The sequence below is a fragment of the Capra hircus genome, chromosome 19 (assembly GCF_001704415.2).
Source record: "Capra hircus breed San Clemente chromosome 19, ASM170441v1, whole genome shotgun sequence".
NCBI lineage: Eukaryota > Metazoa > Chordata > Mammalia > Artiodactyla > Bovidae > Capra > Capra hircus.
In genome coordinates, this window is record NC_030826.1 from 10,657,049 (window position 1) to 10,792,600 (window position 135,552).

The 135,552-nt window shown below is 37.7% G+C and overlaps 1 protein-coding gene and 1 non-coding gene across 2 annotated transcripts; one reads left to right on the forward strand and one right to left on the reverse strand.

Moving 5' to 3' along the window:
• MED13 (mediator complex subunit 13) lies at positions 18,138 to 115,979 on the forward strand. Its single transcript, XM_018064145.1, has 30 exons — positions 18,138 to 18,307; positions 20,105 to 20,339; positions 28,145 to 28,313; positions 45,410 to 45,555; positions 46,408 to 46,605; positions 48,004 to 48,198; positions 48,768 to 48,930; positions 49,124 to 49,234; positions 59,690 to 60,373; positions 73,111 to 73,324; positions 74,576 to 74,657; positions 76,313 to 76,434; positions 78,397 to 78,487; positions 78,619 to 78,833; positions 79,055 to 79,251; positions 79,965 to 80,881; positions 90,968 to 91,129; positions 95,136 to 95,359; positions 96,977 to 97,166; positions 98,038 to 98,500; positions 99,668 to 99,887; positions 100,543 to 100,734; positions 100,917 to 101,140; positions 102,939 to 103,081; positions 103,350 to 103,508; positions 103,627 to 103,812; positions 106,180 to 106,328; positions 107,884 to 108,057; positions 111,561 to 111,661; positions 112,003 to 115,979. The coding sequence occupies exons 1-30, from the start codon at positions 18,242 to 18,244 to the stop codon at positions 112,133 to 112,135; spliced, it is 6,525 nt and encodes a 2,174-aa protein (XP_017919634.1). The 5' UTR covers positions 18,138 to 18,241; the 3' UTR covers positions 112,136 to 115,979.
• On the reverse strand, positions 103,969 to 104,040 carry TRNAC-ACA. The gene has a single exon. It is a non-coding gene; the product is annotated as a tRNA-Cys (tRNA).

A 135,552-nucleotide genomic window follows, 5' to 3' on the forward strand; every position in this document is an offset into this window, starting at 1 on the left:
ATCTTCCCAGCCCAGGAATCGAACCAGGGTCTCCCACATTGCAGGCAGACTCTTTACCAACTGAGCTATCATAAGGACAAGCTAATAGAGATTGCCTGGAGAGGGGAATGAGATGAGGAGCTGCCAGGAACCAGCTTGCAAGAAAGACAGAGCCAGGTACTGATTAGACCAAGAGACCAGTGGGACCCGTGTTCCCTTTGGAGTGGTATCAACCTTTCAACACAACCAATTATGGAGAACCCAGACAGTGAAAGGCAGAGGGAAAAAACAGCCCTTGGAAGGTAAGAAATCCGTTTTGTCCAGAGTGAGGAACCTGAGCCAATCAAAACAGCGTTGGTCTCATCATGATTACAGTGTTAGCATTTAGCCAGTTTATAACTCACTATCTAGAAATTTCCTTTCCCCACATTTGTTACTCTAGTCTTCCTCTTAGTTCTCCTAGAAAAACAAAAACCAGAGCTAATAATCCATTCGAGAACAAAGAGATTAAATACGATTTAAATAAAGTCATAGGGGCAAAAAGCATTTTAGACTTATAAGTATGCTACAAATGTGAAATGCTATTATTTTTAAGGGAAGTGGATTCAAGTGTCACTCAGAGAGGGAGTGTGTTAGAGCCCCATGACTGGGGTAAGCAGTTCTAAAGCTGAAGACAGTGGGGAGTTGTAAAAACCACAGAGAGACCGTAGTAAAACCTTTGCTAATTATAGACCTCCTGAGCCCCACTCCAATACTCACCCCCCAAACTCACCTCTGTCCCTTCTCTCAACAGCTTTGAGAGAGAAAGTGCTTATTATTTACATTCAACTAAGCTTGTGAACTGAAGTTGCAAGGAAAAAGACTTGAGTACTTAACCACTGTATTAAGTTAATAAACAAACATCTAGACACAGGTAATTCAGAAAGAAGTGCCAAGAGCAAATTATCATCATCATCATCACTCCTAATTTCATTTGCATCAGAGAAAGAAGAATTTTTGAACAGAAGGGGAGCAAAATTTATGGAGAAATACTTCAGTAGTGGGCTGAAAGGAGGGCAGTCATAGTGATAGTTTAGATAGGAGGGTCTTGTAGGGATTTTGGTGCTAAGTTAGCCTGAAACTGCAAAGACATAGGAATGTATCAGAAAAGATGTTTGACTTTGTCTATAAGATTCAATATAAATTTCACATATTCTTTAATTCGGCAAGTATTTGTTGAGTACTTATACATATGGTACTCTCTGCCCTCATGGAACTTGTATTCTGGAGGGTGAGGCAGAAAATGAAATAATACATAAACACATATTTAAATACATTTTCAGGGAATGATAAATTCTATGAAGATAATTAATTTGGAAAAGGGGATGGAGAATAATTGTGTACTCGCAGGGTGTTTGTTTCCTCTACACTTAGCACAGGAAGGCACATTCTGCTTTCATACTCCCTCCCTTGTTTGCATGTGTGACGCACGCCATTGCCTGATTTTATTTACTTACTTAATTCTGGCTGCACTGGGTCTTCCTTGCTTGGGCCTCTTGTTGAGGCGACTTCTCTCTTGCAGAGCATCAGGCTCTAGGGTGCTCAGGAATAGTAACCTCAGGCTTAGTGGCCCTGCAGCATGTGGGATCTTCTCTGACCACGGATCAAACCGTGCCCCCTTCATTGGCAGGTGGATTTTTAACCACTGGACCACCAGGGAAGTCCCATTGCCTGATTCAAAATGCTACTTTTATTATGACACTTTTCTACTCCAAAACCTTCAGTGACTTCCTATTGCCTTTTTTAAAAAACGAAGTTTAAAATAGTGTATCTATCTATAGCTGAATCTTCTTTATTCATTAATATTATTTTTTCTCCTAGGTCTTACTAAAGACATGTGGTTATTATTAACCTCAACAACCTTACAGGAAAGACGGTAATAAATAGTCAACTACATTTATGACATTCCAAATCTTTGAACTATGGAATCACTAAATGCCAGCTTATGAATGACCTTGAAGTCTGTTGAGATCAACTCCTGTTTTTCACACGCGAGGAAACAAGCAAATAAATTGCTCATACATGGATGCCCAGCCAAGTAAGGCCCTATTAAAACTAGGATTCAGGCCCTCTTTTTATTTTATTTCTTTTTGGTTATGTCGGGTCTTCACTGCAGCATATAGGCAACAAGGGATTGAACCCATGTCCCCTGCTTCAGAAGGCAGATTCTTAACCAGGAAAGTCTTGAACCCACCTCTTCTGATTCCCACTTTCCTTTCCATTATACTATGTCATACATATATATATGCATACATTTCTACATGGTTTAATCAGAGCACATATGCTATATTGTGTCTCTTCTGTTTATATGGGCTTCCCTTGTGGCTCAGATGGAAAAGAATCTGCCTGCAATATGGGAGACCTGGGTTTTTACTCCATGTCCACATTTTCATGTATGGTCATTAAGCTAGGTTCTTGTCATCTGGGATAGCTATGTGGCATTCTATCATATCCATATAGGCTATGGTCCTTTAAGAATCATTTTGAGTTGCCTCCCCCCAAAAGAAAACTAGCCTACTTTGTCTAAACTGCTTTTGATAATATAATATCTGTAGCTGCTTCACAAATTAAGTTTTTAAAAGAAAATCATGTATTCTTTTTTTTTCATGTATTCTTAACCTGATTTACTTATATTTTTTTTCCTATAAGTGGGAAATGCTCATTTTGTGTTTTTTATAAGTGCCATTTGTATTTAAGTTTTTTACAGTATATAAAAAGGTCAAAGTGTAAATATATACAAAGTACGAAATTGTTTTGCATTGTAAAGTATCAACCTTATTTACTAAGGATTCAAAATGGTACATATTTACATTTCTGATTATTCTCTGTAATTCATCTCTTTGATCATGGCTATTCTGCCTTTGAATATACAAAAAAGGGTTTTGGAACATATCCTTCTCCACCTTCCGTCTGGAAAAGAGAAGGGAAGAGTCTTACAAAGGTGAATACCTCCAAAGTTCATTCAGTACTTCTCAAAATGTCTCAAGACTTATGTCTTTGGGAAAATTAAGCCCAGACTGATAAGCTAATGACCATTTTGTGGTGTTACAGTATCTTGTTTTTCTTGAAAGTCATTACTGTACGAAAAAACAAATTTAAAAAATTTCTAGTCTGTATTTAAATTGGGTATTGAATGGACTGCTTTTCATACAGAGAAAACTTTAAAGAGCAACACACTCATAAATTGAGTTTTTTAATCATTATTATTTTTATAATTCCTTCATTTCAGTATATGGAAATCACTAGTCACAGATGCCGCCTAGTTGGACACAACTGAGTGATTAACACTTTACATTCATAGATGCTATGGAGTAGGTAAATAGGAGTAGGTAAGAGGTGAAGACTAGAAAAAACTTCTCATGGGTAGCATTGCTTGCTCAAATTGTCTCGTTGTTGTTGTTGGGGGTTTTGTTTTGTTTTGCTTTTAATTTTTGGCTGTGCTGGGTCTTCCTTGTAGCATGCAGGCTTTCTCTAGTTGTAGTCCACAGGCGTCTCTATTTCCGGCATATGGGCTTAGTTACCCCACATGTGAGGTCTTAGTTTTCCTGACCAGGGATCAGACCTGAGTCCCCTGCATTGAAAGGCAGATTCTTATCCACTGGATCACCAGGGAAGTCTCCCAAATTGTTAATAATGACTATCATTCATTGAGCTCTTACTCTAATTGACATTGTGCTAAACATTATGACTATATTATATCAAAAGCTATGGTTTTTCCAGTAGTCATGTATGAATGTGAGAGTTGGACCATAAGGAAGGCTGAGAGCCGAAGAACTGATGCTTTCAAACTGTGGTGCTGGAGAAGATTCTTGGGAGTCCCTTGAATTGCAAGGAGATGAAACCAGTGAGTCCTAAAGGAAATCAGTTCTGAATATTCATTGGAAGGGCTGATGCTGAAGCTAAAGCTCCAACACGTTGCCCACCTGATATGAAGAGCCACCTCTTTGGAAAAGACCCTGAGGATGGGAAAGATTGAAGGCAGGAGGAGAAAGGAATGATAGAGGAGGAGATGGTTGGATGGCATCACCGACTCAACGGACATGAATTTGAGCAAACTCCAGGGAAGCCTGGCATGCTGCAGTCCATGGAGTTGCAAAGAGTCAGACAGGGCTAAGCGACTGAATAGCAACATTTCTGTGTAACATATTATTCTGAAACTTAGCAGTTTAAAACAACAAATAGGGCTTCCCTCGTGGTCCAGTGGTTAAGAGTCCACCTTGCCATGCTGGGGACACTGGTTCAGTCCCTGGACTGGGAAGATCCCACGTGCCTCAAGGCAACTAAGCCTGTGCGACGCAACCACTGAGCTGGTAATTAGGAAGAGAATAGGCATCTTTTGTGAAAAACAATATTTAAATGGTAGTGTATTTAAGTTACCTATTTGGGCAAACCCAATTATCCTAAAACTTTAGGTAACTAATAGAGATGTTGCTACCTGAAAGTGAGATTCAGCCATAACAAAATCCTTAGATCCATAAGTAACTTTGAAACAGACAATAAACTTCGGGGAGAGTGTTAGTGAAAGGCTACGGTACGTTGAAAAAACTGTTATATAAGCATCGCAATTTTTGATATGTTGCAGGTGAAGGCTTGCAAAAAATTAGGTAATGTTATAGGAAACTGGAGGGAAAGAAATCCTTAATATATAGTACAAAAAGATAAGTAACACTGTTGCCCACAGTAACCAAAATGCAGAAAATGTGAGTAATGAACTGGGTGGTCTAGCTAGGGAGATCTCCAAGCAAAGGTTTCCTTTTGTTGCTTATAGTAAATGTGAGAGCAGAGAGGTAAACTAAAGGACAAACTGTTAACAGTTTAAACAAAAGGCAAACATAATTTAATGGTTTTGAGAATTCTCAGCCTCTCTAAACAGTGTGCGTTCAGTTACTAAGTTGTGTCCGACTCTTTGCAACCCTATAAACTGCAGCAGGTCAGGCTTCCCTGTCCTTCACTCTCAGAGTTTGCTCAAACTCATGTCCATTGAGTTGGTGATGCTATCTAACCATCTCATCCTCTGCTGCCCCCTTCTCATTTTGCCTTGAATCTTTCCCAGTATCAGGGTACTTTCCAATGAGTCAGCTCTTCTCAAGTGGTCAAAGTACTGGAACTTCAGCTTCAGCATCAATCCTTCCAAGAAATATTCAGGACGGATTCCTTTTAGAATTGACTGGTTTGATCTCTTTGCAGTCCAAAGGACTCTCCATCACCACAGTTTGAAAACATCAATTCTTCAGAGCTTAGCCTTCTTTATGGCCCAACTCTTACATCCATACATGACTACTGGAAAAACCATAGCTTTGACTATATGGACCTTTGTCAGCAAAGTGGTGTCTTTGCTTTTTAATATGCTGTCTAGGTTTGCCATAATTTTCCTTTCAAGGAGCAAGCATCTTTTAATTTCATATGGTAAACAATGCTAAAATAAGATGTACCTTCTGAGCTACAAATCCAGGGCACTTTTAGTATGTGGTCTTAAGACAAAGCGAAGAGTATGATTGCAAAACCTTTACCTAAAGTCTCAGAAAGATGGAAGGTTGTGCATCAGAATACTGTTTGGTCCTCTAAGAAGATTAAAGGTGTTTCACACAGTCTCTCAAGAAAATGATTAAGGACCTAGGAAGTATAAGGGCACTGTCTGTCAGTCATCTCATCAGAAGCCCAAGGGAGAGAATGACTTATCTGAAAGATATTTGTAGGTGTGACTTTTATCTAGTGGAGAGGGCCCCAATAACATTCATGTAAGACTCATAGCATTTAAAAAATAAATACTTATGCAGAAACATTGCCAGAAACATCCATATCCCTTGGACTGAAAGGGATATAGAAAGCAAAGCGAAAAGAACCCTTTGGACCCTCAGAGTTCCACTGGCAAGAAATAGGCTGAGACAGTAAACATGGGCTATCTCTCATTATAAAAGGGCGTGTCGGGGGATGACTCAGGGGTCAGAACCAAGACTCCAGAATATGGATCTGAGAGCCAGGGAGAATTACTCCCAGGTTTTGAGACTTAATTAAGGTTTGTTCGACATTTGTTCAGCTGGATTTCAGAACTATAATGGGCCAGTGACTGCCATGTGCCTGCCATTTTCCCTCTCTTTGAATAGGATTGTCTGTATCGGTTACCCTGTTACACCTGACTCACCATTGTGTGCTGGGTGTATGGAGGAGCACATAAGTTGTCATTTAGTTTCACAGGGGGAGAGGAACTATATTCAAGGAGCTATATTTAAGGAACTACACTGAAGGAGCCTCAAGGAGTGATGAGGAGATGTTGGATTTCAGCTGACACTATGATGAGATGAGACTTTTGATTACTTGGGGAGGAAGTGAGTGTATTTTGCATGTGGGAGGAACATGAATCACGAGACCAGAGGATGGACTGTGGTAGCCAGCCCCCAAGGTAGTTCTCAATTATCCTTGCCTCCTGGTATTCACACCCTTGCATAGCCCCTCCCCCAAACTCACACACACTCTATCACAGTTGGTCTGTGTGAGCAACCTCATGTGCCAGAAATGATACACGTTACTTCTGAGAATAGATTATTAAAAAGACTTCAGCTTCCATCCTGGTCTCTCTCTCCATCTCCATCTCCATCTCTTGGATAACTCCCTGTTGGAGAAGCAAGCTGCCACGTTGTATATAGCTCTAAGGAGAAGGCCACCTGGAAGAATACTCAAGCCTCTGGCCAATGGCCAGCTGGAAGCTATGTCCTGCCAACAACCATGTGAGTCAACTAGGAAATCAATCCTCCAGCCGTACGCTAGCCTTGAGATGACTGCAGCTCCAGCCAATATCTTGACTGCAACCTTATGAGAGACCAAGAGCCAGAACCACCTGGTTAAGTCACTCTCATAAACTTCAGGAACTGGGTAAGATAATGAAATGTTTGTTATTTTAAGCTGTGAAGTTTCAAGGTAATTTATTATGCAGCAATGGATAACAAACACACCAGCCCAAGAGCCAGGACTTGCCAGCAGAAACAGAGACCACCAAGGGAGGGGCTGTCTATCTGCAGCTGGACTCGCAAAAAAAGATGCAGCCACTCCTGGAGACACTGCCTGAAGCACAAGGAGAAGGAAAGACCTACTCTCTCCACGGCCCCTACGTCTCACCTCTGCCTCCATTGGCCAAACCAAACCACAAGGAAATCGATAAGGGAGACTGAAAAGTGTCATTTGCAAGCAGCAACCTCTTGCAATACAGAAAAAGGGCAGAGGAAGAAAAGGAACTTAGTCTGAAAACAAATAGGCAAATTTCCAGCACAACCAAGGACCTTTTTCACATGGAATTCCCAATACACTCTTCAGAAACATGACCTCAAACTCCAGTTTGGGAAATAATGGCCTAAATGGGTCTTCCCCAAATCTCTGCAAGCTCAAATCTTAGACATCAATTATTATCCACGTTATTTTATTCACTTATTTATTTTTGGCTACACTGGGTCTTCATTGCTGCCTGAGGGCTTTCTCTAGTTATGGCAAGCAGGTGTTAATCTCTGGTTGCAGTGGTTGGGGTTATCGTGGTGGTTTCTCTTGTTGCAGAGCACAGGCTCTAGGGCGTGCAGGCTTTAGTAGTTGTGGCTTGGCTGGGGTTTAGTTTCTTCTCCACATGCGGAATCTTCCCGGATCAGGGATCAAACCTGTGTCCCCTGCCTTGGCAGGTGGATTCTTAACCATTGAACCACCGGGTAAGCCCTTATCCACTTAAATGCAAAGTCTTTCTCTGCTAGCCTTGTTCCTTATTACCTGGGGTAGCTTCATCTTCTTTCAATTCTACAACATTTAATCTATACCCAGTTAAGGTATTTTCAAACACAACTTACAGTTATTTAGTGCATGTCTTATTGTCTGACATTAATAAGCTTCTTGAGGATCAGATCTGTTTCTAATATACTCTTGCATCTTGCCCTCAACATCATAACACATAGTACAGAACCTTGCTCATAGTAAATATCAGTAGGTATTAAGTGAATGAATGAGTGAATGTCAAAGTCAGTGGTAGAAATGGTATGCAACTGTTACCTTCTTCTATATTAGTATCAATATTAAATCCTCTTGGTTCTTAGAACCAAGAGATTCTAGAATAACCTTCCTATTTTCTTGGCTGGTTACATCCTTTGAACTCCTTTGAACCCTTTCTTGGGTAAAGAGAACAACAATATTGCAAACCGGTTTGTGTCTTGCCAGGAATAATTATTCTGTGAGACCAAAGTCCTGCCTGGAACCTTTTAACAGGAGGAGCAGGTTCAGTAAACTGTACTTGTTTCCTCTCTCAACTCTGAGAAAAATCATCTGCTCAGTAAGAAAAGAATGCTCAGCATTTTGCAAAAGTGATTTCCTCTACTTCCCTGTCTTCCTTGCCGATGCCTTAATAAAGGGAATAAATGTGAAACAGAAAGCATGTTTTCAGATAAACTCCTTTAATTAGTTCAGGCCTCTTCACTTCCTGTCTGGATTACCACCATGCCCCCCGCAAGTCTCTTGGCATCTTCTTTCTAAAAACAAATCTAGCTCGGCACTCTCATGTTTAAAGTTTTCAATCATTATTAATTCTCTTCTGGACTAAATCCAAACTCTTCATGCTTTGGCCTTGAGGGTTCCTTTTTTAGCCAAATCTTTTCTTACCAACACCAGGCTTTCCAGCCTTCCCTTGTGCCTTCTGTCTCTCTCCATCCCCTCTCACCTGCATTTCTAGTTCAACCCACTCATCCTTTAAGATTTAATTTCAACTGTCCCTCCTGGGGGTTTGTCCTGAGCCCCTCTTGGTAGATTAGCATAGTTTATGGACCTCTTTGGGCTTCCCAGGTGGCTCAGTGGTAAAGAATCCACCTGCCAAGCAGGAGATACAGGTTCGATCCCTGGGACGGGAAGATCTCCTGAAGCAGGAAATGGGCAACCCACTCCAATATTCTTGCCTGGAAAATTCCATGGACAGAGGAGCCTGCAGACTACTGTATGGGGTCACAAAAGAGTTGGACACAACTTAATGACTAAACAACACAGACCTCTCTGGCCGTAGGCAAGTTGCTCTTTAAGCCTCAGCATTCCAATCTAGGGATCCCTGGAGCAGGAAATGGCAACCCACTCCAGTATCCTTGCCTGGAAAAGCTCATGGACAGAGGAGCCTGGTGGGCTGCAGTCCATGGAGCTGCAAAGAGTTGGGCATGACTGAGTGACTAACACTTACTTATCCCAATCTAGAAAACTGGAATAATATATCAGTAGTGTGTACTTACCTCAGAAGCTTGTGGCAAGGATTATATAGATAATTAATGCAAAATTAATGTGACAAAATGACAAAATGTGGTCTACTGGAAAAGGGAATAGCAAACCACTTCAGTATTCTTGCCTTGAGAACCCAATGAACACTATGAAAAGGCAAAAAGATAGGACACTGAAAGATGAACTCCCCAGGTCAGTAGATGCCCAATATGCAACTGGAGATCCATGGAGAAATAACTCCAGAAAGAATGAAGAGACGGAGCCAAAGCAAAAACAACAACCAATTGTGGATGTGACTGGTGATGGAAGCAAAGTCTGATGCTGTAAAGAGCAATATTGAATAGGAACCTGGAATGTTAGGTCCATGAATCAAGGCAAATTGGAAGTGGTCAAACAGGAGATGGCAAGAGTGAACGTCAACATTCTAGGAATCAGCAAACTAAAATGGACTGGAATGGGTGAATTGAACTCAGATGACAATTATATCTACTACTGGGGGCAAGAATCCCTTAGAAGAAATGGAGTAGCCATCATAGTCAACAAAAGAGTCCAAAATGTAGTACTTGGATACAGTCTCAAAAATGACAGAATGATCTTCGTTCGTTTCCAAGGCAAACCATTCAATATCATGGTAATCCAAGTCTGTGCCCCAACTAGTAACGCTGAAGAAGCTGAAGTTGAACTGTTCCATGAAGACCTACAAAACCTTCTAGGACTAATACCCAAAAAAGATGTCCTTTTCATTATAGGGGACTGGAATGGAAAAGTAGGAAGTCAAGAAACACCTGGAGTAAAAGGCAAATTTGGCCTTGGAATATGGAATCAAGCAGGGCAAAGGCTAATAGAGTTTTGCCAAGAGAACACACTGGTCATAGCAAACACCCTCTTACAACAACACAAGAGAAGACTCTACACATGGACATCACCATATGGTCAATACTGAAATCAGATTGATTATATTCTTTGTAGCCAAAGATGGTGAGGCTCTATATAGTCAGCAAAAACAAGACCAGGAGCTGACTGTGGCTCAGATCATGAACTCCTTATTGCCAAATTCAGACTTAAATTGAAGAAAGTAGGGAAAACCACTAGACCACTCAGGTATGACCTAAATCAAATCTCTATGATTATACTGTGGAAGTGAGAAATAGATTCAAGGGATTAGCTCTGATAGAGTGCTTGATGAACTATGGATGGAGGTTTGTGACATTGTATAGGAGGCAGGGATCAGGGCCATCCCCAAGAAAAAGAAATACAAAAAGGCAAAATGGTTGTTTGAGGAGGTCTTACAATAGCTGTGAAAAGAAGAGAAGTGAAAAGCAAAGGAAGAAAGGAAAGATATACCCATTTGAATGCAGAGTTCCAAAGAATAGCAAGAAGAGATAAGAAAGCCTTCCTCAGTGATCAATGCAAAGAAATAGAGGAAAACAATAGAATGGGAAAGATTAGAATCTCTTCAAGAAAATTAAAGATACCAACAGAACATTTCATGCAAAAATGGGCTCAATGAAGGACAGAAACAGTATGGACCTAACAGAAGCAGAAGATATTAAGAAGAGGTGGCAAGAATACACAGAAGAACTACACAAAAAAGATCTAAACAACCCAGATAATCATGATGGTGTGATCACTCACCTAGAGCCAGATCCTGGAATGCGAAGTCAAGTGGGCCTTAGGAAGCATCACTATGAACAAAGCTAGTGGAAGTGATGGAATTCCAGTTGAGCTATTTCAAATCCTCAAAGATGATGCTGTGAAAGTGCTGCAATCAATATGCCAGCAAATTTGGAAAATTTAGCAGTGGCCACAGGACTGGAAAAGGTCAGTTTTCATTCCAGTCCCAAAGAAAGGAAATGCCAAAGAATGCTCAAACTACCGCACGATTGCACTCATCTCACACGCTAGTGAAGTAATGCTCAAAATTCTCCAAGCCAGGCTTTAACAGTACATGAACTTCCAGATGTCCAAGCTGGTTTTAGAAAAGGCAGAGGAACCAGAGATCAAATTGCCAACATCCGTTGGATCTTATAAAAAGCAAGAGAGTTCCAGAAAAGCATCTACTTCTGCTTTATTGCCTATGCCATACCCTTTGATTGTGTGGATCACAACAAACTGTGGAAAATACTTACAGAAATGGGAATAACAGACCACCTTACCTGCCTCTGAGAAATCTGTATGCAGGTCAGGAAACAACAGTTAGAACTGGACGTGGAACAACAAACTGGTTCCAAATTGGGAAAGGAGTATGTCAAGGCTGTATATCATCACCCTGCTTATTTAACTTATATGCAGAGTACATCATGAGAAACGCTGGACTGGAGGAACCACAAGCTGGAATGAAGATTGCTGGCAGAAATAGCAATAACCTCAGATATGCAGATGACACCACCCTTATGGCAGAAAGCAAAGAAGAACTAAAGAGCTTCTTGATGAAAGTGAAAGAGGAGAATGAAAAAGTTGGCTTAAAGCTCAACATTCAGAAAACGAAGATCATGGCATCTGGTCCCATCACTTCATGGGAAATAGATGGGGAAACAGTGGAAACAGTGACAGACCTTATTTTTGGGGGGCTCCAAAATCACTGCAGATGGTGACTGCAGCCATGAAATTAAAAGACACTTACTGCTTGAAAGAAAAGTTATGACTAACCTAGACAGCATATTAAAAAGCAGAGACATTTCTTTGCCAACAAAGGTCTGTCTAGTCAAGGCTATGGTTTTACCAATAGTCATGTATGGATGTGAGAGTTGGATTATAATGAAAGCTGGGTGCTGAAGAATTGATGCTTTTGAACTGTGGTGTTGGAGATGACTCTTGAGAGTCCCTTGGACTGCATGGAAATCCAACCAGTCCATCCTAAAGGAATATTCTGAATATTCATTGGAAGGACAAATGTTGAAGCTAAAATTCCAATACTTTAGCCACCTGATGTGAAGAACTGACTCATTTGAAAAGACCCTAATGCTGGGAAAGATTGAAGGCGGAAGGAGAAGGGGACAATAGGATGAGACGGTTGGATGGTATCACTGACTCAGTGGACATGAGTTTGAGTAAACTCTGGGAGTTGGTGATGGACAGGGAGGCCTGGCATGCTGCAGTCCATGGGGTCTCAGAGTCGGACACAACTGAGAGACTGAACTGAACTCAACTGAACTGAACTGAATGCAAATACTTAGCACAGTGCTTGACATATATTAAGTATTGCATATTAGGTGATAAAATCATACCAGCTATTTAATCTGATCTCTTTCATTAGGTTTGAGGAAACAGACATCCAGAGGAGTCAAAGACTATCTCAAGTGGAATAAAGATTGGGGAGGGAGATAATCTGATTCACTTATGAAGGTTTACAAGTCTAATTTCAAAGTAAGGAAATTAGAGGGAACTGACTTCAAATTTAACATTAAAATAAAACATTTATGGAGAAATAGACAAGGTTGAGAGAATGTACTGCTAAGAAAATGGCCAGTCAGGGCAACTTTCAAGATAATTCAGGATATTTAAGGTTTAGAACTAATAAGTTTTCTTATTGTCTCAACTTGCTAATTTACTATTGTTGTTCAGTTGCTCAGTCCTGTGGACTCTTTGTGACCCCATGGACTGCACCACGCCAGGCTTCCCCATCCTTCACTATCTCCTGGAGGTTGCTCAAACTCTTGTCCATTGAGTCAGTGATGCCATCTAACTGTCTCATCCTCTGTTGCCCCCTTCTCCTCCCGCCTTCAATCTTTCCCAGCATCAAGGTCAACCATGGGTTGGTTCTTTGCATCAGGTGACCTAAGTATTTGAGCTTCAGTTTCAGCATCAGTCCTTCCAACGAATATTCAGGGTTGATTTCCTTTAGGAATGTCTAGTTTGATCTTGCAGTCCAAGGGTATCTCTTTATTTCTGTCTTCAACTAAGTAGTGTCTGTGCATTCACTAAATAAAATAGTTTGTGATGCCTCAGTGTTTTGTTTTCTATTGAATTAAGTACAGCATTAAACCATTAACATGACCTTAAGAAAATCAATATTGTCCCCAGGCTGAAGACCATTCTTTCCACAACTTAACTGGTCCTTAGCTTTAGCTTTTGACTGTAAGCTTGTATTATCCACCACAGCAGCACTAGCTACATGTGGCTATTAGGCACTTGAAATTTGACTAAACTGAAATGTGCTATAAGTGAAAATATAATACATGAAGATTTTAATGTTTTGATTAAAAAACAATATCCCAATAATAATTTTTATGTTGACTACATGTGAAATAATAATATTTATGTTATATTAGGGTAAATAGAGTGTGTGCATGTTAAGTCACTTTAGTTATGTACTACTCTTTGCGACCCTATAGACTGTAGCCCACCAGGCTTCTCTGTCCATGGGATTCTCCAGGCAAGAATACTGGAGTGGGTTTCTATGCTCTCCTCCAGGGGATCTTCCCGACCCAGGGATTGAACCTGCGTCTCCTGTGACTGCTGCATTGAAAGCGAATTCTTTACTGCTGAGCCATTGGGGAAACCCAAATGTAGTACAAAAGTAAAATGAATTTCACTTATTTCTCTTTTTCTCTTTAAATGTGGCTACGAAAAACATTTAGTTATTTATTTAGCTCTTATTATTTCTACTGCTTGAGACCCTAGCTTGCTTCAGAATCAGGAGGGAAGCAGGAGTCCTAAGGACAAACACTGCCCTTTCCTGGACTTTCTCAGTCTCAGGTGAGACGGTCACCCTTCCTGGAGGCTTGGGATCTCCATTTTCTCACTCAGGATGGAGCCCTGAAAAGGATGAAGAAGTAAAAGAACAGTTTTAAATGTAGATCATTGAGTCCACAATTCAAACAGTAGAAGACAATCGGTGATTATCAACTCAAGGCACCTCTAGATTCATCTTGAGATTCCTGATTGGCTCTCCTCTTTCACTTGAATTACATCTTGTCATCACAACAGTAAAATGTAGGTACTATTATGATATAGTAATACATTTTACAAATGAGTAAATGGAAGTTGCTGCTACTGTTAAGTCGCTTCAGTCGTGTCCGACTCTGTGCGACCCCATAGACGGCAGCCCACCAGGCTCCCCTATCCCTGGGATTGTCTAGGCAAGAACACTGGAGTGGGTTGCCATTTCCTTCTCCAAGGCATGAAAGTGAAAAGTCAAACTGAAGTCGCTCAGCCATGTCCGACTCTTCGTGACCCCATGGACTGCAGCCCACCAGGCTCCTCCGTCCATGGGATTTTCCAGGCAAGAGTACTGGAGTGGGGTGCCATTCACCCAGTACTCTTGGAAGTTAGGGGACTAGTAAGCATCTTGTGGAGTTTTGATACTAGTTTGTTCAACTGTCTAAATGCCATATCTAGCAAGATTATGAATGAGTTCCTTGTATATCCTGTACCTTATCCTTTCATGACCTGACTGACATTCTAGATGACAAGTATGTGTAGTAAAATGTTTTATAGGATGACTTCAACAATGCATATATGTATTCCCCATATATACACATTTGACAGTTAGCTGTGAATGGTGATGTGCTCATGGGCATTTAGAGGGGGAGGAGGTAGCACGTTGTGTCTAAAATGTTTTCACCTTTACACTTTCCTGTGTCTTCCAAACTTTTGACAATGTACATATACATTTTTATTTCTTATTCTTTACATCACAGAAAATGCCATTTTAAGAGAATGTGGATGGCTATGATATATTGTTCTTTTATCTCTTCCCCAAGATTTCAAGATGTTTCCATTCCTCTCACTGTTGGTGTCTCTTTCTTCCACTTTGCTTCTCCTTTCTTTCTCTCTCAATGTATCTTTACTTTTTCATCTCTTCCTTCCATTCTTGGCCACCCCCCACTCCCTGTCTTTAGGGGAAGATTGATACTCAAATGAAATGCCAGTCAAAATGTTACTTCCCATCAGGTGGGTTTCAGGCAGATCCTGTCTGCCTCTGGAGTACTAAGGAAGGTTGCTTAAGTTGGGGGCAGGACAGTGGAGGGCGAGACTTCTAAAAAGGTTGGTTTTAGATAAAATAAATGACGGAGGAGAACTTTTCAGGGTGACAAAAGCAGTGGGAGCAAGGGCCTGAGGATTCTCTCCAGGAAAGAGAAATGAGCGGAGGGTCTCTTACCTTGTTGGGTCTGGAGATTGCCATCTCCCAGTGCAGGAACTTAGTTAGAAAGGATGTGAACTTTAGTTGATTTGAGCTCCTGGATTGAATTAGTCCTGGTTGCATAATTGACTTTGATATGTGGCCTTTGGATCTGAATTGGGTTTAATAAGATTTAACTGCTTCAAAGGGCTTTATAAGAATTCATTTTATCCTTCAAATCTGATTTCAAATGCTACCTACTTTGAGCCGCCTTCTCTGACTTTGGTTCTCCTCCAGCACTCCTCTTGTGCCAGTTGATACATACCTTATTCAAGCAATTACCTACATTGTATTTTATCTTATCCTGTGGGAAATGGTTCCTTTGTTGCCTTGCTTCAGGAATCTTTCAGTTCAGTTCAGTCAGTTCAGTTGCTCAGTCCTGTCCGACTCTTTGCAACCCCCATGGACCGCAGCACAGCAGGCTTCCCTGTCCTTCCCCAACTCCCAGAGCTTGCTCCAACTCATGCCTATTAAGCCGGTGATGCCATCCAACCGTCTCATCCTCTGTCATCCTCTTCTCCTCTTGCCTTCAATGTTTCCCAGCCTCAACCTCTTTTCTAATGAGTCAGTTCCTTGCATCAGGTGGCCAGTGTTGAGGGTTATGCATGTATCTTATTCATATTTGTATCCCAGGCCTAGCACAGACCAGGAACACATTCATATGAGTGTGCTCAATAATGATTTTTTAAAGTATATTAACAGATAACATTTAGCAAGCAATGTGGCAAACCCTATGTCTGCAATGTTTCATCCACCAGACACTTTAGGAGAAAAGTACTTTTATTATCCCTATTTCACAATGAGAAAATTGAGAGCAGGAGAAATTAATTTGATCTAAAGTCAAATTTGATCCAAGATCAACTAGTAAGTGGCAGAACTTCTCCTGTAGGTTTTTGGCTTCAATATCTGGGGTCTTCACTACCATATATGAATCAATACAGGAGGAAGGCTTTCCAATCTGTGGCTGAATAAGGGGCATAGAAGAATCCACCATCATTTTACAGAGGCAACTAAGATGAAAAATTATGGTAAAGTCCTAACTCGATGATGTCTCCAATTTTTTGAATCACCTTTACTTCTTCCTCCCTCCCTTCTCCCCTCTTCCCTTCTTTTCCCCTCGCTGCTCTCTTTCCTTTCCATCTCCCTCTCTCCCCTTCTCTCCCTTCTAAAACTTAGGAAAAATGTCTTGAGTTCCTACGTTGAAGTATGATCCAGTCAAGAACTGAAATGTTTTGCGGGAACGGGAACCAACATTTTATTTGGCTCCTACTTCTTTCCATTCAGTCCCAAATTCACAAATATCAAGCACCTACTGTGTGCCGGGAACCTTTTTGAGACACTGGAGACACAGCGGTAAAGCAAAGTAAGTGCGGGTTCTCACGGAGAGATGACTGTCAGCGGGCATTTTACATACACTTGGGTCACTTACTCCTCACAATAACCACACGAGGTAATGATGACAGCAGTAATAGACAACTCTAAGCAGTGTTTATCTGTGCTGGGCACTGGGCTTACCTACGTGTTTTCTTTGTATTAACTCATTTACCACAACAACCCGTGAGGGAGACATGTCTTCCTCATTTCACAGATGAGTAAACTGGAACGCAGGTAAGTGATCTGCTCAAAGTTCGAACCCAGGCAGTGTCTAACTCCCCGGCTGTGAACCACAAGGCTATACTGTTTCATTTATGTTTCCTTCATAATATTCCAACTTTCGAGCGGCCGAGTCCGGTCTCAGAGGATCTGACGCCCAAGCCCAGGGGTTTGTGCCGCACCCCAACGGCCTTGAGGAATAAGTGAGATTGGCTTGGAATTTTTGCAGTACTTTTCTCTTCCACAGAATCCAAACTGATTTCAACGTAATTCTCAGATTTGTGATTTGAACCCTCTGGTACTGTCAGTTGCCCCGTAAGGAGAGAGAGAGAGGGCCAGGGCCCGGGTCATCGCACACTGGCCGGGGCACCCAGCAGATGGCGCTGTCTCGGTGGCCAACAGCCGGCCGCCCCGTCCCCCGGGGCTCAGCGCCTCCGCTTGAAAGCTTCCCGGCCCTCTCTCACTCCCTTCTCGCTCCCCCTCCCCACGGAGCCTGGGCCCACGTGACCTCGAGGCGGCCAATGGGCGAGCAGAGAGGGCGAGCTGGTCCCTGTGGCCGCCATTAAAGCGAAGGGAAAACCCGTGAATTCGGATTAAAGGGGGAAAAACACCGCCCGCTGGGCCCACAAAATGGGGGAGACTACGGCGTCCCGGCGGTGAGGCCGCAGGAGAGCGGGCGTTAGGCCGGTCTGGCTCAGGGACGACACGAAGACACAGCCAGAGAATGGTCTGAGCCCGCAGACGCCGCCACCAACCTCCGCCACTGAGGAGACTCTGGGCTTAAGGACATCGCCGCCGCCGAGCCGGGGGCCTGGGCTTCTCTCCCGGCTCTCGCCCTTCCCGCCCCTCTGCGGGCGCCTCTCCGCCCCGGGAGCAGCCTCCGGGGCTGGGGCTCTGCCCTCTCGGACTCGTTTTTAATTATTTATTCTGTAATTTATTATTTTTTCTGGTGGCAGGGGCACACATCCCCTCCGTCCCCCGAAGAGGGACGAGCGTCCGCGGGCTCCGCGGCGGCCGCAGCCCGGCCGGCGGGGCGAGCGCGGCGCGGCCCTCCCGCCTCCGGCCCTCGGCCCCGGGCGGCTGGGTGCCGGCCGGGCGGCGGGGGCTGCTCGCGGCGGCGGGGGGGTGGGTGGGGAGGGCGGGCGGCCCGGCGGCCTCCTCTTCCACCGCCCCCCCAACCACCACCCCCCCGCCCTCCCCGGTGTCTGTTTCTCTCTCTGGTCGGAGGCGGCGGTAATGGCGGATGGTGGGTTGTGGCGCCGGCGGCGGCTGCTGTGAGGGACGATGAGTTCCTCCTTCGTGCCGAACGGGGCCAGCCTGGAAGATTGTCACTGTAACCTCTTCTGCCTGGTGAGTGCCGGGCGGGGGCCGCGGCGGGCGGGCGGTGGGGGAGGGGCCGCGAGGTGCGCCCTTGGGCCGTGGGGGAGGGGGTCCGGGTCGGATCCAGATGCCCGAGTCCCCGGGCGAGGCCCGGCCCGAGCCGGCGCCGCGGGAGCCCCGCGCCGGCCCGGAGCCGCCGGCCCGGGCTGCCCTAGGAGCGTCGGCCTTTTCTCCCGTTTCCGACACTTTTCTCGCCCGCGGTCCTGTCTCCCAACTTGGGCTCCTTTCCTGGCAGGACAGCGGCATTTCCCTCTTGTGTTGCTGGCTTAACTGTTGCTTGTCTCCCTATTGACCGTGTATCCCTTTTCTGCCACTTTGTGTTATTGCCCATTCTCCCACTGCCTGGCTCTGCTCCTCTTGTTTTCCCCCGATAAACGAGACCCCGGAACTTAGCACTCTTTTAATTTTACGTGCTTGTTCTTTATAAAGATGAGTCAAACTGTAGGGGGTTCGTTTGTTCCTTGGGTGACTTCAGACTCTGAAAAAAAACAGTGAATGCCATTCCGTAGTTTTTCTTTTAAACTTTGAAAACAGTTGGAGATTTTGACAGTCTCTAGCCGACTTGCTTTTATTAGAACATTAGGTTTGTGAGAGTGGAGCGAACTTATGGAAGAGATGCTGTGGTTCTGGACTAAATATTTTTATACAGAAGGCTGCTCCTCCTCTTATTGAAAAGTCAAGGGGAAGCTGGCTCTACGGATGGCACTTGTGTTGGTTGGCCCCGGTCTGGGAACATCTCAATAAAGACTTTCAAAAGTACCAACTGTTGCAAATACTCAGTCTGCAGTTGGATAGGAGCTTAGCTTCATCAATGATTTGAAGTTTCGGTAACTTTCTTTTTTTCATTTTCCCTGTCCTATGAGGAATATTAAGAGTGTGTGATAGGTAAGTGAATTGAGTGGGCGGAGCACAACTAGTTGGCAAGTGTAAACTGCCAGTCATGTATCAGCAGTTTCATTTTTGGCACCTTAAGCTTGCACTTTTAAGTTAGATTAAAAAATTACTGAATTCATGCTGATAATGTCTTTTACGATCCTAAATTGAGATCTTGAATGCCTTTCCCCCTTATAAAATGTTTCTTGTACAATATCCATTAATCAGCATCTCTTCAGATATAGTAGACAAACAGCAGGTTTTACATTTCTGTCTTCTCCAACTCAGTCTATTTTTGGTACTTTTAGGATCGGGTTCTTTGAAGATAAGACTAGCACAAATCTGACAGTTCTTTGTGAGCAGCTATTTGACTTTTCCTTAAAGGGATATATATGTAAAGATTTAACAAGAATGTTTTCATTTGTAGTTGAGATTTCTTTTCGTTACAGCTGTGACGTCTATAAACATTGAATGATGAATCTTTAAAAGTTAATTTTGTAGTAAGTTTGATACCAAGAAACAAATGTAACCAGTAAGAACAGAATTTAGGACTGAGAGCAAATGTTTACTCAGTGTGCAGTATTAAAGTCTGTGTTTATATTTAACATTATTAAAGCTTTTTAATTTATCCTTGGGACACATTTATTGACTTGTATTCAGTGACATGTCAGTATTAATTTTTTCAGTGTCTGTTCTTTTCCTTTAATTTTTGGTTGTTGAATTATCAGAATAAGCTCCCCCCCCCCCTTTCTTTTTTGGTCAGTTTGTTTTCAGTATCCCAAGGATATGTTGAAAAATTGTAATGTCTTAATGAAATAGGGGACTTTAATAGTGAGGACTTTTGATTTTGAGTGAATATGCAATAATAAAAAAATCATACTTTGTTTTCCTCAGGCTGACTTGACGGGAATTAAATGGAAGAGATACGTGTGGCAAGGCCCAACTTCTGCCCCTATTCTGTTTCCGGTGACTGAGGAAGACCCCATTTTGAGCAGTTTTAGTCGCTGCCTTAAGGCAGATGTACTTGGTGTTTGGCGGCGTGATCAGAGACCTGGAAGAAGAGAATTGTGGATATTTTGGTGGGGTGAAGACCCCAATTTTGCTGACCTAATTCACCATGACTTATCAGGTGAAAGCAGCTTATCATTTCTAACTTAAAGATATAGCAATGTTGTATACTTTTCCTAAAAACGTTTGTATTACAAATGGAGATTCTTTTGGTGGAACATTTGTTTACTGTGAAACCAGACAAAAATTCAGCTTCATGTTTTATTTCACTGCTGTTATTTTATTTTACTGAAAATTATGCATTTCATGGCAGGTTTTTTGAGCCTCGAATAACTTTATTCTTTCTTCCACCTCCCAGCTTTCTCATGAATTTCTGGCAGACAGCCCAAGGAAGGCATGTTAGTAAATAAAATTAAGAAAAATGGAATTGGGGAGCATTTCCTAACAGTCAAAAAATACTTTTGAAACCACGTGTAACTCATCTTTGAGTCAATTCTGCTACTACTCTCTTCTGTGTAAATAAGCACACAGTTGTAGAAATATCTGGAAATACTGTAACTTTCTCACGTGCTTTTTTTTTCCCCCTAGGCATATAGTTTTTTCAGTATTTTTATTTGTGGTTGTTACATTATTAACAAATGAAGGCTTATGTTAATTTTCTTATTCTTGGAATGTGATTCTTTTATTTTAGGTACTGTTCCATCAAAGACTGTCTTTGATATGAAACAGTGCCAACTTGTGTAGCTTTTACAGTGGGACATGTGTCATAATCTGAAAAGTTAGGGAAGTAATTTTATTATGAGCAAATTAATAAGATTACTTCTGTCTTATTTTCTTGATATTTAGGACCAAATGTTACTTTCAAAAGAGAAACTATAATTCTTCATGTAATACTGAAGCTTGTGTTTACTTTAGAGTCCATGTTAACTGAATCTTTGATGATAGGAATGTAAATGATTAGTTGTTTGCTGCAGTGTACCAAAGATTTCAGTATGATGTAACATAATGATTCTTGACGAGAAAATTGAGGATTTTTAGATAACTGAAAAAGTTTTCTTATTGGAAATCAAGTACTCTGGAGTTTCTATTATTGTCTATTTGATCTATAGAACTTATTTTATTTTTGGATGTATGTAATCCAGGTGACTATCTCAAACAAGCACTTAAGACCAGTGTTTGTGCAGGAATGTGTATGTCACATTTTTTATCTTCAAATTAACAAACCCTTCAGTCTTAATATTTATTTTTGAGAGAGGTTGCAATTCTCTTATGATCAGTGCTTTCTAGCTTTTCTAATAAGATCCTGCTGGAGAGTCTAGCCCTTATTTTTAAATATGTAGTGTGGTTCTAAATATATTAAATGATGAGTTTGTATATATGTATGTGTATATGATGTATGCATATACATCAGACTATAATATTCCTTTACAGCATCAGCAAGGTGATGCTTTGTAATTGTCATGCCAAAAACTAAGCCTGCCAGCTTCCTTTTTCTTTCATTGACTTTAGGTATGCTTGAGTTATTTTAATCTTGAAGTGATTATAAATACCACCTTACTAAAATATTTGAAGACTGTTTTAATATTATTGATAATATAGATAAACTATTATGCTGACTTGGAAGTTTTGGTCTTCTTAATAAAGTTAGAACATCTGAACAGACCATTTCCCTCTCCCCCAGATTCCATGAAATACATTTCGTGGAATCAAACATAATCTTAACAGTTATGTAGTATTAGTATTACATTAATAGGACTAACATTTTGAAAATTAAAAGCCTATTAAAGTTAACTGTGAACTGGCGTGATGTATATTAAAATACTATGTGGGGAGTTTTATTTTCTGTTATAAATAGGTTTTCTCCTGAAAATTCACAGCTATTAAATTTTTTTCTCTATAGTTTGCCGATAAGCGTAATTATTTAAAATAGTGCTGCCTATACTTTAAAATATTTATTTGAACATAATGAAAGTAATTTTGGAAGTTTAGGCTTTACTTGTCAGATTTTGCTGAATGCCAATTAACTTAAGAATTTATCAGTGAAAGCAATTAAAATAGTAAACCTAAATATAGTAATGGTTATATGTAATCACATTTTCTGTTCCAAAGTCTGTCTGGTACTATCTTAAACAGTTTGTGTAGCCAGTGGTATTTTTATAATGTTTTAGCTTTTTTTTTAACCTGTCATTTACTTTAGAATGTTTTTACTTAAATCAGACATATCTTAAAGAATAATAAGGTCTTTTCAGATGGAGTATATTTGTCTCGCCCTTTTCTTTGCTCCAGGGACACCGTCTGCCTCCCTTTTGGGGTAATTAGTCTGCCGCTGTCTCTCGAGCTAACCCCTTTTTCATTTCTTCCCATCTGTGGCACTCCATCCCCTTTTTTTAAGCTCCCCTGAGAAGAGAGCAGCTGGACAGTAGGGGTGGCATCAGCTGCTGGAGGCAGTCCTGAGTTCCAAGTGGAGGTGTGGTAGCAAGGAGAGGGGAACCGGAAGGACCCAGGTGGTAACTAAAGAGCTGGTTAATTTAGCTTGAGTGTGCTCTTTGCAGGCAGTGTCTTTCTGTTTGGTTCAGCAGCTACCACATCTTGTTACTGAAATATTTGTGATTGTGGCAGTAACATTGCCGTTCTTGGTGAGAGAAGGCAGAAGCCATTCCTTTTTGCAGATGAGAATTCTCAGTGTTTCATATTAAGTCAGTAATAAAAGTACAAAATTGCCTTTGCTTCCCCCTATGAATTTCATTTGTGTCATAGTGTATTTTTTAAAGTAACTTTTTGTTTGAAAATACGTGTAGATTTCCATAAATTTAACAGAGACACTATATAGAGTTCTCTGAGTTACATCTTCCATCAAAATGGTGCATTTTCCACAGCTAATGAAACAATACTGATATATTGATATTGGTATTACCTAAATCGATAGTTTCTTTGGTTATCCTTTATTTTTACTTAATGCCCTTTTTTATCCTATGATCTCATCAAGGATACTATATTACATTTAGTTGTCATGTTTCCTTTGACTGTTTCTCAGACTTGCTTTATTTTTAATGATCCTGATAGTTCTGAAGAGTCTAGTCAGGTTCCATTGCTAAGGTTCCATAGTACATTTTTAATTTCTGCCTGCCTCTTACATGTAGCACATGTCTGGGTCACCTACCTTTCAAGTTTTGCTAATGTGTAGAAATAGAATGTAAACTAGTTTTACTGCTAATTGATAAAAGTCTTTTACAGCAAGCCAGATCTGATTTGATACTTTAACCCTCAGTTCGAAGTTTATTGTTGTCACTATTGGCTTTTAGTTTTTCCCTTGAAACAAAAATAAAAACAACTATCCGCTCTCTGAGGTTTGCATCTTAAAAAAATTTATAGTAGCTAGAATGTGATGAGACTCTGAGAAAACTGATACCCTGAGAATTGAAAAAACAGAATCAGGGCTAAAAATATTTCTTTTTCCTGGCTCCTGTGGTAATAATGCAGGATTTTAGCGACATATCCAAGTACTTTTCTTATAACAATTTCATCGTAAATACTGTCAAATAGGTCATTGTTTAGTCTTAGAATTTAATTTTGGATGCTTTTACTGAAGGATATTAATTACAGTGGAATTTAACCTTAAGTGACAGCCTTAACAAGATTGACAGATAAATAGCAGCCGAGTATAGCAGTCTAGTGTTAGTCAACTAAAAATTTATTTTATGCCCCAGGTAGCCTGAAGAGAGTTAATTCATTTCTGTCTTCTGTTACATAATTTACTTGTGATCCAACTTTTTATGTTTGCTGGTCTTCTAGGTACAACATTGCCATGCTTCTCTGTGTACTATCAAGCAAGAAAACTATTTTTTAGATCTTCAAATCAAAGATAAACATAAGAGGCTGCTTTTAAACCAATGTTTTTCAGGTTTTGCTGATCAATAATGCTGCCAATTTAAGGCTCTCAGCAATTTGTTGAAAGAACAGCTTATGAATGGGCAATTATTATTCAAGACAGGTGCTAAACTAGACACTTAAACATTTCTCTTTATTCCTTCAAGAAATACATAGTATTTTCAACAATGATGGATTTTGACCCATTTATTATTTTTTAGTATATGCTGCATTTTAATAGCTTGGCAGACTTACTTAGGTAGATTCCTTTTTTACTGGCTTACCACCATGAGGATATTTAACGATGTCAGTTTTGAGAAAACTGAGTACAAATGCTTAGGTATATCAAAAATTCTTTTTGTTTTTATTTTTTCCCCCTACTCATAGAGAATTATTTTGATGACCTATCACATCCTTTTGTATCACTATAATCTGTATCCTCAAAAAATTATGGAAATCAAATTTAGCATTTGAACTTATTGTTCAAATATCTTGTAAAAATTTTTCAAGTAACAATTAACAGTTAAGAGTTCTAATCCTAAGGGTAACAGAAAAGTACTAAAAACACAGAATTGAAACTGTTTTCTCTGGGGATACAGATAGAAGAGGAGGGAAACATTTATTTAAATACATTAAGCAGACTTTTTCCATTAGGCTGGGGTTAATTAAGTTCAAAAAAGTTAGGTAAAGATTTGCCTGTGTGTTCCCTCTCCCACCCTTTTCTGTTAAGCTGGTGTTGAGATACAAGGGCTTATTTTAATTAATGTAAGGGGTGTATGCCACTGTGTCTTTGGTGGCTTGGTTGTACCATTTCGTTTTTTATATCCATGAATACAAGATGTGGAGAAGTACGTCTCTTATGGTTACTATAATATCAAGATAGAAGCTTGGCTTAGTAGGCTGCTTTCTGAGTGACACTCCCCCTGGACCTCCAAAAAAAAAAAAACCCTCTGACTTTTCATTGAATGTTATTAGGAATTATTCTTATTTCCTCAGCAATGAAAAATCAAATTGTTATTTAGTGTGATGGTTGCTTAGTTATCTACCATATAGGTGAAGATGTGCTTAAGAGATTTGTTGGCCTTAGAAAATCCTAACAGGTGATCAGATCTTTGTTTTATGCATAACTCCCATTTAGTGTTAATAAGCTTTGTGGGCATTTGAGGGTTTAATGTAAAATGAGGATTAAGTTTACCTGAGTTTTTCTAGACACAGAATTAGAGCAATGAGAGAGAAATGCTTGAATATTAATACTGATTAATTTTCTAAACTATATTTAGTTTTCTTAAACTATTTAACTACATACAGGTTTAACTGAAATAGATTTTTTAAAATAAAATCTTAATATGTAAAATTAATAAAAATTATTGTATTACAGTTTTTACTGTTTTAAAGATTTTTAACTTTTGGGTAGGAAGGTGAATTCAGTCTCAAGTTTTAAGTGAATAATTTTCTGATATTTGAAGTTTATAGTGACTGTAGATGTTTGAAATGTAATGTTATCTGTGTTTTGGTTCTTTGTTGCTTTAAAACTTAGAAGTAGTTTGAGAAAAGATTTTGGTAGGGGCTTCTTGTGTATGACATGTTACTCCATTGCATTTCCTTAGAAGGTAAGGATTTTTGAGGTAAAAGGCTATAAAAAGTACACTAGATAGTTTATAAAGAACTGAAGAATTCCAGCATAATTCTTTTGGAGTTAAGAATATGTGTACTTTTAGTAATCATAAATCACATAATTTTAGATAAAGCTTTTAATGTAACTTTGATTTGAAATGATAGAAGCTGATTAAACTAAAAACAGATTGAGAAAGTTTTGATTTTTTTTTTTTCTCTCAACAACTCAGATATGCTTCTGATCTAGACTTTTTAAATAAAGTGAAGCCACTATGTGCCACTTCCCTTTTCTTCTAGCCTCCTGTTTCCTTTAATAAAGTGAAACTTCTGAAATTTTGGTTTTAATTGGAAGTAGATAAGGATGTCGATAATACAGCAGAATGTGAAGAACTTTTTCTGTTTATTATTAATGATTTAAAAATTATCAAGCTTTTCTCATTTTTAAAAAGCTTGTCTTTCGGAAAAAAGTTGATTTGAAAGATTTTGACTCTAATTTAGGAGACATTTTAGTGAACAACATAAAATCAACGTTAACTTGTAGCACAAATTTCTAGTGAAGTTAAAGTCCATTGTCATTGTGCTATTGTGCTTTTGAGTTAATGTTTATTCTGCTCATTTGTTGTACAAGTTATGAATGTTTGCCATCTGTCATTCTTAATACGCGTCTTTGCTTTTATTCTAAAGCATCATGGTTTATTATTTTTCTCTTGAGATAGTTATGCCTTTTTAGTGTTGAATTAAGAAAGATTTTTTTTTACTTAAATTGAAAGAAGGTCCATACTTTAAAAATGTTTTATAAAGTTAAATAGACTATAGGAGTATGCCACACTATTTTATATTTGAAATAGCAAATTAAAATATTCCAAAAGTTAAAATGTTGATGGCAGTAGCTCCTATTTATAGTAGGATTCCTTGGATGCTTTCTTATAGGTATAGATGGATAGAGAGTAAAAAGCTTTTTTTCTGAACTACATCCATACTTATCTCAAAGTGACTATGTTATTATTTTTTTTTTTTTTTGTAACTTCACTTGGAGTGGTTAATAGATTTGCTGGCAAAATTGAGGCAGTATAGTTAGCAAGGGTTGTAAAAACCAAGATCATGGCATCCAGTCCCATCACTTCATGGGAAATAGAGCGGGAAAAAGTAGAAGCAGTGACAGGTCTTATTTTCTTGGGCTCCAGAATCACTGTGGATGGTGACTGCAGCCATGAAATTAAAAGATGCTTGCTCCTTGGAAGAAAAGATATGGCAAACCTAGACAGCGTATTAAAAAGCAAAGACATCATTTTGCCAACAAAGGTCCGTATAGTCGAAGCTACGGTTTTCCAGTAGTCATGTACAAATGTGCAAGTTGGACCATAAGGAAGACTGAGCACCGAAGAAATAGTGTTTTTGAATTGTGGTGTTGGAGAAGACTCTTGAGAGTCCCTTGGACATCAAGATCAAACCAGTCCATCCTAAAGAAAATCAACCCTGAATATTCATTGGAGGGATTGATGCTGAAGCTAAAGCTGCAATACTTAGGTCACCTGATGTGAAGAGCCGACTCATTGGAGAAGACCCTGATGCTGGGGAAGATGGAAGGCAAAAGGAGAAGGGGGCGGCAGAGGATAAGATGGGTTGGTTGGCTTCACCGACTCAATGTACATGAATTTGAGCAAACTCCAGGAGATGGTGAGAAGGACAGGAAAGCCTGGCGTGCTGCAGTCCATGGGGTCACAAAGAGTTGGACATGACTTGGCAACTAAACTACCAACATAAATTTATATCAGAAGTGCCATTTAAAATTTGTCTTTAAAGTTTTAAATTTCACCCCATGTAGAGACTCTTACTCTAAATAGTAAGCATGGGAATCATTTGGTTGAAATGAGACCTAAGGTGGCTGATAATGCACTACTTGTTAGGCTCTGTGCCGGAAGCTTCCTTTTTATCCATCACTTATTTTTATAGTTGAGTTGTGGATTAGAATGCTGATGGATGTAAGATGTTTTGAGTTTAATTATTAACTGTCCAGTTTTTTTTTTTTTTTGGCAGGGTGAATGACTGGAAGAGTTAGGACAAAGTAACAAGTGAGTCAACTTAGAAATTGGCACTTTAGGTATAGAGTGTGTGGTATTTCCCTTGGTTATACAGATGTTCTATTCATTTATACAGAAGCCAAATCAGTATGTTTGTGATATATCATTGCCTTTTTATGTGGTGGGAAAATAATTTTCAGGTAATTTAATAGAGTACATGGCTCTTTGGCCTTTTATTCTCTATGGATTAGCTTTGAAACTTGATGTTTTAGTGTCTAGAGAGATAGCAAAGTGGTCGTAGCTCAATATTCTGAGGTGAAGTAGGGTTTATGAATTTAGGGATTAAACTGTAATACTTTCAGTTTAGCTCTGAGTAGATACAGTGCCTCTATGTTACTTTTTGTTTCTTTCATTTGTTTTATAGAAGAGGAAGATGGAGTGTGGGAGAATGGACTTTCCTATGAATGCCGAACTTTGCTTTTCAAAGCAGTTCACAATCTGTTGGAACGGTGTTTAATGAACCGGAACTTTGTACGTATTGGCAAGTGGTTTGTAAAGCCTTATGAAAAAGACGAAAAACCTATAAATAAAAGGTAAGCTATCTTTAAACTCTTACTTGATATTTCTTTAGGCTTGTTAATATTAATGACTTTATAGAATGTGTGATAAAACTAATATCTCACAGACATTCAGAAGGCTAACTTTGGCAAAGTATATAAGTATTCAGTTTTCTTTGACTCCTTCATTCTTTCTTTTACACATTTTAAGAATTTTCTTGTAGGACGGATAGGCTGTGTGTCAGTACAGTGGCTTAAGTTTTGATTTAGGATAATAGAAAAAATGTGAGATGAAAGCAGAGACTTACGCATTGAAGTATATATATTTTTTAGTACTAGTGGAAATACATCCATGGTACTCTGTTAAAATTAAGTAGTATTAATTTTTTTTTTAGATGGTGATCTGTAGTCATGTTTGGGTTGAGGTAATCCTCATTCTCAGATCTTTTTGCTTTAATTAAAGTTACTTAAATTTGTACGTTTCTATGTAGGACATGTATACTTTTGGGGTGCTTATGATTTTCTTCAGCTTTGAATTAAGCAAATTCATGATGCTAATGTGTAGGATAGTTGCAGATGGAGGCACAGAAGACTTTTAAGACGTATTCAGGTAAAAGCTTTAGGTTACTACAGTTCTCTGGTTTAAATAATATAAGGCATAATCTGTTAGAAGATTTAGTCTCAAGCAGTTGTTGAATTAGTGAGACTTCTAGAGAAATGAAACAGTGGTGTGTAAGATGGGATATGGGAAAAGAAAAAAATGAAGGAAATTTATTGGTTTTCCCTAAAAGATGTGATGGTTGTAATCATTGTTGAGATGTCATTTTATGTCAGGTGCACATCTTTTTCCATGCACACACGAAATTTTTTGTAAACTCCCCTTTCTAGTTTCATTATAATCGATAGAAGGTAAGACATATCAAGGCTTTCATTTTTCCTCTCTGAAAATTAAAACAAACCTTTATTGTCAAAAGAATAATTGTGCAAGGTAGGAGTGCATTCAGTTGCAAATGACAAAAAAGTCCTAACTAGCTTATGTAGAGGAGAAGGCAGTGGCACCCCACTCCAGTGCTCTTGCCTGGAAAATCCCATGGACGGAGGAGCCTGGTGAGCTGCAGTCCATGGGGTCGCTAAGAGTCGGACACGACTGAGCGACTTCACTTTCACTTTTCACTTTCATGCGTTGGAGAAGGAAATGGCAACCCACTCCAGTGTTCTTGCCTGGAGAATCCCAGGGATTGGGGAGCTTGGTGGGCTGCCATCTATGGGGTTGCACAGAGTCGGACACGACTGGAGTGAATTAGCAGCAGCTTATGTAGAAATTGATTTTTCTTAATAACAGTCTGGAGGAAGATACGTTCAGTGATGTCATCAAAACTTGGGTTCCCTGGAGTTTTCTGCTCTTTTATCTCTGTCCTTTGGCTTTTATCTTCGTGGTTCCAGTAAGTGTTGCATCTCCAGACTTCGGGAGGAAGAGGAAGGGAGGGAGGAGATGAGAAGGGGTGACTGTTGGATCAGAAATTAGATTATTTTCTGGAAATTTTAGCTGACATATCATTGGCTATCTTGAGGTAAATACTCTGTATATGGGAACATTGCCACTCTGAGCAAAATAAACCTTGGTTAGTAAGAGGAAATGGAGAATAGATAGTAGGTAGGCAGTTTGAAGAATTCAAGCTGATTACCAAGAATTAAAAAGAGAACCTGCAATCCTGAGCCCCAACTACTAGATGTGCTCCTCAGAGGCAGTCCCTTTAAATTCTTCTAACTTAACTTTAATTTACCCGTTTAAAAACTTACAAGCAAATGCTAATTATTGAACTTTCTGTTATTTCAGTTATTCAGGATTTAATCTTCTATTAATAATTTAGCTATCTTACCATCCCCTCCACCCCAGCCATCTCCCAACTCCCATCCCTACCACTTGGACATTGGCATACTGAGATACTCTGTTCTCCTGTCCCTTCTTTTTTTCCCCTATCTTACCAATATAGTTATGAGATTTGGTTAAAAAAAAAAAAAGTACCTATTGTTTCTATTATAATTTTATAAATATTTAGTGAGTCATATAGCATGTAGGATTACATTCTATTTCCTCTATATAATTTTGTTTTTCCCAGTGTTAATGTGATTACCTCTTTTTTCCCTTAATTACCTATGTCAAGGGTTGGTAAACTACTTCCTCACAGGGCAGATATAGCCTGCCCCCTGTTTTTGTAAATTTCATTGTAACACAGCCTTGTTCCTTCATTTTTGGATTACTTTATGCCTGCTTTCACACTCTGGCAGAGTTGAATAGTTGTGATAAGAGACTGATGATCCCACAATGCCTAAAATATTTCTCTGGCTTTTTACAGATAGTGTGCTGATCCCCAGCCTGTATACTTACTGGTAATTCACCCCTAGGCTATCTGCAGGAAGTATAAGTCTCCCCTCTACCTTTAAGGAGTTTGTGTAATCTTTTAGTTTCTTCTTACTCTCTCTCAGTATCCCTATTTGAACCCGTCATTGTTCGGTTCTGTTTTGGACTTGTTGTTCTATTAGGCCTGTTTCACAGTAGTCGTCTTGGGAATTTGCTTTGCTTTTTGTCTGTTGGGTCACTTATTTCCTGGATCTCATGTTTTGGTTTTTTGTCTTACTGTTTTGGTAATACCCATCACCTGTAGTTTCCTGAGAAGAGAGTACATAAGAAGTAATATTTTTGAGATCCTGGATGTCTGAATTTTCTCCTTTTCTACTCTTAAGACTTCTGGGCACTAAAATGCTGATTGGAAGTTTTGTATATGTAAATAGCTATGAAGCAAGCTGCAGGCTTTAGTAAGGTGACTGGACCGAGATTTGGCCATTTTTGTTTAGAACTGTGCTGCTACAGTAGCCACCAGTCAATTGTAGCTATTTAAATTGCAGTTAATTGAAAAAATAAAAATTCAGTTCCTCAGTTGTCTAAACCACATTTCGAATATTCTTATGAGTACTGGTTATTGTATTGCATAAGTTCTTTTGGATGATATTGCTTACACCAGAGCCTTTACACTTAAAATAATGCCGTAGCATCACTAAAGAAGTCAGTTAAGGTTTTTTTGTTTTTGTTTTTTTTTGGAGGGGTTGGGCAGTAACTGAAAGACTTACTTTAAACTTCGCTCGTAAAGCTTTGTCGTCTTTCATACACCTGTGGCTTTTACACAGTCCCTTCAACTCCATCTTATTTAAATATAAGCACCACAAAATTTAAGGTGGTATATTAATAGCCATTTTATATAGTTTTGGGATATCCTTTGGTTGGGTTCCTCAATACCTTTGAAAAGTTAACTTCTAGGGAAGCTATTATGTTTTCTAAGGACTCAGTTCTTTTCTTCTTGTCTTCTAAGATGGCACTGTCTAATAGAAATACGATATGAGTCAACATATGTATTTGAAAATCTTGCAGTAGGCACATTAAAGAAAGTTTTTAAAAAAGTGAAATTGAGTTTCATATATTTAACCCAATATATCTAAAATATTTCAGTGTGTAATTGCATATGCAAATGATATTAATGAGGTAGTTTACTTTTTAAAAACTAGGTCTTTGAAATCTAATATGCACTCCGTACTTTAGAGTCCATCTCAGTGTGATCTGTCCACGTTTATAGGTGCCTGATAGTCATGTGTATGTTGGTTTGCATCAGTGGTGATGAACCCTCTTGGAATTGTATGCTAAATTGGAAGTGTACTTGAGACTCAAAAATAGGGGAAACTTCCAACTTCTGTCAAGATGTCCATTATTTGCTAAGTTGGACCTGGTTACTGTCTTATTTTTCCTCCTTTTAGCTTGTCTATCATTAATGTCCATCATCAAGATTATTCTGAAGTCCTCAGTGATGATATATAATAGTACTTACGACCTAATGAAATGTCTTTGTGATGTTTTAGTTATTAGGATTTGCATGGTCAGTTTTCCCCATTCTCATGCTTTCTAGAAACATTTTTGAGAAAAATTCAGGGCTAGGAAAGACTTTCCTCTCTTTTTTCCTTCCCATTAAGCTTTTCTTACTGTCATTTCTTACTGTGATTCTTAGAGATTCATACAAATCTGTCTCTTTGAACTGTTGGTTTTAGATATGAACAATAATAGAGGAGTTTTTTTTTCTTTCTGAATGGGAAAAGGGAATGAGAAACCTTTAAATAAGCATAACTGACCAGGCTGTGTTTGAAATCAGGGCTTAACAGGTGTTAAATCAGTTTTCAAAACAGACCTGTTAGTCCAATTTTACAGTTGTTAAATCTGAAGAATAGGGAGGTTAAGGAACTTCTTGGAATTCATACATCTTGCAGGTATTGGAGCTGGATTATAGGGCATGAAAAAATATGAGACAGATTGTGACATGTAGATAGGTATGTCTCCTGTACCTACGTGCTATTATTTTATTTATTTTTCATTATTAAAAAAAATCTTTTAGCTGTGTCACACAGCATTGTGGGATCTTAGTTCCCTGACCAGAGATTGAACCCACATCACGTGATCTGCATTAAACCACCAGGGAGGTCTTACCTACATCTTTTAAAGTTATAGAAAATAGTAAAACAGAAGACTTAAAAATATTAGGGAGATGCTGTATTTGCTGAGCACTTGAAGTTGTAAACCAAAATAATGTCATTGCTTTTCTGAGTATTCTTTACTATATAATGTAAGTAATGTGTTCACTAAGTGAGCTGAAGTATATAAAATTCACAGATAAAGGTGTTATATTCTGGATTTTAATATACATCTTTTGTTCATTGAGATATGTATGGTAAGGATATTTGATATTGAAATTATACGTATACATTTAAGGAAATTAAAGAATCATTCTGAGGGCTACAGAAATATAGATTAATGCAGTGGTTCCCAAACTTGTCGGGATATGGAATCACCTTGAGAGAATAAAACAGTAATCTGTGTATTAACCTGGGAATGTGGTGTAGGCTTTGGAATTTATAAAAGATCTCTGTGTGATTCTAATGAAAGATAGACAGGTTTGAAAACTATTTAATCAATGGAATAAAAATCTTGAATTAGGATGACTAGGATTCTTTTTTGTGTGTGTTGTATAATATAAACAACACAACTTACCATTTTAGCCATTTTTTAAGTGTATGGTACAGTAACATTAATTACATTCATACTGTTGTGCAGCCATCACACTATCTCCAGAAATTTTTCATCATTCCAGGCTGAAAATTTGCCCATTGATTAATGACTTCCTATTTTCTCCCCTCACAGCCCCAGGTAACCACCATTCTACTTTTTGTCTCTATGAATTTGACTGTTCTAGATACCTTACATAAGTGAAATCAAAAGGTATTTGTCCTTTGCTGCTGCTAAGTCGCTTCAGTCGTCTCCGACTGTGCAACCCCATAGATGGCAGCCCACCAGGCTCCCCCGTCCCTGGGATTCTCCAGGCAAGAACACTGGAGTGGGTTGCCATCTCCTTCTCCAGTGCATGAAAGTGAAAAGTGAAAGTGAAGTTGCTCAGTTGTGTCCGACTCTTAGGGACCCCATGGACTGCAGCCCACCAGGCTCCTCTGTCCGTGGGATTTTCCAGGCAAGAGGACTGGAGTGGGATGCCACTGCCTTCTCCACTTGTCTTATAGTGTCTGGCTTATTTCGCTTAGCACCATGTTCTCAAGGTTCTTATCCAAGTTGTAGCACGTACTTTGATTTGTCTTTAGAAAGATATTTACATATTTCTTTATTTGACTGTTCTGGGTCTTAGTTGCAGCATGCGAACTCTTAGTTGTGGTTTGTTGGATCTAGTTCCCAAACCAGGGATCGAACCTAGGCCCTGAATTGGGAGTGTGGAGTCAGCCACTGGACCATCAGGGAGGTCCCCATTTCTTTTTAAGACTGAATAATTTTCCATTGTATTTTTATACCACATCTTGTTTATCCACTCATCTGTCAGTTGACATTTGGGTTGTTTCTACTTTTTGTCTATTGTGAATAATGCTGCTATAAATATTAGTATACAAATATCTATGCAAGTCCCTGCTTTCAGTTCTTTTGGAAACATACAAGAAGTAGATTTGCTAGGGCATACAGTAATTCTATTTTAATTTATTTTTTGAGGAATCGCTGAAATCTTTTCCACTGTGGTTGGCCCATTTTATATTCCTGTGAGCAGTGTAGGAGGATTGCAGTTTCTACACATCCTCACCAACACTTCATTTTTTAAAAAATAACAGCCATCCTTATGGATGTGAAGTAGTTATCTCATTGTCATTTTAATTTGTATTTTCTAAATGACTAGTGATGTTGAGCCTCTTTACACCTGTTGGGTGGCTGTGTATCTTCTTCAAATGTCTGTTCAAGTCCTTTTCCCATTTTTAATTGATTGTTAGCATGACTAGGACTTTAAGTCAACACTCCCTTTAAATAGGTTTATGATTTTAAGACAAGTCAGTTAACTTTTTTGTGTCTTGAATTCCCTACCAGCAAAATGGGATATCATTTTTCTGTACCTGCCTAACAGAAGTGCTAAAAATACAGCACTTCCTAAAGCAGTATACTTACCTGTTACAGTATTAGAATAGCTGACTTTAATCTGTAAGCATATTTTCAATTTATGTCTTAGAAATAAAAAATCTTTTGTTTAATTTCAGTACCTAAGGAACATTTTTCTACAACAGAAGATTATCTGTCCAGGTTTCATCTGTAAAATTATGCTTTATTCTTACCTTTTTGCTTTGGTTATTATAGTAAAAGCTCCTGGAGAGCAGTTTTATTCTCCATAATACTTTATGGTAGCTTAACAGTACCTTGGATTCTTATTGTAGTTGCACATATTTGTTTTAACTCCACTTTTCTAAGTGCTGAGTACTGAAAATGAAGTGGTGTTGTAAAATGATCTCTCTCCTCGAAAGACAAGCCATTGTGAATTTAGTATGGTGGTATTACCTCACATTCACTTTGGCCTATAATATTTTCTGACTGGACTTCCCTGGTGGCTCAGATGGTAAAGCATCTGCCTACAATGTGTGAGACTCGGGTTCAATCCCTGGGTTGGGAAGATCTCCTGGAGAAGGAAATGGCAACCCACTCCAGTATTCTTGCCTGGAAAATCCCATTTTCTGACTAGATTACCTTTAATATAGGTATACCATGGAGATAATTGCTTCCCTGGTAGCTCAGTTGGTAAAGAACCCGCCTGCAAAGCAGGAGACCCTGGTTCCATTCCTGGATTGGGAAGATGAAGATCTGTGGAGAAGGGATAGGCTACCCACTCCACTATTGTTGGGCTTCCCTGGTGGCTCAGATGGCAAAGAATCCTGGGTTGATCCATGGGTTGGGAAGATCCCCTGGAGGAGGGCATGGCAACCCATGCCAGTATTCTTGCCTGGAGAATCCCCATGGACAGAGGAGCCTGGTGGGCTACAGTCCATGGGGTCGCCAAGAGTCGGACACGACTAAGCTCAGCACAGCACATAAACCTTAGAGTCATTTTGTCAGTATCTGCAAAATAACTGCTCAATTTTTATTGTGATTGTGTTGAATCATCTTATTCTGTAGCACCACAGTAAAGCATGCATCATAATAAATTGGGTCACAGGAAATTATTTGGTTTCCAGTGCGTATAAAAGTTCGTTTACACTGACTGTAATCTATTAAGTGTACAGTAGCAGTATTTATAGAAAACAGTGTATATAACTTACTTTATTACTAAAAAATGCTAACCATTCTCTGAATCTTCAGCAAGTCATAACCTTTTTGCAATAGTAACATCAAAGATCACTTACCATAGATCACCATACCAAGTATAATAATTATGAAAAAGTTTGAAATGTGAAAATTACCAAAATGTGACACACAGACACGAAGTGAACATACGCTGTTGAGAAAGTGGTGCCAGCAGACTTGCTCAGTGCCAGCTTGTCACACACTTTCGATTTGTAAAGCCCTCAGTTGTCTGTGAAGCACAGTAAAGCAGGTGTACTTGTGTAAGAATTTCAGAAAATTTATCCCATATTTAGAATGTTTAGTTTTTTTCCTCCTATACATGCACAAACTTGGTTTATTTTAAACCATTTTCTATTAACAACTAGATCAGTCTGTATAGGAAACATGCTAGTAGTATATGGTGTGATGTTTTTCCTGAAATAGGCAACTGGAATTGAGAGCTTGCTGTTAAGTAGGGTAGTATGGAGAGTAGGAATGGAGAGTTTATTTTCTTTTAATATTTTATGTATGAAATGAAACAATTGAAAGCTGTAGTTTTAACTACAGTTCACTAATTAAATATGAAGATATAAAATACAGGTCTCCAAGCCTCTTTATCTTTTAAAGATAAAGACTATGAACTTCCTTGGTGGTCCACTGATTAAGAATCTACCTTGCAGTGCAAGGGACACAGGTTTGAACTCTGGTCTGAAAGATTCCACATGCCACGGAACAACTGAGCCTGTGCCCCACAACTACTGAGCCCCATGTGCTATAACTAAGGATCCCAAATGATGTCAACGAAGATCCTGTGTGCTGCAACTGAGACCCCAGGCAGCCAAATAAAAATTAAAAATAAAGAACAATAGACTCTTCTAGGTTGTTGCTTAAACTTGTAGATGTTCTTGAAAGTTTTTGCCATTTAGATTTTGGAATCTGCTATTGAATTACTGATTAAGCACACAGCATTTGTGATGATTTGTATAGCATACTTACCTTAAACTTAATCAAATTGTAGTTTACCTATGTGTAGATTATTATTACTTCAGTTACTTCCTTAGTAAATGTTTCCCTTGACATAGAAAATTTTTAGTTATTCCCCTTTAAATTCTTAAAGTTTTTTTGTCAGCAAAATTTATCTTTTAATGTTTTCTGAAAAAACTGTAAAGAGTTATAATGTTAAAATATATATATTCATTCTAACTAGTTTAACATGAAATATTCTTAATTTTTTTTAACCATGTCTTCTCTCTTACACACTCTGGAGAGAGATGCTTTGAAAACTGATTTCTTCTTGTTTTATGTCAGTACATATAATTGGGGTCCCAGATGGCTGAGTGGTAAAGAATCCACCTGCCATTCAGGAGAGGCAAGTTTGATCCCTGGATTGGAAAGATCCCTTGGTGAAGGAAATGCAACCCAATCCAGTATTCTTGCCTGGGAAATCCCACAGACAGAGGAGCCTGGAGGGCTAAGGTCCACAGCTTTGCAAAAGAGTCAGACATGACTTAGTACTTAAACAACAAGCAATGTACAATGGGCATAACCCTCTCAGAACACTGTTGGCTTGCTAAGATAAAAATACTATTTAGAAATGATGTTATGTATATATACTTTCTGTACCTTAGCCTTAACAGTTATAGAATAATTTTGTCAGAAAAGAGGTCACTCGAAAGAAAAGTGTAAATATGGCTTCGTAAGCATTCCCACATCTAGTAATGAGATTGGTTGCATATATTTGTTTACTTTAGATACATTCTTTGAGGAAAATGTATGGCGGCTTGTGAGTAATTTTTTAAAAATCCTAATGTTCCTTGGAGAAGGACATGGCTACCCACTCCAGTATTCTTGCCTGGAGAATCCCATGGATAGGAATCTGGTGGGCTACAATCCCTGGGGTCACAAAGGATTGGACATGACTAAAGCAAATGAGCACGCACACATGCACAAGCACGTACCGCAACTGTACAAGAATGGGCCGATTCTTACCGAAACGCTTTTTGCTTTCATAACACCCATTCTTCTCAATGTCTTCTTCTGACACTCAGGCTGTTCTTTCTTGGTCCCATCTGTGAGTGTCTTCTATTATACTAAAGCTGCAGTTTTTAGAGCTCCCTAGGGACAGTTCCCTCTGTTTCTCAACATTCCCTCTCTAGGTGATCACATTCATTCACAAAGATGTAAATACTATCCACACCCTGATAATCCCCAGATTTATACTATAAACCCAAACCTCCACCACATCAGAAAAGCTACTTTGTCCAAAAACTGATTCTTTGATCTTTACCCCAAACCTGCTCCTTCTCTAGACTTCTGTATGCTCTACCCTGAGGCTCATGTCATCAGATACTGCTTTAATTCTAGGGACCTCCTGGTTCCCGTATATAATCCATCACCAAATTCCCAAGCACATTCTAGATGCTCCCACTTACTGTCACTACCCTAGTCCAAGTCACCACTGTCTCTCACATGGGCTATTATTGCTCTAGGTCCTGGTGGCTCAATGGTCAAGAATCTGCCTGCCAATGCAGGAGACACAAGAGAGACAGGTTTAACCCCTGGGTTGGGAAGATCCCTTAGAGGGGGAAATGGCAACATACTCCATTATTCTTGCCAGGAAAATTCTGTGGACAGAGGAGCCTCAAGGGTTACAGTACATGGTCTTGTAAGGAGTCGGACTTAATGACTGAGCATGTACACATGCACACATATCCTGTGGCGTCTCTTCTCTAGTAACTGGTGACATTTCCCAAGTAAAAATAAAAAAATATCAGGTACTATCATTCCTCTGATTAAAAATCCTTCAATAATTTCCCCTTGCACTTTAGAACAAAATTTGAACTGCCTCGTTGTGTGTTTTCTGACCTGCTTGTTCCTCTCCATCTTAATCCCAGTTTTTTGCTCCTGTCTATACTCCAGTTGATACTGATCTTCCTTCAGTTCTTCCAGTAAGCCAAAATCCTTCCTGCCCCAGGGCTTTTGGACCTGCTGGTTGCTCTACCTGGAATGTTTTCCTCACATCTTGCCCTGTAAACTGATTCATCTTTCAAATTTCAGCACAAATATCACTCTCCCTAAACCGCCTTCCATCCAAATTAAATTAGTTCCCTCTAATGAATTCTCTTTCAACATCCTTTCCTTTTGTATCATTTATTACAGTCTTTTAAGTAAATAAATATGTATGTGTGTTTATGTGTGTACACATAAAATGCCTGCCTCTTCCATTAGGTTGTGAAATTCATGAAGACAGAGACTCTGTCTATCTTGGTCACCTCTGCATAGCCTACACTTTGCATGGTGTCTAACACATAATGTGTGCTTAATAAATATTTGCTGAATTAGTTAATTAGTGAAAGTCTCCATTTCCACCAATACTGTGTTCCTGAAAGCAACCCTTCTAAGAGTTATTTTATCTTTCCAGATATGGAAGCATGATTAAAGAGAAAAGAGTATCAACATGATTGCATTTTAGTATGTTTTCCTAGTACAGTTTTTTACATTTGAATTAAATCTAATAAAAATAGCTTTAGAAAGATAATTAAAGAGAAGTAGGGCCTAAATAATAATTAAAAGATAGTAAGAAAAAAAAATTGAGATTTGACTACAACACACTGCATGTTACATAGAAAGAAACCATTACCGTGTAGACCTTCAACACAGTAAATCTTGCTGAGCATTTATTATTATATACCAGGTCATGTGGCTCATGTCCATAATGATTTGTCAGAACCTCTTTTATCACTTTTTAAAATTCTAAATTTATTTTTTAATTGAAGGATAATTGCTTTACAGATATCACTAAGTTTTAAAAGGAAGGTGGTAAAGATTTCTTCAGTAAAACTGTTAAAGTGGTTAATTGTGTTACCAAGAAATATTTTATTTAGGAGTAGGAAAAATAATTTTGTTATTTCACAAAGGTGTTGAATTTTTAACAAGTTGATTTTAGTAGTCCCGCTTTCAGAAGAAGAGATGCACATTTTGCTCAGTCCTTGTTTATAGCAATGATAGTTAATTAAAAAAATCCAGAATTATTTTTTAGCAAGCCAGTAGTTTCATATTTATTCAAGTTAGCCTTGTCTCCATGGACATTCTAATGTATTTTTTTAAATTGAAGTATATTCTAATTGTGTTTGGATTAATTGCATTAAAAAAATCTGTTTTAAAAAATGCCAGTGTTTCAGCTGGTATTAAGAGTAATGTTTGGTATTAATTAACAAGAGGGCCTGAGATTTTACACACTTTTTTTTTTAACTATACTGGGTCTTTTTTGTGGCACAAGGGCTTCTCATGTGGCATAGGGACTCTCAAGTTGCGGTGCGCAGGATTAGTTGCCCTGTGGTATGGTATGTGGGATTTATTTCCCCGACCAGGGATTGAACCCTCATTCCCTGTATTGGAAAACAGATTCTTAACCACTGGACTATCAGGGAAGTTCCTGAGATTCACACTCTTGATTTGGTATTTTTCTTGAACTGTGTTATAACACAGTCCACACAATTGCTTTGTTGGGAAACTTATTTTCCAGCCCTGGAGTAAGTTCACTTAGGCATGTTTTCTGCATTCCAGATTATTTCAGGCAACAGTAATGTGAAGTATTCATATATTATATTAACATAGGTTACCATTTTCCTGACTGTGTTTCAGTGTTTGTATTCTTTGCTACCAATTCTCTGATCCCAAAACTGAATGCCACATGTTTAGGTTTTTCTTATAGTAATGCCTCACCTTTGGTGCCAGTTCTTATATCAGCTATGGCTGTGTAATAAACCACCCCAAAACATAAGGATTTAAAACGGTTACGTATTCTCACTTGTGTACCTACAGGTTAGCTAGGGATTAGTCAGTCTAGTCACTGTAAACTGTAGTGTGAGTAGAGGTGTATTCTGTATGATTCTCATCCCTCTTTAGACCAGAGAACCAGTCAGGGCATATTCTTGTGATGACAGAAGCACCAAAGGGCAAGCTAAATTATATGTGAAATATAAGTATTCCTCAACCTTCTGCTTGGCCAAAGCAAGTCACAAAGCAAGCCTGATTCAAGGGTTGGAGAAGTATATTTCACCTCTAATAGGAAGAACTACAAAGTCTGGATAAAGGGAGGAATGAGCAAAACATTACAGAGCTACAGTAATCAAAACAGTATGGTACTGGCATAAAGACAAACATGTAAACCAATGGGAGAGAATGGAAAGTTCAGAGATAAATTCTTGTGTATATGTTCAAATGACCTTTGACAAGTGTGCCAGGACCACTCAGTGGGAAAAGGACATTCTCTTCAAAAAACGGTGTTGGGAAAACAAGTATCCACACGTAAAAGAATGAACGTGGACCCTTATCTTATACTGTATACAAAAAGTAACTTAAAATTGAATAAAAACCTAAATGTAAGACCTAAAACTATAAAGCTCCTAGAAAAAAAATGTAGTGGAAAAGCTTCATGTCACTGGATTTGGCAGTGATTTTATGGTTATGGCACAAGAACATAGGCAACAAAAGCAAAAATAGACAAATGGGACTATATCCAACCTAAATTTCTTTGTGCATTATGGATTGAAGAGAATATTTGCAATCATGTATCTGCTAAGGTGTTAATAGCCAGCATTATAAAGATAGGAAGGACTGATGCTGAAGCTGAAACTCCAATACTTTGGCCACCTCATGCAGAGAGTTGACTCATTGGAAAAGACCCTGATGCTGGGAGGGATTGGGGGCAGGAGGAGAAGGGGATGACAGAGGATGAGATGGCTGGATGGCATCACCGACTCGATGGACATGAGTTTGGGTGAACTCCGGGAGTTGGTGATGAACAGGGAGGCCTGGCTTGCTGCGATTCATGGGGTCGCAAAGAGTCAGACACGACTGAGCAACTGAACTGAACTACAACTCTACAAAATATCAAATAACCCAATTAAAAAATGGGAAAAATACTTCAATAGATATTTCTTCAAAGAAATTGTCAATAAGCATAAGACAAGATGTTCAGGACTTCCCTGGTGATCCAGAGTCTGCCTGCCAATGCAGAGGGCACGGTTCTATCCCTGCTCTGAGAGGAACCCACATGCTGTGAGGCAGCTAAGCCCGTGAGCTGCAACTGCTGGAGTCTGTGCTCCGCAACAAGAGAAGCCCCTGCAATAAAAAGCATGTGCACCACAAGTAGAGAGTAGCCTCCTTTTGTGAAACTAGAAAAAACCCATGTGCAGCAACAAAGACCGAGCACAGCCAAAAATATAATAAATCTTAAAAAAAAGTTACTTTGTATCACTAATCGGATAAATATAAATAAAAATGTGAAAGTAAAAGTCATTTAGTTGTGTCCAACTCTTTGTGACCCCATGGACTGCAGTCCATGGAATTCTCCAGGCTAGAATATTGGATTGGGTAGCCTTTCTCTTCTCCAGGGTATCTTCCCAACCTAGGGATCGAACCCAGGACTCCCACATTGCAGGCAGATTCTTTACAAGCTGAGCCACAAGGAAAGCCCCCAAACATATTAGGGTGGCTACTATTGAAATAAAGAATAGCAGCTGTTACTAAGGATAGAGAAATTGGAACCTTTATGCATGGTTAGTTAGACTGTAAAATAGTACAGTAACTGTGGAAAATGTTACGGGATTGCTCCAAAAATTGAAAACAAAATACCGTATGATCCATGAGACCTTCTTCGGAGTGTGTATCCAGAATAATTGAAAGCAGGATTTTGAAGACATTTTGCACATCCATGTTCATAGCAGCAGCATTCTTAATAGCCAAGAGGTAGAACCAACCCGAATATCCATTGATGGATGATGGCTAAGCAAAATGTGTTATAAACATACAATGAATTACTGTTCATCCTTTGAAAGGAAAGAAATCCTGTCATGTGCTACACTGTGGATGAACCTTGAGGACATTAAGCTAAGTGAAAGAAGCCAGTCACCAAAAGGCAAATATTGTGTGATTCTCTTTATGTGAGGTATCTAAACAAAGGGGTAATTCTTGGTGGATTAAGTGATCTCTGTCTAAAGAGTTTAGTGCAAGGGTCAGATTGTGGAAGATCTAAAGTGCTGTGCTAAGGTTTTAGGGGGTTTTTGACTTAGTCCTGAAGGGATTGGGAAACTTGATTTTGAGCCTCCCAGTTGCATGATTAGAATTAATTTTTAGATCGCTGGCATTGTTGTAAAGAAAGGTAAATTAGAGATTTTAACAACTACTTAGACCTTAAAAAGACAACAAAAAAGTTAAGAACTGGAATCAGTAGGAATTAGTGATGGATTAGTTGAAGTTTGGGGAAAATGAAAAATTTGAGATGATTTATATATATAGCTTTCACAACTCTGCAGAGCTGAGAAGAAAAGAGTATGGTTAGGGGGAAAAAAGATCAAATGTGGATTTTATTCTACAGTATTTAGTACTATGTGCCAAGGACCTAATCTGTCAATATAGGGATACAACATTGTACGAAGGAAACAGATTACTTCTCCAGCAGAGCTTACATTCTTGGTGACTATAAGAAATAAACTGTGTAATAAGTTAGATTTTGATTATTTCTTAAGCCAAAACAAATCCCAGAAGAACAATTTAAAGGAGGGTGATCAGTGAAGACCTCACTTAGAAGGTGTTTAAAAACCTGAGAAAGGTTGATGAAGGTGAATATAGCTATCTAGAGTGTTCCAGATGGAATAGCAGTAGGTGCAAAGGCCTGATGTGTTTAAGGAACAGCAGAGGTGAGGGAAAAGGGGGAAGTATTAGAGAACGATAAGTAAGAAATGAAATTGGAGCAGTAAGAGGTATGGGGGGGATAGGCTGATGAAAGGTATCATAGGACATAATAACTTTTATGGCGTTACCCAAGTGTGATTCTTTTTCCCTTAGGAATTATATATATATAATGTATGTATATAAGTTTATTTTCATTATTTAGGTCTTGTTAAGACAGTCTCTCAGTATCCTGTACATAATTTTTGTTATAGCACTTAGCATAGCTGTAATTAAATAATTGAGATTAATATAGTGTCATGTGCTTTGCTACAAAACACTTTTTTAATAAAAGGAGTAACACTTGTCTTCACTTGGTTGTTTAATATATAGTGCATTTATGTCTGAATATAAGCAGATGTCTATAGTCTTTGTAATTACTCAACCATAGTTATTCCAAAGGGCTTAGGTTTTTAATCAGAAGAAATGAGCTTAATTTATTTTTAAATAATATAAATAATTTTATTTCCTGTAGTTATCACTTAAATCTCAATACAGCTGAAGCAAAAAAATAATTGAGTAAATGCATTGTGATATCTTGGATTTGATTCTGAAACAGAAAAAGGATATTAGTGGAAAATTCTGGTGAACAAATAAAAAACTGGAGTTTGTTGTAGTAATGTGCCAGTGTTAATTACTTGTTTGACCGACAAAGCATGGTTATGTAAGAAGTTAGGGAAAACTGAGTGAAGGGTATATGGGGACTTGCTATGTTTGTAACTTTTCTGTAAATTCAAAATTATCCTGAAAATAATTTAACAACAAAAGCTACTGGGATGGGGAAAATACAGTAATTACTTTTACTGTAACTTAATTTATTACGCCCTTGTCTTATCCAGAAAAAATTAAAGGGGTTTATAGATGTATACAATAGATTTCAAGCTTATTAATGGTTAAAGCTTAAAGAATTGGTTCTTTAGGATGATTCTTAGGATAAGTGTTTGGAGGAGGAATAAGGTGAGTAAATTCTTCTTGTAAATGAATGTATAATCTCATTCTCTTCTGGGCCACTCGACTTTTCTAAATTTTTCCTTAAGGATATATCTACTTTCCTCTTGGGAACTTTCATTTTCCAGTCTGTATACCCAGTCATATCTAAATTTCCTAAGATGGTCTATTTTGCTTGTAACTTTGATTCTAGAATACCTTCAATTGTAACACTCATCATTGCTTTAAAATAACTATTCATTGGGGATGGGGGAGGGCAGCACAGTAGCTGCTTGATTAATTGCATTCAGCCCAGTTTCAGAAATAATATGAGAAAATATATTTGTATTTATTTTTTAATAGAGGGGAAATAAAAATTAGATCATTTTTAATTCTATTGTACACATAGATTTTTTTCATCAACATAACCTTTTTTTTCCTTTAAAAAAATTGAAACTATACTAAACTATACTCTTACCTTTCCTATCAAACCCACTCCCCCTCCTTTATTTATTTTAGTGGCTGTATCATCATTATGTGTGGGTGTACCTAACTTGTTTAACTGGTTCCTTTCTTTGCAGCTTTTCCTATTATAAACAGTGCTGTGAAGAACATTTCTTATAGCTAAATCTTTGCTTATATCTGTGATTTCTTTTTTTTCCTTTAGATGGTAAGGTAGAATTTCTGGGTTAAAGAGAATGTGCATTTTTGTGGTGTAACTTCTTAAAAAAGAAAAGCAAATTGACTTTGTTTTTGGCTATAAATCATTATTAAAATACTATTTTTTCTTCTTTATTAGTGAACACTTGTCCTGCTCTTTCACCTTTTTCTTGCATGGAGACAGCAATGTTTGTACCAGTGTGGAAATTAATCAACATCAACCTGTATACCTTCTTAGTGAAGAACATATCACCCTTGCTCAACAGTCTAATAGCCCATTTCAAGGTAGATTATTTTATGGGTATAGTTACTTGATTTTTTTATTGTTGTTTCAAGAAAAAAATCTTAGTGGTAGAGATTAATGAGATTTCCCCCAATCTTTAGCCTAATGGTGATTCTGATGTAGTTTACTTCTTTCCCATTAGAGTATTAAGTCAATTAAATAAATTTTTAATGCAAATATTATTTTTTAAAGTCCTTGTACATGAATGTTAGCATATTTTAAAGTGTTCCTTTAAATAAGCTATAGATGGTATACATGTTCTATATATTCAAGGTTATCTTTTGTATCAGTTCACATAAGCTATGTTTAACGTAGGTACATAGGGCTTTTGATATAATTCATATCATGAAAGTAGTTGGACCTTGGAGGAAATAATTTTGTAAGATCAATGATTTTAAAGAAAAAAATATGATTTGTTTGCAAAGACTGTGAATTCTTACAAGTGTGTTCTTTGTAAGGCAGTGTGTTCTTGTTTTAGTTCTAAGCTTACTATTTGCTCTTTTAAAATTTATATGGCAGTATATAATAAGGACTTATATGTCTTTCCTTAAATTGCTTTTTCTTAGTGGAAAGTCAAGAGAAATCGAAGGATATACAAATATTCACAGTTTATGTTGGAACTATTCATCTGAGATTTTTGGGTAGACAGAATCTTAAGTTTTTATAATAAACTCAGTGTTTATACTTTATCTTCAATTAATGAAATCCAGTAAATTCATTTTCTTTGGAATTGATCACTGTGGGTTTCCTTTTCTTTGTTTGAATTGCGTAATTATTTCCCATACTATTCAGTGTCATCTTATGTGGTATAATTGTCTTTAGTTACTTACTTAATGTCTGTTTTGGGTTTCTAGTTATCTTAAGCCCATTTGGACTAAATGGCACTCTCACAGGACAGGCATTCAAGATGTCCGATTCAGCTACAAAAAAATTGATTGGTGAATGGAAACAGTTCTATCCTATCTCATCTTGTTTGAAGGAGATGTCTGAAGAAAAACAGGAAGATATGGATTGGGAAGATGATTCTTTAGCTGCAGTAGAAGTTCTTGTTGGTATGGATTCTGAGTATTAATCCTAAGTGGGAATGTGTGACTATATGTATTAGTTAGATTTTGCTGAATGATATAACTCTTCTAATATCTTAGTGGCTTTTAACATCAAACATTCGGTTTGGTTTTTTTGTATCTTTTCATTCTGCAACCTAGGTTCAAGGAATATCCAGTATCTGGGACATAATATTCTTGAAAGAGCAGAGGAATAATAGGAACTGAGCCTAACCATATTAAGTATATTTAATCTTATGCTAGGATATGACATATGTGGCATGTGCTTACATTCCATTAGGTAAAAGCTAGTCATATGGCCAAGTCAGTCATTGGGGAAGGGAACTATAATCCACCTAGAGGGAAGCATGCTAAAGGTGAGAAGAAAATAATTGCGAATGAGTAATATTTGGAGGTGAGAAAGTTGACAGCCTGTGTGATGCAGTATCTTAATGTTTGGTAAAACTGTTGCCTCTGATGACTTGAAAGGCAGAAAATGTATACTTAAAGACCTTGTGGCTGATTAGCTCGGTCCAGGTCAGCTCTGCTTAGGTACGCTGTATTACATGCATCTTCCTCCTCAGGGACCTAAGTTAACAAGGTAAATGATATTTGAGACATGCTAATGTGAAGGCAGAGGACATGGAGTAGGAGAGGCTGCAGTGACCCTGCAGAGGCATCTGAAGCTCTTGTTGCCTGGTGGCGTTTGTCACATGCATGTAGATTCCAGAGCACACTGCACGTCCGGCCTAACAAAGAGTGCAGATGTATACTCCACCTAGAGAGCTGTGGGAAGTGTGGGGAATTTGTGGTTGAGCAGATAATTGGGATTAAAGTTTGCAGCACTGTACTTAATGAATTCATATGGTAATGTTATATGAAGATTACCTTCTTTGTTTTTTTGAATCAAAGGAGTATCAGTATTCAGTTTCATTAAATACATCACCAGAGTAGTTGCATCAGAATTAGGAACAAAACACAGTAACATATATTAGACTTTTCAGATAGAGATATATAAAGAAGAAAATTAAAAGGGCCATAATTCTAGTGCCAGTTACCTTTGTTAAAGTTTTAAAATAAATTTGGTCAGATTTGCAAATACAGTGTTTTTTAAGTGATACACATTCATGGTTAGAAAATCCAAAAGTGAAACAAGAAAGCTGCTTTCTCCTAAGTCTCTCTCAAGAAGGGTAACCACTACCACCAGCTTCTTGTTTCTTTCAGAAAAACATTTTACCAGAAAGAGTGTATATTTATAAAAATACACTAAATGTATTTTTTATTTAATGTATTTTTAACAAATGTGATCATTTTGTATCTGCTTTTCCGTTATTGCACTTTTGAGTGAAACAAATCCCACTAACAAACCCAAAGGTAATTGGTTTTTCCTCTTTTCCCCCCTTTTAGCTGGTGTCCGAATGATCTACCCAGCATGCTTTGTTCTAGTCCCTCAGTCAGACATTCCTACTCCTAGCTCTGTGGGATCCTCTCACTGTTCAGCTTCTTGCTTGGGTGTCCACCAAGTGCCTGCTTCCACAAGAGATCCTGCTATGTCTTCGGTTACTCTTACACCACCTACATCTCCTGAGGAAGTCCAAACAGGTGTTGTACTAATCTGTTTCATTAGCTCTAGTGGTAAATCTGTTCTCTTGAATATAATAAACACTTAAAAATAATTATTTTGAAATAATTTCACACTTACTGAAGTGTTTGTCAAGTACCGTACAAAAAGCTCTACTCAAAGCTCCACTCATTCAGATTCCCAAATTGTTAATATTTGCTCCATCACCCTCTCTCTATGCATATATTCCTTATCATGGGTCTTTTTCTGAACCATTTGAGAACAAGCTGCAGACATGATGCCTCAATATGCCTAAGCACTAAGTCTGTTTCCCAAAATTAAGGACTCTTCTGTATGACCACCATTTAATCTTCCAAGTCAGGAAATTAACATTAATATAATACTACCAGTAGTTCCCATCTCCTGTTCAAATTTTTTTGCTTTCTCTATTTTAAGTGAAGTGACCTGCTTTTTTTCCTCAAAATATAAGTAGGCTTACCAGATAGCTGGAGCAAGTTGTATGAGAAATCAAAGAAACAGAAATCAAAGTAATACTCTTTTAAACCTGCCTTTATTCTCCTACAGTAAATTTTTTTTTGTTTGTTTTCAGTTGATCCTCAGTCTGCCCAGAAGTGGATCAAATTTTCTTCAGTATCTGATGGCTTCAGCTCAGATAGTACTAGCCATCATGGTGGGAAGATACCCAGAAAATTAGCAAATCATGTGGTGGATAGAGTTTGGCAAGAATGTAATATGAACAGAGCACAGAACAAGTATGTATTTTCATCTTCAAGTTTAAAAATAGCATGTTGGTAGTTACTTGCAGATAAGAGATTTGAAAGTATAAGTGGTCATTCATATGATTTTAATTCAAAAAAATTGATTAAAAAAATTCACTTTTAATGCTTAATTCAAGTTTACAAAAATTTTTATGAATTCTAAAGATTATATAATTTCAAATTTTAGGAGGAAGTATTCGGCTTCATCAGGTGGTCTATGTGAAGAAGAGACAGCTGATAAAGTAGCATCCTGGGATTTTGTTGAAGCCACACAAAGAACAAATTGCAGCTGTTTGAGGTAAGTACTTTTTTTCCCCCAGTTGAATGATGTTAGTTAGTACATATATGTGTGTGGTAGTTTTTTATGCCATTGCATACTTATGCCCCACTTTGTTTGAGGTAAAAATATATAAACACAGTGTCAGAATTTTTCCCAAAAGAAAACAATTTGAGGAAAATAAAAATTCATTAGTATGGAGCTAATTACATAAAAATGTATGTCATAGATTCTTACACAGTTACCAGAGCTTGAATTCACAGCCTAAAAGAATTTTATACTGAATTATGGAATATATAGTATCTATAAGGTAAGAGGAACACAAGTCTCTTGAGAAAATTGTTCGTAAATAGCACTGTGCTTGAGAAATTTCTCCCAAGGGTCCTCATAAAAAAGATGATGCATGATATACTAGATAAAATTTTTCTCAATTTTTTTTTATAGTAAATACAATATTGGGTTTTGTGTAGCAGTTTCTTATAGCATCCCTTTGGTCAAGCTGTAGGTGAAATGCTGAACTAAAATTCAGAAAATAAGATTCGACAAGGGACCAAAGGTGTAAAAACACAGGCTTTCTAATAGAGTGTACTGATTGAAAGTTCAGTAGAAGAATGAATGTACATGGAATTCTTTAGGGACTTGGAAGAGGTTTGGTTATCAAGGGATGCAGATTGTATTGCCGAGAGTTTATTATTTTAGTCTACAGATTAAAGGTAGATCATATGCTTTTGCAGATGAGTAAACAGATAATGGCACTGACACCCCTAACCAAAGACTTGGGAATGAATAGTTGGCCAGCCACCTCTTGTCATGGTTGTGAGCCAGAGGGAAGGAGGCATGCAGGTTAGGGGCAGGGTTTTTCTTACATTAGCTTTGCGTACAGTGACACCCCTTCAAGTGTTCTGATATGTTTTTGCATAGATTAAATTTACATTTATATAGATTTCTTTGGGTTAAAGACTACACTTAAAAATATTTGTCAGCCGCGTTAAAAACTTGCCTCTGACCAGAATGGGGGGAGCTCTCACACTGTGTGTGACAATCATAGAGCACAACAGAAAGAAGAAACACTCCTCTCCTTTCCTAGCAGGATGAGGCCAGTGAACAAGCATGGACTCTGTGTACTATAACCCTCCCATCTTCCTTTATTCCTCTGTCAAAGTGTTGGCCTGCCTTTGCCATACAGGGAACTCAGTCTTTGCTCACCATGTTTGTAGACCCCATATTGCCATTCTTTGCTTATCCTGAATAAATCCATCTATGCTGGGGGTGGGATGGAGGTGGGCCATGTGCTCAGTCATGTCTGACTCTTTTGCGACCCCATGGACTATAAGTCTGCCAGGTTCCTCTATGAAATTTTCCAGGCAAGAATACTAGCCTGGGTTGCCATTTCCTCCTCCAGGGGATCTTTCTGACCCAGGAACGGTTGGAACCTGTGTCTCCTGCACTGCAGGTAGATTCTTTACCCCCTGAGCCATCAGGGAAGCGCCAGGTTGGGAGTGCAGGTGGGGGTGGGGGCGAAAAACAAAAAAAATGCACCTGTGTTGTTGATAGGTTGGATTAAAAATATAGATAGATTAGTTCCTGTTTAACAGTTTAAAATAGTTAAAAGCTGTACTCACCTTGGAGGGAAAAATCAAACTTAGTTTTGAAATGTTTAGTGCATTATTTTGTCTGAGACCAGGAGTTGGCAAACTGATCTGTTGGCCAAATCTGGCTCACGTGTTTGGTATGGCCTGTGAGCTGAAATGATTTCAGTTTTAAATATTTGAAAAAAAAAAAAAATATTGTGTGAAAGTTATGTGAAATTCAAATTTTTGTGTCCATAAATAAGAATTTATTGGGACGGAGCCACATCTGTTCATCCATGTACTAACTGTGGCTGCTTTTACAGAGTTGATTAGTTACAGGAGAGACTATATAACTCCTAGACCCTAAAATATTTACTGTCTGGTCCTTTACAGAAAAAGTTAGCTAATCCCTGGTCTAAGACCAATAGAATGCATAAGTGAAATTAGGCTTTTCTTTCCCTGCATTGGCATGTTTTGATAGCAGCTCTTCTGTTTTAGTTTCTAACCTAGGCTTTGCTTTATTCTTTTTGAAAGATTTAGGTTTTAAGGCTATTTGCCTAGAATAGTTTTAGAGGAAGACACTCAAAGTTCACGTTTGTAAACATAAGTGTTAATTCTTGGTCTCTAAGCTAAACTTTTATTTTTAAAGACATACTTTGTTTCAGATTTCCAGAAATTCCTCTGGAATACAGAGATTTCATATGGTGAAATTTCATATAATCTATGTATGGTGACTAACTTTGGTAATTTTACCCCTCTAGTAAATAGTGTTTCTAATCATTTACTTTTTTACTATTGCATTCTGTACTTTAGATTCCTGCTCTACCCCTGCCCCTCCTGCCAAATCTGATTCTTTTTTACTTAAGTAAGGCTTGAAGCAGACTTTGAGCCACCGTATGTGTGAGTCCTCTCCTGCCATAGAATATCGGAAGTAGGGCATACACTGATAACTGAATGTGCCAGTCAACCAGCTTGTTATCAAATCTATCCGTATCTTTGCCCTGCCCTATTCTGTATTGCAGGGAATTACATTTCATAGGCTTCCTTGCTTTCAGTATGTTTTGTTGGTTTCCCCTCCTATTTTATTATGATATAATTGACAGTGATACTGTATGACTTTGAGCTGTACAGCGTGATGATTGATTGGGCTCACTTGTTTTTCGGAGTTGACTAATTGGAGGCACTAACAGAAGATTAGTTATAATTTTAAGATTGGAAGAAACCAAGGTATTTCCCCACCCCTTTTTTGAACCAGCTCCAGTAACAGCTGTGTCCCTTTATCAGCTGGTTCTTCCCTGGTCCCAGTTACCGTTAGGTAGTTCCTCCTGTGGTTCTAGCATCATCCCAGGCTTTTGTGATCTGATGGGACTACATCATCTTATTGTCCTTTCAGTCATAGAAGTGATTGAAGCTCCCTACTGTTACTACTTTCTCTGTTACCTCATTTTCCTAAGTGGTTTTTTTTTTGTAAATGATTCTGTGTAGTAAGTTAACTCTTTGTGAAAGATAGGACTGGACCTTTCTCTTGGAAATTGATTTTTTAAAAAAAGTTGCATAGTTATATAAGCAGTTTGCATGAGTATATGTAATTTTAAAAAATTTAAATTATACAAATAAAGCTGAAGTGTACCCCTTGACTGCTCTCTTTTTCCAAATCCTACTCTCTTCTCACTAGAAATAATTACTTGCCAGTTAGATATTATTCTTTTGTGTGTGTGTGTAATTTTGTGTGTATATATGTTTTTCCTGCCAACATGGAAACATAATACAGATGTATTTAGCAACTTATTTTTTCACTTAATGTGCCTTCAGTCTCTTCATTCTAGTTACTTGTGACTCTGCTTTGTTTTAAAAAACTTCTTTATATTCTACTGAATACAGGTATCATAGTGTTTTTAATCATTCTGGGATTGATGGGCAAATAGGTTGTTTCCAAAAGTTTTTAGCTTGTGTTTAACTTTTTAAAAATAAAATAACAATTTTGTGACTATCAATTACTTGCTAGGTCTCTTTTTTTTTGGAAACACTCATTTAATGATAGATGATGTCCAAGGTTCAGGATACATTAGTGAACAGGGCTTCTCCTCTTATGAAGCCTGCATGCTAAGGGGAGTGGGGCAGATAATTAATTTGTTTTCAAAAAGAATTCTTAATCTTTTAAAATTAATGAGTGATGAGTGCTAAGAAGGAAATAAAATTAGGTGGGTGATGTGATAGACAATTGTGGGTGAGGGGACCTTTTAAATACTTTTATTTTGACTTCAGAAGGACTACCAGTTTTACTTCCACTTTTTACATACAAAGGTATTGGTTTTTCTTGTGCTTTCACTGATCTGAGAACTGTCCTTAAAATTATTTTTTTCCTATTATAATAAAACATAAAACATGAAAAACATAAGATTATTTTATTTGGCATTTTTTTCAGTTATTAGTGAGATTAAAAATTGCACATTTATGGTTATTAGGCTTTAGTCTGGTGAAATGTTCATAAGAAAATTAGACTTTAGCAAGCTATATAAGTAGAAAGTGATGCAGTTATTTTAGATATTAACACTGAAATACTAGGAACTTCAGTCAGCAGGAAACGTAATCTAAAGGAGTCGTTTTGTTGGATTGTACTTTCAGGACAGCTTCTTTTTTAGAAAGATTTCCCCTTTGTTGACTTCTAGTGTGAAATTCAGTTGTCTCTAAAAATTAGACTTTTAGGCAAAGGTCTATACTGAAGAAAGGGACTATGATTTGATGTTACCAAATTTTTGGAGAGCCACTGCTGTTCTTATATAGCTCAGATTAATAATTCTTAGCCTTACAAAAGGATACTTTTCATATCCCTTGTATACTTGGAACACCTTAGATTATTAGAGATGGTTTCTCTCCTTAGTGCCTTGCATAACTTGATGAATTCTTAAATTTTTGGTTTCAGAACTCATTTATACTCTTAAAAGTTACAGAGGCTCTGAATGTGCTTTTATTTATATGGGTTATGTCTGTTTATGGGGCTTCCCTGGTGGTTTAGTGGTAAAGAATCCACCTCCCAATACAGGAGATGTGAGTTCAGTCCCTAAATTGGGAAGATCCCCTGGAGAAGGAAGTGGCAACCCATTCCAGGACTCTTGCCTGGGAAATTCCATGAACAGAGGAACCTAGTTGGTTATTTAGTTTATGGGGTTGCAAAAGAATAAACATGTCTGTTTATATAATTTTAGAGAAATTTTAAACCACTGCTTAGTTTATTAAAAAAAAATAAGCCCAGTACAAATTAACATGAGTAAAATACTTTTATAGAAATCAACTGTATTTTGGAAAGCAAAAAAAAAAAAGTTGACATTCTTTCATAACTGTCTTTAAAAATTAAAGTATGTTTTACATTATAAGCCACGTGTGACTTTGGATACCATTCTTGGGCAGGACAGCTTTAGAAATAGAGTTCAATATAAGACTAATACCTGGGTATAGGAAAAATGCATATATATATATATATATATACATATACACACACACACACATATATATGAATGTCTGACATAGAAAAGACAAGTTTATATTTCAGTATAATTTTCTAACAACTAGAGCTATTTGATGATGGAATGCATTTCCTCATAAGGTAATGTGGTCCTTGATGAAAATATTCAAAGAGGGGATGGGTGGAGAAGGGATTATTCTTAACATTGGGTAGGAACTACTGTTTATTTTTTTAATAGCCAGTAATTTTATTAAAAATTTTAAATGCTATTAAAAAAATAATGCACATGAATATAAAAATTAAAATGACAAGTTCTCCCTCTTATGTATATATGTAGATCTGCCTGTGTGCTTTCATTTCCACAAAAGGGATCATGCTATGTATACTGTTGTCTAAGTTGCTTTTTAGAAAAACAGTTATTCTAGGTATCTTTCCTTGTCAGCACATATAGTTTCCACTGTTTTTTCAAGTTCATGGTACTCTATAATACTATTGATTTAATGCTTTATTTGGCTAGTCCTCAAAGCTGCAGTCTTGCTGAAGGTTTTTAAAGCAGATCTTAAGTATCTTCATTTCACTCCTACTTCAGCCTGCAACTTTTAAAAAAAGTCAGTATTTTCTTACATAATTCCATTATCATATCTGATAAAAAAAAACACATTTTATTGGTGTCATTTGATACTTTATACAGATTTGTCTCAGAAATATCTTTTTGTGTTTGGTTTGACTTCAAGGATTCAATCAAGGAACGTAGAATTGATTATTAAGTTTTCCAGGTCTCTCTTTTAGTCCTCTTCCCCTTTTATGACATGGACTTGGTTGGAGAAACTAGATAAGTTGTTCTCTGGAATGTCCCACATGACAAATTTTCTCAGTTTGTCATATAGTTTAACTTATTCTTTATTCCTTGTATTTCTGAAAATGGAAGGTAGCTCTAGAGCCATACCCTCCAATACTAGCTAGCTATGTTTGTAACCACAAGTGGCTATTTAAAGTAACTGGTTTTAAATAAAATTAAAAATTTAGTCCCTCCATTGCATGAATATCATTTTAAATCTGCAGCAGCCACATAACATTTCTGTCATCACTGAAAATTCTTTTGGGCACTACTGATTGAGAGGCTTAGTTAGATTCAGGTTTAATATTTTTGGTGAAAATATTTCATAGGTAGTATTGTGTTGCTTTGTATGGTGTCACATCAAAAGAGACATGTGCCTGGTTTTCCCACTGTTAATAATGTTAAGATTGAGGAGGTGGTGAGCAGCCTAATGCCTTCATTGTAAAGTTCTAATCATGTATTCTGTGAATAAAGACAGTTTTTCTTCTACTAGTTGTAGTTTAGTCGCTAAGTCATGTCTGACTCTAGCGACCCCATGGCTCCTCTGTCTGTGGGATTCTCCAGGCAAGAATACTGGAGTGAGTTGCCATTTTCTTCTCCAGGAGTTTTTTAATAGATGTTTTTATTGGATTAGAGAGTTCTGACAAAATATGGTCCACTGGAGAAGGGAATGGCAAACCACTTCAGTATTCTTGCCTTGAGAACTCAATGAACAGTATGAAAAGTCAAAAAGATAGGACACTGAAAGATGAACTCCCCAGGTCAGTAGGTGCCCAATATACTACTGGAGATCAGTGGAGAAATAACTCCAGAAAGAATGAAGAGACAGAGCCAAAGCAAAAACAACACCTAGTTGCGGATGTGACTGGCGATGAAAGTCAAGTCCAGTGCTGTAAAGGGCAGTTATTGCATAGGAACCTGGAATGTTAGGTCCATGAATCAAAGCAAACTGAAAGTGGTCAAATAGGAGATGACAAGAGTGAACGTCAACATTTTAGGAATCAGCAAACTAAAATGGGCTGGAATGAGGGAATTTAACTCAGATGACCATTTTATCTACTACTGGGGGCAAGAATCCCTTAGAAGAAATGGAGTAGCCATCATAGTCAACAAGAGTCCAAAATGTAGTACTTGGATACAGTCTCAAAAATGACATGATGATCTCTGTTCGTTTCCAAGGCAAACCATTCAGTATCATGATAATCCAAGTCTGTGCCCCAACCAGTAATGCTGAAGAAGCTGAAGTTGAACTGTTCCATGAAGACCTACAAGATCTTCTAGAACTAATAGCCAAAAAAGATGTCCTTTTCATTATAGGGGACTGGAATGGAAAAGTAGGAAGTCAAGAAACACCTGGAGTAAAAGGCAAATTTGGCCTTGGAATATGGAATCAAGCAGGGCAAAGGCTAATAGAGTTTTGCCAAGAGAACACACTGGTCATAGCAAACACCCTCTTCCAACAACAGAAGAAAAGACTCTACATGGACATCGCCATATGGTCAATACTGAAATTAGATTGATCGTATTCTTTGTAGCTAATGATGGAGAACCTCTATATAGTCAACAAAAACAAGACCGGGAGCTGACTGTGGCTCAGATCATGATCTCCTTATTGCCAAATTAGACTTAAAATGAAGAAAGTAGAGAAAACCACTAGACCATTCAGGTATAACCTAAATCACTTCCCTTATGATTATACAGTAGAAGTGAGAAGTAGATTCAAGGGATTAGCTCTGATAGACAGGGTGCCTGAAAAACTATGGACAGAAGTTCATGACATTGTATAGAAGGCAGGGATCAAGATCATCCCTAAGAAAAAAATACAAAAAGGCAAAATGATTGTTTGAGGAGGCCTTACAAATAGCTGTGAAAAGAAGAGAAGTGAAAGGCAAAGGCAAAAAGGAAAGATATACCCATTTGAATGCACAGGTCCAAAGAATAGCAAGGAGGGATAAGAAAGCCTTCCTCAGTGATTAATGCCACGAAATAGAGGAAAACAATAGAATGGGAAAGACTAGAGATCTCTTCAAGAAAATTAGAGATACCAAGGGAACATTTCATTCAAAAAGGGGCACAATAAAGGACAGAAATGGTACGAACCTAAAAGAAATAGAAGATATTAAGAAGAGGTGGCAAGAATACACAGAAGAACTATACAAAAAAGAGCTTCATGACCCAGATAATCATGATGGTGTGATCACTCACCTAGAGCCAGACATCCTGGAATGTGAAGTCAAGTGGGCCCTAGGTAGCATCACTATGAACAAAGCTGGTGGAGGTGATGAATTTCAGTTGAGCTGTTTCAAATCCTCAAAGATAATGCTGTGAAAGTGCTGTACCCAATATGTCAGCAAATTTAGAAAACTCAGCAGTGGCCACAGGACTGGAAAAGGTTAGTTTTCATTCCAATCCCAAAGAAAGGCAATGCCAAAGAATGCTCAAACTCCTCATAATTGCACTCATCTCACATGCTAGTAAAGTAATACTCAGTTTTCTCCAAGCCAGGCTTCAACAGTACATGAACCATGAACTTCCAGATGTTCAAGCTGGTTTTAGGAAAGGCAGAGGAACCAGAGATCAAATTGCCAACATCAGTTGGATCATAGAAAAAGCAAGAGAGTTCCAGAAAAACATCTATTTCTGCTTTATTGACTATGCCAAAGCCTTTGACTGTGTGGATCACAATAAACTGTGGAAGATTCTGAAAGAGATGGGAATACCAGACCACCTGACCTGCCTCTTGAGAAATCTGTATGCAGGTCAAGAAGCAAAGTTAGAACTGGACATGGAACAACAGACTGATTCCAAATAGGAAAAGGAGTACATCAAGTCTGTATATTGTTACCCTGCTTATTTAACTTATATGCAGAGTACATCATGCGAGACGCTGGGCTGGATGAAGCACAAGCTGGAGTGAAGATTGCTGGGAGAAATATCATATGCAGATGACACCACCCTTATGGCAGAAAGTGAAGAACAACTAGAGAGCCTCTTGATGAAAGTGTAAGAGTAGAAAAAGTTGGCTTAAAACTCAACATTCAGAAAACTAAGATCATGGCCTCTGGTCCCATCATTTCCTGGCAGATAGACGGGGAAACTGGAAGTAGTGACAGACTGTATTTTGGGGGGCTTCAAAATCACTGCAGATGGTGACTGTAGCCATGAAATTAAAAGACGCTTGGTCCTTGGAAGAAAAGTTGTGACCAACCTAGACAACATAGTAAAAAGCAGAGACATTACTTTGCTAACAAAGGTCCATCTAGTCAAGGCTATGGTTTTTCCTGTGGTCATGTATGGATGTGAGAGTTGGACCATAAAGAAAGCTGAGCACCAAAGAATTGATGCTTTTGAACTGTTTTGTTGGAGAAGACTCATGAGAGTCCCTTGGACTGAACTGAGATCCAGCCAGACCCTCCTAAGGGCAGTCAGTCCTGAATTTATTTGGAAAGACTGATCCTGAAGCTGAAACTCCAGTACCTTGGCCACCTGATGTGAAGAACTCATTCATTTGAAAAGACCCTGATGATGGGAAAGATGGAAGGTGGAAGGAGAAGGGGACGACAGAGGATGAGATGGTTGGATGGCATCACTGACTCACTGGACATGAGTTTGAGTAAACTGGGAGTTGGTGATGGACAGGGAGGCCTGGCGTGCTGCAGTCCATGGGGTTGCAAAGTGTTGGATGCAACTGAGAAACTGAGTTGAACTGAACTTTATTGGATTAAGTTCTAGTACTTGTTAGCTGAATCTTTTTCTATGAATAAGTATTGAATTTTTTCATGTTTTTTCTATATTTATTGAGAATCATATAGTTTTATTAATATGAAGAACAATACTGTTTTTTTTCCTTATGAATGTTACACCTTACATTCATGGTACAAATCCAATTTGATTATGTTTGATGTGTTCTTAATTTATGCATTTCTCAATTGCTTATCTTTTGTTACTGATTTACTTTTTTTTTTTTCAAGTGAAATTTATTGAGGTATAATTTTAATAGAGTAACACTCATCCTTCTCAGGTGGGCAGTTTTGAGTTCTGACAAATATATACAACCATGTAATCACTAAGTACATCTGTTTTCTTAAGGAATTTTGTTCTGTGATTTCCTTTTCTTACAGTGTCTTTGATTTTGGTGTCATGGTAATAATGGGTTTCTCTTGTGTCATTTCAGCATAACTGCAGTTTTAACTTCATGCTTTTTTCCCCTCCTGTACAATAAGAGGTCCCAGGCTCTGCACAGAAGAGTATCTCAGTATGTTCCCTCAGTGGAGAGGGTTAAATGGATAAATTTGAGTCTATTTTATACCTTTTTATCTTAACTAGAATCTTATCTCTATATTCAAATACTAAGATACTTAAATTATGTAAGGAAAATCACCTTTGCCTATCTGACCACATATTAAGTGAGCATGAGAATTGACTTTTATAAAGTTTTCTACATGGTCTTAGTTTTAGGCTACTAAAGGGAATTTTCCTATGTAAATTTAAATAATTGTTAGGATTATGTGTGAAAAATGACATCTGAAATTTCTAATACTGTTAACTTATATGCTTTGATACAATAGTTATACCATAAATACACCTTTTTTTTAACTTTTCAGACACAAAAATCTCAAACCTAGAAATCCTGGACAGCAAGGACAGGCACCATCTTTAAGTCAGCAACAGCAAGTACTTCCGAAGCACAAGACCAATGAAAAGCAAGAAAAGAGTGAAAAACCACAAAAACGCCCCTTGACTCCTTTTCACCATCGTGTATCTGTTAGCGATGATGTTGGCATGGACACAGATTCAGCCAGCCAAAGACTTGTGATCTCTGCTCCAGACAGTCAAGTGAGATTTACAAATATCCGAACTAATGATGTAGCAAAGACTCCTCAAATGCATGGCACTGAAATGGCAAATTCACCTCAACCACCCCCACTTAGTCCTCACCCCTGTGATGTGGTTGATGAAGGAGTGACTAAAACACCCTCAACTCCGCAAAGTCAACACTTTTATCAAATGCCAACACCGGATCCCTTGATTCCTTCTAAACCAGTGGAAGATGGGATAGACAGTTTATCCCAGTCTTTCCCAGCTCAATTCCAGGAAGCTGTAGAACCTACAATATATGTTGGTACAGCAGTAAACTTGGAAGAAGATGAAGCTAATATAGCCTGGAAGTATTACAAGGTCCCAAAGAAAAAAGATTTAGAGTTTTTACCACCTCAACTTCCAAGTGATAAATTCAAGGATGATCCAGTTGGACCTTTTGGACAGGAAAGTGTAACATCAGTTACAGAGTATGTATTTTTTTTAATAGTCAATTAAAATTTAAGGGTGGAAATGATGTACGTTCTTAATAGATGCCAGAATGGTTTCAGGGTTGGATTTACAATAATAAATCCTTTCAGTAGTTGAGTATTAATTTTGGATAATTTATCTACTGTATTTTTTCCTCAGGGGACCTCTTTATTATGAAATATTTTAGTCACAAAAAAAGAGAAAATAATAACATTTATCCATCAACTAAGTTGGTCCATCAGCCAACTTAAGGATTTTACATACAATTAGCACTTTTGTATACTATTATTTTTCCTCTATTCTTCCTTCCACTATCCTGAATTTGATATTTATCACTTCTCTACATGTTTTTATACATGTGGCTCTAGTTAACTAATTTCACTTGCTTTCAAGTATTTTCTTTGTTATGAATATATTAGCCAAAATTTACACAATTTATCTACTCTCTTGAGATGGCATGTTGATTATTTTCAGTTTTTCACAAGATGTAGCAGTGAATTTTTTTGTACACATTTCCTTGTACACTTGTATGTAAGAATTCTTCTAGGGCATATAGCAAAAAGTGGAATTGCTGCACCATGGCGTATATTGATATTCAGCATTAAAGGTTGTTGCCAAATTACCTTCTAAACTATACTAGTTTACACCCTCATCAAACAGCAGAGTATGAGAATAGCTATTCTACATTTCCTCAGTACTTGGTATTAAGAGACTTTTAATTTTCTAGTCTGCTGCATGCAGAATGGCATATTATTATCTTACTATATGTTTTACAGTTTCCTAGTAAGGTTAAGCAGCACTTAAAAGTGTTTATGCGCCTATACTATATATCATATTTTAGTCTATTTTCTTTTTCACCCCTAATTTATTCTTTTCATATTCTGGTTGTTAATCTTATATTAGTTATATATGCTTTGGATATAATTTTTAGTCCATTTTTGGCCTTTCACCTCCCTCCCACCCCGATTTATTCTTCGAATCTTCTGGCTGTTAATCTTGTGTTAGTTACACGTACTACAGATACCTTCCTCTGTTCTGTGGTCTGCTTTCTTTGTCCTCAAAGTATGTCATGCGTACACATTATGTATGACATACTTTGGGGCAAAATGGTCTTATTTTCAGTTCTCCCTTTACTTTCTCTGTTGTTGTGATTATCATCTGTCCCATAAGCTTTTTGCATTCTTATCTATAGTAGGGTTTTTTCCCCTGATTTTTTGTTGGAGTGTAGTTGATTTACAGTGTCGTGTTAGTTTCAGGTGTACAGCAAAGTGAATCAGTTGGTTTTTTTTTTTTAAAGGTGAAAACCAACCATTATATTCATTTACTATTATAGTCATTAAAACTACCTATTTATCAATACAAGGCCAAGTAGCGTGCAGAGGTTAATTACATTTTCTTCTCTGTCTGTTGTCAGTGAAGTTTTTTAGGATCTTTTGCTTAGAATGTTAAAATTTCACAAGAATATGTGTATGTATATATATACACACACGCGTGCATGCACGCGCACATATAAATGTAGTGATATTTTATTCATTCATTCCTTGTGCTGAACTTTTCAGGAGGGCTGGTTTAATTTGAAGTCTTGGTTTTTTTTTTTTCCCCATCACTGGAAGTTACTTTTTTCTTGGATAATGTCTTTGTTTCTTCCTCCATTCTCTGTGGAATTTCTAGAATTCAGATGTTGAACTTTTATATTTTCTTTTTTTTTTTCTGAGGGGATTCCTCAACTTCTAGCTCTTTTCTTACAGTTTTAATATTTATTATTCATGTGTTTCTAATTTCTAAACTAAAAAAAATAGCACCCCCTTGTTAAATGTCCTGTAACTTTTTTTTCCCCTTTAGAAGTACTTTGTTTTGGTCTTTTTCTTTACTGTACTGATTCTCATCATATTATTGTTTAATCTTACACATTTTATTTGTTCGTTTTGGCTGCAGCATATGGGATGCTAGTTCCCTGACCAGGGATCAAACCCATGCCCCCTGCATTGGAAGTGCAGAGTCTTAGCCGCTGGATCACCAGGGAAGCTCCTCATCTTACACAGTTTAGAATGAGGGAATAGAGGAGCTGAGTGGAAATTAGTGTGTAAAGATAGAACCTTGTCAATTGGCAGGACTTACTCATTCAATAAATATTTCAGTATCAATTGTGTATCAGTTCCAAACACTTTGCTTTATGGTAATGGGGTAGGGGATGTTTTGGAGGGGAGGCCTTATACCTAAACTTTCAGGATAAAAAGAATGAAAAATCTTGTGCCTTCAGCAGGTTATTTATTCATTTTTCTTAGAAAAGGAACCCTTTCAGGACTGGGGCGGGGGTAGAGGAGGGGGATAAACTAGGAGTTTGAGATTAACATATCCATACTAGTATATATAAAATAGATAAACAACAAAGATCTGCTGTACAGCACAGAGAACTATATCACAGTGTCTTGTAATAACCTGTAATAGAAAAGAATCTGAAAAATTAATGTATACACACACACAAAACAGAATCACTGTACACCTGAATGTAATAGAATATTGTAAATTAACTATGCTTCAATTTAAAAAATGGTTATTTTTAAAAAGGAACACTCTGTTTCTCCATTTTCAGCTTTTTCATTTCTTTCTAGAGATTTTTAGGCAGTTTGGCTCTCCTGTTGTTAATGTAGTTTGCCTTTAGCCCCCTTTTGCATATTCTAAGCTATGAACTTTCTCTACAGTGTTTTGTTGATTTTTTTTTCTTTTGCTTGTGTTTCATTGATTTTTGAGCTTCCCTGAGATAAAGTAAAATGCCCGATCCATTTATAGCCTCTCATCCCTACAGAGATGTATTTTCTTTTAAAGTTCCTTGATTATTATTTTAATCGATGTATCTGTGTGCTTTGTCTAGCACTTTGAACTGTAAAAGCATACTAGTATGACTTTTTTAAAAATTAAAATTAATTTAAAATTGAGGGACTTTAGGATATCCTTATGATCATGGAAGATGACTAACTTAGTTACTAAATTAGTCAACAGATCTCTTGAAAACAACTGATGTCTTGGAAACAAGCAGTTAGTTCCCCTTTACATCAGAATAAAATCCATAGTCTTTTCCTCATCTGTAATCTCCTGCATACCTGGTTCTTCACTCCTGTTTCCTACTCTCCTATTTGCTTCCTGACTTAACCATATCAGCTTTCTTGCTGTTCTGTCAGAAAGTTAAGGTCATTCCTCAGGGCCTTTAGAACTGCATTATGGGGCAGCGGGGGAGAGGGGACAGCTCACTCCTTTTTGTTCAGTCGAACTCAAAATTTACCTTGTCAGGAAGTATTTCCTTGACCACTGTAACTAAACTGTGGCTTCTCTTTAATCCCTAAGTGACTGCCTATCCTGTGAACTGGTTTCCTGTTTTCCATATATGTGTGTATATATATATATGTGTGTGTGTGTGTGTGTATATATATATATATATATATATATATATAATTGCCTGAAACTGCATATTTGTTAATGGTCTCTTCCCCCATTAGAATGTAAACTCTGTGAGGGTAAGAATTTTGTCTTGTGTACTACTGTGTTCTTCCAGCATAAACACATTCACAGGTTGTTTGTCAAGACTGGAAGTGTATTACTGACATCTGATACACACACACCACACACACCCCTCCCAGGTGACATTTGGCAATGTCTAGAGATAGATTGTTTGTCATGACCAGAAGTGTCCTATTGACATCTGATAGACACCACACACACACAGGTGACATTTGGCAGTGTCTACTGACATCTGATACACAGACACCACACACACACGTGACATTTGGCAGTGTCTACTGACATCTGAGATACACAGACAACACACACATACACACACACACCCCTCCCAGGTGACATTTGGCAATGTCTGCTGACATCTGATACACACACACTCTCCAAGGTGACATTTGGTAGTGTCTAGAGATATATTGTTTGTCATGACCAGGAGTGTGCTACTGCCATCTGATAGGTAGAGGCCAGGGATGCTGCTAAATATCTTACAATGTATAGGATTATCCCGTACAACAAGGAATTCTCCAGCCTGAAGTGTTAATCATGTTGAGATCCTTTAATGTCACGAATAACTTTTAACAGAAATAGAAATATAGAATAAGTTATTATATTAGATATGCTAAACATGTTTAATGATTAGTTTCACGTGAGAGCTCTCCCGTACTCTGTCTCTCCAAACCACAGTAAAATACCTGACATGGTCTTCTTTGTATTGTGCTGAAACAAAAGTTATTTTTTCTCACAGTTAAAGAGATCTTGTTGAAATAACTTATTAATTCAAGTGCCTGCTCTTAATATTACTTGAGATGGGAAATCATGAGGACTGGTCATCACCTTACAGTAAATGGCAAAGCCAGCTGACAGAGTCAGATGATGTCCCTTATCATTAAAAATGAATTCTCTAAAAAGAACTATAAATACCCTAAATTACTGTTAAACTTCCTTAATGGCATTTAAACAATCTTCTTAAATTCTTTGTAGAAGTATTCTATATTTTTAAGGATGTAATGTGTCAAACACATTTCTGGCCATATAGTAATCCATTCAAAAGCCTAGTTTGTTTTATATTTTAAAAATTTGTGAATTCCTATTACCCAGTCACTGTAAATTTCTATCATCCTTTTCCATACTTTGAGTTTTGAAAGTCTTAAAATGTATAACACTTAATTTTAATGAGGTTAATTAAGTAGAAGGTTGTTGCAACTCCTACATTATTCTTTCTCCTTTTGTAGGAAGAATATCTTTTTTAAATTCATGTTCCTCAAAGATGCATTATCAGTTTGAATAAAACTGAAGTTTCTGTAGCATACACGATGCTGTAAGATGTTGGAATATAAGATAAATTTGATCCTGGCCCTAAATGAAATTCTAATCTAATGGAAAATAATATTAAATTCTCTGATACAGATATATATACAATATAGTAGGAACACAGAGCCAGAGTGGAAAATAGTTCCATTTATAGAGATCAGAAGCTTTAAGTAGCTTAGTATGGAAAGATTATAGAGTGCTGCTCAGTGATTTGGTATGACATGATGAGAAATGAAATCTCAAGAGGACGGTGAGGCTTTATAATAGAGTAGCAAAATATTGTTTATAAGGTGATACAGGGACCTTCCTAGGAAGTTAGAAGGATGCAGTAGGGATGGATGGATTTTATAGATGTGGAGTAGACTAAAGAACCTTATGGCCAATTAGAATAGATCTATCATACAAAGAGTGGCAAGAATGCATCAGTAGAAATAAAAAATAGTTTCTTTATACTAGTTGACTTTTACAAATGTATGCCTTTTTAGGAAATAATGAAGGAGAAATTTAGACCTTTATTTTTGTTAAGTGGCAACTCAGTTTACATTTGGCATAAATAAATTAAGTTTTCCACTGGTTGGTATTAAAGGGTTGTCAGTTCAGTTCAGTTCAGTCGCGTCTGAGTCTTTGCGACCCCAAAAATCGCAGCACGCCAGGCCTCCCTGTCCATCACCAACTCCCGGAGTTCACTCAGACTCACGTCCATCCAGTCAGCGACGCCATCCAGCCATCTCATCCTCTGTCATCCCCTTCTCCTGCCCCCAATCCCTCCCAGCTTCAGAGTCTTTTCCAGTGAGTCAACTCTTCGCATGAGGTGGCCAAAGTACTGGAGTTTCAGCTTTAGCATCATTCCTTCCAAAGAACACCCAGGGCTGATCTCCTTCAGAATGGACTGGTTGGATCTCCTTGTAGTCCAAGGGACTCTCAAGAGTCTTCATCAACACCACAGTTCAAAGCATCAATTCTTCAGCACTCAGCCTTCTTCACAGTCCATACGTGACCAGTGGAAAAACCATAGCCTTGACTAGACGGACCTTGGTCGGCAAAGTAATGTCTCTGCTTTTGAATATGCTATCTAGGTTGGTCATAACTTTTCTTCCAAGGAATAAGTGTCTTTTAATTTCATGGCTGCAGTCACCATGTGCAGTGATTTTGGAACCCCAAAAATAAAGTCTGACACTGTTTCCACTGTTCCCCATCTATTTCCCATGAAGTGATGGGATCAGATGCCATGATCTTCATTTTCTGTGTTGAGCTTTAAGCCAGTTTTTTCACTCTCCACTTTCACTTTCATCAAGAGGCTTTTTAGTTCCTCTTCACTTTCTGCCATAAGGGTGGTGTCATCTGCATATCTGAGCTTATTGATATTTCTCCCAGCAGTCTTGATTCCAGCTTGTGTTTCTTCCAGTCCAGCATTTCTCATGATGTACTCTGCATAGAAGTTAAATAAGCAGGGTGACAATATCAGCCTTGACATATTCCTTTTCCTATTTGAAACCAGTCTGTTGTTCCATGTCCAGTTCTAACTGCTGCTTCCTGACCTGCATACAGATTTCTCAAGAGGCAGGTCAGGTGGTCTGGTATTCCCATCTCTTTCAGAATTTTCCACAGTTTGTTGTGAGCCACACAGTCAAAGGCTTTGGCATAGTCAATAAAGCAGAAATAGATGTTTTTCTGGAAACCTCTTGCTTTTTCCATGATCCAGCGGATGTTGGCAATTTGATCTCTGGTTCCTCTGCCTTTCCTAAAACCAGCTTGAACATCAGGGAGTTCACGGTTCACATATTGCTGAAGCCTGGCTTGGAGAATTTTGAGCATTACTTCACTAGCGTGTGAGATGAGTGCAATTGTGCGGTAGTTTGAGCATTCTTTGGCATTGCCTTTCTTTGGGATTGGAATGAAAACTGACCTTTTCCAGTCCTGTGTCTACTGCTGAGTTTTCCAAATTTGCTGGCATATTGAGTACAGCACTTTCTCACAACATCATCTTTGAGGATTTGAAGTAGCTCCACTGGAATTCCATCACCTCCACTAGCTTTGTTGTGATGCTTTCTAAGGCCCACTTGACTTCACATTCCGGGATGTCTGGCTCTAGATGAATGATCACACCATCGTGATTATCTTGGTCGTGAAGCTCTTTTTCGTACAGTTCTTCTGTGTATTCCTGCCACCTTCTTAATATCTTCTGCTTCCATTAGGTCCATACTATATCTGTCCTTTATTGAGCCCATCTTTGCATGAAATGTTCCCTTGGTAGCTCTAATTTTCTTGAAGAGATCTCTCATCTTTCCCATTCTGTTGTTTTCCTCTATTTCTTTGCACTGATCACTGAAGAAGGCTTTCTTATCTCTCCTTGCTATTCTTTGGAACTCTGCATTCAGATGCTTATATCTTTCCTTTTCTCCTTTGTTTTTCGCCTCTCTTCTTTTCACAGCTATTTGTAAGCCCTCCTCAGACAGCCATTTTGCTTTTTTGCATTTCTTTGTCATGGGGATGGTCTTGATTCCTGTCTCCTGTACGACATCACGAACCTCATTCCATAGTTCATCAGGTACTCTATCTGTCAGCTCTAGGCCCTTAAATCTATTTCTCACTTCCACTGTATAATCATAAGGGATTTGATTTAGGTCGTACCTGAATGGTCTAGCGGTTTTCTCTACTTTCTTCAATTTAAGTCTGAATTTGGTAATAAGGAGTTCATGATCTAACCCACAGTCAGCTCCTGGTCTTGTTTTTGTTGACTGTATAGAGCTTCTCCATCTTTGGCTGCAAAGAACATAATCAGTCTGATTTTGATGTTGACCATCTGGTGATGTCCATGTGTAGTCTTCTCGTGTTGTTGGAAGAGGGTTGTAATAGGTATTAATAATAAGTAGATAAAGATAGACTCTTTATTTTGCTAATCAGTTTTAGTTGGTGATGGCCACTTTACTTCTGAAGAGCAGTTACTTCATCATTTCTAAGCATTTCCTTTATTCTTAGGCTTCATGTGCAGGAGTTGATGCCAAATTTTTTAGTAGCTCGGTTCAGTTTAGTTGCTCAGTTGTGTCCAAGTCTTTGTGACCCCACTGACTGCAGCGTGACAAGCCTCCCTGTCCATCACCAACTCCCAGAGCTTGCTCAAACTCATGTCCATCGAGTCAGTGATGCCATCCAACCGTCTGATCCTCTGTCATCCCCTTCTCCTGCCTTCAATCTTTCCTAGCATCAGGGTCTTTTCCAGTGCGTCAGCTCTTCACATCAGGTGGCCAAAGTACTGGAGTTTCAGCTTCAGCAGCAGTCCTTCCAATGAATATTCAGGACTGATTCCCTTTAGGATTGACTGGTTGGATCTCCTTGCAGTCCAAGGGACTCTCAAGAGTCTTCTCCAACACCACAGTTCAGAAGCATCAATTCTTAAGACGCTCAGCTTTCTTTACGATCCAACTCTCACATCCATACATGACTACTGGAAAAACCATAGCTTTGACTAGATGGACCTTTGTTGGCAAAGAAACATCTCTGCTTTTTAATATGCTATTTAGGTTGTTCATAGCTTTTCTTCCACGATGCAAGCATCTTTTAATTTCATGGCTGCAGTCAGCATCTGCAGTGATTTTGGCGCCCAGAAAAATTAAGTCTGTCACTGTTTCCATTGTTTTCCTGTCTATTTACCATGAAGTATTGGGACGGGATGCCATAATCTTAGTTTTTTGAATGTTGACTTTTAAGCCACCTTATTTCACTCCCTTTTACCTTCAGCACCTTTTTTCACTCCCTTTTACCTTCATCAACAGGCTCTTTAGATCCTCTTCACTTTCTGCCATGAGGGTAGTATCATCAGCATATCTGAGGTTGCTGATTTTTCTCCTGGCAAACTTGATTCCAGCTTGTGCTTCATCCAGCACGGAATTTTATAGTAGCCACTTAAAAGCAAAATTCCTTTTCTGATTTGTTAGAATTTAATTGGAGGAGAGAGAGGTTGGGTGAAGCTTAGAGTATCGCACATATAAGATATACACATCTGTGACAGATATCTTTATTTTCTTTTTGTGTCTAATTAATTTTAGTTTCTTTGTTAATGATAACATCTATTTTAGAATAGTGGCTTAAGACCTTGTAAATATTTTTTAAAAGCCACTTAAGACCTTGTAAATTTTTAAAATTTCTGCCAAGAAACATTACAGTTGCTCTTTGACATATTTTTTCAAGAGTTTAGTTTTAGTAGAATTTGTGACAGCTTAAAATAATCTGCTATTCTGATTCACAAGGAATCTTTCTAAACCCTGAACAAAGAGCTGTATTTGAGCATAGTTCTTATCATGATGTCTTGGTCAGTATAAGGATACATCAGGATATCTTAACCATAATGTCCATTAGTAGAATTAGCTTTTATGTTGTTTCAGTGGTATATCAGATTTTTATTGTATGTATATACTTATTATAATGCATTATTTGATCTCCAAAAGATTTTACTTTGCTTCATAGAAAGATGTCTATGATGAAGTAAACTTGCTTTGATTTACTGTATTCTAAGATCTTTTAAGTTTTTTTCTTTTTAAGGTTTTTTTCTTCCTTATTTGATATCTTACTTTAATGCAATACAGCTATACTTTGACAGCTAGTTTGACTCAGTTTAAGGATTGGTTCTGAATATTGGAGATGGTATTAGAAAAGGTACTATTAACTTTTTGAGATTTATTCAATTTATTCATTAACAATTCTTGAATTATAGCTTACCTCTTTTTATAATTGCTAGTTCTAAAATACTGTTACATCTTGTCTGAAAGAATTTCTTTTGAATAAAGACATAAAACCATAAGCTGTAAGCCATGTTAAATTCTCTACAAATACTTGTTAGGGTAGTGTGCTGCTTTGTCATAGTGAAAAGAAGGAGATGCAGTTAATTAATAAAAGTAATTTTGGTTTGCTTTGGGCATTACAAAGGTTCCTGTTCATGGTTGTACCTAATCATTCTTTCCCAGTTTGTCTGTATTTGCTTTTATATCTGACTGAAATTATCTCTGTAGTTAACAATCTGGCTTTATGTGAAAGTTCCTTTTAGAAAAGGCGAGGTGTGTTTTTCCTGTTCACAGAAGTGTCTGTATACTTTATAATTGGATAGTGATGAAATGCTAACTTCAGTTTTTAATCTGGCATATCTTTAAAAAAATCACAGTTTTTATTTTATCAGTTTTAAATATAGAAGGATGTATAATGTAAATAATTTACATTTTTCATTTATTGTGACTTGATACTCTTGATATCATTGACTTCATTTCAATTCTTTGCTGTGAGAACCATTCAATAAAATAACAAAAAGTTGTCTTTAGGTATTGCATTTGGTTTACTCATTTTTATTCCTAAAAGAGCCCTGTGCAGTAGGATTTTTCTTTTTAATGTTACTGCCCACTAGCTTAACAACTACTTACGTGAACAGTGTGGCAGTTTTTATGCTTCTGCCAGAGGACAACTTAATATGAAAATAGTTGTTTTATTCACCTCAACACAGAGTAGTCTTTCAGGTTAGTGACTGGGGATGGAGGGGTAGGTTCTCATACTTTCCCCCTATGAATAGTTATGTGTATTTGCATATTTAAAGTCTTCCCTGTCCTAACCCTGCCACTATTGGACCATTTCTTCCAACATAATTTTCACATCCAAGTTAGCACACCCTCTGGTTCCTATTTCATGACTTTAAGTATTAAATAAGAAAACACATGTCAAAGTAGATAGGAATACTATTTTAATGATTTATGTTGGTATCTGATAGACATTTCAGGAAACATTTAGCATCTAATATGGTGAGATAGAAAAGTTCTCTTAAGAAATAAATGCTTATTTATAGAACAGAACCATTCTAATGGATAACTGTAAAGCATACACCCCATTGACAGTTGGGTTAGCACTATGTTCCTATGGAAAAAGGTTTTGTATATTTGAGATTTCAGTTTGAGGATAAATCTGAGGCACATTGAGATAGTAGTGACATATATCATATTTGATAGCATTGTGAGAAAATGTCAGTTATTTTGATTATTTCAAACCTTAGTTTATAGGGTATAGAGTCTAGTGCTGGACATTAGTGAATAGATTAGCTAGCTATGATAGCTCTGTCATTCAGATAGTTTATAAACTAGCAAATACCTCATTGATTCCAAACCTTATTTCTCTTATGTTTTTTTTGTCTTAATATCCAGGACAGACAAGTAGCAGCAGTATTATCACTTTCTGACAAATAAAGGTGATTTACTTCAAAGTACAACATACTGTATCTTAGAATTATTAATGCAAACACAGTATCTCAATCCTCTGTGGCTTTTAGGTTTCATGTATTAATTTAGCAAGTATTTATGAGCACTTATTATGTCCCAGGCACTCCTCTAGGCATTTGGGATAGTTCAGTAAACAGAGACAAAATCCCTGACATTTAGAGGCTTATAGTCTAGTGGAGTGACAGACAACCGTGAGCGTAAGCAAATTACATAGTATGTTAAGAGAGAAATGCTGTGGAGAGAAACGTAAACCCAGGTAAGGGGGATCAATGTTGAGATAGTGGATTTATTTTAAATAAAGTCTCATAAATAGGTGACATGACTTGAAGGAAGTGAGGGAGTTGATCATGCAGATATTTGGAGGAAGAATGTTCCAGAGAAAAAGAACAGTCAAGAGTGTGTTGACCTGTTGAGGAACATCAAGGAAGCCCTTGAAAGAACAGTGAGAGAGGGAGGAATAGAATAGTAGAAGATGAAGTTGAAGGGAAAAGGGAAGACAGGTCATGGAAAGCTTTGATAGGATATTATAAGGACTTTGTTTTTTACTCAGTTTTTATAGTTATTGCAGGATTTTAAGGATTATCTGACTAGAAGCCGGGCTGCCATTGTAACGGTAGTGTGGAAATCTCAACTTTGCAAGCCATAGAGAAAATGAATTCAGGAGTCTAAAAGTGTCATACAAACCAAAAATGAGTCATTTCTCTATTCACACTCACCAAGCACCTTGGTCTTCAGACATGTAAAAGTCCTAATGATTTCCAGGGTTTTGTGATGCGATCAGCTTGTGACTTCCTTTGCTAAGCCTTAGATTTCACTTTTTTCTCGTCTCTGTTTCTAGTAGTTCATCTTTCTAACTTCAGTGTTGTCTTCTTGCCTATTCTGTTGTCCTTTGTCATTTTATTTGATATTTTAGGAGAGTATAGAGAATACTTTTATCATTCATGAAGTAGAACCAGAAGACTAATAACTTATTTTCCAATGTGTTTAGTAAAAACCTCTGAGATAACTTGTGCTGTAACTCCACTTGACATTATAAAAGTTTTGCTAGAATTATTTACAGTTGGCAAATAATACAGTAGAAAATTGTTGATTTCATGAAATACAAATCAGCCTTTTAAACTTTTTAAACTTAAAGTGTATCCACTCATGGCAATAGGAAAAGGATAATCACTTTCACTGTATAAAAGTGTAAAGGTATAAACTGTATAGAATTAGACAAATTATATAAAGGTATTATATAAAGATATAAATTGTATAAAAGTTCAATAATCTCACTGTTGAGTGCAAATTTTGAGAGTTCCTTTGCTGAAGTAGTTTAGATATGAATCCCTTTCAAGTGATTGAATTTGTACAGGTTAGTGCACTTGAGTATTTGGGAACGGAGTGGATTACCAAAAGACAACACATTTGGGTGAAAGACTGTGAGACCAGGATTTTAACTCCATTTCTTTGTTGCTGAATTTGAGACTTCAGTAAATCACAAAACCTTTCTATGCCTGTTTCTTCATTTGTAAAATGGAGGATTGCAAGTTAGATCATCTCTAAATAATTCTTTTTTTTTTTAAGAAAATAATTCTGAAAACTTTGATACTTAGTCACTTTAGAAATTTTTATGCTTTTATGGAGAATATAATTAATTTTTCTAATTTTATTTTTTAATGCAGGTTAATGGTGCAATGTAAGAAACCTTTAAAAGTTTCTGATGAATTAGTGCAGCAATATCAAATTAAAAATCAGTATCTTTCAGCAATAGCATCTGATTCAGAACAAGAACCTAAAATTGATCCATATGCATTCGTTGAAGGAGATGAGGAATTCCTTTTTCCTGATAAGAAAGATAGACAAAATAATGAAAGAGAAGCTGGAAAAAAACACAAGGTGAGTAAGAGAAAGTACACCAAAGCGTCACTAATGTTTTGTAGCTCTGCATATGGTACCACAATTCTCATTTTAAAAAAAGATTCATCATTTTAACTTAGAAAAACATTTCTTAAGAATAGGTTAATCAGGCACATTGTACAAAATTTAAGAGCTTATATGGATTTGAAATTATCACTAGATCTGATGATAATGAATAGATCTTTATTACAAAAGTTTTGAGATTAGAGAAAAAGGACATTAATTTCTGTTATATTGAAATCAGAACACTTAGGTTGATAAACTGCTTTGATTCTGAGTAAAACTATGCTGTAAGTGAATTAACAGTTTTCAAAAATGCAGTAAAATACACATGACTGTGTTTATAAAATACATGATATTTTGAATATGTGACCCAAGAAGTAAAGTCTTAAGTTAATAAAGTGTTTTTAAAATTTTTTAAATCAAATATTTAGCACAAGATAACTCTGCTAGAGAAGAGTTTTACCTTAAACACAGAATTGGAAATTGAAGGCTATAAAATTACAAAAAGGACCCAGTAATATGTTTAATTCAAAGAATTCATTTCACAAAGTTTTGCTTAGCCTTTTTGTGTGCCAGGTACTTGACATTTTGTTTTTTTGTAAATATGAAAACAAGTAGCTGGGAAGGTAATAGATTCTGTAGAAAGAACATGGACTTTGAAATTTGACAGATTTAGTTTGAAATCCCATCTCCACTACTTATCAGTTGTATTTCCTGTGTTATCTATAGAAGTATTTTTCGTCTGTAAAGTGAACATACTTACTTATCCTGTAGGTTAGTTGTGAGAGTTATTGATAATGTCTGTAGAACACCCAGCAGAATGATCAGTACAGCAGTTCAATTCAGTTGCTCAGTTGTGTCCGACTCTTTGCGACCCCATGGACTGCAGCATGCCAGGCCTCCCTGTCCATCATCAACTCCTGGAGTTTACTCAAACTCATGTCCATCGAGTCGTTGATGCCATTCAACCATCTCATCCTCTGTTGTCCCCTTCTCCTCCCACCTTCAATCTTTCCCGGCATCAGGGTCTGTTTAAATGAGTCAGTTCTTTGCATCAGGTGGCCAAAGTATTGGAGTTCAGCTTCAGCATCAGTCCTTCCTGTGAGTATTCAGAACTGATTTCCTTTAGGATGGACTGTTTGGATCAATACATAGCTACTCAAGAATTGGTATATTTTATTATTGGTAAAATATGTATTTCAATCTAATATGTGATATTGTATGCAGGTAGAAGATGGGCCATCTAGTGTTACAGTGTTATCACATGAAGAAGATGCTATGTCATTATTTAGTCCCTCTATCAAGCAAGGTAAACTTTTATTTTCCCGTCAAAATACTGCATTCCAGGATTGTTGCTTTAAAGTATATCTGATATTCTTGGACTTTTAGTATTCCTTTTTGCATAATTCATGTTTCATATAAAGGGACTAATCTTTTTAATGATGGATTTTAAGGAGAAGGAGGCTTAGGTGATAGAAATTCTGTTTTGAATTGTGGAGCTTCTTTCCTGTGTTTAACAAATAAAAATAACTCCCTGTAAAAGAAGGAGATAGGATAAGATCATTTCCTAAGATCCCTCTCAGTTATAAAAACTCAGTTTATGAATTAGACTTTACTGTAATTTGGTTGTCCTTTTCTCCCCCTTCACCCAAGTTAGAACAGTTATTGCTGAGGTCCTTAAATTGACATAGTTTTCTAGCCCTGTTCTCAGCACTGGAGGTATACTGAAGACTCCACTTTGAAAGCGTCTGTTTTGTCCTCCTTGTAAGTAGAAAAGAGAGACGGGTTGTATTGTTTCTTTTACAAGATCTGTTTAACTTTTGATGGAGGCAAAATAAATTGTTCTTTGGTATGTGTCTGTGAGGGACAGTTTTGTTTTAGCATTTGGAGTAAATAAGGGAGGATCCATCAGACTTTTTGTAACCAAAAACGAAATAAGAAAAAATGTCCATCTAAATAAAGAAGAGATGATGGTCTTTCATGAAATAAATTTAATGGTCAGTGGTTCTAAGTATCTTGGTGAGTTAACTATTTAGGTTTTTTAGTCTTATTTACCTGCCTTAGGATAAAGGGACTGTGTAATTATGCCTATGGTGTGGTTTTTTCAAAATGTGGACCATCTGCCACTGAGCATCTTTTGAAGTGAAACTTGGGAATCTTGGTGTTTAATAAGTATTCCAGATGACTTTTACACACTAAAATTTCAGAACTACTGCTTTAGTTGGAGAGTGACTTTAATCTTTCTGAAAGGGAGGGTTGTTTCAAGTCATTTAACCATCCTGAGGATGCTTTGGAAGGTTTATACACCAACTGCTTCTTTTTTTTCCTTGTGTGGGAATGCAAGTGGAATATAACTTTTCCTTTGTATGTTTATTTTCTCTAAAGTAATATTTTTTCACTAAAACTGGGGAGAAAAGCAAAAAGGAAAATAAAATTTTAAAACTGAAATGAAACTTAACTAAGAGGTACTTAAGTGAGTACTTAAGTTCCTGTCACTGGGCAAAAGTGATTTATCCATTAATGCATTCTCTCACGTTTAATTCTTGTCATACTATTAGTGCTGGAATTGGAATTCAAATTAAAATAGTCTCTCTGACATAACTAGAGAACTTAATTATTCTGTGCTTCCTTTATGTTTCAGAAAGAGAAACTAAAAATGTCTGTTTAATTCTGTTGTCCTTACAGTTTTATTTGATGCGTTATTAGTGTAGGTTGCTTAGCTATGTTATCGGTTATATAACCTGAGCTTCCTGTATATGGTGAGCTTCCTTGGGAAGGTATCACCATATATTTACAATTTTTATTTCTGTGAAAAAAATCTGTGGATTTTAAGCAAATCAGAATTTCTTATTGCATAATACCCTTATAAATGTAAATGTACATTTCTAGGTTAAATAAATAGAATAATACTTATTTGGTCAGTAGTAGAATTTTTTATTTTGTTTTTCTAATTGCCATATGTAGATGCTCCCCGCCCTGCTGGTCATGCCCGACCTCCATCAACCAGTTTGATTTATGACTCAGACCTGGCTGTCTCTTATACTGACCTTGATAATCTTTTTAATTCTGATGAAGATGAACTGACAGTAAGTATCCTTATTAATGATTACAATTAAAATTTATTTTCCTCAATTTTATAAAAGTTTTTCTTTAGAAGTGATATGTGATTTGAATACTATGTTTTAGCCCTGAACAATAGGAAGTGTTTTGAAATAAAATTTCTCTAATTGGTATTCTGTTTTTAACCTCATATTTGAGGTGGTGGTTTTTTTTTTTTTTTTTTTTTTTGGCTTCACTGTGCTGCTTGCGGGATCTTTGTTCCTCAACCAGGGATTGAACCCAGGCCCTTGGCAGTGAAAGTGCAGAGTCCTAACCACTAGACCACGAGAGAGTTCCCTAAGCATTCCATATATAATGTCACCTATAAACTTTAAGGGTTTTTTTTTTTCCCATTATTTTTTATGTTTGAAGGACATGTATAATTAAGCTTAATTTGATCTCAGCCATATGTTCCTTTTCTGCAGTCCTTAGAAAGCAGAATTAGTTACCTAATCTTTGATCCTGTAATTTTAGAAATGACCCAAGAATTGACTCAATCAGAGAATAAATAATTAACATTGAAGTTATATGCATTGTCAATTTATTCAGGAATTTGTTTGGTACCACAGTTATTATTATAAGACATCTATATACTATAGTAGTGAAAGAGGAAGAAAAAGTAATATTTAATCTTTAACACCCATTTGCAGAGAAAGGTGAAGATAAAATAAATTAAAGCTTAAAATGAGAGTCCCTAGAATGTGAAATGGCAACCCATGCCAGTATTCTTGCCTGGAGAATTCCATGGACAAAGGAGCCTGGCAGGCTATAGTCCATGGGGTCACCAAGAGTCAGACATGACTGAGCGACTATCACTCAGAATTGAAATCTCTGGGAAATTAATAAATTGAGCATTACATTATAAAAGGGAATTCCTTTTTCATCTGTATAAAAGTAGCTTGGAAACGTCTACTGTACATTTGGTCTCTTCAAATAAGTGATACAATGCAGATATCACTATATATAAACTTCTACTCCACATCCCATAATATAGTGTATTTTAGGTAAATATATATAGGGAAGCCCTGGTGGCTCAGCAGTAAAGAATCTGCCTGCCAATTCAGGAGACACGTGGGTTTGATCCCTGGGTCGGGAAGGTCCCCTAGAGAAGGAAATGACAGCCACCTCCAGTATTCTTGCCTGGGAAACCCTGTGAATAGAGAGCCTGGCAGGCTACAGTGTATGGAGTCACAAAGAGTCGGACAAGACTTGGAGACTAACGGCAGTCCCTGAGCACTCCGATACTTCTGTGCTTTCTCCCTGCTGCTGCTGCTCATTTGTCAGTGTTGCTAACGCTGATAGCTTAGTTCCTGGTATCCTGTTAGGCACTTGGTTTTACGAACCAAATTGTCAGCCCTAACAACACTGATGACAGATTGGAGATTTTAAGACTTGTTTTGTTCAATGTATTAAAACTTGCCTTTAGTTAGGGATCCTATTGCTTTGTCGTACAAGATCTTTCTGAAGTTTTGCTTAGTTTAACCTTTTGTAGCATATTTGTAGGGGCAAGATTATTAGGAAAGATAAAAATGTAAAAGGAATTTGGAGAGGTTATTGATTATATAGGAATCTTTAATGTCTTTTATTTAAAGAGACAAATGCTTTATAAGTATCTTTTACTAAGAGGCAGTTCCCAAATTCTGTAAATTTTATTATTTTTTTGTTATTTTAATAGGTTTTAATGTATTTTGAAAGTAATGGTTGTTTTCATGAAGGAACTTTTTCCTCTCTCTGTTAATTTGGAGTATTATTATAATCATTAGAGAAACTAATCTGGTTTATTGATACCTAAAATTTTTTTATGTCCTTAAAATGCATCTAGTAGATATTTGGCTATGACACAAATGGGCTCTACTTTCAAGTTACATACAAATGATTACTATCTTGATCACACTGGATTTAAATTTCAGAGAAATATGTATGTATGTGTGTGTGTGTTTTTTTAATAGCCTGGATCTAAAAAATCAGCGAATGGATCAGATGATAAATCCAGCTGCAAGGAATCAAAGACAGGAAATCTGGACCCCTTATCTTGCATAAGTAAGCTTACCAAATATATATTCCAGATAAATCTGCAAACTTTTAATCTCAATAATGTTTCCCATCCCTTTGTTTTATACACAAAATAACTTTTTAGTCTTATGTTAAAATGTGTATTTTATTAAATATAGGCACTGCAGATCTTCATAAAATGTATCCTACACCACCATCGTTGGAACAACATATTATGGGATTTTCCCCAATGAATATGAATAATAAAGAATATGGTAGTATGGATACAACACCTGGAGGAACTGTTCTAGAAGGAAATAGTTCTAGTATTGGAGCACAGTTCAAAATTGAGGTTGATGAAGGATTCTGTAGCCCAAAACCTTCTGAAATTAAAGTAAGTATTTTATTTTTCTAGAAAAATAATTCATTTCTACATTTTATATAGAATTGGTTTATTGCTATATTCAAAAATCCTTTCATAATGAAAGAGTAGAATTATATTTACATTTTATTATTCTGTTTAAAAAAGGAAAAAAAGGTTAGAGTTACTTTGTTTTGTTTTGTTTTTTCCCCTTGAAAGACAAGATGCTGAAAATCATGTTCTTTATATTATAGGATTTTTCTTATGTGTATAAGCCTGAAAATTGTCAGGTTCTAGTGGGATGTTCCATGTTTGCACCTCTAAAAACTCTACCAAGCCAGTGTCTGCCTCCTATCAAATTGCCAGAAGAGTGTATTTACCGTCAGAGCTGGACTGTTGGAAAGTTAGAATTGCTTTCTTCAGGGCCTACAATGCCATTCATCAAAGAAGGGTATGATTTAAATTTATGTTATTGGTATAGGATATGAACACTTGTGTAGCTTCAATTTTTTTTTAATAATTAACACCTAATATATTGGTATCTGGAAAAAGATACTGGTTTTTGAAAATTTTTAAAATTATTTTCTGATTAATAGCTTATAATGGTGTTTGGTACTGTTAAAGTATTGAAACACAAAAGATGAGAAAACTTAGTATTTGGAAGCATCTTTTGTTTTGGTCTGAAATTCTAATCACACTTATTTGTATATTTGCCATATTTCACACACTTTTTATATTTAAGTATCTCTGAAATTGGGTTGTCTAATTGGTAACATCTTAAAATTGCCACTGTCCTTTTCTACCCATAAACATCTCTAAAATCAGGGTTTTTTTTTTAAACAATTAGTGGCATCTTAGAATCAATGAAGTATGAGTATTTCTAGTACAAGAACTGTAGAGATAGTAATCATGGATATATAGATGTGGAACAGTGTATACAAATTTTATTTATAATAGAAATAATTAGTTGGATTTCACCACACAACAATCACCTGGGGTGGATATATTAACCAAACATATATTTTAATTGTACTTAACAATTTTTGTGTTTTCATAATTTTCAGTGTTACTGAAAAATACTTGGGACATTTTTAGTTGTATTTCACATTACTAATATGTTCCTTTATGTATGTTTTTTATTTTCTTTTCCCCTGATGACGCTAGTGATGGAAGTACTATGGATCAAGAATACGGCCCTGCTTATACGCCTCAAACTCACACTTCCTTTGGGATGCCTCCTAGCAGTGCACCTCCTAGCAACAGTGGAGCAGGAATTCTTCCTTCTCCGTCTACCCCTAGGTTTCCAACTCCAAGGACCCCAAGGACTCCAAGGACTCCTCGTGGAGCTGGTGGACCGGCTAGTGCTCAAGGTTCAGTCAAATATGAAAATTCAGACTTATATTCACCAGCCTCCACCCCATCCACCTGCAGACCCCTTAATTCTGTTGAACCTGCAACTGTTCCTTCCATCCCTGAAGCACACAGTCTTTATGTAAACCTCATTCTTTCAGAATCAGTTATGAATTTGTTTAAAGACTGTAACTTTGATAGTTGCTGTATCTGTGTTTGCAACATGAATATCAAGGGTGCCGATGTTGGAGTTTACATTCCAGATCCAACACAGGAAGCACAGTATCGGTGTACCTGTGGCTTCAGTGCTGTCATGAACAGGAAGTTTGGAAACAATTCAGGATTATTTCTAGAAGATGAACTAGACATCATAGGACGCAACACAGAATGTGGCAAAGAAGCAGAAAAACGTTTTGAAGCTCTCAGGGCTACTTCTGCTGAACATGTTAATGGAGGACTAAAGGAATCCGAAAAATTGCCTGATGAATTGATACTATTGCTACAAGATCAGTGCACTAATTTATTTTCGCCTTTTGGAGCTGCAGACCAAGATCCCTTTCCCAAAATTGGTGTAACTAACAATTGGGTACGTGTTGAAGAGCGGGACTGTTGCAATGACTGCTACCTTGCATTAGAACATGGGCGTCAGTTCATGGATAACATGTCAGGAGGCAAAGTTGATGAAGCACTTGTGAAAAGTTCATGCTTACACCCCTGGTCCAAAAGAAATGGTAAGTATGCTAATGAAGTAATTTTTCCTCTCTATTTTGTTTCAGTTGTATGACTTTTCTTTCTTAAAAAAAGGTAATAAAGACAGTTTCCCATTTAGCTAATAGAGACACTTAAATTTGCACTTAAAACTCCTTCAAGAATGACACTTTTAAAGAAAGAACTTCCGAGTAGTTTAGTTTAATTTCAGCAACAAAAGTATGGTTATTACAAGTCTGTAATTATGTGCTTGTGTAGGAGTATAAAAGGTACTTTGCACATGTTAATTAACAGAAAAATATTGGTTGTCTGCTTTGTTCAGAATTCTTTCACTCATTACATATTTATTGAGCAACTAGTATGTGCCAGGGACTGTTGTTTTATAAACTACAATATTAAAGCAAACATATTTCCTACCCTTTCTGAGCCTATAAGACTCAAAATAACAAATTTAAGTGAAAGTATTATATGGTATCAGATAGTGACAGCTGCTTTGAAGGAAAAGCAGGGAAAGAAGTGGAAAAAGGCAGGACAGAAATGTGTTACTTTAGAGGTATGTTTTGAAAAGATACTACTGAGGGACAGCATTTGAGCAAAGACCTACCTAGAATGGGGGAATGTAAGCTGTGTGGCTAAACGAGAGAAGTGTTTTCAGACAGTGCAAAGACCGTAGTAGTGTGCTTAATGTTTGAGAAACAGGAAAGAGGCACTGTTGTTGGAATGAGCTGGGTGATGGGAGGACTGGTAGCACCAGTGTCATGTGGAGTCTTATGGCCCATGTTTAACTGTGGCCTTTATGGTTTATTCCAAGATGACTAGGACAGTTTTGAGCAAAAAAGTAAGATGATCCTTACTTACCCAAATGCGTATTTGGAAATACAAGTTTTAAATTGAGAGGAGTGGTTGGGGCTAGAGATTAACAAATTTTGTGTGTGTGTATTAGTAGTGTTTTGGGGCTTCCCAGTGATAGCTCAGTGGGTAAAGAATCCACCTACAGTGCAGGAGACATAAGAGATGTGAGTTCAGTCCCTGGATTGGGAAGATCCCTTGGAGGAGGAAATTGCAAGCCACTCTGGTATTTTCCAGGCATGGACAGCGGAGCCTGTTAGGGGGTCGCAACCCTTCCTCCATGGGGTCTCAAAGGGTCAGACATGACTGAGCATGTGACGCCTACATGGCCCCTGTCAGTGTTTTAGACTGTGGAGCTGCATGGAACAGCCTGGGGAGTGACTGCAGGTAGAGAAGTCTAAGGGTAGGACTCACGTTTAGAGAGAGAGAAGAAGAGGAGGGCCCAGGGTAGGAAATTAAGGAGGTAGGAAGAAGACCAAGGAAGTATGGTATACTGGTGGATTTAATGTATCTATAGATACAGATTTAATACATAGATTTTTAAAGTAGTAATTAAGAACATAGGCCATGGAACTGACTACTTGGGTTTGAAACGTGGCTCCATCACTATAATTTATGCCCTTGGGCAAATTATTTCATCTCTGTCTCAGTTTTTGGAAATAGTCAGTAATAGTATTTACCTCTTACAATGTTGAGAGAATGAAATGAGCTAATACAAATAAACAGAGACCATATAAAACAGAGTGCCTGACACAAAATAAGAATTCAGATATTTGCAGTAGTAACAGTAGTAATAATAACAAGAGTGGCATTAGTGGTATTCTGTTTTATTATTTGTTTTTAAGAACCAACTCATCTTCTTGTGATGAAAGGTCTCATCACAAGAAAATAGAATTTACAACTGTATTTGTTGGTGGATGTTAGCTGGACTTACTGTGGTGATCATTTTGCAATACATATGCATCATCATTTTGTACACCTGAAACTAATATTATGTCAATTATACCTCAAAAAAAGAAAAAAGCACTTACTTGCCAAGCAATAGAAAATGCACGATAATGCTCAAAATCCTTTAAGCTAGGCTTCAACAGCACGTGAACTGAGAACTTCCAGATGTACAAGCTGGATTTAGAAAAGGCAGAGGAACCAGAGATCAAATTACCAACATCTGTGGGATCATATAAAAAGCAAAAGAATTCCAGAAAAACATCTGCTTTATTGACTACGCTTAAGCCTTTGACTGTGTGGATCACAACAAACTGGAAAATTCTTCAAGAGATGGGAATGCCAGACCACCTTACCTGCCTCCAGAGAAACCTGTGTTCAAGTCAAGAAGCAACAGTTTAGAGTTGGACATGGAACAACAGACTGGTTCCAAATTGGGAAAGGAGTACATCAAGGCTGTATATTGTAACCCTGCTTATTTAACTTATATGCAGAGTTCAGTTCAGTTGCTCAGTCATGTCTGACTCTTTGCGACCCCATGAACTGCACCATGCCAGGCCTCCCTGTCCATCACCAACCCCCAGAGTTCACCCAAACCCATATCCATTGAGTTGGTGATACCATCCGACCATCTCATCCTCTGTCGTCCCCTTCTCCTGCCCTCAATCTTTCCCAGCATCAGGGTCTTTTCCAGTGAGTCAGCTCTTCGCATCAGGTGGCCAAAGTATTGGAGTTTCAGCTTTAGCATCAGTCCTTCCAATGATTGTTCAGGACTGATTTCCTTTAGGATGGACTGATTGGATCTCCTTGCAGTCCAAGGGACTCTCAAGAGTGTTCTCCAACACCACAGTTCAAAAGCATCAATTCTTCGGTGCTCAGCTTTCTTTATAGTCCAACTCTCACATCCTTACATGACCACTGGAAAAACCATAGCCTTGACTAGACGGACCTTTGTTGGCAAAGTAATGTCTCTGCTTTTCAATATGCTGTCTAGGTTGGTCATAACTTTGCTTCCAAGGAGTATGCATCTTTTAATTTCATGCCTGCAGTCAGCATCTGCAGTGGTTTTGGAGCCCCCCAAAATGAAGTCAGCCACTGTTTCCACTGTTTCCCATCTATTTGCCATGAAGTGATGGGACCAGATGTCATGATCTTCGTTTTGTGAATGTTGAGCTTTAAGCCAACTTTTCCACTCTCCTCTTCACCTTCATCAAGAAGCTCTTTACTTCTTCTTCACTTTCTGCCACAAAGGTGGTGTCATCTGCATATCTGAGGTATTATTTCTCCCGGCAATCTTGATTCCAGCCTGTGCTTCTTCCAGCCCAGCGTTTCTCATGATGTACTCTGCATTGAAGTTTAATAAGCAGGGTGACAATATACAGCCTTGACGTACTCCTTTTCCTATTTGGAACCAGTCTGTTGTTCCATGTCCAGTTCTAACTGTTGCTTCCTGACCTACATATAGGTTTCTCAAGAGGCAGGACAGGTGGTCTGGTATTCCCATCTCTTTCAGAATTTTCCACAGTTTGTTGTGATCCACACAGTCAAAGGCTTTGGCATAGTCAAGAAAGCAGAAACAAATACATGCAGAGTAGTACATCATGCAGAATCCCAGGCTGGATGAAACACAAGCTGAAATCAAGATTTCTGAGAGATATCAACAATCTCAGATAAGCAGATGACACCACCCTTATGGCAGAAAGTGAAGAGGAACTAAAGAGCCTCTTGATGAAGGTGATAGAGGAGAGTTTACTGGCTTAAAACTCAACATTCAAAAAATGAAGATCATGGCATTCGGTCCCATCACTTCATGGCAAATAGATGGGGAAACAGTGACAGACTATTTTCTTGGGCTCCAAAATCGCTGTAGAAGATGACTGCAGCCATGGAATTAAAAGACACTTGCTCCTTGGAAGACAAGCTATGACCTACCTAGACAGCATATTAAAAAGCAGAATACCACTTTGCTGACAAAAGTCCATAGAGTCAAAGGTATGGTTTTTTCCACTAGTCGTGTATAGATGTGAAAGTTTGACCGTAAAGAAGGCTGAGTGCTGAAGAACTGATGCTTTTGAATTGTGGTGCTGGAGAAGACTGTTCAGAGTCTCTTGAATAGCAAGGAGATCTAATCAGTCAGTCTTGAAGGAAATTAACCCTAAGTACTGATTGGACTTCTCTGGTGGCTCAGAAGGTAAAGCGTCTGTCTACAATGCGGGAGACCCGGGTTCGATCCCTGGGTTGGGAAGATCCCCTGGAGAAGAAATTGGCAATCCACTCCAGGACTATTACCTGGAAAATCCCATGGACAGAGGAGCCTGGTAGTCTACAGCCCATGGGGTCGCAAAGAGTCAGACACGACTGAGCGACTTCACTTCACTTCACTTCATTGAATGGAAAGACTGATGCTGAAGCTGAAGCTCCAGTACTTTTGCCACCTGATAAAAAGAGCTGACTCATTTGAAAAGACCCTGATGCTGAGAAAGATTGAAGGCAGGAGGTGAAGGGGGTGACAGAGGATGAGATGGTTGGATGACATCACTGAATCAATGGACATGAGTTTGAGCAAACTCTGGGAGATTGTGAAGGACAGGGAAGCCTGGCATGCTACAGTCCGTGGGGCTACAAAGAGTTGGACATGACTGAGCAACTGAACAACAGCAACAAATGGCAAATGCTAGGTTATTTACCTAATGAGCACTTTTCTTTATAACAATAAAGATTGATATAAACAGATAACTCTGTAGCCATAAAGATGAATTTTATCCTAAGAACTTACATTGAGAAAATAATTCAGAACAAAAAAATATATATTTCAGTTTAAAATTTCAATATAAACATGCTGTAAAACCTAAATTTTCAATCATGGAGTACTTTTTCATTAAATTATAACAGCTTCATTAAATAGTAGCAAGCTCTGATTTAATACATTAGTACCTTTGCCCCAATTGTTTCCTCTGCTTGGGACACTTCTTCCAGGTGTTCACATGAGTAACTCTCTTTTCTCTTTACTTTTGTCAGAAGTCATCTTAGTGTAAAATTGCAAACCACTGTTCATCTTCCCCATCCTGCTGCTTTTGATTTCTCCCTCTAGTGTTTGCTTATTACCTTCTAAACATGTTGTATAATGTATTAACTATTATCTCTCACTCCATTAAGTTCCCTCTGTGTGAGTTCTGTGTACAAGAAATGATTTTTGTCTGTTTTGTTTGTTATGTCCAAATACCTAAAATAGTACCTGGCATGTAGTAGATGTCCAGAAGTCCAAGGTGTTGAAATATTTGTTAGAAGGAATTAAGAGTCTATAATTTAATGGTAATGTTTATTTTTTTCAAAATAGGAAAAGCTTTGTTCTAATTATAAAAAAATACATACTTTCTGAAAAGAAAGTTAATCTAAATAATATAGATAAATAGAAGTAAAAATTGCCCCAGCCCCATCATTACATCACTGCATGATCACTCATTTTTAAGCAACTTTGGCGTATCATACAATTCATCCCTTTGAAGTGAACAACTGAATGGTTTTTAGTTAGCACAGACTTGTGTAGCCATCACCAAAATCAATTTTAGGACATTTTCATCATCCCCAAAATCTATAGTTATGAGCGCGCACTCCTGTTTTCCTCCAACCACCCGCTCCTTGCACTGGCCGATGACCAGTCTATTTTCTGTCTTTGTAGATTTGCCTCTTAAATACTCCATATAAATAATATTATACACTCTATAGTCTTTTGTGATTGACTTCTTTTTCTTAGCATAGTTTTTCAGAGTTCATCCAGGTTGTAGCATGTGTTAGTACTTAATTCATTTTTATTGCCAAATAATATTCTATTTATGCATATCCCACATTTTATTTACCTATTCATCTGTTGATGGGCATTTGGATTGTTTACCCTCTTTGGCTGGTGTGAATAATGATACCCTGAACATTTGTGTACAAGTTTTTGTGTAAACATATACTTTTATTAGTCTTGAGTGAACTTGATAACTCTTGTTTTACTTTCTGAGAAATTGCCAGACTCTTTTCTAAAGCAGCTGCTCCATTTTACATTCCCATCACAGTGTGTGAGGGTTCCACTTTTTCCACATTCTCATTAACACTTGTCGTCATGTGTTTGTAATTATTGCCATCATCTCATACTGGATTGTGAAATATTATCTCATTATTGTTTTGATTTGCATTTCCCTAATGACTAATGATGCTGAATGTCTTTTCATGTGTTTATTGCCTGTTTGTATTTTTTCTTTGGAGAAATGTCTTTTCAGATCCTTTGCCCATTTTTAAATTAGATTGTTTTGTTTTTTCATTGTTGAGTTGTGAGTGTTCTTTATATCTTCTGGATATAAGTTTCTTAACATCTGCACATATTTTCTCCTTTTCTCTGGTTTGTCTTTTCTCTTTCTTGATGCTATCATTTGAAGGAGAAGAGTTTTTAATTTTGATGAAGTTCAGTGTATTACTCTCTTGTGTACTTTTTGGTTTGTACTTTTGGTCCATACTTTTGGTGCCATATCTACAAAGACTTTAATCCTAAGTCATGAAAATTTACTTCTGTTTTTTTTCTGTGAGTTTTATTGTTTCATCACATATTTACATCTGTGATCCATTCTGAATTAACTTTGGTATATCATGTAAGGAAGAGGTTCAGTTTTTTTCTTTTGCACATGAATATCCAGTTGCCTTAGAACCACTTGTTGAGAAGATTATCTTTTCACATTGAATTGTGTTGGCATCTTTGTCAAAAATCAATTGACTGTAAATATGAAGTTTTATTTCTGGATGCTTATTTCTGTTTTACTCAACAGAACATCTGTTCTTCATGATCACTCTTAAAAATACATATTCTAAAACCATTGCTTTCCAACCAGATTTCAGCTTTGAGACCTGGCAGTTATATTCTTTTTCATGCATTCCTTCCCACAAGATTATAAGATCCCTGAAGACATGAATAAGAATGTATTTCACAGTATTCCCAGCAGCTAGCATAATTCCTGAACTATAGTAGGTCTTTGTTATATGTTTTTAATAATGAAAGATTGTGAATGAGAATCTCTCTGAATTAAAATCAAACTGTAAATTCCTGAACTTTACTCATATCAGAATTTCTCAGGGTAAGCTCTATATATGTGTTTTATAAAAGTTCCCCTTTTGGTTATGATAAACAACCTTAGCCAGTGAAAGCTTTTCTAGATTTTATGTAAACACATATCAATACACAGTTCTATTTGTGTAAAATATCTTCCAGTTTTAAAACCTGTTTTTATTTACTAGTGTATTATCAGTCCACTTCAAATAGCTCTTATCACTTTAAGTAGTATTTTTGCTATGTATATACTAGTTTATTAAGTATAATAGTTATTCAGCAATATATCTGAAATTTAGTTATTTCTGATTCTGTATACTATTTATTGGAGAAGGCAATGGCAACCCACTCCAGTACTCTTGTCTGGAAAATCCCATGGACGGAGGAGCCTGGTAGGCTGCAGTCCATGGGGTCGCTAGGAGTCGGACACGACTGATCGACTTCACTTTCACTTTTCACTTTCATGCATTGGAGAAAGAAATGGCAATCCACTCCAGTGTTCTTGCCTGGAAAATCCCAGGGACGGGGGAGCCTGGTGGACTGCTGTCTCTGGGGTCACACAGAGTCGGACATGACTGAAGCGACTTAGCAGCAGCAGCAGCATACTATTTATAGATATAGGGAATTAGAGCAGGAAATAATAGGTTAGGCAATAATAATAATAATGAATTAAAGTTAAATGATTTAATGTAACAGAGTGCTCAGACAAGATTTAATGATAGAACTGAACCATTCTCAAGGGACAGATTAATTATATTAGGAAATTTCATGGTTTTTTAAAAAGCTATTTGATGTTTAAGAGCATCACCTTTCATATCCATTCTGATAGTTGGTCAGAAATGTAGATCATAATAATTTGATAATCTGTAAATCTATTAAGTCTAGGTTTATAAAAATTATGTGGGCATTTAAGTCTAGGTTTATAAAGTATTTATGTGCATTATGACAATATTTAGCAGTGTGAACAAGTTTATCTGTTACTATGCAAATTGTATACTTTAGAATTGCTACAGTTTACTATTTTTCACAAATTAAACTTTAATCATAGTAACCAGTGTTATCTATCTGATCTTTTTACCAAAGTAGAGGTATTTAAAGTGGATAATTAATAATACCATTTAATAATACGAATTAATGGTACCATTTGTGTATGAGGTATTGTTCTGTCTATTAAGGTACCATGGAAAAGAAATGCAAAAAAGCAAAATGGCTGTCTGGGGAGGCCTTACAGCTGTACAAAGAAGAGAAGCGAAAAGCAAAGGACAAAGGAAAGATATAAGCATCTGAATGCAGAGTTCCAAAGAATAGGAAGAAGAGATAAGAAAGCCTTCCTCAGCAAAATCAATGCAAGGAAATCGAGAAAAATAACAGAATGGGAAAGACTAGAGATCTCCTCAAGAAAATTAGAGATACCAAGGGAACATTTCACGTGAAGATGGGCTCGATGAAGGACAGAAATGGTATGGACCTAACAGAAGCAGAAGATATTAAGAAGAGGTGGCAAGAATACACAGAAGAACTATACAGAAAAGATCTTCAAGACCAAGATAATCACAATGGTGTGATCAGTCACGTAGAGCCAGACATCCTGGAATGTGAAGTCAAGTGGGCCTTAGAAAGCATCACTATGAACAAAGCTAATGGAGGTGATGGAATTCCAGTTGAGCTATTTCAAATCCTGGAAGATGATGCTACGAAATGCTGCCCTCAATATGCCAGCAAATTTGGAAAACTCAGCAGTGGCCACAGGAGTGGAAAAGGTCAGTTTTCATTCCAATCCCAAAGAAAGGCAATGCCAAAGAATGCTCAAACTACTGCACAATTGCACTCATCTCACACGCTAGTGAAGTAATGCTCAAAATTCTCCAAGCCAGGCGTCAGCAATACGTGAACTGTGAACTTCCAGATGTCCAAGCTGGTTTTAGAAAAGGCAGAGGAACCAGAGATCAAATTGCCAACATCCGCTGGATCATGGAAAAAGCAAGAGGTTTCCAGAAAAACATCTATTTCTGCTTTATTGACTATGCCAAAGCCTTTGACTGTGTGGATCACAAGAAACTGTGGAAAATTCTGAAAGAGATGGGAATACCAGACCACCTAACCTGCCTCTTGAGAAATCTGTATGCAAGTCAGGAAGCAGCAGTTAGAACTGGACATGGAACAACAGACTGGTTCCAAATAGGAAAAGGAGTACGTCAAGGCTCTATACTGTCACCCTGCTTATTTAACTTCTATGCAGAGTACATCATGAGAAACGCTGGACTGGAAGAAGCAGAAGCTGGACTCAAGATTGCCAGGAGAAATATAAATCACCTCAGATATGCAGATGACACCACCCTTATGGCAGAAAGTGAAGAGGAACTCAAAAGCCTCTTGATGAAAGTGAAAGAAGAGAGTGGGAAAGTTGGCTTAAAGCTCAACATTCAGAAAACGAAGATCATGGCATCTGGTCCCATCACTTCATGGGAAATAGATGGGGAAACAGTGGAAACAGTGTCAGACTTTATTATTTTGGGCTCCAGAATCACTGCAGATGGCGACTGCAGCCATGAAATTAAAAGGCGCTTACTCCTTGGAAGAAAAGTTATGACCAACCTAGATAGCATATTCAAAAGCAGAGACATTACTTTGCTGACTAAGGTCCGTCTAGTCAAGGCTAAGGTTTTTCCAGTAGTCATGTATGGATGTGAGAGTTGGACTGTGAAGAAAGCTGAGTGCTGAAGAATTGATGCTTTTGAACTGTGGTGCTGGAGAAGACTCTTGAGAGTCCCTTGGACTGCAAGGAGATCAGCCCTGGGATTTCTTTGGAAGGAATGATGCTAAAGCTGAAACTCCAGTACTTTGGCCACCTCATGCGAAGAGTTGACTCATTGGAAAAGACTCTGATGCTGGGAGGGATTGGGGGCAGGAGGAGAAGGGAATGACAGAGGATGAGATGGCTGGATGGCATCGCTGACTCGATGGACGTGAGTCTGAGTGAAGTCCGGGAGTTGGTGATGGACAGGGAGGCCTGGCGTGCTGCGATTCATGGGGTCACAAAGAGTCGGACACGACTGAAGTGACTTAGCTTGCACGCACAGATCATTTTAGATAGAACTCAATATAGTTCTCTCTACAAGCAGATGCTTAATCTTGGTGATGTAGAGCTGAATTTACTTTCCTAGATGGATTTGTTATCTTAAAATTTTTTGTTTGTTGACAATAGCAATTCTTCTTTTTTTAATGGTTGTAGATGTGAGTGTGCAGTGCTCACAAGATATACTTCGAATGCTCCTATCGCTTCAGCCAGTTCTTCAGGATGCTATTCAGAAAAAAAGAACAGTAAGGCCTTGGGGGGTTCAAGGTCCTCTCACTTGGCAACAATTTCATAAAATGGCTGGCCGAGGCTCTTATGGTAAGTAATTTATAATCATATGTATTGACTTATTTCATATCAGTTCTCAGTATCTTTACCCAACTCTAATAAGCACATTTATCTTCCTTAAATATTTCTGTGGCATATGCTTGACTTAAGGCCATTGTGGTCAATCTCAGCCTTCCTTATTTTAAACATTTTCAGCATTCAGTTTACTGAAGTTTCCAATCTCACTTCAGAAAGAACACCTTGTTTTTACATGTTACATTGACCAGTAAGATTCTATGCCAAGAAAGAATCATACTGCCAAATTTTTTAAAAGGATTGATACACTACTTTTTTTGTAAGTTACTATTTTACATGCAAAATTGAATGAAAAATGATATAAAAAAGATAGTCCTAGTGATAAGAGACCCAAAGGTCTTCCTTTTTTAAAAAAACAAAAACATGAAATTTGCCAGTTGTGACAAGAATAACTCCCGCATAGTACACAGTAGATTTGTAATCAGCTGTAATGGAAGGAACATTCATAATACTTGAACTATCTGTTGAACATTGTCTCTAGAGGGGAAAAAATTGTCTCTGAAAGGTGAGATGTAATTGGAACTTTAAAATATATTTGGAATCACAGTCCTTAGCATTGAAATCCTTGACTTTTTTGCATGGTTTTAGAATGCATCATGTACAGAAGTAGTAGATTTGCTCATATTTTCCTTTTCCTCTTATTAATGGGTAAATAAATTTCATTAAAAAAAAAAAAAGATATTCGGGGCTTCCCTGGTGACTCAGTGGTTAAGAATCTGCCTGCCAATGCAGATAGGTTCTATCCCTGGTCCCTGAAGATCCCACAAGCTGCAGAGCAGCTAAGCCCATAAGCTAGCACTCTAGAGTCTGTGACCTGCAACACTTGAAGTCCAGGTGTCTAGAGTCCATGCTCTGCAACAAGAGAAACCATTGCAATGAGAATCCTATGCACTACAACTAGAGAGCAACCCGTGCTCGCTGCAACTAGAAAAAGCCTGTGTGCAACAACAAAGATGCAACTCAGTCATAAAAAAAAAAACAACACCTTGATACTCAGTGAAAACTGCAGTTTAATTATAGTATTTTTAGTTTCTTTTTTTTTCTATTTTTTAAATAGATTTACAATGATTTTAAAAGATTTTAAATGATTTACAATGTTAGTTTCAGGTGTGCAACAAAATGATTCAGTTATACATATATTTACTCTTTTTTAGATTCTTTTCTCATATAGGTCATCACAGAACTTTGAGTTAGGGTTGTACAGTAGGTCTTTGTTGATTATGTATAGTAGTGTGTATATCACAGGCTCCCGATTTATCCCTCCCCCCTACATTTCCCCGTTAGTAACAAACGGTAAGTTTGTTTTCAATATATGTAAGTATGTTTCTGTGTTTGCTAATAAGTTGATTTGTATCTTTTTTTTGTAAGTAGATTCCACAGCTGAATAATCTATGATATTTGTCTTTGTCTGATTTATTTAGTATAATAATTTCTAGGTCCATGCATGTTGCTGCAAATGGCATTTTTTGTTCTTTTTTATTGCTGAGTAATATTCCATTATAGGGTTCCCAGGTGGTGCTGCAGGTAAAGAACCTGCTGGCCAATGCAGGAGACATAAGAGATCTGGGTTCGATCCCTGGATCGGGAAGGTCTCTTGGAGAAGGGCATGGCAACCTACTCCAGTATTCTTACCTGGAGAATCCTGTGGACAGAGGAGCCTGGAGGGCTATGGTCCATAGGGTCGCACAGAGTCAGACACAACTGAAGTGACGTAGCACACAGCGCAGGCACACATTCCACTGTGTGTATGTACTGAGCTTCCCAGGTAGGGCAGTGGTAGAGAATATGCCTGCCACACAGGAGACCCAGGTTTGATCACTGGTCAGTCAGGAAGATCCTCTGGAGAAGAAAATGACAATCCACTCCAGTAGTCTTTTTTTTCTTCTTCTTAATGCCAGTATTTTTGCCTGAGAATCTCATGGACAGAAGAGCCTGGTGGGCTACAGTCCCTAGGGATGCAAAGAGTCAGACACAACTTAGCAGCTAAACAACAATATTTGTACCATGTCTTCTTTATCCATTTCTTTTTCAGTGGACCTTTAGATTACTTCCATGCCTCGGCTGTTGTAAATAGTGCTGCAATGAACATTGGGGTGCATGTATCCTTCGGGATTATGATTTTCTCCACATACATGCCCAGGAGTGGGATTGCTGGATCATGTGGTATTTCTAAGTTTTTTAAGGAACTTCCATGTTGTTCTCCATAATGGTTATACCAATTTGCATTCCCACATACAGTTTAGCAGGGTTCCCTTTTTTCCACACCCTCTCCAGCATTTGTTGTTATCGTATTTTTACATTCTTTTTAGCAGTCAAATGGCTGCATATATTCCATTATTCTTTACACATGGTGTAATTTTTACCAGTCTACTGTTTATGGATGTGTATTGTTTGCATCATTATCATTACAGCTGTTTTTCTATAATGTACACAATCCCTGGCTTAAAGCACGTGTGTAATTTTTTTAAAAAAAGTATTGCCAAATTGCTCCCTACCATAGCAGTTTAAACTCCCATCAATAAAATGCCTGTTTCCCCAAACCTTTGCCAGTGAGGTGCTGAGTAGATGGGAGAAAATGGTGTGTTTCTTTATAGTTTGAATGGTAGAATAATACAGACTGTAAGGGTAGATTTCCTGAATCCTAATCCCATTTGTGCCACTTCTTGTGTGACACTGGACAAGTTATTAACTCTTCTATTCCTGCTTTCTCACCTCTAAAATCAAGTTAATATTAGTGTCTGTCTCATGGTTTTCATGGGGTTAAATGACTTAATGTATGTAAAGATCTTTGAACATTACCTGGCATGTAGCACTTGCTATTAATTATTTTAAATTCTTTGCTCTTAATGAGATCAAGCATCTTTTTATGTATAAGAGGTATTTCTGGGTTTTGTGAACTTTGTCCATATCCTTTGCCCATTTTTCTATTATGATGTTGATCATTTTCTTATGGATTTATAGGTTCCCTTTCTATGGTAAGGGAATTAACCTTTTGTTGTATGTGTTGCAAATCTTTTCTTCTGATTTGTTTTTAATTGTTTGCCTTTGTTAGTAGTATTTTTTCATGCCGCAATTTAAAGTTTATATTGTCAGGTTAATCATTTTTATTTTTTTTTTAGTTTTAAGTTTTATTTTCATGATTAATTTTGGCCTTGCTGTTTCTTCATTGCTGCTTGTGGACTTTGTCTAGTTGCAGTGAGTGGGGCTACTCCCTAGTTGTGGTGTGCCAGCTTCTCATTGCTATGGTTTCTCTTGTTACAGAGCATGGGCTCTGGGTACGTGGGCTTCAGTAGTTGTAACACATGGGCTTGTTGCCCCATGGCATGTGGAATCTTCTCAGACCAGGGATTAAACCCATGTCCCCTGCACTGGGAGGTGGATTCTTAACTGCTGGACCACCAGAGAAGTCCAGGTCAATCAATTTGTATATGTACAGATTTTACATTATGCCTGCGAAGATTTTTTCTAGTCTAAATTTATTCAGAGTAAAATGATGATGATACAGGTGAAAGGGATTAACAGGTACAAACTTCCAACTATAAAATAAATAAATCATGGGGATGTAATGTACACATGGGCAATGCAGTTCGTAAAATTATAACAACTTTGTGTGGTGAATAATAGTAACAGATCTTATTTTGGTGATTATTTTATAGTGTATAAATATGTCAAATCACTGTGTTGTACACCTGAAACTAATATTTTTAAAAACTCTCCCTCCCATATTTTCTTTTGTACTGATAAGTTTTTCACCCAAATTAATTTTTTTCATTTAAGTGAAGGTATGTCACATGTTTCATACAGATTTTTAGTAAATTCCTAACTGTAAAAGTCTCAGTCACTGACTTTAAGGCATTTTTGTCTTTAAATATTTTTACTACTAATAATAACTTCACTAACTCTTGACATTTAAATGTTCCTCTTTTAGATCTTTTCTTAAAATATGTCTTTTCTTGTTTAGGAACTGATGAATCCCCAGAACCACTGCCAATTCCCACGTTTTTGTTGGGTTATGATTTTGATTTTCTGGTGCTTTCTCCATTTGCTCTCCCTTACTGGGAGAGACTTATGCTGGAACCCTATGGATCTCAAAGAGATATAGCCTATGTTGTACTCTGTCCAGAAAATGAAGCCTTGTTAAATGGAGCTAAAAGCTTTTTTAGAGATCTTACTGCAATATATGAGGTAGGTACTTTAAAAGGTCGTTTTAAAACATCTTATGATTTGTATGTTTATATATAAAATATACTGAACATTTCAGTTGATTGGTAAAGAAGAATAATGATGTCAGGCTAGATGTTTAGTTCTTGTACCAGCCAGTTACATTCTTTACCGCTTTGACCCAGATCCCTTGTTAGATGTGTATGCCATGACTCACGGTGGAAGTTGCCATACTGAGGGAAAACATTGTATGCGTATACAGCCCATTTAAGATAATCTTTTTCTGAAAGAAAGGGTAATGTTGTTAAATGGCTAGGAAAAAAATTACATTTTTAAAAATTCTAGTCTTAAAAAGAATTCTTAATTCTGCAGGACCTCAGGTAGTGACTCTAGTCCTTATTTTGCTCATAGTAAGTATATAGCTATGATAGGCCTCTCTAAGACTCATTTTATTTCTGAAATTTTTGGCTGGTCTTTTAAGTTATAATTCTTGCGTTGTATCAATCATTGAGTGCAATGATTATAAGTTTTAAGTACTCTGGAACATAAAGTCTTCATTTTATAGTCATTCCTGAGTATCCTGAGGGTATTGATTTTAGGACCCCTTACAGATATCCAAATCTATGGATGCCCAATCTCTTATATAAAATGTCATAGTATTTGCATATAATCTACACATATCCTCACTTATACTTTAAACCATCTCTAGATTACTTCCAATATCTAATACTATGTAAGCAGTTGCAGACGTGGGAAATTCAAGTTTTGCTTTTTGAAACTTTTTTTTTTTTTTTTTTAATATTTTTGATCCATGGTTGGTTGGTTGAATCTATGGTTGCAGAACCTAAGGATATGAAGGACTGATGGTATTTTCCTTTTCCTACAAATACTTGGAAGTCTAGTCTTTAAAATTTCTTCTACAATCTGAATCATTATTTTGTGCTAGTTTAGTTCCTCATTAATATTCTGCTTAATAATTGCAAGATATCTGTAGTGTGTTTTATAAAAGAAAATATTTCCAAGGAGTGTTACTTAGAACACTAGTCCTGCAAAATCTTCCGAGAAAAAAATTCCATAGTTAGATAGGTTTGGGGAGACATTGTGTATTTATTTACCTTTTAGAGATTCGTTATACATGTTAGATTATTAAAGCCTTTGAAATTCTTACAGTAAAGAAATTCTTGGTCATAAGTTTTTGTAACCCAGTGTTGCAAACCTATTTGAAATTGGACTTCGTATAACAAACCATAGTGGCCAGCAGAATTGGAGGCAGAGCTGAATATTTGTATTTATATACATGATTTGAAATAGTTATATGACTTAAAATGGCTGCAGAGCTATACTCAGTTACTTCTGTATTCTGCAAGTTTTTGTTATTCAAAGTACGTGGTTTTAGTGCTATTATTATTATCTAGGTGTTTTATTTCATTGGAGATAACTTTGATAGAAATTTAATGGATTTCTAATGTAAAAAGCATGAAGACCTATGGCACTGTTTCACACTTGATATTTTTATTCCAAATGTTAATTATAAAAGATAAAGCTTATTCTTTAAATAGCTTCAATGCTTTATTTTATGATATGTACTAAAAACAACTATAGCAAATTCACTAATTCTGATTTCTGTATGTATATTTATAGTGTTGTCGATTGGGTCAACATAGACCTATTTCTCGATTATTGACGGATGGAATCATGAGAGTTGGATCTACTGCATCAAAGAAATTATCAGAAAAGTTGGTAGCAGAATGGTTTTCTCAGGCAGCTGATGGTAACAGTGAAGCATTTTCTAAACTCAAGCTTTATGCGCAAGTCTGCAGATACGACTTAGGTATTGAAATTATATTTATTGTATAAGGCCAATTTTAGCAAAGTATGACCCAGTCCACCAACTTTTTGTAAATAATATTTTAATGAAACACAGCCATTCATTTATTTACAGGTTGCCTGGGCCTCCTTTTGTGCTATTAAAATCAGAGCTAAGTAGTTGTGACAGAGACTGTGTAACTTGCAAAGCCAAAAATATTTACTATCTGATCCTTTACAGAAAAAACTTTGATCACTGCAATAGGGCTCCTATCAAGTAGGAAGATACGTGTTTTTTGTTTAAGTTTATTGACATTGAGATTCTTGATTTGTTAATGGTTTAGAGATAAAAACAACCTGTAGTTCCCTCTACAATATCAAGAGAGAGTTCTTTGTTAGAATTAAGAAAATGACAATTATTAAGACTTGTTTTTAAAACCCTTAACTGAATATCAGTGGATTTACTTTAGACTTAATCCAAAGAGACACAGAACCAAAACACTGAACCTCATTAGACATTCCTATCATTTGAATTCCATAATTTGAACTCCTCTGTTTTATATTGAATTAGTCCCCAGTATAGTCAGTTTTCAACTTGTGACCAGGGAACTCTTTGAATGGTTTAATGAAAACTTGCTGGATATTTCATGGGAATCATTTTTTTATTTTGTATCTGTTGGTTTTTCAATTGAAAGTGGTTTCCAATTCCACTCAGAATTCATTTTTTTCACTTTCTAGGGGAAATAGTAAGCTAGTGTGTGCTACACTGTTACCAGGCAACTTAGGGAGAGGGTAATTACTGAAAAACTATCCACTAATTATTATTCACATAGTAACCAAAGAACCAATTAGTGAAATAAAGAATTAACTATCCTGCTTGTTTTTATTTTCTTTAGGTCCTTATCTTGCATCCCAGCCATTGGACAGCTCTTTACTTTCCCAGCCAAATTTAGTTGCCCCTACAAGTCAGTCTTTGATTACACCACCTCAGATGACAAGTACTGGAAATGCTAGTACCCCATCTGCTACCCTGGCCTCTACAGTGAGCAGCACTATGACAATGACTTCAGGTGTTGCCATGTCTTCTTCAGTTGCCACAGCTAACTCAACCTTGACTACAACTTCAACTTCATCTTCGTTGTCCTCCAACTTGAATAGTGGAATGTCATCAAATAAACTACCTTCATTTCCACCTTTTGGCACTATGAACAGTAGCGCTACGGGATCCATGTCTACACAAGCAAGTACAGTTCCGAATAGCCAGCTAGGAGGGCAACCTCCATCAGCTCTACAAACTGCTGGCATTTCTGGAGAGTCGTCTTCAGTTCCCACTCAGCCACATCCTGATGTGTCTGAAAGGTATCTTTAAATATACTAATTTTGCAGAAATATAAATATATGCCGCTTCTGTCTGAATAAGAATATAGAAAAGCCTTTGATCTTACCCTTGAAATTTTAGTTTTTAATGTTGAATATTTTACCTATAAAATTATGATGAAGACTCTTTGTAAAGTCTTTTATCATAGAATCTTAGAGTGGAAATGAAGACCCTGAAAACCATCTAGTCCAGTTGTCCTGTGATGTTTGAGTCTATTCTGTGACATAATTGTCAAGTTGAGTCGCCTGTGCAAATCACTCCAGTAATCTATAAGTCACTATTGAATGACCCTGTTCAGAGGCATAAGAGTTGTACCAGGGTTTGAATCTTGCTCTGTCATTTACTGGCTATATCACTTTAGGAAAGTTACCTAACCTTTTTGAGCCAGTGTTTTCTTATCTGGAAAGTGGGAGCAGAAGGATATAATGTACATTGTGTGCCTCAGAAAATGCTTCCAATCTCATTAGTTATTTATAACAACAACAATGATGATGACAGCTCTGTTCCTTTTATGAAGGTATTCCCTTTTGATTTATAGGTTAGGATAGCCTGAGCCTGGTTATGTCTTTCAGCTCCCAGGTGCAGTTTTCCCCAAAGTTATAAATGTGATTAAAAACAAACTCTTAATTACCCAGCTAGATCCTTCTATCTTTAATATCTATAGATTTGGAGTTTTAAAAACTCATACCGCCATCAAAGAATGAAGCTTAATCACCAGTGAAGTTATGAAGTATGAAATGAATGTGTATTTTCTAAAAATGTAGTAGACCGCTGACTAAGTCTGGAAAACTGGTTTCTTTTTGGTCTAGCTCTGCCTCTAGATAGCCTTGTGATCTTGGGCAGCTCATTTAACTTGTATCTCAGTTTTAACACATAAGCACTATGCTGTCTGACATTTCTTATACTCTGTGGTTTTAAGAATTCTGTTTGTTTTAATTGCAAACCTCTTAATGCCAAGGGTCTTTGCGTACCATGAAATTGTGAACATTTATGATTCTCTTTGGAACGGTGTCCCTCATTTTTAGAGAGGCTCTCGATAGCACCCCACCCCCAAAGTGGGGAGAGGATAAGAACCTCCTTTGATGCTATTTTAAGAAGGTAGAGTACAGATTTTTCCCTAACTGTCTTATTTCTACTTCAAATTTTAGCACAATGGATCGGGACAAAGTGGGCATCCCCACAGATGGTGATTCACATGCAATCACTTATCCACCTGCAATTGTTGTTTATATAATTGACCCTTTTACATATGAAAATAAAGATGAGAGCACTAATTCTTCTAATGTATGGACTTTGGGGTTACTTCGATGTTTTCTGGAAATGGTCCAGACTCTTCCTCCTCATATTAAGAATACTGTTTCTGTACAGGTAAGAATGATAAATGTTACAAGTTTATTTAAAATAATTTGGTCCTGATAGACATTTCACAGCTACTATTCTATATCTAGATTGATTTTCTAAAAGCCAGATTCTATTTTATTGACTTCATTTTAAATGATATTAGAAATCTTAGAGAGTTTATAAAAGATAAACTTGCAGTCATACCACAGTAATAATGGAGAATAAAAAGATTGCATTAAGTAGGGTAAATGTTTCTCCTGTGTTACTTTTATGTAATATAATGTTTAAATTCATTGGATTAAATAAGAAAATCAAGAATGGACTGATATAAGTTAGAGTTCTAAATAAGACTGATTATAAAGTAAAAGTAGAGAAAAACTAACCACATTAAGTTGTATGCAGAGAATTTGAATTATTTCTTTATATACTACAATAGGACTATGGCAGTCAGTGGCAGTATTAATCAGTATGGCTGCTATGTAGAAATGTTTAAAGATTTTTACATAACTCATCAGTATAATTGAGTATTAAAATCTATATACCAGATAAGAAAGTATAATTATTATTTTACTTAGGTTCTGTTTAAATTTTCTAAAAAATTTTTTAGAGTTTTAAACCTACTATTCTTTTTTTATCTCTTGTTAAGAGTTTAACATTTGTACTATTTGCCTTTAATTCTTAGATTGTTCCCTGTCAGTACCTGTTGCAACCTGTGAAGCATGAAGATAGACAAATCTATACCCAGCATTTAAAATCTCTGGCTTTTTCGGCCTTTACCCAGTGTCGGAGACCACTTCCAACATCAACCAATGTGAAAACATTGACTGGTTTTGGTCCAGGTTTAGCCATGGAAACAGCTCTTAAAAGTCCTGATGTAAGTATGTTTTCCATAACCAAAGTTATTAAATGACTACTTTGTATAATTTTATGCAAAACTAAGTGCAGGTTTCTTTTTAGTTCTTATTTTCCAGTTATCTCGTAATGGGTTTTTATTTTCAATAAAAAGTTTTTCTGCACTTGTATGGTGCCATAGTAACTTAACGTTTTATTCTACAGAGACCAGAGTGTATTCGACTTTACACACCTCCTTTTATCCTGGCTCCAGTGAAGGATAAACAAACAGAGCTAGGAGAAACCTTTGGGGAAGCTGGACAGAAATATAATGTTCTTTTCGTGGGCTACTGTTTATCACATGATCAAAGATGGATTCTTGCATCTTGCACAGATCTATATGGAGAACTTTTAGAAACTTGTATCATTAACATTGATGTCCCAAACAGGTATTTTTATTTTCTTAAATGTGTCATTATATTAAGTCTTGGGATTATGGGTACTTTTCATTTCTTTTATAATGAATATTTATATTGTATTATGTAAGAGAATTCATAATTTTGATTAATCTATTAAATAGACAAAAGAGATTAAAGCCCTTAAATTGTATATAATAAACCTTGAGGTAATGATTTTAGCCTAACAAATTTTGAAACATGGGACTAGAAGGTCATTTGCAATTTAAAATCCAGTAAAGCATCCTAGAACATCTTTTTTTCTCATGTACCATCTAAGATACAGTCCCTAATAAACTGAATTAACTTTATTCACTGAAAATTTTGGGCTACTCTGGTGGCTCAGTGGTAAAGAAGCCACTTGTCAATGCAGGAGATGTAGGTTTGATCCCTGGGTGAGGAAGATCCCCTGGGAAATGAAATGGCAACCAACACCAGTATTATTGCCTGGGAAATCCCTGGAATGGAGGAACCTGGCAGGCTACAGTCCAGAGGGTCACGAAAGAGTCAGATATGACTCAGTGACTAAACACCAATTAAAAATTTTACAATTTAAATATTGGAGTGTCTTCTGAAAATGGTGGCCCTCTTTAGAATTCTTGCTGATAGTAGTTAGGTATCATGACTAGTTATTCATGAAGACTGTGACTAATAGTTTACAACAGATGAACCTTGTATTGAGTTATCACTTAATAGACACACTGATACCATATTTCAAAGCTAGTGAACGTTGCTTAAGAGAACGTGAAAAGTCCATGAAATAACTTTCAATCTTTCACTTTTGGTTCTCTCCTTTATTTTCTTCTTCATTTTATAAACATGCTGTAGTTTTAAGGTCAGAAATTGGTTATATACAAAAAAAAAAATTTGATTATTTGGGTATAGTGGCACTGAAGAAACGGGTATAGAAACATTGATCTGTGAAGGATGAGAATGAGAATAGAGAAAGAATAATACTACCTTCCCAATATAGAGATAGTATATTGCCATTTTACTGAAAGTAAAAGTGGGATGATGGTTAAGAAGTCTAGTGCTAGAGTCATAGAGATCTGGATTCAGATCCCCATCCTGGCTTATTGGCTGTGTGATCTTGAGAAGATTACTTTACCCAACTGAGCTATAGCTTACTTTTCTGTAAAATCAGGAGGATAATTTTATCTGCCTTATAAGGGTTCTTAGGATGAAATGAGGTGTTACATATAAGTTAATTGGGCATGCTACTTGGTACATAGTAAGTACTCAACAATGATAGCCACTGTTGCTCTCCAGAGAGTGCTTATGTACTTGCCTAATAAAGGACATGAAAACAGCATTGTTTGTTGTGAGAAGTATGGGGGGATTTGTTCGATATTTTTCAATTTAACGTATGAAGCAGAGGTTGGCAAACTCCAGTTTTGGGGCCATATCTGGCCACACTTATTTGTGTAACTGTTGTCTGTTTCATGCTGCAGCAGCAGAGTTGAGTTGTTGCAGAAGAGTTTTGATGGCCTGCAAAGCTTAAAGTATTGGGCCTTTAAAGGAAAAGCTTGCCAGTCTCTGGTGTAGAGTACTGTTTCTGATGCATTTTGATAATTTGTGAATGCTTTTTAATTTTAAGTATATGTTTTAGCATGTATTAAACAAAATGTAAACTAGCATACCAAACCTGTAATTTTATATTCTTATTTAGGAGTTGTGGAAAAATTTCAAGCATTAAAATGAAGGAACCAATTTTTCACAAATTTGAGCTCTTTTGAAATGTCATCATAGGAATTTTAGAAATATTTACGACTGTCTCTATTCCATACAACAGAGCTCGTCGGAAAAAAGGATCTGCTAGAAGATTTGGTCTACAGAAACTTTGGGAATGGTGCTTAGGACTTGTACAGATGAGTTCATTGCCATGGAGAGTTGTAATTGGCCGTTTAGGAAGGATTGGTCATGGAGAATTAAAAGGTAAATTTGCTATTCTTGTCATCTTCCAGTTTTATCCTCTTTCTGCTTATTAGTCAACTCATCCTATGTTCAGTAGGTACTGTTATCAGCATGTATTGAAGTTAGGGGGTAAAAGATGCTGAGACATATCAGTAATAGATTTTTGACTTGACTCTTGCGGAATACATTAATTTCGAAACCATTATGTTTTAACTTCTGTTCTTTAGGTTGGTAACAGAGTGCTTTTACTTTGGATGTTATTCTTAATATTTACTGTTGATACCCACAGATTGGAGCTGTTTGCTGAGTCGTCGAAACCTGCAGTCTCTAAGTAAAAGGCTGAAAGACATGTGCAGAATGTGCGGTATATCTGCTGCAGACTCTCCTAGCATTCTCAGCGCTTGCTTGGTAGCAATGGAACCCCAAGGCTCTTTTGTTATTATGCCAGGTTAGCTATCTTTAGTTTATGTCAGATTTAATTCTTTATGTACTTAAGTTTCTAAGTATTATATAAAATTAATTCTTCATTCATTAAAAGAAAAAAATACCTTTCATTTTCTTTTCAGATTCTGTGTCAACTGGTTCTGTATTTGGAAGAAGCTCCACTCTAAACATGCAGACATCTCAGCTTAATACCCCACAGGATACATCATGTACTCATATACTTGTGTTTCCAACTTCTGCTTCTGTGCAAGTAGCTTCAGCTACTTACACCACTGAAAATTTAGACTTAGCTTTCAATCCCAACAATGGTAAGTGAATTGTTCTCTGAAAAGTGAAAGTGAAGTCGCTCAGTCGTGTCCGACTCTTTGCGACCCCATGGACTATATTCCACCAGGCTCCTCCATCCATGGGATTCTCCAGGCAAGAGTACTGGAATGGGTTGTCATTTCCTTCTCCAGGGGATCTTCCCAACCCAGGAATTGAACCTGGGTCTCCTGCGTTGTAGGCAGATGCTTTACCATCTGAGCCACCAGGGAAGTCAAATTGTTCTCTAGAGGTTTGCAAATATAAAATAAATCTGGGTGATTCTGATTATAGACTGGATAATGCCTCCCAAAACATCTGTGTCCTGTGTATGTTCCTGAAACCTGTGACTGTTAATGTTATGTGCATGCATTTGCAGATCTGAGTAAAGAGCTAAGATGGAGAGATTACTCTGGCTTATGCAGGTGGGCCCAAAACGCAATCTTATAGATCCATAGAAGAGGGAGACAAAGAGAAATTTGACTGTACACAAAAGAGGAGAGGACTGTGTAGTGGGAACAGAGGAAAGCAGAGTCAGAGAGAAATGACTGCTGCTGACTTTGAAGATGGAGGAAAGAGCATGAGCCAAGGAAAATAGGAATAGATGTTGGAAAAGAAGGAAACAGATTTTTCCCCTGGAGCCTTGAGGGAAAGCATACCCCTGCCTGTACCTAGATTTCTGGCCTAATGACTAGCATTTTGATTTCAACCCAATAAAACTGATTTTAGACTTCTGACCTCCAGAACTGGAAGAAAATAATGTTCATTGTTTAAACAAGTTTGTGGAAATCTGTTAAACTGCTACAGGAGACTAATACCATTCTTCTGCTTTATTGATATCAGAACTAATGCTGTGAATTATCCCATAAATGTTTACTTATTTTTTGAGTTGATTAATTAATTTGGCTATACTGAGTCTTGCTTATGGCATACGGACTCTTAGTTGTGGCATGTGGGATCTAGTTTCCTAGGAATCAGTCTCAGACTCCCTGCATTGGGAGTTCAGTCTTAGTCACTGGACCACCAGGGAAGTCCCTGATGTTTACCTTCATTAAAAGGCAACATTGGTTGTAAAATATTTGTACAGTTTATGTACATACTGTTGAGTTACCTGTATGTAAACTTTGCAGGTCATTTTATATTCTCTTCTGTTTTGATTTACCAAAATAATATAGTAATTAATAACTTTTTAGATGTACTTGTATAGATTGCATTTTAGTACAAGAGAAAATAAGTGATATTCCATTGTTGCTCTGAGTTACCTTAGAAAATGGCACATCTCTAAAGTCAAAAGTATGGGTAATAATTACTCTCCTCTTTTAATGTGTATACAGTAACTTGAATATTTTAATAATAAAGAATTAAGGAATTTGTTCTGACTAGTCTCATTTTAAATACATTTTCATTCCCAGCATTTGTGTTAGTTTCCTGTTGCTATTTGTAACAAGTTACCACATTCTTATTGGCCTAAAACAACACACATTTCTTTTCCTACAGTTCTGGAAGTCAGAAGTCCAAAATTATTCTTACTGGGCTATAAATAGAAAGTCAAGGTATCTACAGGGTTGGTTCTTTCTAGAGGCTCTAAGGGAGAATCTGTTTCCTTGTCTTTGACAACTTCTAGAGACCATGTACCAGAGCAATGGCACCCCACTCCAGTACTCTTGCCTAGAAAATCCCATGGATGGAGGAGCCTGGTGGGCTGCAGTCCATGGGGTCACTGAGAGTTGGACACAACTCAGTGACTTCACTTTCACTTTTTACTTTCATGCATTGGAGAAGGAAATGGCAACCCACTCCAATGTTCTTGCCTGGAGAATCCCAGGGATGGCGGAGCCTGGTGGGCTGCCGTCTATGGGGTCGCACAGAGTCGGACACAACTGAAGTGACTTAGTTGCAGCAGCAGCAGCAGCAGAGACCATGTACATCTCTTGCTCATGGTCCCTTTTTTCATCTTCACTGCCAGCAAGTTAATACGGTCACATCTTTAGTGACTCTAAGCATACTTTAACCCTCTTATTAGGACCTGTTTGGTTACATTGGACCCACTTGGATAATCCAGAAAAATCTCCCCATCTTAAGACCTTTAGTTTGATCACATCTGCAAAGTTCTTCATTGTAACATATTCACAGGTTTCTGGAATTAGGATGTGGGCATTTTGGGGAGGGACCATTATTCAAAGCAGTCTCATGTTTATTTATGCATAGTTGATTATTTGGCTCTTATCACAATATTTGGCACATGGTAGACATTCAGTAAATGTTGATTAAATTAACTCATTTTGGTTAAGATCCATTGTTTTAACCCTTTCTTGTAAATGACTGTGGGATATGAAAAAGGGAGTATTTAATTTTTTCTTCCTTCTTCATAGATGGAGCAGATGGAATGGGTATCTTTGATTTATTAGACACAGGAGATGATCTTGACCCTGATATCATTAATATCCTTCCTGCATCTCCAACGGGTTCTCCTGTTCATTCTCCAGGATCTCATTACCCCCATGGCGGTGATGCTGGCAAGGTAACCCTGTTATAAAAGTCCCGTTTATCTAAATATCATTCATTAACTTAGTAATGGATTATATCAATGAGAGAGAACACTTTTTTCCCTTGAAAATTAGCAAGAAAATTAAAACAGTCCATTCATGTACTTCTGCCACAGAGAGTTGTACATTAAGAGGGTCTCTAAGGTTCTGCTTTCTCTGACTTTGTATTTTCTAGACTACTTGGCATTAATCCTTCTTTTAGTTTTCCTGCCACTTCACCATAGCTTCTATGTAGAAATAGGATTAGATTATCTGAGAAACAGGATATGACTCTAAGAGCTGCCATTCATCTCAGAGCTGTGGCCAAGGAACATAAAGGAAATAGTGATTTTCCCATAAAAATAGAAAAAACACCACCCTTTTTATTTTTACCACTTACAGAAACATTCTGTCTTGTCCTTCTGTTTGAACTCAAAACTATTTGAGCTTCATTTGAGTAACATCATTATTTGAATGAAATTATATATAGTGGTTATTTGATTATTGTAATATGCATATGTTTACATAATGTTTAAAGAAGGATCTTCGTTTGACCTTACTTTGCATCCTTTCATTTTTCTTTTTTAACTGGAAAGAAATGAAGTGATGTTTGAAAAAAAGAAACAAATAAGGAAAAGCACCAATAATCATACCACTTTAATAGAACCAATTTTGTGGGATCTTAGTTCCCAGATCAGGACTGAAACTGCATCCTTAGCAGAGAAAGCATTGAGTCCTAGCCACTGGACCATCAGGGAATTCCCTTAGCAGCTTTTTAATTACACTGTTCCTTTACCATAGTTTGTTTTCATTGCTGTTCAGTTCCTAAGTCATGTCCAATTCTTTGCAACCCCATGGACTGCAGCATGCCAGGCTCCTGTGTCCTTCACTATCTCCTGAGTTTGTTCAAATTTATGTCCATTGAGTCAGCAATACTTTCTAGTTTGTTACATCATTCTGCAAATATTAGACACTTAAATCTTTTATTTTTTTTTCTGTTGTAGGTAATAATTGCAGTGAATATTTCCTGTTGATATATGAGTTTTCTTTTTATCTATTTCCTTAAAATAAATAGCAAAGAATGTGTTAACTAGTCTAAAGGATATGAGCATTGCTATAATGCCTTCCAAATCTCTTAATTGCATTTTATAGATAGTGCTACATGAGCAAAGATAAATTCAGTCCACCTTTTGGGTCAGGATACGATCATGAATTAGTTGAGAGGGTATTAGGAAATAAGTTAGAAAGTTCATTGAATGTTTTGTACTTTTGAGTCAGCTACAAAGATTTATACACACACTCACATGCTGAACATGGGCTTGACATAATAATACAAACTTGTTAAAATAGTATATTTTCTTAAAACTCTTAAAATTCATTTATTTAATGCTATTACTAATTATGATACATAGCAAATTGACTTTTTAAAATATCCTTCAGTATTTTTTAAATTGAAGTAATTAGATAATGAGACTGATAATAAAAAACCATTCTGTATTTATAGCTATTATAGTAAATGAATTAACACATTTTTAATTTTGTCTTTTTAAGGGTCAAGGTACTGATCGACTACTTTCAACAGAATCTCATGATGAAGTAACTAATATTCTTCAGCAACCATTGGCCCTTGGTTACTTTGTATCAACTGCCAAAGCGGGTCCCTTACCTGACTGGTTCTGGTCAGCATGTCCTCAAGCACAATATCAGTGTCCCCTTTTTCTTAAGGTATTGCTCTTATTTTTTTTTCTGCCAGTTCCTGAGTGATGCTGATTGACCACTTAAGTCCTAAGAAGTTTAGCTTTTGTCTGAGGTCTTAAATGCATTGTCATATATAACTCTCTAGATAAAATAACAAAGAGAATAATTATGAAACAACTCTAATTCTTAAATTTATACTAAGTTTAAACTTTTAAATAACTTTAAATGGACTATCTGAGACCCTTGCTCTTAATTATTTTTAGCTGCACATTTAGAGTTTAGAGCTAGAAGAAACCTTATATTAAAATACCTTTAATCTAACCTTTTCGTTTTCTCAGTGAGCATATTAAAAGTTCAGAAAAAATTGTTTGTCCACAGTCATAAATTAGTAGTAGACTTGATTAAAATCTGGATCTTCTAATGATTATGTAATGTTATTCTTTGAATTATAGCATAGTATACTCCTGTTATGCATCATTATTTTGAGAACTAAAGGAGTCAATCTTTGTAAAAATGTTTACTATTTAGGTGCACTTCCCTACCTCCTTAAAAAAGCTTACTAGCTTTGTGTAAATTCCTGTGTTAAAACTATGCAGTGGTTTTCAAGTAATGGTATTCTTAGACCCATAGTGACTTATTTTATCAAAACAAATTAATTATCAAGTGATACAACAAGGTGTGGAGATAAATCATAAAATGGTAAAATGAAATGTGAAAGCTCTATCTAGAGTTTGTTCCTGCTGCTACTACTACTTTTCCAAAATAACAAATGTAGATCTGATTTCACTTATTCTTATATAAACCCATCAGAAGTTGACTGGTTTATTCCATAAATTATGCTAACTTAACTACTTGCCAACTGATTTTTATTTGTAGGGTAAAAGTTGAATAGTATATACTTTAATTTTTTAGGATTATATTTAGTGGGTACTTGAACCAATAAGCTTGTTGCTGTCTTTTAAGCCTGTTACTATTAAATCTGATTCCCTTGGCTTACGTATCATTGAGTTAGTGACATTTTGATTAAACAGTGAATTTCTGTAGCACATTCATGAAGAATACAAGAGCTGTTGATCTGAATTGACTGTTAGTGAGATAATATATTTAGAGAGTGTTGGCCAAGGTAAGAGTTTTAGCATAAGACTTTTCTGCCCCTTCCAGTGTATGTGTAGTAGTCTTGTGTCTCACTACAAGAACGTATTCCCAGGGGGATTTCTGCACTTCTGTAGTAATCCTTGGAGTTTCTACAAAACAAAGGGTTCTTTGCTCCTGTAGGAAGTGCTCCATGTGCTTTCTGCTCTCTCTTTTGTTATTACCATACACATTAAAAGCTCTGAAAAACAGCAGCAAATAATAGTGTTTCACAGAACATGTTTTTAAGAAACACCACTTTATAAGAAGTCCAAGGGACTATCCAGATTCTTTTCTACTCAATATTTATTTGCAGAGAGGATAGTGTAAAGTGGGCATTCACCCTCAGATACAGTGTAACAAGATTAGGACTTCTGGTCTGAATTACCAGGTAAGGCATAACTTACCATAATTTTGTTCACCCTTTTTTTTCATACATTCCATTTTATTTCTATACCATAGGCAATAAAATCATTTGGTATGTTTCTCTTGTCTTGGGAGAAAAAGGTTGTTACCTAGATGATTAAAAAAAGTTTTTATCATTGAAATTAGAGCACTACTACTAATTACATTCATTTATTTGTTGTAATCTGCCATATGAGAGACTTTTGCTTATAACTTGTAAATCAAGGGCCCGTGGGCAGTTGAAACATATTTTTGGTTATATTTCTAAATACACAACACAAAATTTTATACATATTATTGCAATTGTAGAGGAGAGCGCATCTCAATATGAAATAGTACCTTTTATAGGCGTACACAGAAGAATACCATATTCCTTTCTTTTACTCTTCATTGCCACACCTAAGTGAGTGTATGAGTTGTTACTAAGCCTCCACTATGAAACTGAATGGGCAAAAGAATGCTTCTGGGCACTGTATTACCTAAGGTGCTCAGTCAGTCAGTCAGTTCAGTCGCTCAATCTTGTCCGACTCTTTGCGACCCCGTGGACTGCAGCACGCCAGGCCTCCTGTCCATTACCAACTCCCGGAACTTGCTCAAACTCACGTCCATCGAGTTGGGAGATGCCATCCAGCCATCTCATCTTCTGTCGTCGTCTTCTATGCCTTTAATCTTTCCCAGCCTCAAAGTCTTTTCCAGTGAGTCAGTTCTTCACATCAGTTGGCCAAAGTACTGGAGCTTCTGCTTCAGCATCAGTCCTTCCAATGAATATTCAGGACTGATTTCCTTTAGGATGGACTGGCTTGATCTCCTTGCAGTCCAAGGGACTCTCCAGAGTCTTCCCCAACACCACAGTTCAAAAGCATCAGTTATTCAGCGCTCAGCTTTCTTTGTGGTCCAACTCTCACATCCATACATGACTACTAGAAAAACCATAGCTTTGATTAGATGGACCTTTGTTAGCAAAGTAATGTCTCTGCTTTTTAATATGCTGTCTAGTTTGGTCATAACTTTTCTTCCAAGGACCAAGTGTCTTAATTTCATGGTTGCAGTCACCATCTACAGTGATTTTGGAGCCCAAGAAAGTAAAGTCTGTCATTGTTTCCATTGTTTCCCTGTCTGTTTGCCATGAGGTGATGGGACGGGATGCCATGAACTTCATTTTTTGAGTGTTGAGTTTTAAGCCAACTTTTTGACTCTTCTCTTTTACTTTAATCAAGAGGTTCTTCAGTTCCTTTTCGCTTTCTCCCATAAGGGTGGTGTCATCTGCATATCTGAGGTTATTGATATTTCTCCTGGCAATCTTGATTTCCTGCTTGTGCTTCATCCAACCACTGAAAGTAGCTCTGCTTAAGGTTTATAGCTTTATAGGTAAAACATTTGCATATGCTTACTCCTGGTACTTTTTTCAGGCTTCCCAGGTGGCTCTAGTTGTAAAGAACCCACCTGCCAGTGCAGGAGACATAAGAGATGTGGGTTCGTTCCTTGAATTGGGAAGATCCCCTGAAGGAGGCCATGGCAATCCACTCCAGTATTCTTGCCTGGAAAATTTGCTGTGGGCGGAGGAGCCTGGCGGGCTATGGTCTGCAGGGTCGCAAGGAGTCACACACACACTGAAGCTACTTAACACAGTACTTTTTTCAGCGCTAGACCTAGGTTAATTTACATAGTCTATGTTACATAGAGACTGTACTCAGGTTTATCAGTTTTGTGCTTTCTTAAATGTTTACACATCTAGGCAGGTACACATAGAAAATAATTAGAAATCCTTTTTATAGGATTATTATGTGGCCTCAAAAGCAATGAAACTGAAAAAATTTTGTTATGCGCTTAAAAATTGTATAATGAATTAAACAAGAAGAATAGCCATGTTTATAGTGGCTCCCATTCATTACATAAGTCTAAAATATATTTCATCAAGGAAGAGACCTTGGGAAAATAAGGTAAAACCAACAGATTTTTTCCATTTGGCTGACCGATTATCTGTTACTTTTTAGGCCTCTTTGCACCTCCACGTGCCTTCAGTGCAATCTGACGAGCTGCTTCACAGTAAACACTCCCACCCACTGGACTCAAATCAGACTTCAGATGTCCTCAGGTACAATTCTTTTTACCATTAAGCTTGGAAAGAATATCATGTTGATCCTTTCATATTTTTCTCATTTGGGGCAGTAGTTTACAGTTGTGTTACCTTTGGATCCCTAGTTGAATTATTTATCATTCAGAATGAGTGCTTTCCTTTCTAATACATGTTATCTACCTCTGAGAACAATTTTAATGAAAATCAGTTTTCTTTAACCTCCATAAGACCCTCTATTTCAATTCATACTTTAACTTTTTGTTTGTGTGACTTTTAGTCTTATATGCCATCTTCTAATTTGCTTCAAAAATTTACAATGCAGGTACATACATGACTTACTTAGTTTACTTGCTTTTCAGGTTTGTTTTGGAACAGTACAATGCACTCTCCTGGCTAACCTGTGACCCTGCAATCCAGGACAGACGCTCATGTCTCCCAATTCATTTTGTGGTGCTGAATCAGTTATATAACTTTATCATGAATATGCTGTGATCTTCATTTGATGGAACTGTGCAAGAAAAGAGCAAGGAAAAAGATTTCACTGCAAGATTAAGTTACAGTTATCTTCTCAGTGAAAGTCATTTGTGATGGGGTCTAATTCTTATTACTTCAACAAATATTGTTTTGACTTGCGGGGAGGGGGCGATAACCCTGTTATTTTTCATTGACTATACTGAACTCTAGGATGATGACTGATCATACACAACGTATTATAACATTTTCGTAGCAAAATTAACCTTTTTTTTCCAGTCACAGTATTTGTGAAAAGTAATGAGCCATAGTACCCAGTCATGTTAAATGAATATTAAAAGCATGGAGAAGGAAACATGAGGAACAATGAATTTCAACATATGGCTTCAGAACATCAAGATGTTCTTGTATTGGATTATAGTATCTAGTATTCAAAAATGCCTGCATCTCTTATTTATTGTAAGTTTTTAAATGTATAAATTGTCTTATATTTCTTAACCTCTTTTATAAAAATTTTCCTAGAAGGTTTATACTGCCTTCTTGCTTTAAAGCAATTGGTCTAAAATATATGTAATCGTCTTAATTAAAAAGTTGCAGTAGGGTTGCTTTTAGAGTATTATTTTTTTGTAAGGGGGTGGGTGGGACAGTAAATTTGTATTGTCTTGATGTACAGTTTAATGGGGATAGAGGGGAAATAATGTCCATACCATTGTGTGTGGAGGATTTACAGCTAAGCTGTAGTTGCAGAGTACATGTACAGTAATGAAGTTCACTGTGTTTATAAATTGAAAAGGTACCGGGTCTTACAACATTTTATATCGATCACACCTTTACAGAATAACATGATGGCAATATACAAGTGATATTGTTAGGTGGTTTAACTTAGAATAAAAATGAGAATTCTTCAGTTATATTTTGTACTATGGTTTAGGGCTATGACTAATATTTCAGGCCATTTCCAGTGAAAGAAACTTAGTTTTACAAGAAAAACATTTGCTACTGAATGCTTAAACTAATTTTGGTGTTTAATGTTACATGCTTAAAATTTTTTGTTTAACAGTGGCACATCTAGGCATGGGAGTCTTATTAATTATGAAAATTATCTTCAGGATCTGCTATAGGTTGAAATTTAGCCCAGCTCTAGGCATTTTACAAATTATTTTAAGAGCAGTCACTCTTGATTGTTTGACTTTTTTTTTTTAATTAAAGATTGGGAATGTGTGTGAGAGTATGCATATGTATGGGTGTGTGTGTGCAATCAAACTGTGGTGTAAATAGATCTCAGTGAATTCTGGTATTCAGACTATTCCACTAGTTAAAGAACCATTTTCTAAACTTAGCCTGTTTCCTTTTGCCTTTTTTATTTATTTAATTTTCTTGGTTTGGAGATGGCAGTCCCAAACACCAGAGTCTGTACTTTTCTATAACACAGCTCAGAAAAGGCAGGGCATATGCCAAGGAGGTTCTCACCTCCCTAAAGAAGGGACTTGAATTTTAGGGACTTTAATTCACCCCTTCCTTCAATACAGCTTTCCCTTTTCTTGTTTGCACATGCCAAGATAACTGCTTTTATGCAGCCTTTATCCCCTTAAAAAAAATCCTTTCTACAGTGCTGCTCACAAGAGAGTCCAAGTTAGCCTCCTACCTGTGTAGCTGACTTGAATTCACAGTCGCCAAGTCTACCTGTCTTTCTTGGAAGCAGTCTAGCTAAATTCTGAATTTGTATGTTCACTAATTCTCTACAAGGACAAAATGGATTGTATTTACAAAACTGTAATTTGGTATGTTTTGTTATTTTTTTTTTTAACTGAAACTTGTTTTGTAAATACTATATGCTTAGCTTAAATATCACTTTCTTATGAAAAATATAACTTCTTCAAATTGTGTATATTAAAACATTAGCAAGTCTTGTTTTTCCTATAGAGAAAACACAATTGGTAACAAAGGAGGTTTTCAATCATTTATGCAATCCCAGTGGTCAGCCTATTTTGAAGTGAAAATTTAAAGGTCACATCTGTGCATTTGTTCTTAAATTATGCTAACACACTACAGATTATGTTGGCATGTTTTGTTCTGTACTTAAAAAAATACTTGTCTGAGATTTGAGGGGAAAGATGCTTATTTGAAATTTGTATTAAAATGGTATTCTTTTTTATATATTTTATTATCTCAGTAGTGACTCTTTAAAAAATATACTCTCTGTTGTTTAAAATCACTAATCTATAGTAACCACACCTCAGTTTGAAAACATATTTTTAAAAAATTATTCCCTGACAGTTTCTTTTATATGGAGCCATAAGAAAGGAACCCGTTACATGATTCCTTTTAATCTGGGAATCAAGGAATAGTTCCCAAATATATAAGATTTACTGATAAGATTTTTTTCTTCCCTTCATATATAAATTTACACTCAAATGGAAAGTTATTAAATAGCCATTTGAAAAGGTCAGGAAACTTGTTTCAGAAAAAAAAAAAATTTTAAGCCCTTCGTGCAGGATGATGGATCTGACTTACTAATGTAGTTACAGACAAGTTTTGTTTAAATAGGTAAGCAAAGTAATATACTTTATACCAGTTGATCACCAACACCATGACTTCTTTGTTACAGTGCTGATGTCTGTTTTTTGTGCAGTTATCCATTACAAAGCAGGGTGGGAGTTGAGTATTTTGGCATTTTAAAGGATTAGTTATATAATGTCTGCTTCCAGCCAGTGAGAAACATCTAGCCATACCTTTCTTATGCAAGCCATTCAGTTATCAGGACTGTGAATTAACACTGTATGAATAAATTTCTGTACACCTTATTGTTTGGCCAGAAGGCCACCAAGTGTACTTATATGTAATCCTTAAATTTTAAAAGTAGCTGTAATTTTTAAATCTTTCTAACTTTTCTTAAACCACTAAAAATTAAGCTCTTACTACTTAGTCAACTATCCTCAGCTGTATTCGTACTCAATTGTCAGTATGGCACAGATTACTGTATTAAAATATTCTCCTTTCGTCTTCATATTTACCTTCTGAGGTAATTTTTTAACTTAATGTGTTACTACAAAGATTTGCAGATCTTTAATCAAGCACTATGTTCATACTGTAATATCAAAATACTATGTTGCGTTATTTAAAATGTTCAAATTGAAGACATTAAAACGAAGTTTTTAAATGCTGTTGCATCATATAATTTGCTGCTCATCCACTGTGGCATCACATATCAGTCTATTAATACATTTAACGTTGCATGAGTGATGTTTTGGTCTGGGTTTCCTCTTAAGACTTTAGTTTGTCTAAATTAAGGAAAAATGTTTTTGACATAAAATTCTTTTGCTTCCCTGCACCCCTCAAAAAAGTCTGCTAGAAAATCTTAACCATTCAGTTTTTCTTGATGTTTTAATGGGCCCAGAACTGTGGTTTAAATTTATATATATATGTTTTCTTTTTTGTGGAGTATTAATTTAAAACTGGATTTGGGACCTAAAATACTCCTCAGGTTGATGTATTCATGAAGTTTTAAAATAGCTTTAGTTTTCAGAGTAAACTGGATTTGTGGACCTTAAAGTTACTGAGTTTAAACTATAAATTGTAATGTCATTACTGGACATGTCAGCATCAACTCTCTCAAAATAGCTTGGTCACTTTACGAAGGGGCGTTTTAAAGTTGTTTAGCAGTGACATTTAATATGGTCCAATTGCTTTTTTTTTTTTTTTAACGTGATAAAAAAAGAATAAGGAACAAACACTGTTGCTGCCGAATGCCATAACACTGAGTTGTACAAATTGTGATTGAGGAAATGAAAAGGTTTATACTTTTTAAAAAAAAAACAAAAACAAAAAAAACTTCAAATGGAATAAATTATTCATGAAGCCTTCATTGTGGTGTCTCATTCTCTTGAAAATATTTCCATCTTAAATTCATGTAAAAAGTAGTAGTGATATTTTTATGCCACTTATAAATGAAAAGGGGCAATCTAAAAACTGATGAGCTTTTAATTTCTTTGAAGTATTTTACTTTGTAAAAGATTTTAATCATACATCAGTGTATAATATACAGGGAAATTATATTTATACATATAAATTCCTTTTAGGCTGATCAGTTTCATATCAGTTTCCTAGTCTAAACAAGCTACCTTGAAATTGAAAGCTTACTTCTGTACTATAAAAAATCGCATAAGTGTTATTGAAACAAACAGAGTAGGTGAGTGGGAGATCTGCTGGTTTGTTTTTGGTTTTTTCGCAGCACAAAATGGCTTGTGGGATCTTAGTTCCCAGACCAGGCATTGAACATTTCAGTAGTGAAAACGTGGAGTCCCAACCACAGGACTACCAGAGAATTTCCAGAGAAGTGTTCACATATAAACAACCAGTTGAAAAATAGTTCTGCCGATTTTGTTTAAGCAACTGTTCAAAATATTTTTGTCCAAACTTAAACTGAGTAAGGACAAATCCCAAAATTGTTGTGCTCATTTTAAAATTGGTGGTCATTTCTGACAGCAGAAGTAAAAAGGTGTGAATATCATTGGAATTTCTAATTTTTTTTTTCTGTCAAGAGAAGACAAAAAAATTATAAATATGTATTTTTATTACATCTGGTCATTCTCTACCTTTTAAAACAATTAGCAATCAGTTCAGTTCAGTCACTTAACATGTCTGACTCTGCAACCCTATAGACTATGGCACACCAGGCTTCCCTGTCCTTCATCAACTCCCAGAGCTTGCTCAAACTCATACCATCGAGTTGGAGATGTCATCAGACCATCTCATCCTCTTGTCGTCCCCTCTTCTTCCTGCCTTTAATCTTTCCCAGCATCAGGATCTTTTCCAGTGAGTCAGTTCTTCGAATCAGGTGGCCAGAGTATTGGAGTTTCAGCTTCTGCATCAGTCCTTCCAATGAATATTTAAGACTGATTTCCTTTAGGATGGACTAGTTTGATCTTGCAGTCCAAGGGATTCTGAAGAGTCCTCTCCAACACCACAGTTCAAAAACATAAATTCTTCAGTGCACAGCTTAGTTTTCTGAATGTTGAGTTTTAAGCCAGCTTTTTCTCGCTCCTTTTTCACTTTCATCAAGAGGTACTTTAGTTGTTCTTCACATTCTGCCTTAAGAGTGGTGCCATCTGTGTATCTGAGGTTATTGATATTTCTCCTGGCAATGTTGATTTCAGCTTGTGCTTCATCCAGCCCAGCATTTCACATAATGTACTCTGCATATAAGTTAAATAAGCAGGGTGACAATATATAGCCTTGATAGACTCCTTTCCCGATTTGGAACCAGTCTGTTGATCCTTCTCCAGTTCTAACTTTTGCTTCCTGACCTGCATACAGATTTCTCAGAGGCAGGTAAGGTGGTCTGATATTCCTATCTCTTTCAGAATTTTCCACAGTTTTGTGATCCATACAGTTAAAAACTTGAGCATAGCCAATAAAGCAAAAGTAGATGTTTTCTGGAACTCTCTTCCTTTTTCCGTGATCCAGCAGATGTTGGCAGTTTGATCCCTGGGTCCTCTGCCTTTTCTAAGTCCAGCTTGAACATCTGGAAGTTAACGGTTCACGAACTGCTGAAGCCTGGCTTGGAGAATTTTGAGCATTACTTTGCTAGCATGTGAGATGAGTACAACTGTGCGGTAGTTAAAGCATTCTTTGGCATTGCCTTTCTTTGGGATTGGAATGAAAACTGACCTTTTCCAGTCCTGTGGCCACTGCTGAGTTTTCCAAATTTGCTGGCATATTGAGTGCAGCACTTTCACAGCATCATCTTTGAGGATTTGAAATAGCTCACCTGGAATCCCATCACCTCCAGAAGCTTTATTCCAAGTGATGCTAATTAAGGCCCACTTGACTTTACATTCCAGTATTTCTGGCTCTAGGTGAGTGATCACACCATTGTCATTATCTGGGCCATGAAGATCTATTTTGTATAGTTCTGTGTATTCTTGCCACCCCTTAATATCTTCTGTTTCTGTTAGGTCCATACCATTCCTGTCCTTTATTGTACCCATCTTTGCATGAAATGTTCCCTTGGTATTTTGGATTGTTTTGAAGCGATCTCTCTAGTTTTTCTCCTTCCATTGTTTTCCTCCATTTCTTTGCATTGATCACTGAGGAAGGCTTTCTTATCTCTCCTTGCTATTCTTTGAAACTGCATTCAGATGGGTATATCTTTCATTTTCTCCTTTGCCTTTCGCTTCGCTTCTTTTCACAGCTATTTGAAAGGCCTTCTCTTGCATTTCTTTTTCTTGGGGATAGTATTGATCCCTGCCTCCTGTACAATGCACAAACTTCCATCCATAGTTTTTCAGGTAGTCTGTCTGTCAGATCTAATCCCTTGAATCTATTTTCTCACTTCCACTGTATAATTGTAAGGGATTTGATTTAGGTCATACCTACATGGCCTAGTGGTTTTCCCTACTTTTTAAAATTTAAGTCTGAATCTTGTGATAAGGAGTTCATGATCTGAGCCAGGCAACTCCCCGTCTTGTTTTTGCTGACTGTATAGAGCTTCTCCATATTTGGCTGCAAAGAATATAATCAATCTGATTTCTGTAATGACCATGTAGTGATTTCCTTTTGTAGAGTCATTTTAGTGTTGTTAGAAGAGGGTATTTGCTATGACCAGTGTGTTCTCTTGGCAAAACTCTTAGCCTTTGCCCTGCTTCATTCTGTACTCCAAGGCCAAATTTCCCTGTTACTCCAGCTATCTCTTAACTGCCTACTTTTGCATTTCAGTCCCCTATACGAAAGGGACATCTTTTTTGGATGTTAGTTCTAGAAGGTCATTGTAGGTCTTCATAGAACTGTTCAGCTTCTTCAGCATTACTGGTTGGGACATATACTTGGATTACTGTGATATTGAATGTTTTGCCTTAGAAACGATCGGATATCGTTCTGTTACTTTTGAGACTACATCCAAGTAATGCATTTCAGATGCTTTTGTTGACTGTGAGGGCTATACCATTTCTTCTAAGGAATTCTTGTCCACAGTAGTAGATATAATGGTCTTCTCAATTAAATTCACCGATTTCAGTCCCTTTGAGTTCACTGATTGCTAAAATGTCGATCTTCACTCTTGCCATATCTTGCTTGATGCTTCCAGTTTACCTTGATTCATGGACCTACGATTTCAGGTTCCTATGCAATACTGTTCTTTACAGCATTGGACTTTACTTCCATCTCCAGTCACATCCACATTTGGGTGTTGCTTTCATTTTGGCTCTGTCTCTTCATTCTTTCCTATTTTGAGTGGCTTACTGAAGGAAATTATTCTTTTCTTCAGTATTTGTGAAAAATTCAAGCTGCTTAGAAACAGATATGTTCCTTACCTTAGGCAATTGTACTGTTTTACATTGTTTTACACTGTTTACTGTTTTACACTACATCATGGCGAATTCCAAGTCTTGAAAGCTCAAGATGCTGGTTAATCCCTGGGAGTCTTTTCTTGTAAAACTTACTGCCACATTCTCCATATGAATTAAGAGCTACAGGTTGAGAGGTAAAATTGTGGAATATGGTGAGCATTTTGAGATGTTCTACAAGGAATATATTGCACATGCAAACAAACGATCTTGAAATGTTAGTTTCTAGGGAAACGGGCATTTAATGGAAGACTGTTATATCTCAAGTATGTTGAATGTCCAGGCTTTGCTTAACAAGATATCCAGGGTGTATTGCTCTACTAACAACTAGTTCAGATAAGTCAATTCCCCTTGCCCCCAAGAACATATAATTAAAAGTACCAAAGTCCAAAGGGCACACTGAGTTATTTGAAAGGTCCACAGAAGTAAAGAGTGGTAAAGGATGGTAAAGAATCTGCCTGCAATGCAGGAGACCTTGGTTCGATCCCTGGGTTGAGAAGATCTGCCGGAGAAGGAAATGGCAACCCATTCTAGTAGTCTTGCATGGAGAATCCCATGGACAGAGAAGCCTTGCGGGCTACAGGCCACAGAGTCACAAAGAGTCAGACAGGATTGAACAACTAACACTTTTCACAGAAGCAAAACAGTAGAGAATCTTTGGTTTCAGCCCATGGTAAAAGATAAATTTAACTGTTGTGGAAGTATTCCTGAGTCATCTATACTGATCAGTGTCTTCTGTGTATACTCTCAGAGATGTCACACCTGGGTTGAAAAATAAAGAACCCTCATTCTCAGAGTACTATAGCTATAAGCAGAAATTCTGTTTAAAATTGTATGAAGTGTTTCTTGTTTTTTCTTTCAGAGCTATCCACCAGACTGTTTCAAGAGTGGCCTTTTGTGGAATTAAAGTTTGATGTTTCAAAAACTTTACTCTGTCAGCCCCAACTACAGGGGAAAAAATTCTTACTGAATGATGCATTTCAGTAGTCCCCAGTCTATGTAGTATCTTATAGGCTTGCATTCAGAATGCTAGAGTTTGTCTTTTTTCTGTTTTGTTTTTCTTGAGTAAATTATTTGTAACTAAAACCAACAATCTTCCTCCACAGAAACCAGCTGGTTCTTAATAGTGTTCCTGGTCACTGTGAATTGCACTGTCATCCTTGCAAGGGCAAACCATAAACTCTTGTAACCAGTCATCAAAAACTGTTGGTCTTATCTTTTTACTATCAAATATGTCCATTTCTATCTCTGTTGGTCTGACTTTAGTCTAAATTAGCACTGTGCAACTCCATACAGGTATTAGGTAAAAGAATCTCATCTGGGTGGACCTCTGCAGTATCCTCCCAACTTAGTCTCTATACTTTCTGTATGTTTTAAATTTTTATTTGTGTGTTTATTTTTGGCTTCCCTGGATCTTTGTTGCTTCTCGCAGCCTTTCTCTAGTTGTGGTGAGCAGGGGCCACACTCTAGTTGCAGTGTGACGGCCATCGCAGCGGCCTCTGCTGTTGCAGAGTATGGGTTCTAGGGCTCGCAGGCTTCAGTTAGTTGTGACTTGCAGGCTCCCGAGCGTGGCTCAGTAGGTACAGCACACGGGCTTAGTTGCCCTGCAGCATGTGGAATCATTCTAGGCCAGAGATCAAACCCATATCCCCTGCATTGGCAGGTGGATTCTCAACCACTGGACCACCAAGGTAGTCCTCAGTATATTCCTTGCGTGGTAGCTTAAAACCCTTTATGGCTGCTGCTTGCTCAAAAGCTAGATATCACAAGTCTTAGATGATCTGTCCTCTGCCTCCTCCTCTACAAGCTTCAAAATGGGCCTTTCTCTTGTGTTCTCCTCCTAGCTTCCTAGGCATTTGAGTTCTCTGAAAGCCCCATGGTTATTCTCATCTTAAAGCCTCACCCTAATTAGCACATATACCCTCACCTCAGATCAGGGTCCCTTGTTATATACTCTTACTGTAACACCCTATGTTTTATGGTGTTTCATAGTGTTTTGCAGTTTACGATTTGTCTCTGCTACCAAACAACTTCATGAGGGTAGAAACTTCGTCTATTTTGCACATGGTTTGAATGCAACACCTGGCATGTAGTAAGGCACCAAAATATTTTTTGAATAGATTTCTTGTAACAAATACCAGAAACTACAGAACTTAGTATTAGTGTGAGTTTTACACTCAATTTAAATGAATTTATACAATTTTAATTACTTGGAACATTTACTTTCATGTTAGTAGAAATAATTTAGAGTCACTGCATTAGTGGAGAAGGCAATGGCACCCCGCTCCGGTACTCTTGCCTGGAAAATCCCATGGATGGAGGAGCCTGGTAGGCTGCAGTCCATGGGGTCACTAAGAGTCGGACATGACTGAGTGACTTCACTTTCACTTTCATGCATTGGAGAAGGGAATGGCAGCCCACTCCAGTGTTCTTGCCTGGAGAATCCCAGGGATGGGGGTGCCTAGTGGGCCGCCATCTGTGGGGTTGCACCGAGTCGGACACGACTGAACCGACTTAGCAGCAGCAGCACTGGATTAGGATTTTTGCCTAGTTTATCACTTTCTTTCTTGTAACTTCAGGCAAATCGTTGAAACACTTGAAGTCTCAATTTGCTCATTTGTACACGAACTCGACAGTAACCATGTCTTCCTAACCAACTTTGTGAACCTCAAAGGAAAATTGCAAAAAACACTGAACTTTGTAAAATACAAATACAAGGGATGATTAATATAATACCTATGTTCTCTAGAAGAGTTAAGTCCAGAATGAGCTAAAGCTTGCAAGAGAAAAAAGATGTTTAATGGCAAACACAAATATATTTCTAGCAAGAGCAAGGATGGAAAAGATGCGGAGTACTTAGTACTCAAGCTTTAGCTCCCTTCTGTCCCAAACTACTATGACTGAAAAGAAATCAGTTTGAAGTGTCTTCAAGCTCTAAAATGTAATGTGATGGAGTTAAAATCTGATACAATTAACTGCTTTAAAGGAGTTGCTCAGTTCACCACACCCAAAGGAATTAAATCCTCGGTTCTGAAAAAACTTGCAGATGTGAGTTCAGAAACACTGTGGGAAAATGAAGGGTTCTGAAAGAGAAAATGTACGACTTTCCCAGTTTTTAAAGTTAAAAAAAAAACTTATGTAACCATATGTTATTGCTAGAAACCAGTAATAAATGTACTTGACTCTATGAACAAGATCAATAGAAGCCAGGATAAAGCACCATTCACTAAAGCACTATTTATTTCAATAAACTGATGATTATACTAGTAATGAGATATAAATCTTTGACCTTAAGCCCTCGTCTACTGAGAAACATACTTGTATAAACATAGTTTGATAAGCCCTTTAAAGTGATATGAATGACATTGCAGTGCATAGATGAGGGAATAGCTGAAATCAAGCTCATTACACTTTATTCTCATAGCACTGATAAGCTATGGAAGTGCACATTCAGCAGCTTATTTAATAAGGTTTCATAATTCGTATTTGAATTAATTTTAAAAACCAATAGTAATTACACTGTATGTCAAAGGCAAAGAGATTGAATCCTACCCTCAAAGGACTTACTTTCCAGTGAGAAGGACAAACAAAATCCTAATGATTAGTGTAATATGTGAAGTCCTATGATGAAAAGAAGCGAAGGGTGGCTTGGGAGCCCTAAAGAAGGATACTTAAATCTAATGAAGAGATAAATGATTTGTCAGGAAAGGTTTCTTGCAAGATGAGAAAAGGATTTCTTACTAGAGGTGAGATCTAAAGGATACTTGGGAGTTACTATATAAAACAATTGAAAAGACTAAGAGGCGTTACAGATAGAAGAATAGTAGAGGAGAACATGAAGGATTTGGGAAACAAGCAGTTCAAACTGACTAAAATGGAGGCACAATTGTGGGTTATGGCAGGAGTCCAGGCTAGAGAGAAGTCAGACCATGAAAAACTGTCTTTTAAGTGCCACCTTAAGGTGAGCTTTATCCCTAGGCAGGAAAGTGCATTAGTAGTTGGGATGATTCATCATTGGTTGAACAATCATACCCAAAAAGGCTGGATTGGTGGAGCTATGGTCAACCTGGAGGGATGTCGCTAATGTTACACTATAGAACCTTGGCTAGACTCAATTCTACTCAACATTTCACTTATAAAATTAATGTAGATGTGTTTAGCCAAAGCAGATGCGTGCTAAGTCACTTCAGTCTGACCCTTTGCAACCCTATGGAGTATAGCCCTCCAGGCTCCTCTGTCCATGGGATTTTCCAGGCAAGAATGCTGGAGTGGATTGCTATGCCCTCCTCCAGGGGATCGTCTCAATCCATGGATCTATGTGCATTGGCAAGCGGATTCTTTACCACTGGTGCCACCTGGGAGCAGCTAAAGCAGATAGCCAGTATAATAGAAGAGTCCAAAAGATCCCAACAGGCAGAAACAATTGAAGAAACCTTATAAAATAGACACACTGTTTAGGATAATTATTTTAAAATTCCAGGTGGAAAAAATGAGCTAGATGTCTCCTAAGATCCCTTTATTTTTGAAATTCTGTGATTCTATTTCCAAAGAACATTGGTGCCCTTTTAAATATTTACCTAAGTATTCTAATTTCTTGAAGCTCATTTACAGGGCAGTAATTTATAAAAGTACCTTGTATGGAGTAGGTTGCTATTTCCTCCTCCAGGGGGTCAGGAAGATCCCTGGAGGAGGAAATGACAACCCACTTGAGTATTCTTGCTGGGATAATCCCATGGACAGAAAAGCCTGATGGGCTTTTCCGTGGGGTCACAGAGGTGGACACAACTGAGCACTCACACATAGTTAGTATGCTTAGAGAAAGCAGATCTAAAACTTGAAAGCTCGTGAATAAATATTTTTTCACTAGGATGTCTGAGTTCTATATAATGATTACAAGAATTATTTCAATGGCAAACATTACAATGTTTTTCCCCATTATCTTCATTACCTCCACCATAGTTTGAAAGTGAAAGTGAAGTCTCTCAGTTGTGTCTGACTATTTGAGACCTGTGGATGGTAGCCCACCAAGCTCCTCCATCCATGGGATTCTCCAGGCAAGAATACTGGAGTGGGTTGCTATTTCCTTCTCCAGGGGATCTTCCCGACCCAGGGATCAAACCCAGGTCTCCCACATTGCAGGCAGATGCTTTAACCTCTGCACCACCAGGGAAGCCCTTAAGTACAAGAATACAGTCTCTCAGAAAACCTCCTATAGAGACACAGAACTTCAGATCCAAGTACTAACATCAAAGATTTAAAGGGAGGAAAGGAAGCCAGGTCGAAAGAAGAAAAGGGAGGAGGGAGGAGGCAGGAGGCGGGGGCAAAAGGGGTGGCCTTACAGACGTCTCCTGCCACCTGCAGATACCCAGGCATTGTGGGACTTTTCCCTGGGCCTCCAGAGAACAGAGTACTGGAACTCGGCCCTACCAGAAATCAGACCAGACCAGAACCAGAATTCTAGTTCTCTGCCAAGAGGAGGTGATCAGTCTCCCATCCTCAGCTGAGGGCCCTTCGACCAGATTCCTGCGTCCAGGACCGGGGGACTAGAAAAACAGGGAAGGATAGGAAGGGTTAAGGAGAGGGAAGGGAGAGGGAAGCAGAGAGAGGTCAATAAAATCTCTTGTTCTTTACCGGTGGGGTCACTCTGGCCAGTTGTCCTCATCAGGAGAAGACCGGGGACAAAAGGGTCCTAGTTGTGGCTGCTGGGTCTGGTCCATTGGCAGGCAAGCTGGCCCCTGAGTACCCCGAATGGTCAGGATGTCAGTCTCAGCGAAGAGGAGTCCCCACCAGAGTCACCATTTGTTGCAGGAAGGTGGACCCCTTCCAGGGCCTGAAACTGGGCTCTTGTCTAACACTTGGAAACGAATTGTCCGAAGAGACACGTGCTGACAAAGCAAGAGATTTTATTGGTCAGGGCACCTGGGTGGAGAGCAGTAGGGTAAGGGAACCCAGGAGAACTGCTCCAGGGTTTGGCCCCAGGCACCCCGCTTCCAAGGCCAGGGGCGGCGGCCAGTAGGAGCCACACCACATCCAAGGAACGGTGGCTGCACGGGCACAGGAGGGCCTAGAGGAGCTATCCCACGTTGAAGGTCAGGAAGGGCGGCGGTGAGGAGATACCCCTCATCCAAGGTAAGGAGCAGTGGCTGCACTTTGCTGGAGCAGCGTGAAGAGATACCCCACGCCCAAGGTAAGAGAAACCCAAGTAAGATGGTAGGCGTTGCAAGAGGGCATCAGAGGGCAGACACACTGAAACCATACTCACAGAAAACTAGTCAATCTAATCACACTAGGACCACAGCCTTGTTTAACTCAAAGAAACTAAGCCATGCCCTCAGGGCAACCCAAGAGGGGTGGGTCATGGTGGAGAGGTCTGACAGAATGTGGTCCACTGGAGAAGGGAATGGCAAGCCACTTCAGTATTCTTGCCTTGAGAACCCCATGAACAGTATGAAAAGGCAAAATGGTAGGATACTGAAAGAGGAACTCCCAGGTCAGTAGGTGCCCAATAAGCTACTGGAGATCAGTGGAGAAATAACTCCAGAAAGAATGAAGGGACGGAGCCAAAGCAAAAACGACACCCAGCTGTGGATGTGACTGATGATAGAAGCGAGGCCCAATGCTGTAAAGAGCAATATTGCATAGGAACCTGGAATGTCAGGTCCATGAATCAAGGCAAATTGGAAGTGGTCAAACAAGAGATGGCAAGAGTGAACGTCGACATTCTAGGAATCAGCAAACTAAAATGGACTGGAATGGGTGAATTTAACTCAGATGACCATTATATCTACTACTGCGGGCAGGAATCCCTCAGAAGAAATGGAGTAGCCATCATGGTCAACAAAAGAGTCCAAAATGCAGTACTTGGATGCAATCTCAAAAACGACAGAATGATCTCTGTTCATTTCAAAGGCAAACCATTCAATATCAGAGTAATCCAAGTCTATGCCCCAACCAGTAACGGTGAAGAAGCTGAAGTTGAACGGTTCTATGAAGATCTATAAGACCTTTTAGAACTAACACCCAAAAAAGATGTCCTTTTCATTATAGGGGACTGGAATGCAAAAGTAGGAAGTGAAGAAACACCTGGAGTAACAGGCAAATTTGGCCTTGGAATGTGGAATGAAGCAGGGCAAAGACTAATAGAGTTTTGCCAAGAAAATGCACTGGTCATAGCAAACACCCTCTTCCAACAACACAAGAGAAGACTCTACACCTGGACATCACCAGATGGTCAACATCAAAATCAGATTGATTATCCTCTTTGCAGCCAAAGATGGAGAAGCTCTATACAGTCAACAAAAACAAGACCAGGAGCTGACTGTGGCTCAGATCATGAACTCCTTATTACCAAATTCAGACTCAAATTGAAGAAAGTAGGGAAAACCGCTAGACCATTCAGGTATGACCTAAATCAAATCCCTTATGATTATACAGTGGAAGTGAGAAATAGATTTAAGGGCCTAGATCTGATAGATAGGGTGCCTGATGAACTATGGAATGAGGTTCGTGACATTGTACAGGAGACAATGATCAAGACCATCCCCATGGAAAAGAAATGCAAGAAAGCAAAATGGCTGTCTGGGGAGGCCTTACAAATAGCTGTGAAAAGAAGAGAGGCAAAAAGCAAAGGAGAAAAGGAAAGATATAAGCATCTGAATGCAGAGTTCCAGAGAATAGCAAGAAGAGATAAGAAAGCCATCCTAAGTGATCAGTGCAAAGAAATAGAGGAAAAGAACAGAATGGGAAAGACTAGAGATCTCTTCAAGAAAATTAGAGATACCAAGGGAACATTTCATGCAAAGATGGGCTCAGTAAAGACAGAAATGGTCTGGACCTAACAGAAGCAGAAGATATTAAGAAGTGGTGGTAAGAATACACGGAAGAACTGTACAAAAAAGATCTTCATGACCCAGATAATGACAATGGTGTGATCATTCACCTAGAGCCAGACATCCTGGAATGTGAAGTCAAGTGGGCCTTAGAAAGCATCACTATGAACAAAGCTAATGGAGGTGATGGAATTCCAGTTGAGCTATTTCAAATCCTGAAAGATGATGCTGTGAAAGTGCTGCACTCAATATGTCAGCAAATTTGGAAAACTCAGCAGTGGACACAGGACTGGAAAAGGTCAGTTTTCATTCCAATCCCCAAGAAAGGCAATGCCAAAGGATGCTCAAACTACCACACAATTGCACTCATCTCACATGCTAGTAAAGTAATGCTCAAAATTCTCCAAGCCAGGCTTCAGCAATACGTGAACTGTGAACTTCCTGACGTTCAAGCTGGTTTTAGAAAAGGCAGAGGAACCAGAGATCAAATTGCCAACATCCGCTGGATCATGGAAAAAGCAAGAGACTTCCAGAAAAACATCTGTTTCTGCTTTATTGACTATGCCAAAGCCTTTGACTGTGTGGATCACAATAAACTGTGGAAAATTCTGAGAGAGATGGGAATACCAGACCATCTGACATGCCTCTTGAGAAATCTGTATGCAGGTCAGGAAGCAGCAGTTAGAACTGGACGTGGAACAACAGACTGGTTCCAAATAGGAAAAGGAGTACGTCAAGGCTCTATACTGTCATCCTGCTTATTTAACTTCTATGCAGAGGACATCATGAGAAACGCTGGACTGGAAGAAGCACAAGCTGGAATCAAGATTGCTGGGAGAAATATCAATAACCTCAGATATGCAGATGACACCACCCTTATGGCAGAAAGTGAAGAGGAGCTAAAAAGCCTCTTGATGAAAGTCAAAGAGGAGAGTGAAAAATTTGGATTAAAGCTCAACATTCAGAAAATGAAGATCATGGCATCCGGTCCCATCTCTTCATGGGAAATAGATGGGGAAACAGTGGAAACAGTGTCAGACTTTATTATTTTGGGGCTCCAAAATCACTGCAGATGGTTACTGCAGCCATGAAATTAAAAGACGGTTACTCCTTGGAAGAAAAGTTATGACCAACCTAGATAGCATATTCAAAAGCAGAGACATTACTTTGCCGACTAAGGTCCGTCTAGTCAAGGCTATGGTTTTCCCAGTAGTCAGGTGTGGATGTGAGAGTTGGACTGTGAAGAAGGCTGGGCGCTGAAGAATTGATGATTTTGAACTGTGGTGTTGGAGAAGACTCTTGAGAGTCCCTTGGACTACAAGGAGATCCAACCAGTCCATCCTGTAGGAGATCAGCCCTGGGATTTCTTTGGAAGGAATGATGCTAAAGCTGAAACTCCAGTACTTTGGCCACCTCATGAGAAGAGTTGACTCATTGGAAAACACTCTGATGCTGGGAGGGATTGGGGGCAAGAGGAGAAGGGGATGACAGAGGATGAGATGGCTGGATGGCATCGCTGACTCGATGGACGTGAGTCTGTGTGAACTCCGGGAGTTGGTGATGGACAGGGAGGCCTGGCGTGCTGCGATTCATGGGGTTGCAAAGAGTCAGACACGACTGAGCGACTGAGCTGAACTGAACTGAAATAACACGGGGGGAACACAGCCCACCCATCAACAGAAAATTGGATTAAAGATTTACTGAGCCTGGCCCCACCCATCAGAGCAAGACCCAGCTCTCCCCTCAGTCTCTCCCATCAGGAAGCTTCGGTAAGCCTCTTATCCTTCTCCATCAGAGGGCAGACAGACTAAAAACCACAATCACAGTAAAGTAACCAATCTGATCACATGGACCACTTGTCATGATCTCATGGACCATGAGCCTTGTCTAACTCAATGAAACTGTGAGGCATGTCGTGTAGGGCCACCCAAGATGGACAGGTCATGGTGGAGAGTTCTGGCAAAATGTGGTCCTTGGAGAAGGGAATGGCAAACCACTTCAGTATTCCTGCCTTGAGAACCCCATGAACAGTTTGAAAAGGCAAAAAGATAGGACACCAAAAGATGAAGTCCCCAGGTCAGTAGGTGCCCAATAGGTTGCTGGAGATCAGTGGAAAAATAACTCCAGAAAGACTGAAGAGATGGAGCCAAAGCAAAAACACACCCAGTTGTGGGTATAACTGGTGATGGGAGTAAAGTCCGATGCTGTAAAGAGAAATATTGCATAGGAACACGGAAAGTTAGGTCCATGAATCAGGCAAGTTGGAAGTGGTCAAACAGGAGATGGCAAGAGTGAATGTCAAGATTTTAGGAATCAGTGAACTAAAATGGACTGGAATGGGTGTATTTAACTCAGATGACCACTATATCTACAAGATATCCCTTGGGCAAGAACCCCTTAGAAGAGATGGAGTAGCCATCATAGTCAACAAAAGAGTCTGAAATGCAGTACTTGGATGCAATCTCAAAAATGACAGAGTAATCTCTGTTCATTTCCAAGGTAAACCAGTATCACAGCAATCCAAGTCTATGCCTCAACCAGTAATACTGAAGAAGCTGAAGTTGAATGGTTCTATGAAAACCTACAAGACCTTCTAGAACTAACACCCAAAAAAGATGTCTTTTTCATTATAGGGGACTGGAATGCAAAAGTAGGAAATCAGGAGATACCTGGAATAACAGGCAAATTTGGCCTTGGAGTACAGAATGAAGCAGGGTAAAAGCTAATAGAGTTTTGCCAAGAGAACACACTGGTCATCATAAACACCCTCTTCCAACAAAACGAGAGAAGACTCTACATATGAACATCACCAGATAGTCAACACCAAAATCAGATTGATTATATTCTTTGCAGCCAACGATGGAGAAGCTCTATACAGTCAGCAAAAACAAGATAGGGAGCTGACTGCGGCTCAGATCATGAACTCCTTATTACAAATTCAGACTTAAATTGAAGAAAGTAGGGAAAACCACTAGACCATGCAGGTATGACCTAAATCAAATCCCTTATGATTATACAGTGGAGGAGAAGGGGACAACAGAGGATGAGATGGTTGGATGGCATTGCTGACTCAATGGACATGAGTTTGAGTAAACTTTGGGAGTTGGTGATGAACAGGGAGGCCTGGCATGCTTCAGTCCATGGGGGTCTCAAAGAGTCAGACATGACTGAACGACTGAACTGAAACATTGTAATGTAGATTTAAAAGACTTTTGCTGATTAAGTGGATATGAGGGGGAGAGGTTGGAGGCTAGGATGGCTTCCAAGTTTCTGGTCTGAGCACCTTTGGGTTTTGGTGATATTCACTGAGATAAAAATTGGAAAAGAAGGTACTTGGAGGAAAATAAGTATCAATATTCATAACTGTTATACTCTAGATGTCTCTCATTCAGGTTGGATGTGATTTGCTGGTCTCTGTATATCAAGATGGATCTACATATTGTGCCTCCATTTGTGATTACAGGATCATAAACAGATAAAAATCACTTAGTTCAGAGGCTTCCCTGATGGGTCCAGTGGTTAGGAATCTGCCTTCCAATGCACAGGACCCGGGTTTGACCCCTGGTTAGGGAGCTAGGGTCCCACATGCGGTGGGGCAACTAAGCCTGAGTTCCAACTGCTGAGCCTGCCTGCCACAAAGTACTGAGCCTAGGTGCCTCAACTAGAGAACCTGCATGCCACAATCTACAAAGCCCCTGTGTTGCAACTAGAAAGAGGTCTCTGTATCACAAGGAAAGATACCTGCAACATAGCCAACACAAAAAAGAAAGAAAGTACTTAGTTCACATCTACCTCCTCCTCACATTCAACCACCAAAGCCATGTTTGAATTCCATTCACTCTTCTTATAAATGATAATCCAGGATGATGAAATTGCTTAACGTCTCATTTTCAATTTCCATAATTGTAAAATGGAGAATAATATTACACATCAGAAAATTAAATCAGATAATAGATATAAAGCACTAGTACCTAGCAAGTGTTCAGTAAATGTCTTTTAATAGATATCAACTTAAAAAAATGATAGTGTTGTACAGTTTGTAACCCATTAGTAGATTGTGAAATCAATTTTAGTGTTCAGTGACCATCAGTTTAAAGATAGAATATATAACATTCCAATTCCAAAGAAAGGCAATGTCGAAGAATGCTCAAACTACCGCACAATTGCACTCATCTCACAAGCTAGTAAAGTAATGCTCAAAATTCTCCAAGCCAGGCTTCAGCAATACGTGAACTGTGAACTTCCTGACGTTCACGCTGGTTTTAGAAAAGGCAGAGGAACCAGAGATCAAATTGCCAACATCCGCTGGATCATGGAAAAAGCAAGAGACTTCCAGAAAAACATCTGTTTCTGCTTTATTGACTATGCCAAAGCCTTTGACTGTGTGGATCACAATAAACTGTGGAAAATTCTGAAAGAGATGGGAATACCAGACCACCTGACCTGCCTCTTGAGAAATCTGTATGCAGGTCAGGAAGCAGCAGTTAGAACTGGCCATGGAACAACAGACTGGTTCCAAATAGGAAAAGGAGTACGTCAAGGCTGTATATTGTCACCCTGCTTATTTAACTTCTATGCAGAGTACATCATGAGAAACGCTGGACTGGAAGAAACACAAGCTGGAATCAAGATTGCCGGGAGAAATATCAATAACCTCAGATATGCAGATGATACCACCCTTATGGCAGAAAGTGAAGAAGAACTAACGAGCCTCTTGATGAAAGTGAAAGAGGAGAGTGAAAAAGTTGTCTTAAAGCTCAACATTCAGAAAATGAAGATCATGGCATCCGGTCCCATCACTTCATGAGAAATAGATGGGGAAACAGTGGAAACAGTGTCAGACTTTATTATTTTGGGCTCCAAAATCACTGCAGATTGTGATTGCAGCCATGAAATTAAAAGATGCTTACTCCTTGGAAGAAAAGTTATGACCAACCTAGATAGCATATTCAAAAGCAGAGACATTACTTTGCCGACTAAGGTCCGTCTAGTCAAGGCTATGGTTTTTCCAGTAGTCATGTATGGATGTGAGAGTTGGACCGTGAAGAAGGCTGAGCGCCGAAGAATTGATGCTTTTGAACTGTGGTGTTGGAGAAGACTCTTGAGAGTCCCTTGGACTACAAGGAGATCCAACCAGTCCATTCTGCAGGAGATCAACCCTGGGATTTCTTTGGAAGGAATGATGCTAAAGCTGAAACTCCAGTACTTTGGCCACCTCATGAGAAGGGTTGACTCATTGGAAAAGACTCTGATGCTGGGAGGGATTGGGGGCAGGAGGAGAAGGGGACGACAGAGGATGAGATGGCTGGATGGCATCGCTGACTCGATGGATGTGAGTCTGAGTGAACTCCGGGAGTTGGTGATGGACAGGGAGGCCTGGCGTGTTGCGATTCATGGGGTCGCAAAGAGTCGGACATGACTGAGCAACTGAAGTGAACTGAATGTGTATTATTTCATAAGATGTTTGTTTACATATAAATGTGGATATGTATATATATATCTGTGTCTTGGGTCACAGTGTGAAATGTATTATTGTGGGCCAGATGGAAAAATGTTTGAAAAACACTGCAGCACGCATTAGTTCTTTTGTTCCTTTGCTTATTGTTCATGCTGAAGGCAAGAATTTATTTTTAAATAGATTATCTGTTTGTCAAAGTTTTGGAAACTATTAGGTTGGTGCAAACATAATTTTGGTTTTTGCACTGTTGAAATTTGCCATTTGATTAGTTCAGTTCAGTTCAGTTGCTCAGTCGTGTTCGACTCTTTGCGACCCCAGCACGCCAGGCCTCCCTGTCCATCACCATCTCCCGGAGTTCACTCAGACTCACGTCCATCGAGTCCATGATGCCATCCAGCCATCTGATCCTCGGTCATCCCCTTCTCCTCCTGCCCCCAATCCCTCCCAGCATCAGAGTTTTTTCCAATGAGTCAACTCTTCTCATGAGGTGGCCAAAGTATTGGAGTTTCAGCTTTAGCATCATTCCTTCCAAAGAAATCCCAGGGTTGATCTCCTGCAGAATGGACTTGGTCCTTGCAGTCCAAGGGACTCTCAAGAGTCTTCTCCAACACCACAGTTCAAAAGCATCAATTCTTCGGCTCTCAGCCTTCTTCACAGTCCAACTCTCACATCCATACATGACCACAGGAAAAACCATAGCCTTGACTAGACGGACCTTAGTCGGCAAAGTAATGTCTCTGCTTTTGAATATGCTATCTAGGTTGGTCATAACTTTCCTTCCAAGGAGTAAGCGTCTTTTAATTTCATGGCTTCAGTCACCATCTGCAGTGATCCTGGAGCCCAGAAAAATAAAGTCTGACACTGTTTCCACTGTTTCCCCATCTATTTCCCATGAAGTGAGAGGACCAGATGCCACAATCTTCGTTTTCTGAATGTTGAGCTTTAGGCCAGCGTTTTCGCTCTCCTCTTTCACTTTCATCAAGAGGCTTTTTAGCTCCTCTTCACTTTTTGCCATAAGTGTGGTGTCATCTGCATATCTGAGGTTATTGATATTTCTCCCGGCAATCTTGATTCCAGCTTGTGTTTCTTCCAGTCCAGCATTTCTCATGATGTACTCTGCATAGAAGTTAAATAAGCAGGGTGACAATATACAGCCTTGACGTACTCCTTTTCCTATTTGGAACCAGTCTGTTGTTCCATGGCCAGTTCTAACTGCTGCTTCCTGACCTGCATACAGATTTCTCAAGAGGCAGGTCAGGTGGTCTGGTATTCCCATCTCTTTCAGAATTTTCCACAGTTTCTTGTGATCCACACAGTCAAAGGCTTTGGCATAGTCAATAAAGCAGAAATAGATGTTTTTCTGGAAGTCTCTTGCTTTTTCCATGATCCAGCGGATGTTGGCAATTTGATCTCTGGTTCCTCTGCCTTTTCTAAAACCAGTGTGAACGTCAGGGAGTTCACGGTTCACATATTGCTGAAGCCTGGCTTGGAGAATTTTGAGCATTACTTTACTAGCGTGTGAGATGAGTGCAATTGTGCAGTAGTTTGAGCATTCTTTGGCATTGCCTTTCTTTGGGATTGGAATGAAAACTGACCTTTTCCACTCCTGTGGCCACTGCTGCGTTTTCCAATTTGCTGACATATTGAGTGCAGCACTTTCACAGCATCATCTTTCAGGATTTGAAACAGCTCAACTGGAATTCCATCACCTCCACTAGCTTTGTTCGTAGTGATGCTTTCTAAGGCCCACTTGACTTCACATTCCAAGATGTCTGGTCCTAGATTAGTGATCACATCATCATGACTATCTGGGTCGTGAAGATCTTTTTTGTGCAGTTCTTCCGTGTATTCTTGCCACTTCTTCTCCATACCTTTCTGTCCTTTATCGAGCCCATCCTTGCAGGAAATGTTCCCTTGTAATAGAATACAACCTTTAAGAATGTGATTATGTTAACATCATTTTAATGCCCATTTCTCGCTTTTTTTTGCTCATCATTTATTACTTGCTGTTTATATTTATTTTGGACTAGGGAAATGATACCAGACAAAAAGCAAATTTGAGTGATTTTCTTATCTAAGTTCAACATGGGTCGTAAAGCAGCAGAGACAACTTGCAACATCAACAGCGCATTTGGCCCAGGAACTGCTAACGAATGTACCAGGCAGTGGTGGGTCAAGAAGTTTTGCAAAGGAGATGAGAACCTTGAACATGAGCAGCGTAGTGGCCAGGCATGGGACGTTGACAGCGACCAACTGGGACGATCATGAAAGATGATCCTTTACAACTGCAGATGTTCCTGAAGAGCTCAACGTCTACTATGCTATGGTTGTTTGGCATTTGTAGCAAAGCGGAAGTGTGAAAGAGCTTGATATGTGGGTGCCTCATGAGCTGTGAGTGTGTTAGTGTTTCAGTTTTGTCCGACTCTTTGCAACCCCATGGACTGTAGCCCAACAGGCTCTTCTGTCCATGGGATTCTCCAGGCAAGAGTATGCTGACTGTAAATTAAAAAAAGAAAAAACAAACTGTTGTTTGGAAGCTTCATCTTCTCTTATTCTATGCAACAACAACAACAAACCATTTCTCAATTGGATTATAGATTAACACAACTGGTGACAACCAGCTCAGTGCCTGGACAGAGAAGAAGCTCCAGAGCACTTCCCCAATCCAAACTTGCGCCAAAAAAAAAAAAAAAAAAAGGGTCATGGTCACTGTTTGGTGGTTTGCTGCCAGTCTGCGCCACTACAGCTTTCTGAATCCTGATGAAACCATAACATCTGAGAAGTACGCTCAGCAAATTGATGAGATGC

What these genes read in the sequence shown, in the direction of transcription:
- MED13 (XM_018064145.1), top strand. Translation starts at nt 18,242, where the DNA reads ATGAGTTCCTCCTTCGTGCCGAACGGGGCCAGCCTGGAAGATTGTCAC. An exon ending in ACAAATTGCAGCTGTTTGAG is followed by an intron (nt 49,235 to 59,689) that starts GTAAGTACTTTT and finishes TTAACTTTTCAG; the next exon opens with ACACAAAAATCTCAAACCTA. An exon ending in TGGTCATGGAGAATTAAAAG is followed by an intron (nt 103,082 to 103,349) that starts GTAAATTTGCTA and finishes TGATACCCACAG; the next exon opens with ATTGGAGCTGTTTGCTGAGT.